The sequence below is a fragment of the Silurus aristotelis genome (assembly GCF_946808225.1).
Source record: "Silurus aristotelis genome assembly, chromosome: 14".
NCBI lineage: Eukaryota > Metazoa > Chordata > Actinopteri > Siluriformes > Siluridae > Silurus > Silurus aristotelis.
Window position 1 is genome coordinate 20,019,339 of NC_139587.1, and position 120,000 is coordinate 20,139,338.

The window sequence follows — 120,000 nt, forward strand, 5'->3', positions numbered from 1 at the left end:
AGTAAGTTACAAGTGCTGTGAAGCATGTTAAGTGGCGTCTAATTAGCCTGGAGTGGCTCGGAGAGCAGGGTTGCTGACAAAGGTGGAGCACCATCTACCTGAATCGCTACGCGCTGTCACCTCCGACCGATCTGTCCCCCCTCCAGCACTACCTTTCTCTGGGGCCAAAAGGAACAAGCAGATGCCCCAGCGCTCACCGTGGCAGGAAAGTGTCAATCAAAAGGGTAGCCATGCAGATGCCCAAATGCACACTATATGGACTTTGATGCCCCTGTAAATAGATGGCTTTTTTTTGCCCCACTCCCCACTTTGGGGAGGCAGTTCCTTAGAGACTGCTGATAAAAATCTTGGAAATTCAATCCAAGCTTGTGCTTTGGAGAAAACAGATGTGATTTTTCCCCCTTTTTCATCACCATCATCATCATCATCATTATCATCATCAACTCTCTCTCTCTCTCTCTCTCTCTCTCTCTCTCTCTCTCTCTCTCTTTGGAATACAAGATAACCTTTTCCCCTTCTTTCTCCATATCGCAGTGGCTCTGCACCTGTACCGACACTGTTAGAAACAAGACTGATGGCATGGTTTCCTTCTGCACTGGTCTCTGGTGACCTATAATTACAGACAGACAAAAATCCACTTGATTGATTGCATTGCAAAAGAAAATGCCATTTTGATAATATCACTTATCCACTCTAGCAAATGAGTTACCTTTGAGATCCAGAGAATTTCTACTGTGTTGTATAACAATTTGTAACAATTTTAACTAAATAAACTAAATTTTAAAGTAACTAAACCCATATGCAATGCATTTAAAGTGAATCATGTAAAAATCATGAGTAAAAATAAAAACACATGCAACACCTGAAAAATGTTCACACGTAAAAAAATGCTTTCATAACACAGAAGTAAATGTCATGTTAATTGTCATTTTTAATAGACAGCGTTTATGTGCAAATATATTTAAATCATTGTGTAAAATTGTTAAGTCCAGTTTATGTAGCAGTTTATGTAGCTTACAGTTTGAAGCAGGTTTTATAGATGTACTTTTGTAATTACATGTGGTTAAGTGTGTATTTTACATATTTTCTGTATAATTTGAATAGGTCTGCTCATTGTTTTTATTATACTGTATAAGTAATTTATCATCCAGTACAAACAGTAGTCTGAGTGCAGGAGGTCTGTTGCTACTAGTGCCTGCTGCCTCACCATCCTCAGAGGAGTCATTTCAGTTTTACTGTCTGGGTCATCACTGGGGCCAGGCCATGACTTTTTTCATGAGAACTTAATCAGGGCAAAGAAGGTCAAGCCCTCCTCCTTGTCTTCAACAATTACCATGAAATTCTTAGTGTCCACACTGCCGAGGGTTCCCCAAATTTCGGGGTGTCATCCAGAGGGCGCTGGCTCTGGCTGTGCGCCTCTCTCTCTCTCTCTCTCTCTCTCTCTCTCTCTCTCTCTCTCTCTCTCTCTCTCTCTCTCTCTCTCTCTCCACCAACCACACGCAGCCCCACTGTGGATGGTGCAGGCAGGCTCCTGATGAACTCATGACCTCTGCAGCCTGCGCATGGCAGCAATTTCCAGGGCAGTAAAAATAGCCATGGCAACCAAGATGCTGTTTGTAGCTCAGCCTGAGTCGGTCATGAAGTCGCCATAATCCTTAACTTCTTAAGCCATTAAACAAAAGTATAATTTCACAGTATTATGCATTGTTTCTTAAAAATAATACAATTACCTTCTTTTACAATTCATTATCACAACAATAAGGGCTAATGTGAACTCCAAAACTCATTAACTCATAAAAAATATGCAATAATTGGGATCAATCAAGCTGCTGTATTTATTTCTATTCTGGATATTAATATATATTTGGTCTGCACATTTTTTTTTCAACTCACACCCAATGAACAATAATGAGCACCATTTTCTACCTTGTGAACCAGTGAATGCCTCCCATTCATCTCTCTTTCAGTTTTTGAATGTTTTCGGTTTAAATTCACCATGAAGAAAAGTATAAATCAGACATTTAGACTGGCCTGCTGCATGGCCAAACAATGCCTAGTGGAGAGGAGAAGAAGAGGGTAACGCCATAATGTAAAATAGTTAAAAGCTTATTAGAACCATTGAAAGGCAGCGTGATTTCCACTTTGTTTCGGAACACCCTGAGCTCAGCCTTTCAAGTGATTGTGAAGGGGGCAATTCAAATCTCTTTGGGTCCATATGAATGAGGGCCTCTTAAAGCTCTTTTATAAGCCAGCAAATTCCCCACAGGCGTATGCCCTTTAGCTCCATTACTGATTTACCCAAAGCATTCATCTCTAGCCTTCTGCTTCTCCTCTCCCTATTGTTCTGTCTAGTTAGCCAAGCACCTGACAACTCTAGTACCAGGCTTCTGGAGCTGCTTAAAAAGTACAGGCCTGAAATGACTGTGAGTAGCCCTCTGTGACGCTCTGTGGAATTATTCCTTTACACAATCACACATTTTGAAAGAGCTGAAGAGGAGCGAGGGCTGAGGAAACATGATGGAGTCCCTTCACCAACAGCGTTTAAAAACGGAGCAATGTTAACATAAATAGTGGAATGAGGCGGCTCTTTCTCCGGACAAAAAGGGGGGCTTGATCCTTTTCTTTCCATTCGGGTGGAGAAAGAAGTGAAAAAATTCCAAGTGGGCCCATTGCCTCTATACTTAGATTAATTAGACCCCCCTAAAAAGCCATTCAGCTGCAGTTCTAAAATGGGTCCAAGTTACATTTTCAGTGTGATTTGCATTTGTTTGTGTGTATCAGGGCGGTGTTGAGGAACACTCAGACATAGAGAAATAAAAACAAAGACAGGGTAAAATATTCTTTTAATGGGTTTTACAACTCCTCTGTTTTTTTCCTACTTGTTGACAACTAGTTAACAACTCTCTAAAAATGTTCATAAATAAAAATACATGAATAGCATTGTAATGTACTGCACTGCACACTATGCAGTATCATGGTCTTATTAACAGATTTATTATTATTATTTTTTTTTTATGTATAATTTTTTACAATATTATGGGTATTCAACAATGACAATTCACACATCACAGAAATGATTATTAAACAGCAAAACCATTTAAAATGCGTTAGTAAAAAACAAACTACTATAATAAACTGCATGCCTCAACAATGATGGAACTGTAATAAATGATGCCACGCAGTCAGTGGCATGCTGATGAGGATGGGTTCCCTTTTTGAATCTGGTACCTCTCAAGATTTCTTCTTTATGCCGTCTCAGGGAGTTTTTTTTACTTTTCACAGTCACCACTGGCTTGCAAATTAAGGATAAACCTACAGTTATAGGGAACAAACCTATATGAACTAAACATATATATTCGTTTATACAACTGTATAACCACTGTATATCCGTAAATCTGCTTTAAAACAATGTCTATTGTTAAAAGCGCTATACAAATTGAATTTAAATTAATTACATTTGATTAAATTAACTTTAGTGTTATTGCAAAGTACTGATCTCAGATAACAGACAAATGTAAAAACATTTTCTTATTTTAATGCGTTAAACTTTGGTTTTATAAAAAAAGTATTTAAAAAATGTGTGCGAATAACATCAGTGCATATACAAACTGTTGATGTCTGCAGGATACAAGCTTTACTATTCAAGTTTAATATTCAACCTGAGAGTAACAATACTTTCTAAACTGTACATATTCAAATAAAAATCACTTAATCAAAGTTAATATAACTTCCACTCCCAACGGATGCATGTCATTAGGGGTTTGGTGTATTTATATCTCTAAATATTTTTTATTGTTATTAAGTGCAATGCAGATGCCTCTATGTGTAAATAACTGTAAACATACGTGTGGTTAGTGCTCTGTGGTGGACTGGTGTCCCATCCAGGGTGTGGGCTCCAGATTCATTTTGACCCTATGTATGTGTGTGTCTACAAACAAAGGACACAAAAACACACTGTCAGTGTATATTTGTTCATCATATGTTGTGTAAGCAGACAGGCATGTCCAAATGGTGACATCTGCACTACCATGACCTTGCTGTATAACCACCTCGTTTAGGCTCTGAATCAGCTGAAAAATACAAATTAATGCAGCAGGATTCTTCCCACTAGGCTGCTCAAATAGCATCAGCAAGAAAGAGCACATTTTCTGTTTACTTTTTGCAAAAAAGTAATTTCCTCACTGGTAGCTGCAGCCAATTTATTTTACAAATCAATGATTGAGGGCCTTGCTCAAGGGCCCAACCCTTGATGATGATGATGGAATTTGAATTCACAACCTTCTGATCAGAAGTCTAACATCTCAACCCAGCATTTTCACATTTTCACAGCAAGCTGCTTTCAGTCTGCTTTTGTTTGGTTGCTATCATTAACCTTGGAATACATCCAGATCACTTTCATTTCCTGTTTTATGCATGACATCATACACTAGCTTTACTGTATCGCCCAGGATCAGTTGCTGATATTGCAGCGTGATTTATGAGTATGAATACTACATTAGTATTGATGTAACCATAGTTATAAAAGCATTGTTACTGAATCAAAATTTGACAGTAGCAATTCAATGCCTAATAAAAATTCACCCACTGAATATCAGTTGCTGCTGTTCGCGTCAAATATATCAAGACTTTGTCATCTAAAATATCCAAAAGCTGCATTATATCAGTAATAATTTCTCAACGATCCAGAATTAGCAATAACAACATATCAACTTGTGATGACTACTCCATAAGAGAAGGACACTTGCGGGAGATTTTGTTCTGTATCAGGTATTCTTCTCAGTCTGCTACACAACTGGCACGTGAAGGAACATGGGTTGAGCTGCAAAAGAAATCCTCATAGGCAGAAGAAAGACAACAGAGGAATAGTGTGCGGCTTCAGTGCTGGAGGCGACAGAGAGGATGAGGCCTACCAGTAACAAAGCACCATGGCTGAGCGTTAGTAAGGGGATTGGGCTGCCAACACAGCTTAATACCTAGGAACGATTAAGAACACAAAGAAGCGGGATGAAGCGGTGTGAATGAGAGCCGTGTGTCCTAGATCACATAAAGGTCTTAGAGCTGGGGGTTTGGATTAAGCCTCAAGTGAAAGTGTCTGGGACAGCGGAGAAGCCAGTGTCCTTTAATTGCATTTTGTATTCAGTCACAGAACAGAGATGAGCCGGACACCTTCTGAAAGCAAAGGTTAAGTCAAAGATAAGAGGAGATAGATCACAAGGGGTTTTTTTTATTTAGTTTTTTTTTCTCATCACTAAGCTAAGAAGTCACATCTATCAAAATTGGATTTGTAACTTTCTTCTGTAGCACACTTGCCGCTTTGCATCTTGCTGGTATCTTGCATTTGCTAGGCACAGTATAAAATGAAAATTGTGAGACACCTGTTTCTCTCCAAACTGTGAGTTTACACAGGCAAGCTCTATGTTCTAAACTTCATATCAGAAAATCAAAGCTACCTTGCTAGTTTATGACACTGGAATTATTTACTCATGTCTTTTTTATTTATTTTTTTTTACCTATAAAACAAATTTTTAGCTTTGAAGTCCTGAAACAGAAATAGTGAATCTTGTTTTAGAGCACTTAATTTGAATAACCAATAGAATTCATATGGCCGAAAACAAAATCCAGCCATTTACCCCAAAAAACATGTTATTAATAATTATGATAAATAATTATAATATAAAAAATCTTTATAAATAATTATGATTTTTTAATTTTGACTGTTAAAATGACTGTTTAATTTTATTTTCAGATACAAACTGTTCCTTTCAGTTGATGGGCTAAAAAAAACAGCTTAGTATATTAGTTTGACATGCTTTAAAACATGGATCAGAAAACACGTAAATTGATGAATTTACATGTCATGACATCTTTTTATCCTGAAATCAAAAAGTAAACAAAATTAAATGGAAAAAAAACCTATCAAGGCAAGCTTTGTTGCTGGAGTATCTGTTTAGCTTAGCAATAAGACTATACCTTAAGGCAACTAAAAGCTAAACTAATCAAATTAGACCAAATTTGGTGGATTAAAAAGATCCCATTGTTCAAGAATGACATACAAGTAAAAACACTACTTATCGACACAGAGGTCAGGGTTCTGCTGGAAATTAGAGTTATACATCAGTCATCCCATTGCCAGAACCTCCTTGCTCTATGATGAATCATGGGCAGATTTTGTAGTCTTATTTTTGAGCAGCATTAAAGGAGAAATGCACAATTGTGAAATAAAATGGGCATTTTTTTATTTGGAAATTGACAATTAGTAGTGAGCATGATTAACATTAAGATCCTTTGGCTATAATACATTACTTAATGTTTTATATTTTATTTGTATTTATTTTTTACTTTCCTACTCTAACTCCAAAAAGCTACACATTTACTTCATTTATTTCAGAGTTCATTCCTTATTTGCCCTGAAACATTTGGGCTATCTGGACTTTAAACCTTTTTTTTTTTTTTTTTAAACACAACACTAAAATGTACAAAATATAAAACGGTTGATAAGCAGTCCATATTCCTGCAAATATGTACAGAGCCAAAAAAATGCAGGTGCAATTCACCAAAGCTTTGTCGTTGTTTGGACAGAATACGATGGAAGGCAAGTTTTGGCCCTAGAGGGAAAGTAAGACAAAGACAAAGAGAGAATAGGCACTGTGTATTACAGCCTTGCAAAACAAGGAGGTCGTCTGTGGACATTAAATCTCTCCACATCTTTGCTTCTCTCGTGTGTCCGATGACGAATCTCCTGGTTCACCTTTGTGCTGGGTCTTCACCCTTACCGTTCCTTGGGGAATGCTGGTCATGTGCGTTTGAACCCTGCTTCCCCTGCACTACAATACAGCATGCCCAAGACCCCTCTCCATTTCCTTGAAGGGCTAAGCGCGTCCATTCTAAGGTCAGAAGGGGCAACCCAAAGTGGATAACAAAGCTTTGAAAAGCTTTGCCACTTGAAGATTGCCTGACAGAGCGCTGGCCCCCTTTCCCCTCCTCTCTCCTCATCCCAAAGACTCATAGCTTGCTGTCAGATTTGCCCACCCTCAAATCAAGCCCTGGAGCGCTCACTCTCATTCTCTCTGTCTCTGTGTGTTCTAGCTGTTCGGAACACAAAGGAGCCCCTCACTGAAGAGTAAGCACTCATTTGTCAGTATACAGTACGTATTGTAACAGAGATGCCAGCAGAGATGACTGAACAAGTGTGCACTTCTGATACAGTCATAGAGAACAACAAACAAAGCTGAACCAAATGACCATAGATTTAATCCCAAATCTTGTGAGCTCATGCCTATAGCTAAGAAACGGGGGGAAAAATATATTGAAATATTGAAATATGCAATATAAAAAATAAAACATAACTTTGTACCTTGACTCTATTTACACATTCTGAGTGATAAAATAATAAAATATAAAATCAGAAATATTATTAAAACTAAAGCTGTAAAAATTTATATGGTAATAAATCGTTATCACAAATTCATTTTAACGGCACAAATTTTAATAACACGCGATGAAGCTTGCATTTTGACGTCCTTTCTTTACTCAGATAAAAATAATACAAATAATTTCCACCGGAAAATGTATTTTTATCACTAAACATTTGTTTTACTGACGTGTCAAGTCTCCAATCAAACACCAAAACAATGGCATGATGCACACAATTAAAACCATCCGTGTGGAAACATAGCAAAAGTTCAGGTGTACTGATGATTTACGTAATTTAAAACACCATAATTACATTTACAAGAATATTTTGTGTTTATGCTCTATGTTGTGTATCGTTTCACTATTAATAAGCATAAATTAGCATAAAGCATCCATATTTGTCCATTCCCATATCAATTAGAGTATTAAAAACTCAAAAAGTATTAATTTAATGTAAAAATTTAAATTTACTATTTAGTTGCTATTGATCTTGAGTTAACTTGTGACAATCATGCCTTTAATTGCGATTCAATATTTTAAAATTGAAATTATTCAAACAGTAGAATTATTGATTTTCTTTTCCCCTTAAAATATTAAATGCTATTTCCTGTGAAACATCTTTATGACAGTACTAAGAAGTAAGAGCTTCTGTTAACAGAATTTGGATGCAATTAGTTAAATCACAAAATGTCAAGCTTAGCTCTTAATGTGATAATAGATTGTCCTAGTGAGAATGTTTTTAATTTTTGTCTTGGTCACTAGGTTAACATTATTTATGCGATATAAAGCAATTAGAAGATATTTCAGTCAAATTTTCCACCTTGTGAGAAGAGATGCAGCAGTTTTATCGACATTTCCCATTACTAAATATTACATGAAAAAACATCTTTAGAAGTTGCTGCTGTGTGTGTGGAATGTTCTCTGCGGGTATCCAGGAAATCTAGGGGGCTGAAGTGTGCCACTTGGCTGCAAAAGGACTGCCTGAATGAGCATGCAAGAGATCAGTGCAAGCCCCTGAAAATCTCATTAGCTCCAGAAGAAACTTTTTGCCTTGGCTTAGACCTTTGTTGGCCATCCTGCCCTGGGCGACATCTCTCTCTATTTTCCACCTTGTACATTTCTTTAATTTTTTCAACATTGGTTTCAGGTGAAGTTAGAAGAATTGCAATAATTGCAAGTGCCAGTGATGCCAGCATTATAGCAAGAGAGGAAGCTGACTTGTGAAACAAGGCCATTAATAAAAAGGTGCAAATGTGTTTATTCAAATTGAAAAAATGGATCAAAATTTATCAACAGTTCAGTGAAATGTGTACTTTTTCATATGCAGTACACTTTGAGTTAATGTTGTGTCGCTATTAAAGTAAGAGTTCAGTAGAGTTCAGTTTTCTAGTTGTAATGAAATGTAAATAATATTAGTGTCTTGTAGCAGAATACATTGTGATTAATTCATCACACCAGACTATTTATAGGCATCTGATTAACATTTAAGCAGGGCGGTTTCTACCTGTGTATGACGTGTGTGAAGTGTCTCAGCTGTCTCTCTGACACCTCCTATCTGGAGAAGCAGTGGGAGCGAAGATCAATAAAGCTGCTGATCAATCCTACCCTCACTCTTTCTTATTCATGGTTGAGGAGCTCACTTCGCTCTCAATGTAACACTTCTCTTGCAGATTTGGCTTCCTGTGCTCATTATTGTAGGACCAGGGGAGATCGTTGATCACTCTCCTGCAGGCCTGGAGTGGGCCAAGCATTCATCATTAGTCCTAAAGAGCTGTCAATAGGTGATTTTCTATTGGTCCTTACCAGGGCTCTGGCAAGAGAATAATTAACACACTTTGCTACCCCCCCCCCCGATTTAAGTAGCACTGTCAGTTCTCTTTTACATGAGAAGGAGAATTCAGGTAATTATTATTCCATTACTCAGTTGAGACATGCATTAATATATTAATACATTTAATCATAAATGTATTAAAAATATATACAGTGAGGAAAATAAGTATTTGAACACCCTGCTATTTTGCAAGTTCTCCCACTTAGAAATTATGGAGGGGTCTGAAATTGTCATCGTAGGTGCATGTCCACTGTGAGAGACATAATCTAAAAAAATAATCCAGAAATCACAATGTATGATTTTTTTAACTATTTATTTGTATGATACAGCTGCAAATAAGTATTTGAACACCGGAGAAAGTTAATGTTAATATTTGGTACAGTAGCCTTTGTTTGCAATTACAGAGGTCAAACGTTTCCTGCAGTTTTTCACCAGGTTTGCACACACTGCAGGAGGGATTTTGGCCCACTCCTCCACACAGATCTTCTCTAGATCAGTCAGGTTTCTGGCCTGTCGCTGAGAAACACGGAGTTTGAGCTCCCTCCAAAGATTCTCTATTGGGTTTAGGTCTGGAGACTGGCTAGGCCATGCCAGAACCTTGATATGCTTCTTACAGAGCCACTCCTTGCTTATCCTGGCTGTGTGTTTCGGGTCATTGTCATGTTGGAAGTCCCAGCCTCGACCCATCTTCAATGCTCTAACTGAGGGAAGGAGGTTGTTCCCCAAAATGGCACCGGTCATCCTCTCCTTAATACAGTGCAGTCACCCTGTCCCATGTGCAGAAATACACCCCCAAAAAATGATGCTACCACCCCATGCTTCACAGTAGGGATGGTGTTCTTGGGATGGTACTCATCATTCTTCCTCCTCCAAACACGTTTAGTGGAATTATGACCCAAAACTTCTATTTTGGTCTCATCTGACCACATGACTTTCTCCAATGACTCCTCTGGATCATCCAAATGGTCATTGGCAAACTTAAGACGTGCCTGGACATGTGCTGGTTTAAGCAGGGGAACCTTCCGTGCCATGCATGATTTCAAACCATGACGTCTTAGTGTATTACCAACAGTAACCTTGGAAACGGTGGTCCCAGCTCTTTTCAGGTCATTGACCAGCTCCTCCCGTGTAGTTCTGGGCTGATTTCTCACCTCCCATAGAATCATTGAGACCCCACGAGGTGAGATCTTGCTTGGAGCCCCAGTCCGAGGGAGACTGACAGTCATGTTTAGCTTCTTCCAATTTCTAATGATTGCTCCAACAGTGTATCTTTTTTCACCACGCTGCTTGGCAATTTCCCCGTAGCCCTTTCCAGCCTTGTGGAGGTGTACAATTTTGTCTCTAGTGTCTTTGGACAGCTCTTTGGTCTTGGCCATGTTAGTAGTTGGATTCTTACTGATTGTATGGGGTGGACAGGTGTCTTTATGCAGCTAACGACCTCAAACAGGTGCATCTAATTTAGGATAATAAATGTAGTGAAGGTGGACATTTTAAAGGCAGACTAACAGGTCTTTGAGGGTCAGAATTCTAGCTGATAGACAGGTGTTCAAATACTTATTTGCAGCTGTATCATACAAATAAATAGTTTAAAAATCATATATTGTGATTTCTGGATTTTTTTTGTTTAGATTATGTCTCTCACAGTGGACATGCTCCTACGATGACAATTTCAGACCCCTCCATGATTTCTAAGTGGGAGAACTTGCAAAATAGCAGGGTGTTCAAATACTTATTTTCCTCATTGTAGATAGATATAATTGCCATATTTATGAATACAACACAGAAACACTTGAAATAAAAACAAGGAACCTGCTCATAGAGTACACAACAACAGGTGACCACTAACAAAATAAGTATTGGAAACCAAGAATTTGTTGGTCATCCCAGAGTGATGAATGGCTTGCAATTTCTTCAGAAAGCTGCTGTAACTGGCTTAGCATACCCAGTAGCAGAGAGTAGCATAAATCGTGGTCTGGCTGAATCTGAATATGCAGATTAAGAGATGTAATATATGCCAGGAAAGTGGACATGCTCCATATGATCTCCTTCTAATGGACAAACTGGATGAGAATTGTACATGTCCACAAACATGAACTAGTCCTATAGGTGCACAAATCAATCTACATCCAACAACTTTAGAAACAGACCCATTATTTGGGTAGGTTGCTGAAGTTTTCTTGGACGAGACATTAACAAGGGAAATGCTGACCAACAGGGAGTACAATAGGTAGTCAGTGCAGTAAATACAGTGCCTAATAGGGCTAACAGACTCCACAATGTGTTCTGTAGCAATTAATTTCTATAGGTACTATAATGTACAAATAAGCTCTCACTATGCTCAAAGAGGGCAGATTATAGATCGGTTCCCGAGGAGAAGAAAACACTGAGGCTTTGGAGACATTCAGAAACACAATGGATTATACTTCTGGGTGGCCGTAAAGATGGGTGTCAAACTGTTGTCACCTCAGAATGGGGAGATGAGATGATACACAAGCTCTTTTGAGCATGTATAGGGGGAGAACAGTGATTTTGTTTGCAGATGGAAGGAGCATTCTTAGGAACTCTTTAACCCAGTCATTAACAACCTTAACATACCATTAATTCAAGAATGCAGCTCATCCCTGTGGATGAAATTACTAGAAGCCACCATAGCAGAAAGACTATACAGCGGTGGATCTGGGTGTAGAACTCACTAAACCAGGTTGTGGTTAGGTGTATCATAATATAAAGTAACTCCCTTCAGAAACTGGGAAGTATATTTATACTTAGGGATGGGCAGTATTTATAATGCATGTATTTCAAATTAAAAATAGGTAGATAGATAGATTTTGTCATTTCAATTTTATAGGGTTGATTAAATTGGCTTCATGTTTTGTATTAAAATACAAGTGTTTTTTATTTTTGTAGGTTTAACACACTTTGTAAGAAGTCTACATGATGACATCATAAAAATGTTGCCTCTGATGGGTGTCTACTCAGTAGTGTCCCCAGACTTGTTGAGATCAGAACAGAAAATTGATCGATATGGAAGAAGGTGGTCAAGGTAAGAAACCTGTAGACTGCCAGCTTTCAAATAGGTGTCCAGTGATTGTTAAATAAATATTTGAAGTAAAATGTCTATAGTATTGTCCCTATGAGAAGATAACAAAATGGTTGCTGAAATTAGAGGGGCATACTCACTTTTTTGAGATACTGTACAAGCTGATGTTGGACAACTGGTTATTAATTGGGGTTTTCTTCTGAATGTACTAGATGATGAAATTTTTTCTCCCCTGATGGCATAGGTATAATCCAACATGGCAGTGCCAGGATTCATCATAGTCATATTGTGTGTTTTAGGGAGCATGACACATCGATTGGCCACCACAAAGTCCAGATCATAACCCCTCTGAGAATATTTGTTATGTGCTAGAGAAGACTACTCATTTTTAATCCTATCCATCCTTGTTACTCCAAATAAAAATCTCAGCATCTTCAACTCTGCTACCTCCAACTCCACGTCCTTTCTTTTACTCAATGCCACTGTCTCTAAACCATACAACATAGCAGATCTCACTACAGTCCTATACAATTTTCCATTCAGTCTTACAGATACCTTTCTAACACAAATGACTCCTTCTGCTTTTCTCTACTCCACCCTGCTTGCACTCTTTTCTTCACTTTTCTAACAGACTCTCCATTATTTTCCACTGTTGATCCCAGGTAGTTAAACTTATCCACCTTCACCACCTATTCTCCCTGCACCCGCACCACTCCACTGCCTTCCCTCTTATTTACACACATGTACTCTGTTTTACACAATCCCCAAATATTAAATTGACTCCAGTCTGGCCTCGTCCGTCAACCTGTCCATCACCACCGCAAACAGGAAAGGGCTCAGAGCCGATTCTTGTGATGCAGCTCCACCTCCACCTTAAACCAGTCTGTCATTTCACTGCTGTCACACTGTCCTCATACATGTCCTGCACCACCCTCACATAATGCTGTGCCCCACCAGACTTCCTCATACAACACCACTACTGCTATCTTGGCACCCTGTCGTACGCTTTCTATAAATCCACACACTGTAACTCTTTCTGACCTTCTCTAAACTTCTCCATCAATATCCTCAAAGCAAATATTGCATCTGTAGTGCTCTTCCTCAGCACGAAAGAGCACGGTCACATCTTCTCTCAGCCTAGCTTCCACCACTCTTTTCGATAGCTTCATGGTGTGACTGATCAACTTTAAACCCCTTTAGTTAATGCAGGTCTGCACATCTCCCTTATTCATAAAAATTGGTACCAGCACAATCCTTCTCCATTCCTCAAGCATCCTCTCACCGTCTAAAATTTTGTTGAACAATCTTGTTAAAAACTCCAATGCCATTTCTCCTTAACGTCTCCATGCATCTACAGGTATGTAATCTGAGCCAACTGACTTGCCACTCTTCATCCTCTTAATTGCTGCTCTCACATCCTCCTTACTAATCCTATCCACTTCCTGCTTCACAATCTCCACATCATCCAACCTTCTCCCCCTCTAATTTTCCTCATTCATCACTAGCCAACACATTTCCATCTACATCCTTTATTGCTCTAACTTGCAGCACATCCTTCCCAGCTCGGTCCCTCTTCCTGGCAAATTAGTATAAATCCTTTTCTACTTCCTTGTCCAACTTCTCAGTCAGCTCCTCATATGCCTTTTCCTTTGCTTTTGCATCTCATTAAACTCCTGTCTACTTGTCTCATCTCTCTGCAAACACAATTCTGTTTCACCAACCTCTTTTTCTATATGGATTTTTTACTCATTCCACCACCACATCTCTTTGTCTTCCTTTCTCTTTCCAGATGTCACACCAAGTATCTTTCCAGCTGTCTCCCTTATCACTTCTGCAGTAGTTGCCCAATCATACAGCACCTCTTTACCACCACCTACAGTAGCTTCTGTCTGACCTCCATCTGCCTTTCCACATTCCTCTCCTTAAGGCCATACCTAACCATCACCTCCTTATCACCTTCACATGCCCATTAAAATCTGCCCCAATCACCAATCTTTCTTTCATAGGTACACCTTCTACCACTTCATCGAACTCACTCCAGAATTTTTTCTTCTGCTCCATCTCACAACCCACTTGTGAAGCATAGGCACTGATGACATTTATCATCACCCCTACAACATCCAGCTTCATGTTCATCACTCTATCAGAAACTTTATTCACCTCCACTACACTCTTAATTTATTCTTCCTTCAGGATCACCCCTACGCTATTTCTCTTTCCATTCACATAATGATAGAATGGTTTAAACCCACCTCCAATATTCCTTGCTTTACTCCATTTCCACTTGTTCTCCTGAACACACAACATGTCTACCTTTTTACAATTCCCTTTACAAGTCATAGTACCAACATTTAAAGTACCAACCCCACCCTCCACTCTTCTACACTTCTCCTTTTCACGCTGTCTCTGTAGATCTCTTCCTCCTCTCCTTTTCCTCCTTTGGCCAACAGTAGCCCAATTTCCACCAGTACCCTGTTGGCTAACAATACCTGTGGCAGTCGTTGGTAACCCGGGCCTCGACCGATTCTGTATGAAATTCTGGTTCGTGATCTGCCTATTTGATTTGGCACGTTTTTCAGCTAGATGCCCTTCCTAAAGCAACCCTTCCCATTTATCCAGGCTTGGGACCGAAGTGTAGTGGCATAAATAGTAAAAATGTTTGCAAAGCTAGGATGTAAGAAATGTTGTGGGACATTTGAAGTCAAGAAAATGATCAAAATGGCTCCCTATTGCATTTTCCTGCATAAAAATATATTTATTATTTTAAGCATTTTAAAACACTGTGTGTCTTATAACAGTAAATGGAATGCTGTTCTATGATATCTTAACAGTTTGTTGATTTGTGTCTCTTCTCCCAAATACAGAATGAAAAGACAAAATGTCAGACAGGTCAGCCACAACAAATCTGATTTCTCCAGTGAAACTTAATCTGTGTGCATTGGTCCAGAATACTTTGCCTTGTTAGGATAAGGGTGCAGAGGTGCCAACTTAAAACCACCCCTTTGTGTGTTTGGCAAAGGAAAGGATTAAGTGCTGGTGTGTAAAGAGGCTGGAGATCCAACCCCCTTTTTTAGAATACATCAATGGCTGCCATACAACTCGATCTTGCTTTTTTCCTGCTTTAGGAATCCCTGGGCTTCACCCTTCAGGTTGCTCTAGTCACCTGGAGTCTATGCCACCCAGCAGGATATGCTTTCATCTTTTGTCGTGAGGCAGGGAAGGGGCGGCGTTTTTTTTTCTTTTGCCATGCAGCTGGTTTTGGTATCTCGCGCCCAAACCTCTTCCAAACCACATGCAGCCATACCAACCCCCAAATTCAAGCAGAACACAGCTTACATAACCAGAATTTGAAAAAGTGATGAAATTTCTTGACATGCAAGTTATCTTTTAAATGCATTTTCCATCCATTTTCAGTAATCTTCATATCTGTTCCCATGAAACAGGTATGTTCGTGCTCGCCAAAGCAAAGTTAGTGAAATCCAAAACCACACTCTGTTGAACAGTAGTCTCACGCTGCTCTTTCTGAGGGCATACAGCATCAGGGTGCAGAGTGCTGGACTCTTTTTATTGGATAAGTGGAGTGCCTTTGTGCTTTTGAACTGGCGATAGCCCGTCGGGCTCTTAATCACTGCCTCTCCGAGGTAACCAGTGCTCTGAGAGCAGGGATAAAAAAGCTGCTGCCTATTCAAGAAGCTGTTGATCTAGACCTCATTGTGCTCACCACTATGGCTTGGGCAAGCAAGGTAAACAAATGGCAAACAAAAGGCGGTGCTTCACAGTAAAACGGGCTCTGTGGGGGGTTTACATCCTGAGAGCAGGCCAGGCGCCCGGAAACCCCATGACAATTGTGCTGGTGTCTCACCTATGTGGAGTGTGCAGTCACCTGCCAGACTGCCTCTAACTCAGAGGGAATCCAGCAGCTTTGGCACAATTATCACCTTGATCATATAATAATGACTCCCAGTAGAACACAGCTGAGAAACAAATCCTTGGATTTTGATTCCTTAGATCATGATATTAATATTTGTTAAATTTTCTTTGTATCTGTGATGTTTTATGTTTTATGTCTAATAGACATCTATCCAGTCTATGCGAGAAAATAAAATTTAAGACTTTAAGTCTAAAAAAATAACAGGAAAACAGAACATGAAGAAGATGCCTAAAGCTTTTGAGGAACACAGGCAGCACTATTTCCTTTCTCTCTTTTCAGATGCACTGTTTTATGAATTAAAAAATAATTAAGAGCATTAATGAGAATGAAATGAGAATGATGACAGCACTGATACAGTAGGAGTTTAATTAGAGACATATTTAGCAACGTAATTGACGTAATTGCAGAAGTATGACATTTCAACAGTGCCATCTGGTGTGCCAGACCAAGTTTGGTGAATGCCAATGTGGGCATCAAAATAACACATCAGAACCTGTATTTCAATACTACACCCCAGTCTAGAGATTTAGCCCTCCAAAACATAACAAAAAAGCTTGAACATTCTATGCTCGTTCCCGTAGGAAATGTATTTTTATCACAAATTTAGTCAAAAGAACTGGCGTTTTAGAGACAAAACATTAGTATTATGCTGCAAATGCCATCTTTTATACCCATGAAAGCCCTCCCCAGATGGCAGCAAGGAATTTTGAAAAAAAGGCATTCACCTTTTTACAAAGCAATGTAATTGAGAACAAACTGTCATTGAATTGGCGAGGAGCATGACGGCGGTCCATAGCAGGCTGTACTCCAGTTCCTGTGGGTGCTGCATTGAGAGATGGGTAACTAGGCGTGCTCCGGGCCCCTGACGCTGAGACTCTCTGTGCTGCTCAGGGCAGCTGACTGACATGAGAGGCTGCCACAGATAACATGCGAAACAGACATCCACAATGGCCTTTTACTGCCTTCAGCACACACAGTTCACAGTCAATGGACTGTTACGATTGACACAGACAGGCAGCAATTGTCATTATCTTTTTTCACATCAAATTTTTTTTGTTTTTGTTTTTTTACAATGTGACTAAAAAAGTCAAACTAGACTTGACATTTAGCTTAAGAGTTTGCACAAGAGTTTATTTTCCAACCTTCTCCTCTACGTACACCAAACTTTTCTTTAAGTTTCTTCTATCAACAGAGTGCATAAGCTATAGTATTAAAAGCATTACAAAAAGAGTCCTTTTATAAAACCTTAATCACATATACAAGATAACATTTTGCAATTGTTAGCAATCACAAAATAACATTTAGTACATCAGCAGTTCCACAAGGGAGTCTGAAAATGGATTAAGACAAAAAAAGAATGGGAAAAAAACTTGTGGATAAGTACACACATGAATTAACTTGAATGCTCATTGAGTCTTCCACAACGTAGGCCGGAGCGGGTGTCAGTGGCCTTAGTTGTCTCTCTGCCTTATTTTGGCCTCAGAGACAAAGGCTAAAAGACAGAAAGAACTGGGTTTGAGGGAACAAAAGTAACCCCTCCAAATTATGAAAATGAGCCAAAAAGAAGTTCTATTGCCTTCCAATGCACCATTAATCATCTGCCAGGCCTCTCTCCAGCCAAAAGCAATCTAAAGGTATTTAAAACCTTGAGACATGAATCCAAATGCCCATTCTGTTTATGTGTCACTTTAAGAATAATTGCTGTATTCATCATTTGGAATTGTGTGGGTCTAGTAAAATTTATATATAAATATAAAGATATATCAGTGATTCAATTCTTGCTTTTTCAAAGTTTGATCAAAAGTAAAAATATGATTAAATTATATATACTAGATGTTGGTAGTTTATAACGGCAGCCCAGAAGGAGTTCACACAGCCGTCGGTGATTCAAGAGTTTCATGCTTGTGTATTTTATTTTGTTTTGTATAAACAGCGACGAAACACTTTACCTTTATCGGCTGTGCTGTGGCCTGATTATTCCTCCCTAAAGTCCTCCCATCTGTCCTCTGATTCTGCAGCCTGAGCCTCCTTTCAGAGTCCTGACAGGGAGCACTGCTGCAAACAGTAAAGTGGTAGGGAGCCTTCGTTTCGGACCAATCCTCGATTGTGCCCTTCCAAACCAAAGCACTCTTCTATAGCTTTTTGATAGGCTTTCAATCCCAGCCCCACTGACAAGGTTTTCTTTGGGAGGAGTAGGAGTTGTGTTTTTTTTTTCCGGCAATCGGACAGGGGGGCATGGGGGCAGGGAGGGGGGTCTTACTGCAGAGATTTAAGGGAGTGCCGAGGTGATTTTTTTTTTTTGGTGATGGTGGAGGGGGGAGTTGGTGGTGGAAAGTAAAAACTGCAGCAGATGGGGCTGATTGTGCTCTCTACGCAAATTAAGGAGCGAGACATCTGCAGCCGCTACATACTGGTGGTCTGAGGCAATTAAGGCAGGGTAATGGTGAAGGAGGGGGAGGAGAGGACTGCAGGACAGAGGAAAAGACAGTCCTGCCTGCCGGTGCATAGAGATGGAGTCAGGCTCACGTTACAATGAGGCTGGCTACAATAGAGCGAGCCAGCCAAGAAGAGATGGGGCACACTGGGTGTGTGTAGGGAGGGAGGAGGGAAACTTGAAGATTAATGTACGAAGAAGAAGCCACCAACAACACTCCGAATAGCCAAAATACAAGTAGGGGGCCTTCTGAGCTCAAGTCTATCCTGAAATCTGAGTTATAAAGTGTATCCTTCTCTAGCATATTCCCCCATTTGAACCCTGAGGTCATTTACGGAGCTTGGATGTTCACTGTTGTGGATTTAATGTGGAGTGTTTCTCTCCATTTTTTTTGACGGTTTTGTCCTCTGTCCAAAGCGGCCCCCCCCACCAAACCCTCCACCCTCCCAGCTCCGTAGAGGTGACGTGACAAAGCGAGGTCATCCCTGGGATTAGACCCCTTTAACGTAGCCTTTATTTATGGACTGGGTGCTGGGGGGACATTTGGGACAGGAGAAGAATGCCTCCATGGTGTTTACAGGGGCACCTCTCCTGGGATATGTGTGCAACAATGCCAGTCCACAGCAGATTTGCATAACCCAATCTCATCTAATCAGACCCAAGTTGTTTTAAATAATTGGGGCAACCAACAGGATGCAATTGTTGTCTAAGTGGGTAACTATTTGGGCAACTAACTAGGAACAAATCATACACTCATTAACACTTGCAAAGAACAGACTTGGGCCCAGGGCCTGTGGATTTAGCTAAAACCTATCTAGACCTATGCAGTGAAAGCTTATTTTCTTGGTTGTAAGAGAACATCAGTATGATTATATAAAAGAACAAATAAAACGTACATTATTCAAATATTATATACAAGCTCATTTGAGTTCTCAAGGATATCCTAGATGCTACAACAGATGTTATTTGAGACAATGCATATGTATTCCTGCTGTGTCTAAATGAGATTATGATAAGATTTGAGTCCATTTGAGAAGTGTACATATTATTAATATTTCAGTCAATGTGCACTTGTGTTACCGTAGTGACATTTGTCCTAAAGCCAAGCAACCGTACAGTATTGCATCAGTTTGAGAGATTAGGAATTGATCAATCCAGTGTGACTGTCAACATGGCCTAGCCAAAGCACAGTAATAATGGAGGTTATCTGAGAGGATATCTTGTCTTTAAAGAAATGCTACTCAGACAGAGTCCCAATTACTCCCGAATGGTCTCATCAAGACTGAAACAAGATCCTGTTTGGTGTTAATCCTGTGGTTTCTTCACCTCGAGTGTGAGGCTCCTGACATACAGTCAGATGGGTGTGTAGTGCTGCCGCCGAGGGAGTCCGCTTTCAAAGAGACACCGGCGACTCCTTTTGAAGAGTGCACAGGCAGTTCACAAAGTGTGTGAGGTTACTCATCCATGGGCTCAATGAAGCTTTTCAGAGCTGGGGTACTCATACACAGGCAGACTTAACAAGTGTTTGCTCACAAGAGGTTGCCTAGTATGAGAAGGTCCAGCTTTGTGTCATCACTTGACAACTGTCCATCATCTCACCATGTGCCTTTGTAAAGTAATTCTGAAAGAAATCAGAGACGAGACAGGACAAGTACCACTTGTGTCCAAATACAATCGCTTTTATGTTTTCTCTATCTTCTCTGAATAATCATTCACCCTCTTCTGGCACATCAAGAGACATCATTGGTCTTATGTATTCGAATCTCTGTAATATAAAATACACCAAAATAATACAAAAAGCCTTTAAAATAGTTATGAATGTAAAAGTTCAGAATGTTCAGTCTGCAAGGGCAACTGTACACTGTAGTGGTTTTATGCTCAGTGTTCATCGGCCAAGCAACTCACACACCAGCTCATGATTTAGAGCTTTTTTGCTCTTGTTCTCCGTGAGCGAGTACAACCCTGAGGATATTTTTCCTGCTGCCTTCGCAGGAGTCGATGGTTCTTATAATTGTTCAGTGGCGTGAATCAGCCATCACAAAACACTGGAGCACATTGAGAGCCCTGGCAGAGGGCAGCAAGGAGGTGATGAAGTGGCAGTGAGAATGAACTTAATCCCCTAAGCTCTTGTTGGGGCTTGTCTGTGCTCTCCCTCCTTTCCTAGGACCACAAAATCACAAAGAAACTCAAAGAGCACCCCCAGTCTGTTTTTTAAAAGAAATGAAAAACAAAAAGGAAAAAAAAGCAGTCCACGTACAGCGTTTGAGGCAAATTTATTGTAGGTTTGGACAGATGGAATTAGGACACTGAAAGTTTGGAAAAACTGACACGATTGGTAAAGAATTCATTTAGGTTGAAGCTCTCAAATCCTCTACCAAAAACTGCCTCTGTTCTATGCTGTAATAATGTATTAGTAAGACTAAATTAAAAATGCAAGAATGCATTATTTAAAACAGACACACTGTGGATTTTCTATGTAGAAATATTTATATCTGTATTTCCTATTTGCAGAGCAATTGCTTAAATTTTTTTTACTGAAATCATACTAATGCTCGTTTGACAAATATGAATGGTCATAATGTTAAAACCAGTTATGCATGTAGATTTCAAGACCCGCTTGAATGTTTCAAGAAACTTATTATACCATAGTTTTCCACTACTACAATCTGTTTTCATAAATGTAGAGAGGAAAAAAGTTACTAAATTGTTTATCAACAACAACAAAAGTGTAAAACGTGTCACCATTTCAACAACTTTTTCTTTTTACAATTCTGATATAATTTTGCAAAAATAGTTATATTTGATTTTTTTTCTTCATTTTATCATGGCAGAGCATCTCATCGAAATGATAAAACATGATTCATGGCATAAATGGCCATGAATGGCATATCTCACACAGAATCGAAAATGCCTGACTATTCTCATCTTTTGGTAAAAAAAAAAAAATTCCAGTTTCCATGTAAAAGTCAGTTTTTGAGATTAAAGAGTTAAATCTCCCCCAAAAGACTTCATTGATCAATTAGTCCTTCAAACCTCTTTCATAAAGCTCTGATAAAATACAGAAACTTCATACTTTATATATAATGTATTTGTATATGGAAATTCATTTTTGACTGCATTCGAATATAGCACATGAACAAAAGATGTTCAGATGTAAATCTTCTTAAGAATTTGTTTCTTTACTATAATAATCTTAAAAAGTCTGTCATTATCTGAGCCTTACACACAAAATTAAATCAAGTTAATGCTAGCATAATTAGATCAGTCCACAAGTGGCATTTTTATCAATTACACAAAAACATAAGCAAAAATGTTTTCCCCTGGTGCATGATGAGTGTTGAGGTGTGTATGTGTCTTTGACAGACTTTTTCTGTAGATCACTCTGTATAAGGGCACCTAGCAAAATACAATTCCTTGTCACTCAGATGGTACCATTTACATATTTATTACTTGTGATGTTTGTACGTGTTTGTTGCTTGGGAAAATCTATATGGAAAACTGGTTAGACAAAAGCACAACATTAGTTCTTAAAGTTCCAATATGTATAATTGGTGGTAACAATTGAGCATTAAGTAAGAGTGTGTGTGTGTGTGTGTGTGTGTGTGTGTGTGTGTGTGTGTGTGTGTGTGTAAAAAGTAAGGTATATTTCACAGAGATTCAAGCTAGGTATAACACCTACCAGATGTTGAATATTTCATTTGGCACCAATGTATTGAAGAAAACTTGCATTATATTTCATAATATATTACATTATAAGGACCTATCTCTCATAATTTTTTTTTAAACCACACATAACCTTATAATATTCTGGTCAAGGTTTGGTGCAACTACATTTGAAGTGCCATCTGCAGAGAAAAAGTAAATCTTACTTAAGTTTTTGAGTAAGCATATTTTTTATAGACTGTAATTATCTTGCTGGTTTGCTTTTCTGAGTTTGTAACAAATCATATAACTGTTACAGTTATTGCTTGAAATGTACCCCATTCACATGCTTCAAGGTATCCAGTGTAAATCAAATATTTCCTCAATTTATCTATTGGGAATGCCAATCTTTGTTTTATGGAATATTGAGTCCATTTTTTAAAAAGCGTTTGAATATTTTAACATCCTCATTAGTGTCAGTAAAAGTTGCAGCGAAGTTAAAACATTTTGCAGTTAGTACTGAACCTTTACAGTGGTTGCTTGTAATGTGCACATTGTTCTGTTCCATAGTAAAGAATGGCAGTCCAAAAAAAGAGCTTGCATACAGGCATACAGACTGCTTTGAGAGCGTTCATTGTTAAAAGCGCTATACAAATAATAAAAAAGGTAATATTCCAATTATACAGTAGCATAAACAAATTTAATTAGGAGTCTACAGGTTACTGAGCAACATCGCTAAATCTGTAGAAAATACCTTTAACATTTCCTGATTGTCAAGTTGTTCTAGGCTTAGCCTACACTGCCCTCTATTGTCTCAGAGTAGAGTTGGACAGAATTCCTTCATTAGCTCTTCAAATAGTACTTATATCTTCAGTTAAGCTGAGAAATGCAGAAAGATGCATTAATAAATTAATAAATACAAACTTCTAAAAGAAAAGAGCTTGTACACATGAATTAATTTGCAATTTAAAAGAAAGCGACTGTAAGAAAACATTTAAAACAGTTTTTGCAATAAGATTCGGATCAACTGGAATTTATATATCCGAAGTCAGCTATATAAAAGCATTTTATGTACATCATGACTAAATATGGCAGTTTAATTATTAAAAAACAACACAGAAAGCGTGAAACTTCATAGCGTGATTATGAACAACTAAACTGAGATGTTCTATTTGGTCTTTAAAGATTGCTTAAAACAAGTCAAGTTTGTTAACACAAGCAGGTCATATACCAGCTGATATTCCATACCAGTTATATACAAAGCACTTGAAAGAATTACAGATATTAGAAGTCAATTGTCCAATATAATACCAGAATATTGAATGAATGTGAAATAATACAAGCATGTGACTAACAGCCATGCTCAAAATCCTTGTGAGAAAAAAACTTTAAAGACTTTAAAGTAGAACTGCACATCCAGACTACAGGATATAATACCGGTTTCTGGGCTTGGATGTGTAAGAAAGGTGCAGCTGGTCATCTTAAGTCAGGCTTTTAGAAAATCACTGTTCATCATCTTCTGGTTTCCTAAAAATTGTTGAGAGTTCATTTAACAGCAGCTCTTCTGAAGGACTACAGGATTTGCGCTCTAAAGAGACACGTGGTTCCTCGTGCCTCAGCGTGTCCAAAGATCCGTCTCCACCGCTAGAACGGGTTAGATTTGGGACAACTGTGCGATCCAGAGACCTGCTCTTCCCCTGGATAAGACTCTCGGCGCGCGGAGGCACCTCCAAACTCCTGGAATGGCCAGTGGATAGAAAGCTGTTCTCCAGGGACTTCAGCACCTGCAGGCCAAAGTCACCAACCTCCTCATAGAGTGGCTCTGGGCTTTCATCCTGTTCCTCCAATGAGTCATGTTGTACCTTCATTGGCTGAATAAAGAGGTGTTACAATTATAGTCAATTTTGGCTTGTATTTCCATAATAAATAAGTGATGACATAAAATGCAATAATTCCATGTTTTTTTTTAAATATATATAATTTTTTTTTTTTTTAAATGTGTGGGTTTAATATATAAAAAAAAAAAATTGACAGAGCTCAGGTGTTGAATTTATACCTATTTTAGTTTACACATTTTTCCATAACACATTATCCAAAACCTTACAAAAAAAGACATCAATATAGATAGCGTTTCTCAGTGTTTCAATGCCAGGAGCATCTTTTACAGCACTATATTTTATATTCTATATAGTCTATATTTAGCGTATGTATTAAAATAATTTCTGTAATATTTAGAGATTGATCATCATATACAGATTTAGGCTCAAAACCAATTTTTCAGTGACTTCAGTGATATTCATACAGAATATAGAAATCATCATCCAAATATGTCTGTTCTAAATAATGTAACAAAATCATGAACGGTCATCACCATAGGTCACATTATTTTTTACATATTATTCCAAAAGTAGTAGGTGGATTCAGACGTGCTCAACACCTAACACAGTATAATTTTAACAGGAAAGGTACCCGAGACTACACCCTAGATTAACAACAAGCCTAGGTATGTTCTTAAAAGGGAATGGCTATCTAAAAGATTATCTTCAATTATCAGATGCTATTTGTGCTTTGTGGTTATTGGTACATTCACTGGCATTCAAAGTGATTTCATAAGACTTCCTTCACTGATTTTAACCATTGTTTTAGTATCACAGTGACAACCTCAAGATAATTGCTGAACACACTGAGGACAAAAGAGAAAACCCAGCAAACAATTTGCTTGCAAATGCTTTAGGCTCAGGAATCAACAGGAGCTACCAAAGGCTTCACATTTCCCTGCCACCCATCCACCCCATTTCCAAAACACAAGAGTTTTGGACAGAGGCCCCAGCCTGCCCTCAAGGCTACGGTCACATAACAATGCATTGAAACTATTATTCCACCCTGCACATCCTGTTATCTTCACCGAGTCAGCTCGACATCCTGATCGTGTTGAATCAGGAAACCTCAGGTCCCAACAGGAATGGGAGGGTTGAGGAAATCTGAGAAAACTCCTCAATTAGGGAAACACTGTTTTGCAAACGCAAAAAAAAAAGCCCTTCTGTACCACAAGAATAGCATTTGATAGGGGCCACTTATGCTATAACAATTAGGTTTAAGAACACAATAAAGGCTAAGCCTTACAAAATTGTCAAACTGAGAAACTGCATGTGTGCCATAACTGAAGAAATGGTCAAATGAATTGCAAGAATGCAAAATAATTACAAATCAAAGGCATACTCACAAAATACATTGATAGTGTCCTCCTATCATGTAGCTTCCTCTGCAGACACATAACAAAACTACCGGTGAGCATTAAATCTTATAGACAAACCAAGGGCGGGTAAAAGCAGAAAGACTGCAATGCTAAGTAAATTTGCGTTACCAGGGTCTGATTGGCAGAAAGCATGGTGGAGTTGGTGTTGGTGTTGCTCTCTTCTCCACGGATTGGAACTAAGGGCATGGTGCCAAACTTTTGCTTGCAGATGTCAGAAGAGGAGTGGCGTCTCATCACCGGAGGCCGCAGGTCATCGTTCTGGAAACAGATCAAACTCTATGATTCAAGTGCTGATAGTTTTGAATGACAAATGAACAATTATAAAATGATATCCAGTGAACTCTATCTAGCAACTGATAACCATATACCTAAGAAACAATACCAATGTAAAGTGTGATACCTGTGCTTTCAGGAGACTGGTCATCCAGTCCCAAAGCTCTGTTTCACTGGAACAACAGAGATACCTGTCCACGTAAGGAAATGGACTACTATTAATACAAGCATAACCACATGACCCGTAATTTGTGCTGATGCAATTAAGTAAAAAATTCATTGGACCGATTCCATCTAAAGAAACTACTTACATCTGATGTTTGTCTATTATCACAGTGAAACCCCATCTGCAATTTAAGACAAGTCATATTTGTAAACAACAACATCACAAAACATTTGAAAGATGTAACAAGAAAAGATCATCTTACTTTGTTGGTGGTTTCAACTTCTTTTTTATTCCAATGTAAATCTTCATAGTTTTTAGTGGCCACTCCTTTTCAGGTTTGTTGGTCTAGAATTGTTAGAAAAAAATCAGGAAACATTTTTGATTCACTATTTCTCCATTAATTTTTTTAATCTATTCAATAGAATAAGAAAAAGCGGCAGATGACAAACAGGCATACTTTCTTATCCTTCATTAAGAGTAATTTGTGATCCTGGATTTGGAACAGATGCTCCTGGAACTTGGTCCCTTGCAGAAGTTTGGGTGGCTCCTCTCGGCACTTCAGGACTCCAAACTTTATAATTTCACTTTTGTACGCTTTGAACCAAACAGGCGGGGAAAAAAAAGAGAATTATGCACAGAATACAATTACTTACAGTAGATTTTAAATCTCTGTGCATTACTGTGGTTTATCCTGTTTAGGGATTCGTAATTTTCTTTTGAAAATATTTATTAAATGTTCTACAACTGCGTTATTGCAAGCAAGTTGCAAATAATTTGATCGTAAAGAACTATATGAACTCACCTGTAAAGATGTCAATCACCTCTCCTCTGGGCACCTTCTTTACCAACAAATATGCAGAGCTAGGATCAGCCATGGTACACCACTGAAGTGCTTGTTCCAGAACCTTTTCTTTTGGGTGTAGAGGCCGTTCTATAAAAATTAAATAAATAAATAAAAACACAAAAAAAAAACCCAACAAATTTCCCAAAAACAATTATTACAATGACTTAGAATAATAAGGATTGTCCCAAAACACTACACAATTTTGTGATAATCTATCATAATACATCATAACATCAATTAACAACTCAAATGATTCATTCGGTTTGGTTTAAGTTGAAAGTGCCCATTACATGAGCAGACAGGTATTATCCATATAATATTTACCAAGCTCCCCATCCTCAATGGTTTCAAAGGTCATCCACACATCCTTTTCACTTGCAGGGACATTCCTCATATACAGCACCTGGTTAGTCAGTTCTTCAGCACACATAGTGGGGGAAACCTATAGAGAAGCCAGATGAAAGAACAAACACACAGACTGAAGAAGTTGAAGAAGTTGTTTGGTGTGTACAGTGATCTTGTGCCGCCATGTGGTCATAGTTTGAAACTGCATCTTTTGCCTAAAAAACAACATTCAACAGGAAAACAATTCACTCTATTTTGTAGATTAGGCTATACCTACTTTTAGAGTGATGCAGCAGTCTGGTGTTTTTTCCTCCAGATAAACCTCAATAATCAAGTCTCCTGCTTGAGAGAGCTGGATGCAAATAAGACATGGCATATTAAGGCCAAGGATACTACTTTTTTTATGTTTATTTCTGGTGTTTAGTGATCAAAATATTATCAAACCTGTGTGTCCTTCCAGGTTGTGATGAGACTAATTTCCAGTTCAATCTGTGTTTTGTGTTCTTCATCAATCTTTAAAAAAAATGAAAATGTACATAAATAATCTTAAATTGCACAGCAAAGACATCACATGACTGTCATGCTAATACCAGGGGCAGTACAAAAAAAAGAAAATATCAAAGAACATGACAGGACACTTTAGGGCTGCTCATGTGCTTTCTAGTAAAAGGCACATTTGAGGCTAATCATTCAAATAAACAACATTAAAGAGAAACACTCTAGACGAGTTATATCCTGTGACATTTTTGTTGGTAGACAATTTTGTAAGATTATTCCAGTCTCCACTGCTTCCAGTACCAGCTACTTCAACAAGATGTAAACTGTTACATCAGGTCCTTCAGTGCTGCAAACTACTGGATCAAAGTTTTTCTACTTACATCAAAGACATAGAGATAGTTGTCAATGAGGTCCTCTACAATCTTTACTTCATGCTCTCCTTTACCATCTGTCTGAAAGAGGCTTGGGGCAAACAGCAAAGACAGGTTCTTTGTGCACATCTGGTTCAGGTTGGCACATTTCTGTACCCTGAATGAAGGGAACATAAAAAGAACAATGTATTTTATTAAGGGAATGAAATAGAGACATTCACAAACCATCAATACCATTAATGATATACTGAAACAGTGTAGTTTGATAGCCAACCTGTAGAGGTGACTGATGAGAGCAGCCAAAGTGGTGCGGTTGACTCGTGGCAAACCACGAATGAGCTCTTTATATCTATCCAATCTCTGCGTCTTATTAGATATTTCTGGAAATTAAGAGAAACCAGTAAGAAACTTGACATGCAGAGAAATATTATATCCCTAATAGTCAGATGTGTGCAGAGCCTGTAAGCATAATCGACAAAAAAACCCCATAACCATGATAAAGTACTGACTGGCAGCCTCCTTCCAGTACTGGTGCAGATCAGCCATGAATATGGGGTCATCGATCTCACGGAAAAACCTCTTCAGGACATCTGTGACATCCTCAATAAAATTATCTCCGATGCGGAGTTTCACATTGCGAGCATCCTTCCGGAACTCTTCCATCAGAAGCTTGATCCTGGACTTGGCACCATTTTTCCTGTATATCCCTTCATGGCCCAGACCTAGAAATATGAGTCAATTATCAGGGAGTCTTCAAATGCACACTGAGTTAGCTTGAAAGATATTAAAGTCAGTTAATTCCAAAAGCTTTCTAAGGAAAATCACAAGTAGTACATTCTTTCTACATGAAGTCTTAAAAGTCGGAACTTAAAAAGTATGCATTTTTCTTACAAACAAAGGGTTACAGCTACACCAGTAAAATATATTTCTGTTTAGTGTGTTGTTTTTCATATTCAAATATAAGTGTGTCGGTTCAGTAATTATGAAAACTTGATAACACGTTCAGTGTAAACAGATCAATAAGCTATAATTAAGCTTTGACATGTACCTTTAAGTATTTGCATTCAAAGAAAGAACAAATTAATATCTACAAGTGTCCTTACCATACTGTGTAATAAAAGCAATGCAGCTGTCCACAATAATGGGGATGTCATTCCTACTCAGCTGTTGGTCCTTCAGCGTGTTGGCTTTGCCTCCTGCTGCCTTCTGGATGTCGGTGTACCACAGAGAAAAGTCTGTACGCCCCATGCCCTTTAGGTGTAGGGTCCTGAATACACAAACACACCATTTCGATCAAGATGTTTTTACTTTGATCGTTTGCTTGTCTGGATTCGTCATAAATAACCAAAGTTAAAACTCACCTTCCTTTTTCCACTAAAACCAAAATGTCTTTCTTTTCATGGTTGTCAGTCTCTGATGCAATACCTGTAATATTTAAAACAACTACAAATTAGCCCCTTGTAGCTGCATAATACAAAGAACAGAACCAGCTAAAACAGAGTTGGCTTGAGAGACTCACTGAGCTCCTGCAGGCGTTTCAGGTTAATAATGTCCTCGGCAGCACCATCATTTCCAGGGCAAATGAAGAGGTTAGACTTTTGCAGAACAAAGAAGCCCTCTTTCCACTGTCGCGGGTCCAGCATGGCTTTATAGCGCAACATGCCTACACGCTGAAACTCCCTTGTCAGTAAACAGTGGCAGCTCAGAGGCGTGGTGGCCTGAATAGACAAGACCCCTTCAGAACCCCTCAGCTGACATGCTTAAGGTCATATGCAGTATGTACACATTTATTTTATTTCATGTTTACCTTTCCTATAGCTTTTGCCCAACTGTGTAGCGCTTCTGGAGTTTCTAAGCCAAACTGGACAAGCTTTTCAGATGTCAGGTAGAGTTCGAAAGTGTATCGAAACCTAAAACAAAGAGAGCTCCAGAAATGTTCATTGCGACAACTTACAACAGCAAACTAAAAAGTTACCTTTAATGCACTGTCAGGAAAAATGGCATACCTGCCAATGAATGAAAAGGAAGTGTACACACTGGTTAGTTCCCTTTAATATGTGTGTTTATTCCCCATTTATATAGTTTTGGCCTGAACCCTGCTGCTCCATGTGCAATTTTATATGAAAAAGGCCCATCCATTTATATACACATATGAACAAAATGTGTATATAATTAAACCTCTTGCATTAAACATTAAACATACATACATTGTCTGTGAATAGACTATCAGGGTTCAATTCAAAACCATATAAAAGCATATTTTAATGGGAACTGTGTGTAGACTTTTCTTATTCACTGGCAGGTATGTAAGCATTCCACTGTACAACTGTCACATATTGTGAACATGACAAATAAACTTAAAACTATTGAAACTATTTATTTATGGATTAAATGCTGTTTTGCGAATAAATACCTGTCAATGAAACCATTGTTGTTGGTGCATGAGTCAGGCCTGCTAACTCCTAAACAGATGATGTCTTTGATCTCTATCTTCATGCTGGGCTCATGGCACCTATCAGACTCATAAAATAGAAGAGACTTCTCCACCGAGCACCAATACTTTTGGAAATCTAAATGCAAACAAAAGAGAGGATAATTATAAGAATAACAACATTAAAATGGTTATGTTATCTGCATAGACAAATACATATAGGATAGCTCATTTCTTTGCATCAATGCATTAAAATCATATGCCTATCAGTGAAGTAAGCCCTGAAAAGCCCTTTTTTTCAGTCATGTTCTGAAAAAGCACATTCTGCTCCTCAGCTTCTGCCAGCTGCTTCGTTTTCGACATTGTCGCCTACCTTCCCTGGTTCTGCGGGATAAAGTGCCTTTGTTCATGGAGCCTGACTTGTAGAGGTAGCCAGAATACAAGACTGGCTGCATGATCTCATCATACACACTGGAATCTGCAATTAAAAAAATAAAGAATTAACTAAATGTAGTACAGATTATACCATTGAGGAATGTGTGTGCTGAAAAATTACATGCTGAGAATGATTAGTGAAATATAAAAAGTTACAGTGGTGGTGATATGCATAACATTTGCAGAGTTTGTGGTTAAGGGGGAGTAGAAGTAGATATGTGTCTGCTGCAGTGTGTGTTTCTGTGTAAGTAAATCCTGAGAACCTGAGGCCTGCGTGTAAGGGTAATGCAGAGACAGGTGCTTCTCGTGTCCATTCGAGTCGGAGAGTCGGGCCGCTTCTGCCTCTGCAAATAACTGAGTGACTGTCTTCAAGAGGTTCTGTTCAGTCACAGCTGTGCACAGTGCCTGCATGACCAAACACCAAAATGTATCAATAAAACACTTGTTCGCTCACAGGATATTCTAGTTCAGTGTCCAAATACTAGTTCCATTTATTAGTCAAATCATTTTCTAATTCTAGGCAAATCCTACTTCTTTTTTTTTTTTTTTCTTTTTCTATAGACAGCAATGTAATATTTCAAGTGGACATGTGAGTAATAGCTTAGCATAGTTAAAGTCAAAATATGACCACTGACATTATACTAGGAATGGTCAGGCTATTTTAAGCAAAACATCCTCATTGCTCCATTGTGAAATGAGGAAGAATACTAACAGGGTCAACACAATAGCTCAAAGCAGAAACAATATATTTACATTTTTAGCCTAATCAACCAAAATCTTTAACCTGTACAGCTGGCATGGCAGTAAATAAATATAAGAAATGAACAGTGTTATAGAGTGTAACTTTGTACCGTTACTTTCATTCACTGAAATATAATTGTAAGCTCTAAAGCTTTATAATTTATTCTTTCAGAAAATGTGAAAAATTATACTGTGGTTCAAAGAAAACAGTTAAATTTAAAAAGCGAGTTCACACTGAATCAGTAGCTTAAAGTGAAAGTAAACTACATTATTTGTTTAACCATATTTGTATTGCATTGGATGACTTGACTAAGTTGCAGGTAACTAGATTAGGTAATACCTTTTCTCTTCCATTGTTAAGGTTTAATGCATGTAAAAATGTGTTATGAAGTAGCATATTGCACATTATATTATAATATTGAGGGAGGGAATGCAAAATTGTTTGTGCTCTTGTGGTGAATTGTGAACCATACACATACATATATATATATATATATATATATATATATATATATATATATATATATATATATATATATATATGTATGTATGTGTGTATGTGTGTGTGTGTGTGTATCTATATATATATCTATATATATCTATATATATATATATCTATATATATCTATATATATATATATATATATATATATATATATATATATAGATATAGATATAGATATATAGACACACACACACACACACACACACACACACACACACATACATACATACATATATATACACACACATACATATATATATATATATATATATATATATATATATATATATATATATATATATATATATATATGTATATATATGTATGTGTGTGTATATATATGTATGTATGTATGTATGTGTGTGTGTGTGTGTGTGTGTGTGTGTGTGTGTGTGTGTGTGTGTGTGTGTGTCTATATATCTATATATATATATATATATATATATATATATATATATATATATATATATATATATATATATATATATATATATATATATACAGTGAGGAAAATAAGTATTTGAACACCCTGCTATTTTGCAAGTTCTCCCACTTAGAAATCATGGAGGGGTCTGAAATTGTCATCGTAGGTGCATGTCCACTGTGAAAGACATAATCTAAAAAAAAAAATCCAGAAATCAAAATGTATGATTTTTTAACTATTTATTTGTATGATACAGCTGCAAATAAGTATTTGAACACCTGAGAAAGTCAATGTTAATATTTGGTACAGCAGCCATTGTTTGCAATTACAGAGGTCAAACGTTTCCTGTAGTTTTTTACCAGGTTTGCACACACTGCAGGAGGGATTTTGGCCCACTCCTCCACACAGATCTTCTCTAGATCAGTCAGGTTTCTGGCCTGTCGCTAAGAAACAAGGAGTTTGAGCTCCCTCCAAAGATTCTCTATTTGGTTTAGGTCTGGAGACTGGGTAGGCCACGCCAGAACCTTGAGATGCTTCTTACAGAGCCACTCCTTGGTTATCCTGGCTGTGTGCTTCGGGTCATTGTCATGTTGGAAGACCCAGCCTCGACCCATCTTCAATGCTCTAACTGAGGGAAGGAGGTTGTTCCTCAAAATCTCGCAATACATGGCCCCGGTCATCCTCTCCTTAATACAGTGCAGTCGCCCTGTCCCATGTGCAGAAAAACACCCCCAAAGCATGATGCTACCACCCCCATGCTTCACAGTAGGGATGGTGTTCTTGGGATGGTACTCATCATTCTTCTTCCTCCAAACACGTTTAGTGAAATTATGACCCAAAAGTTATATTTTGGTCTTATTTGACCACATGACTTTCTCTCATGACTCCTCTGGATCATCCAAATGGTCATTGGCAAACTTAAGACGTGCCTGGACATGTGCTGGTTTAAGCAGGGGAACCTTCCGTGCCATGCATGATTTCAAACCATGACGTCTTAGTGTATTACCAACAGTAACCTTGGAAACGGTGGTCCCAGCTCTTTTTAGGTCATCGACCAGCTCCTCCCGTTTAGTTCTGGGCTGATTTCTCACCTTCCTTAGGATCATTGAGACCCCACGAGGTGAGATCTTGCATGGAGCCCCAGTCCGAGGGAGATTGACAGTCATGTTTAGCTTCTTCCATTTTCGAATGATTGCTCCAACAGTGGACCTTTTTTCACCAAGCTGCTTGGCAATTTCCCCGTAGCCCTTTCCAGCCTTGTGGAGGTGTACAATTCTGTCTTTAGTGTCTTTGGACAGCTCTTTGGTCTTGGCCATGTTAGTAGTTGGATTCTTACTGATTGTATGGGGTGGACAGGTGTCTTTATGCAGCTAACGACCTCAAACAGGTGCATCTAATTTAGGATAATAAATGTAGTGGAGGTGGACATTTTAAAGGCAGACTAACAGGTCTTTGAGGGTCAGAATTCTAGCTGATAGACAGGTGTTCAAATACTTTTTTGCAGCTGTATCATACAAATAAATAGTTTAAAAATCATATTTTGTGATTTCTGGTTTTTTTTTTTTAGATTATGTCTCTCACAGTGGACATGCACCTACGATGACAATTTCAGACCCCTCCATGATTTCTAAGTGGGAGAACTTGCAAAATAGCAGGGTGTTCAAATACTTATTTTCCTCACTGTATATATATATATATATATATAAAAATATACACACACACACACACACACACACACACACACACACACACACACACACACACACACACACACACACACACTTTTACTACTTGGTTAAAACAGACCTACTACTAAAAGACATTTAACCTGACCGTCATCTCAATTTTTTCTTTCATTTTTACTCATTGTCGTTGCTCACCTTAAGTAATTCTTCCTGCGTGCTAAAGCTGGGGTGAGGGTGGCGGAACCGCCCTTCTTTGTATTTCTGGGTTATGAACTCCCTCCGCTGTTCTGGAGAAGCATCACAGTCCATTTCATCAGCTGCTGGCAACCTGGCAGCCCAGAACTCATTGGCTCGGTCATTACCCAGCATTATGAAGAGCTAAAACATGCATTTGTGCAAACACAGATTCTCAAGTTTATATGTTAAGAATATATACTGCATGTGCCATAATCAATAACCTAATATAATCTCTAGTGGGATTACTCTTAAAGTGAGAAAAAAGCATAAATGTTTGTTGGTGTCATTTAGTAACAAATTTCACAAACATTTCAAAAATCTTTCTACAGAGGAATCATGTGAAGAACTTTAAAGGCAAAGGCCAGTGTCATGACCCGTGTCCTCTGCCTGCAACCCCCACCTGAACGATCTCATTGCTCCAAACACTGGTGTCCAGTTTCAGACTCTGCACTTTGGACACCATTGTGCCCAGTCCTCTGTGCTGGCCTGCAGGCAGACACAACAAAAGAGTCAATACACCACTCGCCACGCTCCATTCACTCTGTTTGCCTGCAGTGACTTCCCAATATGCTTCCTCCAAGCCAACGCTTATCTTTAGTGTTTGACACAAAGACACCCACTGGGATAAACAATCCAGAGCTCTCAAAATCGATGTCAATTTTCCAAGCCACTACACTGGCTAACCACTGTGTTACATGATGCTACATCATTAAGCCAAATATGAAAAATTATTTCACATTTGCACACCACTAACTGCATAGATAAAACAAAGATATATTTAGTAATTACTAAAACAATAAGGCACACTAAGTCAATCCATTAAGTTGACAAGACACCTGGAATTTGGAGGCATGCCGTCAGCTTCACATACCTGCGCAGTTCTTGCAAATGACCACACAGAGATTGATGGATGCCCAGTCAGGATTGATGGCTTTGCAGTCCGCACATACCCTGTTGGAGCGGTTAGACCAGATTTTCTCAGCAACCTCATAATCAGACAGTGTCTCTGCGATAGACTCCTGCAGAGTTTCCATCCACTCCCGTTTCTCCCGCTCCGACTCGGCCGTGAAGCTGCAGGGACAAGGAGGTCGACTACCATTATATATCCAGTTCAGTTTGATGTATTTATTGGATAAATGCTTCAGGGTAAAATACGCTTTATCTATAATTCCAGGATTGTCCTAGTTGTGGCGCAATAATCCACTATTAGATCAAAAGGAACAGCCCCCAAAATTTACTACTGAAAAGTGTTATGGTTAGCAGTTACCTGAAGACCTTGTAAGGAGTTATGAGGTCAAAGCTTTTGTTCTTTCCATCTCGGATTGTAGCGCCTCTGGCCTCAATTACAGTAATTCCAATGCCATTCTTAAAACACTGAAAAGGGTCAATCACAAAAAAAGGCTACTGAAGATTACATAAACCTTGGCAAAGAAAGCCTCTTTCAACAGCTTTCGAGCAACTGTTACAGGAAGGAAACAGAGTAGAACAAAATGTGCCTTGATTGGGCTCAGTGTTGTACTGAAATATGTGATGAACTGTAAATCACCTGCTCATTCTTATACAGCCAAATCTGCTCAGTTATAATTGCAGCATAGATCTTTGACTTTATCCCTTTAAGCTCTAACAGACCATTCTTCTGGCAGTGGCTCCCTGGGCCAAAACGTGGCCGACCAAACACCATCTGCTCCTTCACCCACTCCTGCAGCACACTGCACCACTTACTTCTCTGCACTGTGGAACGTACACAGACAGAGCTCAATCAAATGATTTTGTAAACACAGTAGAAAAAAAATGTTTTTTTATCAACAAGTGTGTTTGTGGGTCTTGCTTCACATAGGATTGCTGTGGTTGTTACAAAGATGTCCCAAACAGTGTGAGGGAGGGGCTTCTGCATTGTGTACACTGTGTATTAAAGGAAATGGATGATGTCCTGGAGGATGATGTGTTTACCTTCATTGTCTGCACGGAAAACAAATGTCCTGTGATTCGTCACAACTTCAAATTTGTTGTCTTTGGCTGCTCTGGCCATTTGTATAGCGCCAAGAGGAATCACACCTTTTGGGTATGTGTCCTGGGAAAGACATAAAGGAAAACCTTTTGTGCAAGGAATAACACGTCAAACAAAAAAGTTTTTCCACTGAATGATGAAATATTAGTACTTTATCATTTAGGAACACAGTCCAAACAGAAATGAAGCCTAATCTGTGAACAGATTTCCAAGAAATTTAACTCACCTCATTGCTGCACAACACTATCATTCCTCAATAAAAATATTCAGTTATATAAAACATTGTTCTTTGTGACAAAACTATGACTTTGGTATATAGCATACCTTTTCACTGCCATAATACATCAGATTCTTTCCATCAAACTTTACATAGCGCTTCTGGAACACGTAATTCCTAAAAACAAATTGACAAAGATATCATCTGCGTCCAGGCAAAAAAATACAAACATTAAGACCACAGAGTACATGCAAGTAGTTTGACAAATTCTCTAATAAGACATGCAAAGGAAAAGGAGGAAATAAAGGAATCTAGAAAGGTTAATAAGTTCTAGACAAACCGGCAGGAAAGGATGGACAGGAGACAAAGACAGCCCTCAAGAAGGGAGGAAATGCAGAAACAGGAGGAGAGCAGGAACCCAGACAGGGCATACCCTTGGGGGGAAAGTTTGTCCAACCAGCCATTGAGGATGGGTGCAGGCCTCTCAGATAGTGAGGTGAAACTAGCATATGGGGAGATAAATTGGTCCTCATCAAGTTCACTGGGGTAAAGGCTATATGGAGGCAAAGAAAAGGAGTGTGAGGCTGAAGATGACTCGCCAACTGTGCTATAGCCTGGGGAGTTACCAGGACTGCCACGAGACTGCTGTTTGAGACTGAACTGGTTCTGATTCCTGGGGAAGCAGCAACAATATGTGGTTATGTGCAAATAATCTTATTGTAATTACTTATTTTGCAGAATATAAAACAGTCTGGTACACAAATGCATATGTACATCATTTTAGAACTTTCCTATACTGATGCAGAGATGGAGAATCTACTTAGTATAAATCACTGAACAGTAAACACTAAACCTATAATTTATGCACTGTTTGTAGTTTGATTGGCTTCGATTGTCCTCTTCAATAACAAAATATGTCCAGATCCCTGAAATTTCATGTGACCTGTTCATACAATAATGTACTCTAACCTCATGAAACATGGTTTCATGATGTTGGATGTTGGTATTGGAGCATCTTTAATGAAGACAAGTAAAATAAGCATGGATTCAGACCAATAACAGTATCCCTACAAATAAATCATTATTCACATCAAGGATTATCTGTGAAGGTTTTAACATTCAATTGATGATTTTGTTATTCTGGCAGAATAAATAAAAGCATATAAACTGTCAGTCTTATCTGATATATACTTTCTTGCTCTGTCATGAAGCGTAAAATAAACTTATTTACCTGTGATCATCTTCTGGTTTATTATCTTTGATTCCAGTCTTATCACCACTTTTGGGAGGCCTTTCATCCTGATTAATTAGATCAATTGAGAAACAGTGAAATAAATAAATGCACAATTTTATTTCCTTTATAATCTACTTGTTCTCTAAACTCACCTCAGGATGCTGATTTTGCCACTTGCCATGGAAAACCGTTTCACAGTATGGACTGATCATTTCCTCCTGGTTCTCAGCAGAAGCTGTGTTAAACAAAACTGCTAGTTAATAAACAATATTCTACATGGGCCACGAGAGAACAATGCATTTATGATATTTAACTAGAGCAGGAAATGCAATGAACCTACCCAATGTACGTTTAGACAGTTCTGATGAGGTGTTATTTAAAGTGCTGTAGAAATACAAATATATGGGTTAACTCTTAAAACCTGTATCGGTTTGACTAAGAATACTGAAATAATGATCGTAGCAGTGATACTGATTAGCCTACCTATTACTGGCAGCAGATGTGTTTGGCTCTTGGCGTGGTGGTGGGATTGGAATAGAGCGGCTCCAGATTGTAGGTGAAATAGCAGGTAAAGTGCCACTGTATATTTCATTGGAGACCATCTCTAGGCTAGAGCATGGAGGGCTAGGAGGTGAACCAGGTACACTGGTGAAAGGAGAACACTGATAACTGGAAGGGGAGTCAGGAAAAGGGGGCAGTGGAGGAGTGCTCTGCTGGGCCTGGCTTGACATGCCCCTGACAATGGATGGGGGAGCCCCACGTTTGACCCTTGGGGGTACTGGAGGTAGTGGTCCACTAATGTCTGGGGATGAAATACTTTTTTCTAAGATCTCTTCACTTAAGCTTTGTTTCAGGCCTATTGAGGTTAAGCTAGGTACTTCTGCAGAAGAACCTTCCAGAATAGCAAAACAAGCAGAATCCTGGGAAGATCTTCCGTAGAGCTGCACTTCCTGATGCAAAGGTTTAGAAGACTGCTTCACCTTATTTTTGTTAAAAACAGTTCTAGGTTTCGGGACAGGCTTCACAACGGTAGCACTACACGCTGAGTGGGAACGTTTCACAAACGCAGATGAATTTGGTGCTGAATTGTTGCGCAGAGATTCAAAAGATGTGTCTGCTTTTCCTTGAGGTGAAAGATTTCCATCAGGAGTTACTTCATTGATGGCTGACTCCGAGTTACAGCGATCCAGCGCAGTGTCCGTCCTATGATACTTACAGATCAGCTGAATGTGCTCGACCAGTTTGAGAATCCGCTTCCTGTGGCCAGTGGCGATCACTCCAAGTCTGTTAAGAGCAGTATTGTCTACATGACAAAAGTCTCGGGCCAGAAGAAACCCTGCTTGTCTAAAGTGGTTCAGATATCTTTCAAGGTGAATGGAAGCCAACAGGTCTTGTGCATCTGAGGCTGAATCTATTGTTGCCATAGTGTACATGGGCTATGGGATTAGCCTGCATGCAATGCAGAAACACTGGCCAAGAGGAGATGAGGATGCCAGTTCCTCATCTAAGAATAAAAGCAAAAACAGTCCATTAGTGTTTGTGTGCATTTACTATTCACTAACATACTCAATTTGTAGTAATGTGAGAACTGATACACACGAAAGATTTTTTTGTGTGCAGCATATATTTTAAACTGGAGCTGCAGCTATCGATTATTTTAGTAATCGAGTATTCTACTGATTAATCCATCGGATAAGAAGTACTTTTTCTTTATTAAAGAGCACTACTGAATATACAAGCGGAAATAAGGGTCTCTTACAAGGTTATTTGTTTCCTTTTTAAATGCAAATACAAATGTAAAAAAAGAAAAATCTAATAAAAATATAAAAATCTATTTCAAACTACTTTAAAATAGGTAAACGCACTGTATGGTGATTTCTTGATGTTTTATTCAGAAAATATCCCAAACTTTGGAAACTTTCTGTCATTTTCTGTGCCCTGTATCTTCTCCTGGCCCCTCGCTGTTTTCTCCCTGTTCCTCAATTTTTTTCATTCTGCAGCGAGTTTGGCAGGTGGTGCATCAGTATTAATGGTCCATGGGAAAACACAACACTCCATGTGTAGTTAAATGGAATAAACGAAGCATCGTGGCAAATAATTTTGTATTCGAATTACTAAAGTTACTCGAACATTAATTAATGACCAGTGGTGCCCAATGATTCTACAGCAAAGAAATTGCAATATGGTTCACATGGCACTGAGACATTTCTTCATACTGACAGCATGCATCACTATGGCATTTATATGAGGTCCATCTTGAAGACCTCTTAAAACTGCGATAGAAGAATAAAGACTGATGTCATGCCTCAAACAAAGGAGCATCTTGTAAATGGCTAGTCTGAGCGGAGCATGTAAAAATAACTCGATAAATTACTGAATTACTGTTAAACCACAAATGGCATTTGCTGTTTTCTCCTGTTTTCAGGGAAGTTCTTTTGTGCTGTTAAGGCATTTAAAAAATAAATATATATTAATTAAAAATATTTTTGTAAACTGATTACTGATTGTGACAAAGCTCTTCAACCTTTTTTCTCTTTCTGACCATTTTCATTAAACTAGTTAACTTTGATAAATTTTACTTTACATTAATGAATTCTAAATTCCTCTACGTTCTTTGAAAAGCCCATCCCAAGAGTCGAAGTCAAGGGCATGTGAAAATAAGTGGAACAGGTGGGGTTTCCAAACAGTACCTGTTATGATCGGGGAGGTCTAAACACTCTCTAATATCATTCCAGATGAACATGTAAGTAAGTGAACCACCATTTTTAGTGCTGCTTTTTTGGCACATTTTGAGTGATTAGAGAGTAACTAGCACACTCATATAACTTGCATTAAGTTGCTTTTATGCTTAATCTTATCATCCCTACACTAGCTACCTGTTAAGTTTCGAATCGACTACAAACTACTGCTTCTTACTTACAAAACACTAAACGGTTTAGCTCCCAATTATCTTTCCAGCCTTCTAACATGCTACAATCCGTCACGCGCCCTGAGATCTCAAAACTCCGGACTTCTAGTAGTTCCTAGAATAGCAAAGTCCACTAAGGGTGGTAAAGCATTCTCACATTTAGCTCCTAAACTTTGGAATAGTCTTCCTGACAGTGTTCGGGGCTCAGACACACTCTCCCAGTTTGAGTGCAGATTAAAAATATATATTTTTAGCGAGTCCTACACGTAACACACATCACATCATAATCTTGTGCTCCAGTACATTTGATCAAATGCACATAATCAACTTGTGCTGTTAATATCATGAACAGCAGCTACGCTAATTTCTCTCCACTGCTTCTCTTTCTCTCCCCATCCCGAGGCATCCTGAGGTTGCTCCAGCCTCAGTCATGTCCCACCTTTGAAGATTGTGGACCTTTAAAGAAGTAGATGCCAAACCAGCAAACATCCCGAACCATCTAGAGATGTAACAGTGCCAATTGGATCCCACTTCATTTGGAGTTTGGACACTGGACCTCTTTGAGTGTTTAAAGGCTCTGGCATGGGGAAGCTGATGTTGAATCTGTGATGATCACAAATGTTGAGCTATTTAATGAGTTGCTCAGTAGCTCCTAGTTTTACAACCACAAATCACTGTAGAAGACTGTAGAAAGAAAAATACTCTTAATTACATTCCGGTGTTCATGTTAGTTCTCACTGTCCAGTGTTCTGTATTGTTAAAACATTTATAATCACACTCTTGATATTAACCAAATGAGGATGGGTTCCCCTTTTGAGTCTGGTTCCTCTCAAGGTTTCTTCCTCATAACATCTAAGGGAGATTCTTCTTGCCACAGTCGCCATGGCTGCTCATCAGGGATAAATGCACACATTCACCTTAACTGTTAAATTCTGTAAAGATGCTTTGAGACAATGTTTGTTGTGAAAACCGCTATAGAAATAAACTTAACTTGACTAGATGTGTAAAGCTTAAAAGGTCGTGGTAAAAAAAATATAATTCTGCTAAATTTGACTAGTTGGCTTTGCAGTGTAACAACCAGTATGGGTGACTACATTTTGATTTTGGCCAAGCCTAACCACCAAACACCGGGGCATTTCAGAAAACCATTATCTTTGCCAAGGCTATTCAGGAAGAGGGTTTGCAATAGGTGGGAAAAGGCTATGTGATGAAGAGGGCAGGACTCCAAAAGGCCCCTTTTGCAAACACTTCCTACAAACAATTTGAATGAGCTTGGTTATATGGAAACATACTATCCTAATTTTTCTATTCCAAAGGTTGTTGTTGCTTGAGAACACCACCCTAAGGAGAATCCCAAGGTTGGATAGGTGGCAAAATGCCAACAATGAGCAGGGAAAAAACAGCATGTGTAATCCATCTAAGCCTCGAGGGGGTGACTGCAACAGGGGTTGAGTTCTGACTAGAGCGAGGGGGGGAACCTTGACCCCCATCAGATGTGTCATACTACAAACAAAGGATGTGCATAACTCTTGAATGAATCTCAAATGAGAAGCCTACATAAAAGGAAAAAAAGAATAGTTTCCCCATTACACTTCTCTCAATACAAAAGGTAAGTTGCGAAAACACATTTTATTTGATAGATTTTTTTTCTACTGGACAACACTGGGTGAATGAGAAAGCAGACTGTAGGAGGTGGTTGAAAAGGACCATGAGTCATATCCTAGGTTTCCTTTGTCTGCACTCTGGATGCTAACCTTTGGCTCTAGAATACTGATACACCGGATCCTGTGCAGAGCAAGCAGGCCGGAAGCTCATGAAGCAGGCAGATAAAGCCTGACCTGGGAAAAGCCACTGGCAGGGAGTTGTCTAATTTCTGTCTTACTAGCAATGCACAAGTTTCCCTTCTGCAAGCCTGTCATCACAGGCACATATCAGTCATACATGTGGTGTCTATTGCATGTAAAGTGCACTATAAAGTGAAAATCAATAGCTCTCAGGCAACTACTACTGAAAGGAATTTATCAAGATCAAAAGTGGTTAGGTGCAAAGAGGCTTAGTTCCTGAGCAGAACTGATGACTTCCATCCACTAGAGCATGAACCAGTCATAGAGTTTACTGTTTTGTTTATTCACCAATCCTTTACCACATCAAACAGATCATCACTGCCTATTACTGTTCGTGCTAGGCCACATGTGTTTATTCAATAACAGAAATATCTTTTTCTAATATCAGTTTTACATGCTGGACGAGCACTTTGATCATACAAACTTCTTCCTCTTCTTCTTTGGCTTCTCACATTAGGGGTCGCCACAGCAGATCATCACATTAGAGAGTGTGTTTGAGATGCACACCACCAGTGTTTTTGTAATAAGGAAGTGCCTCACATTGCTAAAAAACCAAAAACCACAACTTCTGCATAGAGCACACGTTACTGTGCTCAGCCCTTGACACTTGTTATATGCTCAGCTGTTCCCGATTAACAGATATTCCACAAGTAATAAAAGGTTTAATATACTGCTGTAATATAATGATATAATATAATGATTGCTGTCAACAGTTGCCATATGCAGTCGATATATTTAGTTTATGCAAACAAACATCCTTGATGATACCATGAGGAAGTTTTGCATTTTAATAGCCATAAAAAAAGATTTCGATCTTATCTTAATAAAGGTTTGAAATAAATGCAACAGTCTTTTTTTTAGCTGGTGCACCAACCCAGTCTTAAGCAAAATCAACGAGAATCAATGAGCAAACAAGCATTTGACCTTATATGAGTCATAAATCCTTTCCTTATGTATATTATTTAATATCATTAACAGTACTATCTGAAAGACATACACAGCATTAATGCAGGGAATTTTTTAATTTACTCATCAAAGTAAAAATGGCTGTAGACATATAATTTATATGGACTCGGATTTAAAAACAAAACATCCAAACGGTATTTACCTTATTTCTGGCATCCTACCACACCATCTTCACAAAACCCACAAAGACCTTTCCGTGTAATGATTTCCGTAAACAACAACTACTATTTGATATTTTTATTTACTAGGGATAAACACTCAAATTGGATCCTGATGAAACACTCTCATCGTGGCCCACCCATATTTATCTTAATAGGCAATCTGGCTTTTCTCAGCATTGCGGAAAACACAGGATACAGCTGTCCCTCAAAGAGTTCAAGCCCGTCCTCTCCCGTTACAGGAAAAAAAAAAAAAGAAAAAAAAGAGATAACACCCTGATGGGCTGCTAGACTGGGAATCAACACAACCTAACATTAAAGAGAGGGCACGACACCTTAAAATGTGTTACTGCATACAAATAGGAGATCAGACCATTTTGAAAAACAAAAATAATGATAGCCTTAAAAAATAAATAAATAAATATTTGATTCATTGTTGCCAGGATATTAAAAGGTTTTTAAATAGGTGTTTGAATGTAATCAGGTCTAGTACAGAACTAGATCCTATATAAGCATGAACTAAACTAGTGAAAGAATCTATTGTAGGGAAGATTTTTTTTACCATGTTGTGCAATGTCAGAAAAATTCTTTGTGACAAAAGAAATGTTGAAAGGCCAACTTTTAAACCAACCAACTTTTTTTTTCCGTAATAAAGCCAATATATCAAACGTGATAAAAGCCACTTATTAAGACCGCACACTCTCGGTTTTGAGCAATAATGAAAGACCTGGAAATGTTTCCACGCAAAGATTATTTCCTTTTTCTTTGCCATTTTCACGTGTCTGGTTATAAATAGCATCTTATTATAGCATAGCACATTAACAGGAAAAACACTTGTGCATAAGTAATGACACTTTTCCTTAACTATTGTAAATGGAAAAATTACGAACTAATTTTTATTCTGAATTCTAAATCGGAAATCTTTCAAAACAGTTGACACACTGAAAGGAGCGCTGGTTTTAACCTGGTCTCTTACTTTCTCACCGACTATAAAAAAAGATACACATTGTGTGATGATTTGGCTTATCACAAAACTCCATAGAATTTACTCTACACCAAGGTGTATCGCCTACCACCTTAGACCTTGGCCTACACTTTGGGTTGTTTTTCTTTACTTTAATTATTAAATAATGAACAGATTACATGAACAAATTACAGCAAAGTAAAGGAAAACAACCCTAAGAGTCTTAGAAAGGTGTTGGGCCACTATGAGCCACTGGATTTCAAAGACTAATTATTAATTAATGAACAGATTACATTAACAAATTTCAGCGCTCTTTGAAATAATTAGTACTCCAATACTCAGTATTCCAGATCAGTATTTCTGTGTGATTTAAAAAGAGGATTCATTGGAGCAAACAAATGGACATTTTGTTTAAAATAAAGCAAGTCAATCTTTAACTATGGCACATCAAGGGATTACTAAGTGTTGTTAATATGTTACAGGGCATAACAGTGCAACACATGTCCTACAGAAACACTAATACATATACAGTATGAAATATTTATTCGTTCATTCAGTTTAGTTTCAGCTTCATCTTAGTTGGGACCTTGGTGGTACAGATTTGGTGGTACAGATTTAATCATTAATAACTAAGTAATGCTTAACATTACAACGTTGGCCTTAATAGATAACAGCATGTCTAAACAGTTTATTATGTATTTATAAATATTCATAAAATAATCAATGTTAACGATGTTATTTCCATAACTGCAGATATATTTATGTACCACAGCAGTATCGATAGACTTTAAGCATGTCATCTCCAAGTAACCAGATCATTTGGCTTTATCCACGTGTTGTACATGTCCTAAAGAAACACAGCATTGTAAAAATAATCTGAGTGATGCTAGTTGACTTCGCTGCACACTTGGTAAAGATTCTCTTTCTCCATATTAACAATGAGTCAAGCCCATGTGCATCACACAGCATTCCCTATATAACCTGAAGCTGCTGCCTTGTCAGTTCTAAAGCAACCAAAAGAAGAAAAACATCCATAAACATCTTCCTCTTGCACATCCTATTCAAACATCTCAGAGCTTCCAGTGGGAACAATTAGTGGAAGCTGTAGAGTCCAAAGCTGCCATATGAAACAGGGGACTGAAGGAGGCATTTGGGATGCTGGGGGTGTGTATAAATAACAGTGAAGCACTATTGTGTGACACAATATGTCATTGTTCGGATCCGGCCAAAACAGCGTTGCTGAGATGACAGAACACACTAGTGTGTGGTTATATGCTAGCCTGTTGCTCAGCCATGTCACTCTGAGCGTTACACTGTAATAAATAAACTCTGCTTTCAATCTTGGCTGTGAGCATTCAGCTAAATAGAGTTGTGTGTAAAAAGTTTCACAAAAACCCAATGTCTGATGTTCACACAAGGTCATACACCAAGATTTTCCATACAGACTCAAACTATCAAATACTTTTACTGTCGAAGGCTTACAGCGAGTGTGTCTTATATTTTTTACAAATTATAATAATAATAAACAAATATTATATATATCAATAATAAAAGGACAGTAATACAAATGCTTTTAGAATACCTCTATACCTCAGTATGTTTTTAAGAATCATGAAAGCTCACTACTTTTCAAAATCATGAACAAATTGTTGACACTTTAGATTGGAAAAAGTTGAATCAATTCCAAAGAAAGATACAGAATACATGAATCAGCCTGCTAACTGATATCAGATAACATGCTTGTATGCATTTGAAATGACAATAAAAGCTTCTTGATTTGGCTACTGAAAATAAGTGCAAGCTTTTTATATATTTATTCTATATTATAAAGATTTATAATGCATACTTTTTACTTCCCTGAAGGAATAAAGTGATTATCTATCTATCTATCTATCTATCTATCTATCTATCTATCTATCTATCTATCTATCTATCTATCTATCTATCTATCTATCCATCTATCCATCTATCCATCTATCTAATTATTAAGTTTAATTATTCCATCATCACACTCTGACAAAAGGATGTCACAATCAAAACATAATCGTAAGCCAACGGTTAAATCTCATATGGTTATGTAATGTTGTTTAAACAGTACAGTGTTGACAGGAAGTGAAAGAAAACAGATACTAAAAATAGTGGCTTGGGAAGATTTTCAGCACATTTTAAACCACGAGTGTCCCGCCACAAGGGTGTAATGGTTATTGTGGGTTAAAGATGTCATTAAATGTCTTCAACTAGAAAATCTTTTAAAATGCCCTTCTCTAATTTATCAGACCCAACACAGGTTTGACTACATAACTATTTAATTATCCAACAAACTGTCATTTGACTTTGGGACAACTAAATAGAAGTCTTCCTATTTATCAATTAACACAAAGCTAGCAGACACCTTTTACACAAATTGGATGCTAGCGTACTGACCACCATTTTATAGACTATGCAAGATTTCAGTAGATCACATTCCACTGACATTAAAGTTAAATGCGTTCAGGTGGTGGTTTCTTTCCCCAACTAGTCCCAGTCTCAAAACTTCTATCCTGTAGCTTAGAATACAGAAAAATGTCAAAAAGTACAGCATAATCAGCATATGGTTAATGTGTCGCATAGTATCGTGCAAGTCTGCATGTTAAACAACATGAAAATATTGTTTCGATTACAGTTGCCACTTTATCTTGTGTCTGAGGTCAGAATACACTCTGAAAGTCTAATGCAGTGCACCACAAATACACACTTTTACACATTCATTCATACCTAGGGACAATATAACTTAGACAATCCGCCTACTGGCATATTTTTGGAGGTGGGAGAAAACCTGGGGGAAATCAACATGAACACAAGGAAATAATGCAAAACTCCACACAACCAGAGCTTTAGGATTAAACAGGAATACTGTTGATGTAAGGTGACCATGCCATCAACAAACACTCGTATCATTTTATCACAATACAATTGTAAATATGTTGCAATGTAGGTGCTCTCTGGGGTGCATAGCCTGGAGCTACAGCCTTAATAGCTGGTGTTTTAATACGTCCCTGCTTATGTTTACCTGTAAAATATATGATTAACTTTAGCAGTTAAATTTGATTTACAAACATTAACACGCTCTTTATCGCGTTTGACATTTATTGGCATTTTGCATCCAATTTTATAAGGGTACGGGTTTACAGATGTTTTTAAACGTTTTTTTTATGCATTAAAAATACTAAACACTGCACTATTCTGCGAATTGATTTTGTAATGGGTTATAAGTACACATTTAGAAATTGACATCGAGTTGTTTGTTTAAATTGTCTATATTTGCATAATACAAAGAACCTCAGACTGCTTTATGTTCTCAGCTATTATTTCATCAGACCACTAACCAGTACAAATGACTTGCAACATAGTTCTAAAAAAAACAGGTTCTCAAACAGGAATTTATTGAAACCACTTGACACCCCAGATGAAGTCTTTGCACATAACTTGTAAAAGCACACAGTTTACGAGTGTAGCTACACATCATGACATTCTACCGAACCCTCCGCTGTAAAACCTCATGCATAAAATGTAAAAAAAAAAATGAAAATACAAAATTAAATGCATTCTTGACAGCATCCATTTAACTGCCCTGAAGTCCTATAGACTGACCAGTATTTCAAAGAATTATAAAACATAAGGAAATGCTTAGATTGTGTACATGTAATGGCAAACTGTCGTTGTTTCCAGGAACGCACCCAGACACACAAACACTTGTTGTGACATGTCGCAAACAAGGCATTCAGCAAAAGTCAAGATAAAACCAATGATTAGATTCTATGGACTACATTTTTTATTGTGTTTTTTTCTCCTTCCAATGAGATCAACAGGTCGTTCATTCCACGCAGACCCTTATCACGAGGAGAAACATTGCAGTGATCCATTGTGAGAGTCGTATCTCAGCATGATCTGAAAACATTCCTCAGCCCCTCAGTTCCCACTCAGCTCTGGGAGAATTACATGCCAAACTGTATACCAAGAGACAGCTCAATCAACAGTATTTACTCTGCATTTGTAATGAGCTCCATGCTTGGTTTTTCTATTTGTAGTGCAGCCAAACAGTAACATGCATCTCGAAATGCACTTGTTTACAAATCATAATCAACGAGATGATGTTTATCATGAACACTGGCATAAAAAACAATGCTCTTAAAAGTAAGGGTGCATTTGCAATACTTTTTTAAAAAAGGGAAGAAGACCAAAAGTTGATCTGTATGTTCTCTGTAAATAGATTTTGACCTGCTGTCCACGTGAAGTCCATTTGTGTGGCATTTTATTTCCTTTGTATTTCAGTGGATTTCACGCAGGAACTTAGAAACTCTGAACAGAAACCATTTCATCCATGTTAACAGGTGTCTAAAAGATTTTTAAACATTTATATAACTAGTATTCGAGAGGGGAAAACATAACAGATACACTCCAATATTGATGTTACTTACCGTGAAAAAAAATCTCAGATTCTCAGAATGAAGAAAGCAGGACAGAAACAGTCCTCCCCCCTGTTATGTCCTTTTCGACTGGTTGTCTTTTTAAATACGACTTTCATTTATTTTTCTTTCTTACCTTATTTTCTTTGGCCGGGTTACATTTTCCAAGCTTGGGCTTGTGTAGACCGTGTCGAAATCCAGCCAGCAAAGTCGCTTTGCAGAAAGAAATATCGCGTAAAGTCGCCTGCTGTTTTCTTAAACTCTGTCACTGAGTGCTGGGGACAAGCCGCTGAAAGCTCGCGCGCCCGAGTCAGAAGTGCGCATGCGCCACCTCGGAAATCGCTACAACTAGCACAATGAATGGGTCTGGGATTCAGCTGCCCTGAATGATCCCACATGTTCAATGCCTATTTTATTTTATTTTTTTTACGCTGATGTATCTGTTTTTAAAACAAGTGTTTCGGTTTGTCCAATATGCTGTCTACACCCTGAAACATTTTAATTATGCTTGTTTTAAAATATTTAGGATTCCTGGACCCACTGTCTTGGCAGTATGTTTGTTCTTCTAGTGGGGAGTCAGTGGTTAATTACTGGGCTGGTGTCACATTTGGCAGGGTTAGAATGATGAAACGAGAAAATATTTCATCTCAAACAAAAGATAATAGTCAGGACCTGGTGTTAGCTCCTGAAAACTAAAGAGCAAGAGCTACTCTTCTCACTCATCCTATTTCAGTGACAGTATAAATTTAATATGGATTAGTTGAGCCATAAACAAAGCTGTAGAGCTAGTTGGCAATCTACAAGATTTTCAATGAAATCTGATAGTTGGTAGTCTGTTGAACACAGAGTACAGGTGAGGAGGTAAACAAGCTGGCGAGACCAAAAGACTAAAGGACTAAGGAGTCTAAAGTTTCTTTGGTTTGAGATTAAGCAAGGGCTAAATCCCACTGGCTCCACAATCAGCATTGTAACAGAAAACCATCATGCCAAAGTGAAAATAGACCAAAGTCAACGAAGGGAGTTTAAGCTAATAACTCAATTTCATTATAAAATAAAGAATATAAACTTGAGTCCTTTGTGACAGTTTTGGTCTTAAATAAATATTGAAAGAAATATACTGTTCAGCTTAAAAATAGAAGATTTGAACAATCACATTTAGAATTAATATTATATTATTGCACTGTCATCATTATCCTTTGCTAGGATTTACATTTCCATCAAATTATGAATACTGGCAAACTTAGCCACCTGGAGCTTAAGTATACATATACTTAATTATTATTTTTTTTTTTTTAAACAAACAAAAAAAACTGTAAAGTATGCCTGTACTGGCCAGGCATCATATATTCTTAGCAATCAGTTTAATAGTATCGGACATATAGCCTCTTTTCTCTGAAAAAAATTAAGAGAAGACTGATAAAGTTGGAAAAAGACAGTCACAAAGAATTCAATCTTGTAATGTACTGTAATTCAAATAATTGCTATGAACAAATTTGTATGAATTTGTCTAAACATCACAAATTCAACTGGATGTCAACAATGAGAATCATTGCATTGCATCACAGTCATAGGAAATACACTTTATTTAAGAAAATAGATTACTTTAAAATAGGATATGAAGAAACTTATAAATGCTGTAAAAGTAACAGAAGTGTGTTGTGAGAAATCAGAGGCCTGACTTGTGCAGTTTCCTTCCCTGCAGAACAATCTGACTGATGCAGGCAGGAACTGCTCCAAATGGGAAGCAGGAAGTGTGGGAGACAATGGAGAGTTTGAGGAGTGGTGGCCAGCTGTAGACTTTTGGATGGAAGAGTGGAGGCAGGCACAGGCCTCCCTTTCTTGCCAAGTAGAGGAGAAAAAGAAAATCAAATTCTCTTTGGGTTAATGTTTCACACAAATTTCAAAAGTACTAGTCAGTCTCAACATTCTTTGTAAATCGCAATAAAATAATAAAAAATGAAGAGGCTAAAAGTCTGGATCAGACTGCAATATTACCTCAAAACAATACAACTTTTCAAAGGCTACCAAACCATATATGGTTTTTTAGATGTAAACAGTATATGCAAAAACATTTACAGTAAAAACTATATTTAAGCAGGCCTGGCTCGTGATGTGTGAGTCTTATAGAAAGCATGTACGCTCCAGTCTAATTTGAGACCATGGAACATTTACACAGATGCAGACAATCATTCCCAAAGTACAAGATAAAGATGTTTATTCATATATGAATAGGAAAAAGTGACCATGGAGATACAAACACACCTAATGTAAGTTTGAGAAAAGTAAACAGAACTTCTTATTAATTAATTAATTTATTTATTTTTTACAACTCCTGAGATCTTATTGATGCATAGGTAAAGATACTGAAGTGAAAATCCCTGCAGCCAGCCACAGAGTTCTGGAGAACTCTCACTTCCTGCAGGTTGAGTGTAAATGCCCAGATGAAACCAGTACTGGAAATGTGACATTTCACAGTCATTGAATTGAGAAAAAGACCGGACTGTTTATGGAGCCATAAAACACACGAGACTCACATAAGAAGCAACTGAAAAAGCATTGAAATTGTAGCCCAAACATTAAATTTTACCTGCAATAATGTGCCAATTTGTTTGTGTTCATGTATAAATATGTAAGGGAGCTCATTTTAATATGTGCAATTCTAATAAAAATCTGACTGGTAGTGCAAACAGTCACAATCATTATTATGTCAAAAACCTTGAAAGGAGCACCATTATGGTCATCGGAAATGCATAGCAAAGCATGCATAAGATGCAGCTGAAAACTAATAAGTCATACTCTGTAGAACAATTCCTCACACATACATGCACGCTCATGTAAGAGTCTGGGGGTTTAGGTCTCCTCATCTTCACTGTGCTGCTGGATCTTTTCCTCATTTAGACCACTCTCGTCGATGTTCTCCAGTGAATCTGCTCTCTGCACAGTGAGCTCAGAAGCACTCATGCATGGCAGCGTGTTTTGCTCTGGGTACATCCATGGCTTCAGGTTAGGGTCATGCTTCCTTTTCCACTCAGGGTACTTCAGGCATGCTTTGTAGATCTTCCTCATGGCCTATGGAGCAACAAAGATCTTTGTTACTCAAAGGAATTTCTGGCAAAATTTTATATTTCTTAGTCTCAAGGGTCATTAAAGGTCATCTGCTCTAGAAGACTAAAAACTAAAAGTAACTAATACTAAAATTGTGGGCAGTATTGACTATTTAAAGTGAGTGCAAAACAATTTTGTATGGATCACCCAAATTAAAAGACTAATTGTAGTGTCATGTGTGTGTGATTATATATATATATATATATATATATATATATATATATATATATATATATATATATATATATATACACACACACACACACACACACACACACACACACGTGACATAAATTATATAAGAATATTTTTAAAAATAGGCTAAAATCACTTAAAATCTCATACTAATTTTAATTAGTATAATATAACTTAGATAAGTCTATAAATGATAAATAGATAATTACTATTATACTTATATATTTTTTTTTCCTATGGGCAAAAGAACTGCAGAAGATGTATGTATGTGTATATGAGAGAGAGAGAGAGAGAGAGAGAGAGAGAGAGAGAGAGAGAGAGAGAGAGAGAGAGAGAGAGGCATACATATATATTTTATAGGTGAAAACATAAAAAAAAAGTTTAATGTGGTTGCGGTTTATGACCACTAGAGGACAGCAAAGGACCATAGCAACCCGTTCTTGAAAATATACTGCTTATTCGTTTCCATTTTAAAAGATCTTACATACTAAATAATTGCCTTTATAAGTATCAGTATGTTTAATACCTCAATGTTGCATTTCTTGTACTTTGTGCAAATGTAATTCTAGTTATTATAGTTCTCTTTAATAATCCTCTCTGAGTATACAGTCACAGAAGTGTGTTAAAATACTTTACCTTTGGTCCCACAAACTGAGACACTCTGTTTACTACCCATTTAGGTAAGGAACCTGTAATGGTAAAAAAAAAAAAAAATATTCCTCTGTTTAGATATATACTAAGACTTTTTAGGTAATACATTTCAACTTACCCTAACATATACTAGCATATACAGTCTCCTCAAATAGTATTGGACCACCTCTGAAGGCTGGATTTGTTGTTAAAAAGGGCCAACCCACGAAGAGTTGCCTATAGAAAAAGCAAGCCATTTTGAAGCTGAGAAAAGCGGGAAAGTGATCAAAGCCATTGCAAAAGCATTGGAAATAGCAAATACAACAAACCACTGGTGTATCAACTCCCACATATCAAAAAAGTCAGCCAAGGACAAAAGCAGCAGTTGATGATGAACACTGATAACTTGAAGAACAACCCTAAAACGTCACCAATAACAGAGCAGGGGTGAAGGTATCACAATTCACAATCAAAAAAAAGAAAAGTTTGAGAACAGAAATATAGAGGCCATATGACAAGAAGCAAACCTCTTATCAGTAGAAAATCAGAAGATTGGAATTCACAAAGAAATACAGATGAGCCCAAAGAATTCTGTGGAAATAAATTCCTCTACCAAGGAAAACTCATGACTGAATAAATTCAGTCATGAAATTACTGAAACATTCGGTCTGAGAATTAACAGAGAAATGAAGTCAGTATCATTTGGAAGAAAAGTATCATTTACCCACAACAAAGGACTTCATAAAGGGAAAAAAGGTTTAAGAGGCCAAGTCAATCACCAGGCCTTAACCATTTCACAACAGTCTGCCACAAAAAGTGCCATGTTTGAAGTTTTAAATATCAGAAAATGAAAGGTAATTATGCTCTATTCCTCTTTTGATCCCAAACCTAAATGTCTTCTCTATGACGCAAAAACAAAAAGAATGTCCTTGCCGTTCCAATACTACGGCACTCATAATACAGTGGGGACTGAATATGCTTTTGGGCCAAGAAACTCAACACTACTTATGCAATCTCTTCTTTGTGTATAATTCAAACTGTAAAAGTCTTAATGTGCAAGTGCAGCACAAGGCCATATCATGTAACACATTTGTAGTGTACACAATGTTTAAACCTTGATTAATAAAAAGGTTATGCGAACAACATGGAGCATTTCTAAACTTTACCCAGCTATGGTGTTTCATGTAAACATTTCATGCATGACAAAACTTCCCTGTACTGTTACAGGAAATGCAATGGTTCACATTTACAGTTTTTTTAAAGAACACAGTTTGAAGCACATGAAAAACACTAACCTCTTGGATCTACTTGTGTCAAGTAGTAAAGAGTACAACAGTTTGCGCCGTTGGACTGGATCAAGTATCCGGTGAGTAAAGACACGGCTCGGACATAGTCTTTCTTTGGTGGGTATTTCTGAAACGGGGAAACAGAATGGAAACTAAAGCCCCCCCTTTAGAAATGTCTGAAAGACTTCAAGATAACCTAATATCACTGGTCAGTATCAAAACAACAATTACACCAACAAAGATTAATTGACTACATGTTTAATTTAACCTGGCTGCATAATTCATTCGTGTGACAACAAAAAATAAGACAAAAAAAAAAAAAAAAAAAAAACATTTACAGGACACAGACGGGTTACTTATTAATTAAGATACAGGGATCGGATCACCCGACTATTTACTCAATAGCTCGGACTTTTCCCACTGGCCAGGGCGGGCTTCTTCTGTTTCAGTCTACTCTAGGCCTAGACAGCTGTACTACAGTACATGCCAGTTTGCACAATACACAACACTGTAACTCTGACTCTGCCAAACACATTTATAAAGAGAAAACATCTGTACTGCTTCCAGACTGGAGAACATGCTGACATACCGGGTGTTTGACCGAATAGTTGATTATCAAGTAGTCTTTGCCTAGAGGAAGCCATGAACGCATGGTGACAAAATCCCTGTTCTTCAGTGGACTCGGGCATTTCCCTTTAAACAGAAAAGACATGATTAAATATTTTAAAACTGATGTAAAATCAAGTGTGGCTCCAGAATTAGCCTTGAATATGAATTACTTTGAAATCTGCATTTTGAGACACTAAACCAACATATCTAGATTTGTCCAATCTATACAATAGTCTAAAAAATAAAACTGTCTACAGCTAAATTTGCCAGTTTATCTCACACTGTGTGGTACTTTAAAAATTATGTAGAGCTATTCATAATATTTATGTAGAGTAATTATAACTCTTACACAATTTATTATTCATCAGCCCTTTAAAGCTGTACAGTTTACTGAATGGAAGTCAGACAAAGCACAATTGAGTTATAGCAAGTTTCAGCCATTAAACTGTCCACTGCTACTACTAACGTGTTCCAAGTCCACGATTTGTATTCTTTCCTTTGCATCAAGGCCAGGATAATAGGTTAAACTAATTTATGAATGTTTTATTGAGCCACTGAGCAGGCAAGTGAGCCAATGAGTAGGCAAATATAGAACAGGAGTAAATAGAAGAGTAAAAAGGAAAGTAAATACTGTGATGACTCACATGAGTAATATCCTACATCTGCATTGACTGTCAGTCTTGCAATATCAAAGGTGTCGATCATGTTGGTGTCCCATTTCTTCCGGTAGCTTGTGTCATGCAAGACATCATACAATGTTTCGGCACAGACGTCTTTGCACACAATTCTCATCTAGAAAAAAAGAAAAGATTCACAGAGAAATCTCTATTTGTGTTTTTTTGGTTTTCACTCTTCCACTGGTTTTGTGCTAGTCTTGAATTTGGGCCATACATCTGTAATGGTTTAGCAAATCATTCCAATAAATGTCTAAAGACCTGAGTTACAGTATGAACTAATAACGCCAAGAGAAAAGACCTTGACTATGTTAAAGCATAGCTGGTTTGAGAGTATTCATTTCTATTTTGTGCTGAATGAAGCCTATCTATTCTAAACTCACCTCTATTATTCCTTACCCTGGTTTCTGAAGAGCTGTCAGTCATGTAAGACTTTGAGAGTGTTGAGTGCAATCTGATCAGATATTTTATGGGCCTGGAAGGCAAGTAACCATGTAACCTAATCGTCTCTACCCCTAACATCAGGTAAATAATTTATTTTACACCCCCTCTCGAACCCTAGTGTGAGCAGGCCATCCCCATTTCCACTGCCATCCACAACAAGCTCTATTTGCTCTCTATGAATTAAATGTCGTCAAAGCCTTCAGCACGTAAATTATTCACAGTGAGGAGCACTTCAGTGCTCCGGAAAGACAAATGAATTATTAATAAGGATCCATCATCTTTTAATTTTTTCCTTCTTTTTTTGGTTGTACTGTCACTTTTGTCAGTAGTTGCCACATTGCATGTGACTCGACTGCCATCATAAGGTCAGCAGGTCTGCAAGCCAAAAAAAAAAAAAAAAGTCTGAGACGTGTAAACCAACAGGAGGGAATCAGGTTTCCTCATTCGAGCCTGCCGTTACCACGGTTTTCCACTCTTAATTTTTCAACGCGTCTCACAGGTACAGATGAGCCTTTCTTCTGTGATAATGTGGCACGAGCTGAATCAGTCAAGCCCGACCTGTTTGCATATGTATGCACTGAACTTTGTTTTTCCCTTGTTAATGGACCATGAACATGAATGTTCGTTTGTCACATTTTCAGTAAGAAAACCATTTTGGATCACTGCTGAGGAAATATAAAGTCTTAAACCAGAACATGAGAACATACAAAAAAAAAGGCTAATTATAGTGTGTCTGACAATCCCATTATCTCACCTGACAATCTCATTAACTTTCCATCTCATCATTCTGACACAGGATACAGATCTTAACCTAGAGTCCCAAACACAGCCTTTTCACCTGCATCAGTTAGATTGGAAAGGCTTTACAGACGAAGGATCTTTTTTATAAATATGAATATTTTACACTGTATTCTAACACAAAATAATATCGTAGAGGAAACTAAGCATGCATTGCTGAACACAGATTTGAGTTCTTATCATTTACATTGTTGGTATCTCTTTGGATCTAAATGCAAAGCTCATTAAACAGTTCAATGCTTACTTATAAAGGTTTTCTTACTAAGTCAATGTCTTGCTGTTGTCTAATCATAGTGAACCAGAACGCGACCATGCTATTTTATGGTCTTTTATGGTCGTTTTATCCACGTTCTTAATCGTCTCTCCAGGAATCACCTTCTGCATGTCTGAATTCATCCAATTCAACAGCCACGTACTTATTTAAGTGTCAAACAAAATGGGGTCCAATTTAATTAGGAGGTGGTCTGAAAACAAGATGTTTATAGGTTCACTGTGGGCAGGGGAACTATAGTTGTTCCTTTTTCTCAGTACATGGCATGCTGCTTATTAAAAAGAATGGGGAACTTAACTGTAAATTGGCATTCGTGCACTGAAATCTGGTTAAGAGATGAGACACAGGGAATGATAAATGTTGTAAAAGGTACAACTGTTTCAGATCATGAAGTAGCTATTTTTGGGCATGCGTACAACGAACAAAGCAGTCCCATGGTTAAATCCACCTCCTGATTTGCTGAAAAGACACATCGGATAGATGTGTGTAGCCAAAAAAACACAACAAAAAACTGCTTATACCAAAGTATTGATTATTTATAAATCTTTCCTGGGCACTGATGAAAACATTAAGTCTAACCATTAATGAACATAAATTAAATATCTATTCGAAAGATCTTGATATACTGTAGCCTCGTACCATCTGGTGCACTTAAAATGTTTTGCATAATATCTAACAAAGATGTTCGATATTAACAAAATAACATCTATAAAACGTAAAACAGAAGACATGCGGTATTTGAGGCGCTGTTGTTTTACGCATTATGAAAAGGAAACGCTATGTACGCATCTGTACACGCTATGGACTCCGCAATGCAGGGTTACCCAGAAGCCCACGCGTTTTCAAGCACTTGCCTTAAGTTTTTGCACCGTCTTGGTCTCCTCGTCTCGGCACCACACCGTCACTCCGGCTTTGTTGTAGCGCTGGGTCCAGCTCTCGTCGCTTTCACACTGCTCCTTGAAAGACGCGAAATCTGCGTCGTCCGGAATTTGCACCGGCATCCTGCCGACCAGCACTACCGCGTCCCCAGCCGTGCGACGAAATCAACCGGAAACTGCACTTTTTCTCATAAAGCACCGTCTTCTAGCACTCCTGCGTCGGTTCAGGCCGATCAATGAGCCCTCTGGGTTAATTCCTTGCTGCTTCGGCACGAGTAGAAAACGAATGGCCGCTTTCAGGCTTCTTCATTTAAATGGAGAGGAAGTGCTGAGAAACGGCGTGCGGAAGCTCCGACAGGTGCGTTAACACGTAGCAGGTGCACTCCAGCATCCGCGCTCTTCCTAACGCGAGCGGGCGGGCGGTGTTTTAAAGGCGCGGCATCGCGTTACCCCGCATCCCCGCTCATTTTACGTGGGACAGACAGCCTTTATGGACTCGTTTATTCAGACCTGGTATCGGGTGTCACGATTGTCAATTCAAAGCCGTTTTTCTTCCGTGAATGTTTTTGTTACGCTTCAGCGCGGATCTGGCTGTTTAAAAGACCCTGTTCTTACTGTGTCAGATAGTTTTCTGGGTGTGATGGATTTCTTTCCCACTGTGCATATTAAAAACACTGGATTTGTGCCTTGTCCATATTCAAATGTGAACAAAACAAATCTTGATTCTACCAGGTGAAGCATGAAACCCTTTTGGTTTTGATTTTTGCATTACAATCTAAATGGAAAAGCATTTCTTTTTTCACAGGGTTTATTTCCCACCCAAGTTTCGGGGGCTTGAGTTCATATTTTACACAATAAATATGTTAATGAATAAAAGACAGTAGGTGACGATGCTGAGATTTTCATTGGGGTGGACAGGATTAGAAACGAGTTTATTAGAGGGACAGCGCATGTAGGACGTTGTGGAGACAAAGTGAGGGAGATGGTTTGGACATGTGCAGAGGAGGGATTGAGGTATATCGGTAGAAGTATGCTGAGGATGGAGACGCCAGGAAGGAGGAAAAGAGGAAGGTCAAGGAGGAGGTTTATGAATGTGGTGAAGGAAGACATGCGGGTAGTTGGTTTGAAAGAGGCAGATGTAGAGGACAGGGGGATATGGAGACGGATAATACGCTTTGGCGACCCCTAACGGTAGCAGCCGAAAGAGGAAACAGATGTGAACTCAAAAAAGTTCAAATGAATGAGAAAACGTGATCATTTTCACATCCCTATATATAAATAAAAACACGGACAGACATTTCTTTCTCTTTTGATGAGTATGTTTGACAGCTAATATGAGATCTAAATTTGCTATTTCAGAAAATTTGAATATTAAGACCAATAAAAGAACAGAAATGTTGAACTACTGAAAAGTAGAAACAATACACTCAACACTTGGTCTGGGCTCCCTTTGCATGAATTACTGCAAATGTGGTGTGGCATGGATTCAATCAGTCTGTGGCACTGCTAAGGTGTTATAGAAGCCTAGGTTGCTCTGATCACGGCCTTGGTCATTGGGTCTGGTGTCCCGCATCTTCCTCTTAACAATGGTATTAGTACTTTTGGTCGTGTGCGCAGGTGCTAAGTCCTGCTGGAAAATGAAATCAGCATCCCCATAAAGGTGGTCTGCAGAGGGAAGCATGAAGTGCTCTAAAACTTCCTGATAGACAGTTGTGCTGACTTTGGACCTGATAAAGCACAGTGGACCAACACCAGCAGATGACATGACTCTGCAAACCACCACTGACTGTGCAAACTTTATACTGTACCTCAAGCAACTTGGATTCTGTGCCTCTTCTCTCCTCTTTCAGAATCTAGGATATTGGTTTCCAAATTAAATGCAACATTTACTTTCATCTGAAAAGAGGGTTTTGGCCCACTGTGCAACAGTCCAGTCCTTTCTGTCCTTAGCGCAGGTAAGACACCTCTGACGTTGTCTGAGTGGTTCGACAAGGAATGCGACAGTTGTCTGTGCGTGGTGACTCTTGAAGCACTGACTCCAGCTGCACAGCTACCACATTTGTTTCCTTCCATTCCACTTTCCATTAATGCGCTTGGATACAGCACTCTGTAAATAGTCAGCTTCTTTAGCAATGACCTTTTGTGTATTACCCTCCCTGTGCAGGGTGTCAATGATCAGCTTATTGACAATTGTCATTTCTGCAGTCTTTCCCCATGATTGTGTAGCCTGAACCTGTCTGAGACACCATTTAAAGGCTCAGGAAACCTTTCCAGGTGTTTTAAGTTAATTAGCTGATTAGAGTGCGGCACCACGAGTCTCCAATATTGAACTTTTTCACAATATTCAAATTATCTGAGATACTAAATTTTGGATTTTTATTAGCTGTAAGCTATAATCATAAAAATTCAAAGAACTAATCACTCAAAATATATCAGTCTGTGTAATGAATCTATATAATAAGTTTAACTTTTTGAATTTATTTGCTGAAATTAATAAAAAAAAAATATATATATATATATATATATATATATATATATATATATATGATTTTGATCCTGAGCTTAGATTACTGTCTGGGTGGTATTTATCTTGTTCTTCTTTTGTCCATGTGTTCTCAGGTTTCTTTCCTCCTCTCAAAACCATGTTAGTAGACACAGTATTTTGCTAATATGGACACCTGACTATCTCAATCAGCTTGGAAGACATCCGGTTTCAAAACTATACACGTCAATATAAAGTTGCTTCAGCATCACTCCTTTTTGCAATTTAAAATTGCCATTCGAATTTATCTTAACAGTGTTTAATGTGGTTATGGTCAGAGCTCTGTGCAGGCCAGTGGAAGTTCTCCAAACCACATTTCAAATTCCATTTAAAATTTTATTTGTCATATACACATTCATACAGAGTACGACATGCAGTGAAATGCTTTTTTTGACTGTCCAACATTTAAACATGAAAAATAGAAATAGAATAGAAGGCTAAAAATAAAGTAAATAAATAAAAAAAAGTATAAGAAAAATATATCATTTATATATTTGTCAAACCATGTGTTTATGGAGCTTGATTTGTGTACAAGGGTACAGTCATACTAGAACAAGAAAGGGCTGCCACAGAGTTGGATACATGCAATTGTCTAAAATGCCTTTGGATGTTGATGCATTACAATTGGCACTGGAGCTAGGGGGCCCAACATCAAATAAAAAAAAAAGCCTCAGACTATTATCCTTTGTCCACCAAGCTATACGGTTGAAACTGTGCATTTCAACAGGTAGTGTTATGCCAAACTCAAATTTGTCCATCCAAATGCAAGGTATTGAAGTGTGATTCATCACTCCAGAGATCATATTTGGACTGCTCCAGAGTCCAGAGGCTTCAACCACAACATTTGGCATTGTGCATAGAGATCCTAGGTTTGTGTGCAGCTGCTCGGCCATGGAAAATTTATTTCATTATTCATAACGCACAGTTCTTGTGCTAATGTTGCTACCAGAGGCAGTTTGGAACTCTCTAGTGAGTGATGCAACAGAGGAAAAGCATTTTTTTTAACTATACCTGCTGCAGCACTCAATGGTCTCGCTCTTTGCAATTGCATTGTGTAGCACTTCATTATTCAGCTGTTATTCCTCATTGATGATTCCATTTCACAATAATAGCACTTACTTACTGGCAAGTTACAAATTTCAAAAACTGACATAGGTTTCAAACAGTGCTATTTGAAAAGTCACCAAGCTCTTCACTATGAGCCAGGCTATAGCAAATGTTTGTCCGAGGAGATTTTATAGTTATGTGCCGAATTTTCTGTATCTCTTAGCAATGGGTGTAGCTGAAACACTTTATAATCAGGAAGGATCTCAATGAGCTTTTTGCGAAAAACAAATAAGTGAATTGCCCAATGGTCTAAATAATGTCCAGCATATTTCTGGCCCAGATAGTGATTACTAAATATGCACTAATAATTTGAGAGGAATCCAGGAAGTAGCTGTGGGGTTTGTAAGTAAGAATAATGGATCTAAATAAATACTGAATTAGAAAGTTTATAGAAACAAGGCATTTTAGCTGTCCAAGTAGAGCACACAGATGGCATCTTTTACAGTTTTATTAATGAGGTAGTGGCCATACAGACAAAATATTCTATACTTGCGACATAGTTTTTTCACATAGATTCCTGTAAATGACAATTACATTTTAATGATAAGTGTCATATACTCTGACAGGGCATACTATAATTTGTGACGGGGTTGTCAGATGCTATTCTAAAAGTGTATTGTATTCTAATAGTAGCACACCTTGAACTGTTTTTCCTCTTATACCATTTTTACCATTTCAGGTTACTCTGTAAATAGTCAGGTTTAATGTTGTAGAAAGTCCATGGAACAAGTTAGTACCTGTTATTGTGTGTTATTGTGGAACAGATACAGATATAAAAGCTCTCCTCTCCAGGAACCAAAAAAGTATGTATTTATAAGCATAAACATTTCAACATTTCACTTTATTGTAGCCTTAAGACTTTAAGAATTAAATCACAAATATAAGAAATATTTGTATGTATGTACAAGATTTTTCAGAACAGGGCTTTCGGTTCAGTACACGTGTATCGAATGCAATCCTTTTCCCCATTTGGAACAAACGCAACTTTGTCTAAGTCTAATTTATTATTAAACTTGAAAGCTTACACAACAATGCTAGGGTATTAAGAAGAACCCAGAGTTAGCGCAGTGTCACTGTGGCTACTCACTCTGTACCGGAAACAAGATTTATTTTGCGCATGCATGAAAACCGCAAGAATCAATAGCACTAGCTTTAGCCACTAGCCACTTCCTGGTTTGCGGCTAATGTTAGCGCTTTGGATTATTTAGGATTTTATGTCTAGCTTCAAGGATTTCTCTTAAAAGGAGAAAATCCTGACAATTGTGCATATCGAGGTAGTGAATGAATGAGAGATAGAAGGATTGAAGACATCTGTTAAAGTATGCTAAAATAAGCTAAACAATTAAGTATATCATATCTTTAGAACATTAAATATTAAACACAAACACACACACACTTACATACACATCTGTATTACCCAAATGGGGTCAAATTACCCAAATGTATACTATTTGTTGAATATAATCTTTCCATTTATTAAATTTTATTTAATCAATTAAATTTGTGCCAATTTAATGTATTACTCAATTTAATAAATATAATTAAAAGTGTAGTGCATTAATTTTATTTTTTATTATAAAATATTATTTGATATATCATTTACCAAGCAATTTTATTTCATGTAAACCGTTCAAATGGTAATGATCCCAAATGTTAATAAACTACATTGATATAAAACTACAAGCAATTTTATGTTTAGCATTTCTTCCTCCTAACCATACCGAAATTTAACCGAATCGTGACTTTCTACTATCCTTATCAGAGAAATATTGTATAGCTCATCTGCCTGGGGCGAGTTAGTTGTGGATCTACAAACTCCACCTGCATAATGTCAAACAAGTTGTAGTGACAGGGATGTTTATGGGCTTTCCAATTTGCTATGACTCTGTAGATGTTTCCACTCAAGAGTTGTTTAACAATGTTAAGAGCTTGAGGAAGATCCTTTACATTACAGTGAATACAAATTCCTATGTGAACTCATTGTAAAAGCAACATTAGCATCATTTATGTTTTGAACTTGATTTATTTAACCTTTATATGTCCATGTATTGAATATAGTTTCTGCAAATTATTTTTTTCTCCCTGTGAAATAGAAACTTTTTTTTCTTCACCTATTTCTGTTGATGCTCACAACATTCCTTTTCTTTTTTTTTTTGCTTACTTTTGCAAGTAAAAGAGAAATCATGACTTGGATATATGTGCTTGAAGAATATTACTGTAACATATTAGAAGCTGGAACCACTGCAAGAGTCATGCTGTTATATACAATTAATCACGATTTAATCACGATATAATCACAGGAATTTAATAGTGTTGTGGCATAGGAATTGCTCACCAGCTTGGAAGACAGAAAGAGATTAAATTAACCAGAAATAAAGACTGGATTCTTCAAATATTTAAATTATAGTACATTACTAATAGACTGTTAAATCTATTTAACAGATACTAGATTAGATTACCTTTGCAGCTGTGATATTGGCAATGGCAACAGACAATCAACAAACAGTGAGAATTATGCAATGATAAAGCAAGGATCAAAAAGTTGAGGATATATTATACTGTACTCATAGACAACAATGTATATTTTTCACAGTTTTTGAAAAAAACTGCATGCTTTCTTTTTTGTATGAGTTATTGTGGTTGCATATTGCATACTTTTTGAAAGCAAACAAAAAAAGGACCAGAATAATGTGCACTCAATCATATCTTTACATTTACAGTAATCTCCCGCTTTACCGCGGTTCAAATCTCGCACCCCCGATTTATCGCAAAATTCTATTTGCCACATAACTAATTTGTTTTGCTGTTTTTCCCTGGTCTTTTGATAGCACAATAGACCAAAAAACTTGCTTTATTAATTTGCTTTACTATTTATTAAGAAATACAAATATATATATATATATATATATATATATATATATATATATATATATATATATATATATATATATAAAATTACTGTATTCTTGCAAATGTTTTCTGTGTGTGTTTAAAGTGTGTGGGATGATGATTTATGACTTAACAATAAATAAAAATGTTAAAAAAGCATTTTTGGTGTGCCGCCTGTTTATCGCGGTTTTTCGTTTATCGCGGGTGGTTTTGGAACGTTACCACTGCGATAAACAGGGGATTACTGTATACATTTGGCATAAAGTTTCATAGCAAACGGTCTTTGAATTTGATTCTGTGGAAAAATAATAATTAAAATGATAAAATCACAAAATAGGATAGTAATCATATATAATGTTTAAAGGCTGATATTACAATATTAATTCCCTAATTTTGTAGTCTAGCTAGTGAAAAAAGAAACTCCTTTATTAATTCTAGGTATATAAATCATTTCCATATCAATAATAATAGTGAAAAATTATGTTATTATTTTAAGACAATCTTTGACTTTATAAAAAAAACTAATTGTTAAAGATTTTTATAAAACATTCTAAATAAGCAATAATTTACAAGATAAAAGCATGCAATGAAGAAAATACTGTATTGACACATGGTTTAAACATTGAAGTGACTGACTTTTGGTATTTAAAATTAATTTTTTTGCTATATTTCATTTGTTGAATCTTGTAAATGAAACATGTGGTGAAACTAAAGCAACCCAAACAACCACTTTTTTACACTATTTATATGGTGGAAGTTAATGGCCTATTTGGATTGATTTATTTTCCTGATACAGCAATCCCTCGCCTATTGCCTGGGTTACGTTCGGTATCTTAGGCTTTATAAACCGTCCCGACACTCTTATAAACTTTACCTCTGCTCTTAAACATGTTTAATATGCTTAAACCTACGTAATTTTAACATAAAAATTCTATATGGGTACTCACCAGTGAAGTAACAACTTGAATGATGGAGATGATGATGGATTAAGTGTGCAGTAATAATGATGATGAAGGTGATGATGATGAAATGAATGTACTGCATACCCAAGAAGAGCATTACAGCTCTTCTGTAAGCTTAATTTTTTGGGCTAGAATATGCTTATTTTACAGCAAAAATTTTAATAACTCCACAATACTACCTACAGTAAATACAGTTCCATGTAAAAACCCTCAATACAGTGAGACCGTTAAAGCTGAACCGCGATGCGGTGACGGATTATTGTATTGGTATACCTTCCTAAAATCAGGCTTGTGTCTTCTTGTAATTAAATCTACTGCCACCTTCTGGTTTTGTGATTTTTGTTCCTTTCAAACTAGCATATATCCTACAGATGTGCTGGCCGTCACCTGTCAAAGAAAACGTTGAAGAAAACATGAAGCATCAGAAGGCAATCCTCAACATCTTTTCTTCATTGTTGAATTAGTATGTCAAGACCCAAGAAAATTGTTTTTATTTAATATCTGGAATACCAATTAACAATTCAATGGCTGCTTAGTTTAAAGTAACAGGCCTTTGCATTCATTTGTTTTGATGTTACCTCAAGTCATTTACACTAGTAACCTGATCTCATGTCAGCCACAAAGTCCACTATTTACACTTTTTTGTTTTTGTTTTTACGAAGCACTGTTTACGCTGCTTTGTACACCTGTTTAAAGAAGACATAACACAACCTATAGTCCCTTGGGATTCACACAGTCACATTTTGAAACTCACAACCAAGTAACACCTGCCTTCCACACTTTGCCATCTGCAGTCCAGAGCCATTGTTCCAAGTGATGAGCTCATGTTAACAAGAAAAAAAAAAAAACATTTGAGTGATCATTTGTTGTACCACTGTAAAACTGTATCTCATAACTCACCTAGAAAACTGTCTGTGTATGCATTACATCTGATAATGGATTGTATTAAAAGGTACTTCTTGACTGCCAGATGCAAGGGTTAGGATAAACACAGACGATAAATGGGATGACTGTGTTCATGAAAAATGCTTTAAAAAAAAAAGGGACATCTCATGATGTCTATTCAAAGAATTTATCTTATGTACAAATCCAACTGTTTTGGTTTTGCAGAATTTCCAGATATGGTTGCCTGATTTTTGATTATTCAACACACTGTACCCCTTAAGCACAAATGTTTTAAGTGCTGTAAAGGATCCACCATTATAATTTATTTAATATTGTCCTAATGCTGCATTTTGGTAATGTAAATCATTCTTTGGCTCAAATTTACATATAATTGGATGCAGGAAGTAATGATACATAGTTAAGGAGACCTCTATTACCTTTCAGGAGAGAGTAAAATCCTTAAATGTAACCAGTCTTCTAATCCATATGGCTGTGAGAAATAGAAAAGTCAGTATTCAGCACATATTTAAAGTGCCACTTATAGAAAATTCAATTATACTCATTTTAGTATAATTTCTGAGAATTGACAGGTGAGGTGGAGGAAATGGTCATAGCCTTCTTGTGCTTGAAACATTTAAAAAATACAAAATAAAAAAGGAATGTGGGCTTCCATGGCTGGAGCTGAGTTAAACATTAAACATAGGGCCCCATGGTAACGTCTGTTGGACATGGCTGTAAAAAACTAATAGGAGAACCAGACCTCAACAGGGTAACATCATATTTCATCTCTGACCTGGAAAAACAAATAAGAAATCTAAGAGACCAAGTAGACCAATTATCAGTTTACTATTACTTTGAGTCCCATTTACTAAAGACAAAAGGCTGATTCATGGGTTTTTAACTCTATGTAATAGAATAATATATTTGGGGTGTGGAAATAGGAAATTCTTTGGGTTCTTTCTTTGATTATTGGTTTTCCCTTTTAACTTTTAAAAGGGTAAATATAATAAGGGACACTAAAAGAGACAGTGCACACACGGAAAGCTTTTAAAGGCAGTTTTACAAGACATTCTTTGGCTGTATTAGGAGACATTGTGGCATCCCTATTGTCTGGAAGCACATGGACTGGCTGTAATTGGTGTAGATTGCACTTCTTTCTTCATATTGGGTGAAGAGGAAAGAGCCCTAATGCTGTTCGGTATGAACTTTAAATTGTCAACGTGGCACACATGTGCATCCCAGGAGTTTAGCACCATGCAGCATCCTGGGATCATGCCAGGTTTTTCTTCTTTCTGCACTCATTCAACAAGCGACTTAATAATCTTTGAATGAACTGGATAGAGGAATGGAAAGGCCCTTGATTTTAAGGGATATCTACTGGACCTCACATTTTTGGATATCTTTTGGACTTCACTTTTGAGGAAGGAGAACCCCAGAAGAAAATACTATACTACTAACAGACCATTATGAAGGTACAGAGGGACAAAAGGAAAGGCCTTGTGTCACTACTGTTTTAGATGTATATGTTAACCCTTGCATTTGTAGAAATTCATTGGAAAGAAACAAAAACAAATAATCCAGACCTGGCATGTGTATATGTCTAAAATTTCATGTTCAATTTAAACCCACCCCCTTTTTAAGGTATGTTTTAGTTTCTTTGGCAGTTTCTTCTCAACAGACAAATGCTTTGTGGTTGACTAAAGCAACATTCATTTAATTATAAGTTTCTAAGCGAGCCTCTTGAGTGAATGTATTGGGTTACAGCAGGGGATTTGTGGGCTGTTTTGGGGCATGCACAAGGTGAAGACTTTAATGTTATACCATGTGGTATTTAAAATTTTTGGCATGACTAAAAGAAAAATCAAGGGAAAAATGTAATTCAGTTTCTTTAATGTGATCCAACTGGGTATGAAGTCAATTATCTAAACAATAAATAATAGACTTTTTTTCTGAATGAGGTAACCTAAGAAATAGGAGTAAAAGGTTAATGTATCGTATATAAAATACTAATTATCTGTGAGCTAATTGTATTGATTGAATATATAGGACATAAATAGGCCTTTATATAACCTCTATGAAGTAAAAGATTGATGAATTCTACAATAAATGAAAACTGGCTTCGTTTATTTAAGCAAATTCACATTCAAGCCACTACCCCTAACTCGAATATCTCCTCAAAAATATACAAAATTGTATACATTCATTGTAATGTAACGTGATATGGAGAAATCCTTTTTATATGCTTTTGTTTTATATTCATACTGTAAGCCATTACATTGGAATTCAAAAATGTGCTTTTTATTTTAACACAGCTCTTTACAAGAGCTCTTTATATTGCCTCTGTGAACGATGGAGGAGGAGAGATTACAGAGATTATAAATCTTCTTAAATAATCTAACATCCCGGCTAGTGACATAAAAAAGACAATATGTGCTTTGCAAGTGGGAGTAAACATTTTTCAAAGAGCCATGGCTAACAGAGCACATATTAGACAACTATTTTATCACAGAAAACTAAGGGTGTGGGTGTCTAAGATGTGTTTTTTTAACATTATGCAGCATGATGGGATTTTTGTGATCTAATAAAAGAGATTTTTTTTCCCTGAGGTTAATTATGGAATATCAGCATTTTAGAAGGATGAGTGGATCATGGCCAAGTCTGTGTACTGAAATGAACTGGTAAGATTAATTTGCTGAAGCCATCATCATGTCAATGTAGAAACCCACATCTGTTTCGAGTTGTCCTATGTTTACATTCAAGGGGAGGTGGTAAAATAAAATATGGCATTTTATTTAGCATGTGATTTATTTTAACTATACAATATACAAATAAAGCAGATTACTGCACTGTAGTGTAATATATATGTGCCATAAAGAGGCTTATTTATATTATTGATATTGTTTTACTTATATTATTTATATATTATTATTAATTCTATGTTTAATGTCCTAGTAGCACATCAGACACCCTTATCCAGAGAGATCACATCAATATGCCTTATGGAACAACTTGCCATTGCTGTTAGGCTCCGCCTACAATCCGAGAGCTGGGGTCGGTATTTAGGCGCGCGCGTGCGCTCGGCCGCAGTGTGGCGGAGATCGCGGCATCATGAAGCGGTTGACTCTGTGCGCGCTGGCTGTCGCTCTACTCGCCGCGGTACTCGGCGCTAAATCACCCTATCAGTCTGTTCTTCAGCACAGCCGGATCAGAGGAAGGCAGCATGGGTAAGAGTTTTAAAAATAAATACGTTTTGCCTTTTAGACTACTCTGGTGCAATCCTGTGCGTCATTGCTACAGTTATTAGTTTCATTCTTACTATTGCTGAATCAGTTTTACACAAAGAAGATTTTCTACAGAAGTTTGTATTGCCAGGATATGATTGTTGGACATCACTAAGAGTTATGGAAAATCGTTTTGTTGAAGTATTTATTAATGCAACTTTGATTATTATTGCAGCCCCAACGTTTGCGCTATGCAGAAGGTCCAAGGAACCGATAAGAAATACTTCACCAACTGCAAGCAGTGGTATCGCCGCAAAGTATGCGGCAAACCAACGTGAGTCCACTCTGATGCTACTTTGTGCAAATCATTTGTATTTGTTGGGTATTACTTTAGGTATTTTAGGATTTTACACATAAGGAAGATGTAATGTAATACATAGTGTATTATGCCCAGTCTGTTTGCAAAGTGATTATGATTACTGAGCATTGCATTGCATTGCATATCTATATATGCCAATAGAATATATTTTTACACATTTTTCACAAGTTACATTTATTTACATTAAGCAATTCCTAATAAGTGTTGTATCCAGGTCAGGGTTGAGGAATTTATCTCTGCAAATTGTAGTTTGTGTTGTATAGAAAGACTTTTCTATGTTCCTGGAAAAAATCAACCCCTTGCTTACGGTGCTGAAAGATGCATTTCTGATTAACTGTTTCCAAACAGTGATGAAGGAAGTTCAGGAATGGCATTAGTAATTTTTTCCAGAATCTGGCTGAATTCCTATGTCGAATTCAGCCTTTAGATTAATTTTTCTGATATTAAGTCTGGTTTCAGTTAAGAGAACCCATTATGGTTGTATCAACATGCCCAACAGTTTAGTCACCTACAAAGGATTTAAGGGCATGAAATGAGTATTCAATACTCCATGGAATCACTCAGGGACAACTCTCTATGGGGTAGATATTTTTTTTAGGCAATGGATGAGATTGCATTAATCCAGTTTGGTTGCAATAGTTTGCAAAACCATAATAAATAGAAAGAAACAGTGTTTTGTTTAAAAAATTACAAAAAGTTTACATTTTACCTTTTATGATGCTGTGCTAAAGATTTGTGCATTGCTTTTGCACTAGAAAAGCAGTTGCATTTTATTTCAATTTAAATCTCCCTTATTTTGAACTATAGCACATTTGAAAAAACTACAATTTGAAGCAGGTTAGAACCGTGTGGGGGTTCAGTAAATTTTTCCCCATCGTTGTTGAAAGAACGTTTGCAGACACCATAGCCTCAAGAAAATTAACCTCTTGTCTCTGCTTAAGTCTGTGGCTTTTGTGTTTCTAGAGGACTAATCATTTTCAAGTAATTCAAAAGCCTTTGCTCTATACAGTCTGCACGCCCTCTTCATTATCCACTATAGCATATTGTTTTCCACATGTTACAGCTTGTTGAGAACTTAGGGTCAGAGCACAGGGTCAATCATGATACATCACTTCTTAAAGGTCATGCTCATAGGCCCAACAGTGGCACCCTGGCTTTGATGCAGTTTGAACTCTCAACCTTCAGATCAGTACATCTTCAATTGTGGAGGCATCACTGCCTTGGGACAAGGTCTTATACTATAGGACATCTCAAAAGTCTTCATACATAGGGGAAATAAACACTTGCCCAAATGCCAAATTGTGTCTTTATTTACAAAAAAATCCTCTTTTTAAACACAATCGTGTTAACTCGTGTTAACAGATCTAGTATTGTGTATATAATTGCGCTTCGAAAGCACTTTTTTAATTGAGCTCTCTGCTGTATCATTTTCTGGAATGCTAATACATTTTTCTTTTGTCACTGGCTGTCTTAAAGGCTATCTGGGAGAAAAAGTTATATTAACTATGAACTGAATAGTTCTTAAGACATTGTGGACACCCTGTTTTGTTATGGCATACTGGTGGTGTATTACAAATCTGAAAGTTTTAGAGTATGATTGAATTTGAGTACATGGTAGTGTCAACTGTCCTCCTTTTTTAAATGGAAACTCTTAATAATCTAATTGCTGGAACATTCATAACATTTCAGGGTATTAATCATAAGTATTTCAAAATAAAAAGTTAATAAATTTATGATCAGTTATGTTTGTAATATTCAAGCAAGCTGACTCATATATATAAATGGCTTTAAGGGTTAGGAGGCTGGCAGAACTTTTCTATTCTAACGCAACTCCAACTCTATTGTTCAGGCCAAACATCACAGTGAAGGGTGTACACAAGTACATATAAGAATCCAAAGTAAACATTTAGCAGTGGCCACACACATTGTTATTATGTCCTTAACTAATAATAATGAAAATTGCTTTTGGAAAAATCATGCCGCCACCAGTCTTCCCACCAAAAAGCACCATTGCTGTGTTGGGGATTATGTTACAAGGAACTATGCACAGAATCTGTACATATCTGCCACGAATTTCTGTCAGATTAGGCTCTCAGGTGGAGCCCCCAAAAAAACACTTGTGGACTGCAGAGGTGTCACATACAGCACTATAAGAAAAGTAGAGGCAACCTTTTACCTCAGGCAACAGTGCCACTACTACCAGGAATAGTGTTAATTGATACTGATTAACTTCAGCAACAACAAAATAACAACCATGATTAAGTGGTGTTGGAATAAATACAATGTAATTTATAAGATTATATCCATAGTGAAAAGAATTAAAATTTTACAATACACCTACATATTGAATATTTTTTCATCTTGTATTTCATTGCAGTAACAAAGTGTATTATCTGTACTTATATCATATTATTAGGATATATGGTTATTGTTATTGGATTAGTATCCCTGGAGATTTAATTCTAGGAAATTTGTGAAATTAGTGTTTACACAGCATAAAGGGGAATTGTGTACAAAAAAAAAAAAAAATAGTGTATTTACTTATGACACCAAAGACAAATCATTTGTGTGTGAGTCGTAGATTCTTTCTTTATGCAGTAAATATGTCTTTACTAATGTTTGCTATGTGAACTTCTGATGGAGATTTCAGCTTGGGGGACTGATGCTAATAATGGCTTCCATGTGTCCCATATTCCATGCACTTTGGGTCTTTGTGAGGCTGAATTGTTCACAGTTTTGATTGCTATTCTGTGGTCTCCAATATGCCATGGGGATTGAGTCAGGCTCCGAACTCCACAGAAGCTCTCTTTGATTGACGTCCAGTTTAATGTTCCCACAGGGGGGAAAAGGTGTTATTGGTTACTGGCCTGAACATTCCACAGACTTGTATTTGAGGGTCAAAGAGAAACCACATGTGCACTATATATATATATATATATATATATATATATATATATATATATATATATATATATATATATATATATATATATGCCCACTTTTATCACAGCAATGTATCATTCTTGAAGCCTAACCTAGGGTTTGTAAACTAAGAGTAAAATGATTCAGAGACAGAAGAAGACTTGTTTTTTTCATCTTCTACTTTCTAAACAGTGTCTCTTTCATTGCACGTTCTCATGAACGCCAGAGAGGAAGTGAGAGTTGCTGTTGGTGCTCAGATGTCTTTAGGAAATGACTGCTTGCACTGAGTACAGTCAAGGACTCTAATATACCCCAAGCACACACAAATCATTCACAACTAACCATGAAGTCGAGTCAAGCTGTGAAAGGACATAAACTGACTTGTGAAATTAAGGCTATCAGTTTGAACCCGATTCAACTCTTTGGGGGTGTGGAAGCCTATGGTTGCTTGCATTGCAAAGAAACAGTCTGTTTCTTTGTGTGTCTTGTGTGTCTGGATACTAGGTCAGCTAAGGAGAGAGTAGAAGGTTTCTAAGAAACATAAGCAAGCCATTACAGTTATTTTATATAGTATTACTAGTGGCTTAAGATGCAAAACTTGCATTGACTTCAAACAATCAAAAAAACTTTTCAATGTTACATATAACATTTAGCAAATTCAATAGCTACTTGAACTTTTTTATTACACATCTGTTTCACGTTCTTGAGATTTGCTGGTAAAATACTCGTAAATGATCCTTGCAGTGCCAATCTTAATGATAACTTTCTTTTGAAGTGTTGGCACAAGTATCTGACATTTACATTTACAGCATTTAGCAGACACCCTTATCCAAAGTAACTTATTTATCCAATCCAAACTCACCAGCTACGGGGTTAGGAGCCTTGGTCAGGGGGACAGAAGTGACAGCTTTGTGTGGCTGAGATTTGAGCTCATGACTTTCAGATACAAAATCACTCCAATTTGACTAAATCAAATACTTCAAAAGGACCCAGACCAAAATAAGTAGCCACATGACTGTCTGTGTTAAGTTTTTATACCTGTTTACCTTGTGTTCGTGTGGGTTTCCTTTGAGATCTTTAGTTTCCTCTGACTAGAAGGACCTTCTATGCTAAAAAAAAATGCCCATGTGTGTGAATAAGTGTGTGACAGTGTGTGCGAATGGTTTCTCATTTGATAGTATATGCTCCAGCACTACTGCCACCCTTACAAGGATAAAGTGGTTACTGAAAGTGAGCATATTTACTCAATTTGTGAGTCAGTTGTTTCTGGATTTTGACCTAGCACAGGTAAACAAATTCTGGGCTCCTTTACCAGAATCTCAGCACCTTGCTATGCATGAATCCTTGACCACCCTGACTGCCCTGCCCTGTAATCCATGCCCAAAACGTCGATCTACCGGTTGATTGCAAAGGTAGTGTGAGTAGATCGCATGACATGGAAAAAAAAGATACTTATGTATGCATTTTTATAGTAGGTAGATCATTTTGGCTTGGTCATTTTCATATAGCTCTCATGCTAAAAAATGTTTGCCCCTGCTCTACAGTGTCACATTGAGAATTTACACTCTGTATTTTCTTCGCTGTTGTTATCAACATTGCTCAAATGACTTTGAGAGAGAACGTTGACAGATTTATTTTAAACGGGTGGTAAATAATTATAGAATGTTGCTAAGGGAATTGCGCTTTTTTTTATTTTTTTTTATTTTTTTACATCCATGCAATTGTAGGAACTGACATTTTTAGGAAGAACAAGACAAAGTACAGACTCAGCAGGCTGTATATGTGATGGTGAGGCAAATATTAAATATAGCAAATATTTCCTTTGTAGTGTTACCACATTTCAATTTTCACAACTCTTCTGGTAAAAAAAACAAAAAAAAAAACCCTTACCGTATTATTTAGAAATTTGCAATGTGCTTGAATTACCCACCCATGCTGTTTATTTGTCTGAAGTCCATGACTACCACTGTTGTTTTGCTGGCAGAGAACAAATAAGAGTTGAGTTACCATCTGTTATAATAATCAGTTCAGTCTGCTTTCACCTTTTACAAGTGTACTCCATTCCTTAATCTCAAGAGTTTCCTCTTTATCTGACTGACACATACTAAAGATTACTCAACAAAGAACTAATGTTAAATTAGTACACCATTTAAGAGAATAAAATAACAATTCAATATACCACCACTATTTATTGTAGAAACAGCTTGACATGGATGTGACATGTCTCTGGAACTGAATGCCAGTGATGAACATTATTCTTAAGTGATATTCTGCCACTTAACATGTCAATCCAAAATCTCCCATAGGTCTTAATTTAGGCTAAATTCTGGTGAAATTTAAGGCAGCAAAATATTATTTACATACTTTTGATTATTTTCATTGACATATCTAGTGATCCCTCTCACTGCACTGCGCATGGGTATATTCATCTTTTTAGGATAGAAATATCCTTAATAGGATTGTTACCTAGAAATTCATCATAGTATAAAGGTGGTCAGTCAAAATAAGTTTTGAAACTCTTTACTCAAAGTAAGCCCAAACCCTACCAGTGAAATGCCTTCACAGTGTAAAAGATAAAAAAAAAAAAATCACTAGTTTGACCTTTCATTTGTGGTTCGTTTGTTTATGATGTGTATAATGAAATCAGTATTGGTTATCTACACAAATAGCTTCTGTGAAGATAATTCAAATATAGCACTGCTACTGGACCAACAAAGATAAATGATTCCTGAAAATATATTAAATGTGCATGCTATTTAATAAAAATATATTTTTTGCCTACATTTTTAAATAATCTATATTTTATTCAAGTTTTACATCCAGTGGAATTGAAAACAGGTGATATTTATAGGTTGATAATTATATTACTTTATTTTATTTTTTTTACTAGAACAACCAAATGTTTCTCACTAACCAGTAGCTTTGTATTTGCACCCTAGCTTAACAGATCTTAACAATATCTCTTTTGTCTGAACTGGCAAGGGTTATTACTTCAATATGTGTCTCTACACTCCAGCTCTGGAGGTTCCTCTGCCTGCTGATGTGTCACTGGATTTTCCCTAAAACATATTGCATTTGATAGCCTTCCAGGTCTAACTGATGCCTTAGAGGGCATCTATTGGAAATAAACCTAATTGGAAACAGTAGAATAATCAAATCTGTCTAGTCTTTTTATACACTGAAGTCTGATTAACTAAAGATGATATGGCTCAAGAATTTATTTAAATAATATACAAGGATACAGAAATAGCTTTAGTTATATGAATAGAAAGCTTTTCAGATATTATAATGCATTGTCTGATGCTACTGTATATCCTAACAGATACCTTTGTTTGGCTGGATTTGCCAAAAAAAATAAAAATAATAAATCATATGTACTAGAAATGCAAAGATTGCATACAACCAGGAAGGATTTATATTTTAGACCGTGTGAAATAAATAAATAAATATTGATATATTATAATATATTTTTACTATTAGCATTACTAATATTGTAACCAATAGTATTATTGTAAGTGTTGCCTTGCTATGATAATTTTATTGTAAATTATTGCAAATATCTAATCTAAGTGAAATACACAATTTTTCTATGAATCTATGAATGAAATCTATGAATCAAAGTGAAATTTCCTAATTGAGTTCAACTTTTTGATTGTTTCTGTAGTGTAAAACCATGATTACTACATTTATCTTTGTCTTACAGTGTGGTTACCTATGAATGCTGCCCTGGTTATGAAAAGCTGCTCGGAGAGAAGGGTTGTCCTGCAGGTTTGAATTTTTACTGTTATCATGTCAACCAATGATTTTTTTCCAGTAATACTTACATGGTCTGCGATTATTTACATCCATATGATGAATGCTCTTCCTGACTTCCACCAGCAATTCCTTTGGTGAATATTTATGGTACCCTGGGGGTCGTTGGAGCTACTACTACTAAGATGTACTCTGACAGAGCAAAATTGAGAGAGGAAATTGAGGGACCTGGCAGTTTTACATTCTTTGCCCCAAGTAACGAAGCCTGGGCTGCTCTTCCTATAGTAAGTGCACTATAGTACACATGGTAGTGTTTTTAAATGACTTTGTAACCAATGCCAAGTTTACTCTTTCCAGATATTGCACTTTGCATTGTTCAGTAATTGTATTTGATGTCTATTGGAACAACCGAAAATAATATACCACTATTAATTTAGGAAATTCTGGATGCCTTAGTGAGCAATGTTAACATTGAACTCCTCAATGCATTGCACTACCACATGATTAACAAACGCTTGACTTCAGATGACCTCAAGCATGGCTCTTCCTTTGCGTCAATGTACCAGGATTTTGATGTTCATATCCAGCATTATTCAAATGGAGTAAGTGATTTTTATCTTGACAGCTATGATTAAACCGAAGAGAATACCAGAATTTATGTTTACAGTAGTGCCTAAAGTGCTATGCTGTTTACTTTATCTCTCCCTTCTCAAGCTACTTAACATTGCTCTGTGGAGTCAGTCTGTGCCAAGCTGTTTAGTTTTACACTATTTTTTCCACTGGTGTCTGAGCGAGAACATTTAGCATGCACTGTATACATATGAGTATATGGTACAAATTACATAAAATCACTGTTTTTAATGTATTGGTTAGTACTAAATTTAGACTAAATGAGCAAATATACTGTTTTAACACTATTACTATGTAAATGCTTTTTTTTAGATTGTGACTGTAAACTGTGCAAGGCTGGTGAAGACAGACCAGCATGCTACTAATGGAATAGTGCATGTCGTCGACAGAGTTATCACAGCTGTCACCAACAATGTCCAGTCTTTTCTTGACACTGATGATGATCTGTCAACACTGCAAGTATGATGTCATGTTTCTTTCACTTTATTGTCTACCTATGGTTGTCTCAAATTTTTGATGACAATCCAATAAAAAGTCAACAATTGTGTATTTTTATTCTGTATATGTCTGTATTTTGATGTTCTAATTTTGGCTGAAAAAAAAGTAAGATATCATTATTTTTGCACAGAATTCACATTTCATTCTTTATTTTAGCAAGCTGTCAGTGATGCTGGACTTACCACAATGTTGGAGAATCAGGGTTCTTATACACTATTTGCTCCAACCAATGAAGCATTTGAGAAGATTCCTAAAGATATGCTGAGACGAATCTTCAACGATCCAGTTGCTCTTAAAGGTAAGTTTAAATATCAATATGAACTTCATATATGATTCTATATAAACAATTATTTTAAACATGCTAATGAACACTGGTTAGATGCACAATGGTATAATAACTAAAGCTGTTTTACCATATACATGATGTACAATATGTAATTGTCTGCCTGTTGTACATTAGTTAATTTTTCCAAAAGAAAGGTTTAAATACGCAAAAGCAAATCTACTGTTCAGGACCAATATTTTTTTTGTCCATTTCAAAAACACCCAAAAGGACACCAGGTGTAAACATTATGTAGACCTTCCACATCAGACACTCTAATAGACACTGTATGTTCAAAACTATAAACTCCTGCCAATTATATTCACATGTTTTTATTTAATGCATCCCATTCCAGGGATATACACCCCTATTTTTTATTACAATAAATTCTATGTTTCTGGAATGAGCTTTCATTATATTTTCTATCTATCTATCTATCTATCTATCTATCTATCTATCTATCTATCTATCTATCTATCTATCTATCTGTCTGTCTGTCTGTCTGTCTGTCTGTCTGTCTGTCTGTCTGTCTGTCTGTCTGTCTGTCTGTTTATGAAAGAATTTCAATGTGCATTAACAGAATGTGCATTAGCAGAACATATAATGATATGACTGTATTACTTAAATTAATTATCTTTTCACATTCAAGCCTAACATTTTTTATTTAGTTCAGTATTGTGTCTATATTTTTTATTTTTTTGCCAGATTTGTTGAATTACCACATTCTGAAGACCATGCACTGTGCCGAGTCCATTGTGGCTGGGACTCCAATGGAAACACTTCAGGGTACAGTGCTTGAGGTGGGCTGTGACGGAGATGAGATGACCCTTAATGGCAGAGCCATTGTTACAGACAAAGACAAGCTGGGCATCAATGGAGTTGTCCACTACATTAATGATCTTCTCCTCCCTGACTCAGGTACCTCCACAAATGCTCATAATCATTCTCATCTTTTCAGCCTTGTGTTATATTAACAGAAGCACTTTTTTTCTTTTCATTATAGTTAAGACTCTAAAGGAACTTGCTGAAGGTCTTCCACAAGTCTCCACGGCTACTAAGCTTTTCACAGATGCTGGTCTAAATAATCAGCTTTCGGGCTCAGAACCATTAACTGTGATCGTACCTCAAAATGATGCTTTTAAAGGTTGGGTTGCAGGCATCTGCTTGTTTATTACCTACATTAATAAGTGTTCTGAGCCTAATTAAATTTGCACTTCTTATAATTGTGAACAGGGAGTTTTTCAATGACACCTGAGATGAGAAAACTGATGAGGAACCATGTTCTGAAGGGTAAACTCGCCTCCAAGGGTCTGTACCATGGACAGGAGCTGGAAACCATTGACGGAACTAAACTTAGAGTGTTTGTGTATAGAAATGTAAGTTATACTTCAAGTTATATGTCGTACCGCAGTTCTAACAAAGCAGAGATTATATCATGCTAGCTACTATGCTGTGGTTTAAATAGTGATTGATTATTTTTTATATTTTATAAACCGTTGGGGAAATTACATTTGTTTTCGTTCTTTTCCCCCTACATTCGAAATCAGCCTTGTCATTCCTCTTTCAATATGACACATTACGTAAGCATTACATAATATGGAATTCATAATACATTGTTTTGTCTCTATGGTTTTTCGTGGATCATTAAATTATTTGATCATTTATTATGATTATGACTGGCCTCCAGTATTTCCTTTACGTCTGAGGATAAGATGAAACTCCAGACAAACTCAATAATTATCACATTGGTTTCAAAGCATTTATTTCCATTCATGTTCTTTGTACTGGTGATGTATCTTAAGCTTTTTAAGTCTTCCATTACTTCTGCGTAATGGACTTTGCAGAGCACTGGAAACTTCTCCTCTGGCTCATTCTAACGTTTTCCACCGCTGACTTGCACACCATCGGTCATCCAAGAAACACAAAATCAGCATCCCTCATGGGTAAAGCAAACCACCATGAACTTACGGCTGCTCTGTCCTTTTGCAGAACCTCTGCATCGAGAGAGCCTGTATTGCTGCCCATGACAAGAATGGCCGCCATGGCAATATGTTCATCGTGGATAAGCTTCTGGCTCCCCCCATGGGCACTGTTATGGATGTTCTAAAAGCAGACAATCGTTTCAGGTGAGCAGCAAAAATCACAGCAAATATCCAACCCACACCTGATTTTGATGAAGAAAAGTCAAGAAAAAAAATCACAGACACAAAGCCTATTATGTCACAGGTGCTGCCTGGATATGTGAGGCTAGTTTGTGTTTTTAGTAGTCCTCTTTGAAGTTATAAACCTCCATAAATTCTCAGGCAGGAGAAGATCCGCTGGAAAGGGGTGTAATGGTTTTAACAGAGTCGTAGGATTGAAAGAGTACATACAGCTGCTTCCTGTTTTCTATATAGTACATCTGAAGATTCACTGTCCACTCAACAAGTTCTAACCTTAGTATTATAAAGAATTTATTCATTTTTTGGCATTCAAATTTTGTCAGTCTAGACATTTTTTACATTTTTGGAATCTGCATTTACAGATCAACAACATCTGCTTTTTTAAGGTTATTTCAAATGTACATAAATACTTAGACAATTAAAACGTATATATGAACAGTAGTTTAAAACAGATGAACCTGTCTGTTTCTTATCAAGTAGTCTCTCATTAAATAATTAATAAAAGGGTAATAAACCCAGCAAGGGAAGATATTTCAAACTTAATAATCATAAGTTTATAATCATAATGCCTTCTAATAAGTTTTATTTTTCTGCATGTATGTTCTCATTTAACTTTTCAAAATACTAGAGGTTGTTTTTAACTATTTTAAATGTCTTAAAAGTCTGAAAACTGACCTTCAGTCACATCTCAACCACCACAGAACACCAGTAAACCATCTACAGTTAAAAAGTTACTCTTCTAACTTGCCATATAGAGGCTTCAAGGTTGTTTTGTCAGTTCTGTTTATTGTGCCTTTGTCCCGGTTGATCCTGGGCACACCTCTCAATTATATACATATGTAATAAATCAGGTCATCCCATTCCTGATTTAGATCTATTTTATAATGATTTCCACTATTTTGGAACATGGCTGTACAGATTTGCCCACTCATCCACAAGAGTTGAGTGAGTTCTTCCACTCCTCCCTTGGTAAATCAGGTCTTCATGGACCTTGCTTTTCACATTCGTGTTGTCATTATGGTCTAAGCTCAATGAAAGGAAAATGTATTTGTTTAATCATACAAAGACATCCTATACAGTTGTTTGCTTCCTACTTTGTGGCAACAGTTCGGGGGAGAAGCAATAAATATATTAATAATTTGTCACTTAATATAGTGAAGCTGCTTAGGAAATAATTTTCTGCTAGAACATTTGTATTACTATGATTACTAACCACAAATGTGCCAAATTTGCTGGATTCTTAATGATTATAATCCAATTTACCACCGCACAGCACCCTGGTTGGCAATATTCAGAGAGCAGGCATGACTGAGCTGCTGAACAAGAAAGGGACCTACACCATCTTTGCCCCCACCAGCGAGGCTTTCCGTGCCATGCCCCCAGCTGATCTCAACAAAATTCAAAGTACCGTGCTTGCCTTTGTTCTGTGGCTTTTTTTAATTTAAAACACAAAATAGGTGCTGTTCATCTTCTTGAAAGTACTTCCACATGCCTGTTTTTTCTCAGATTACTCATAGCTGTGTGTAATGGTCTATGCAGGGGATCCCAGAGAGCTTGCCAACCTTCTGAAGTACCACATAGGTGATGAGTTTCTAATTAGTGGTGGCGTGACCTCTCATACCAGAATGAAGCCAATGTCAGGAGAGATGCTTGAGCTAGGCATGGTGAGAACACAGCAACTCTATGTAAAACTGTAGCCTTTTTTCTCCCAAGTTTCTATGTATCTTGGTGGAACTGTGCTTGTTTTGGCAATAGCCAACTCATTCATAATATAGGCCAAATCATTTTCTAAGCAATTTTTTTTCCCCCAGAGGAACTCCACTTTGTACGTCAACAGGGTGCAGGTTGTTGATGCTGACATTATGGCAACTAATGGAGTCGTCCATGCCGTTAATTCAATCATAAAACCACTGCGTAAGCTCTTGCTCTTCTAAGTGTCACTCTTAATTAAAGCTCATGCACAGTTCAGTCATTTGATACAATTTCTGGGATTTTATTTGTTTAGCTCCTAAAGCTGTGAGTGACCAGGCTGTGGACTCTTCAGGAAAGCGTACTGCTGCAGCAAGGGTGAGATAAAAAAAAAAAAAAAAAAAGATTTTGTAGTTTAAATAAAAAAATTTTTGTTAGCAAACTGTAACTGGTGTTTTTTTCCCTCTTACAGGTTGGCACACAAGTTCTAAAAAATGGTAAATATTATTTAACGACTCATTTTGAAATAAAATAAATTGTATTTGATTCCGTTGGTTTCATTTCTAATGATGAAAGTAAAAGCGATTTGTAAATGACTGCTCACATTATTTTATTTCAGATGATCTTTTCCAGAAAGTTTTGAACAGTCGCTCCAGCAGAACAATGACCCGAGTCCAGTAAACTCTGCGATTTTGTGAAAAACCGAAGTTAACCCCACCTCCATTGCTCTAAGAAGACATGCACAACCAATAATCTTTCTGTGAGCAGGGAACAGGTATTTAACTGATTTACAGCAAAACAAAATTCAACAAACCAGGGAAAATGGATAGGTTAAAATGTTCAGTATTGTGTGTGAATGCCAAAGACCGCATTGATGGTAATTAGGTATATATTTGTTTAATTGACTGTTATCTCAATTTAAGCCAAATTTAGTGTCGTCAATCTGATTTTGAGAAAAACTAATTGTTTTGTTTGTTTTAAACTGTTGTTTTTTTATTGTTTTTTTTATTTTATTTTTATATACATGTAGCATGTTTGCATGGTTTAAGTTGAAACAAAAAAATTATTCATGCACAAGCAGTGCAGGTCAGGTTTACTTTACGTTATTGTGCAAAAACTGTTTCTATGAAAAACAGACACAGAATGAACTATACACTTGTTCGGCAAAAGTGTGTCATTTATGTACACCCACTCAATAGACTCCTTAGCCAAGATCTGACAGACAAAACGCTTCCATAAAGCCTCAATGGGAAAAAAATACTAAACATATAAGTATATTTTTACCCTCTTTAAAATCTTTATAATCTGACATATTTTTGCACATATTGACAAATTCAGATGTTTCCAAGAGGCTGGAAAAGCAATCCTATAGCTCAGTGAGACCACTGTAGTGTGTGTTTTGTCTGATTAACCTTGGTAGAGCTGTTTAATGTGTGGATGAACAAACATCGGCCAAAATTCATAGGAATAGACACTGCACGCTGTACTGTAAAACATTTTGTGTGGAACCAAAGAACAATATTTACACATTTCACAATAAAAATGACCATTTTTAACCAGAGTGGTGCCTTAAATGACTGTTTACTAATTACAGGACTTGCAATATCTTCCCAGTGTACTAAAATGTTGTATGAAAACAATCCTCCTTATTCCAAAATGCAGATGGATTGAGCAGAATTGCTCGAATATCAGACATCCATGGAAAGCATTGTTCATAACAGACACTCTGTAATGGAAAAATGGTGGGTCCAAAATCTGCTTACAAGTGAACAAAGGGTAATTAAAGTAGGTTAACAGGATGCAGACACCCAGCCTTCAAAGTAACATGAAGGAACATTCATGGCATTTTGAACTAGTTTTATATCTTTTATCTCCATCATTTTGGAATTTAGTGTCCCACAGTAGCCCAAGGGATGGCATACCTAATGGAATCAGGAGGAAAACGTGTGCACAGTAGCTCTCTCTCAGCTGGCAGTCTTTCTATGGCTCTGAATGAAGCATTTCAGCAGGCTTTTAGTCTCAGAGCCAGACAACGGTCAGCTGTTTTGAGATGGAAGAGAGCAGTGGGTTAGCAGAAGGTTGCCAGACACACTTACTGAAAGGTCACTGTTAAGAGAGGAGCATGAGGATAGACCATCTCATGTTGTCTGCATGCTTTTATCTGAAGAAGTGCTCTTAAAAAGTGCCAGAGTGCTATTAAAATCCATCAAACTCCATTTAAAGGCATTTAAAGGAATTTGTTTTTGTCCATATTTCTGGGCCTTTTAGGATTTTTTTTTATTTGCTGAAATAAAAATTAGTTTTTTTTAAGTTATAAATATGCATTAAACATTAAACATTCAACTAAAATCTTTGTAATCGTAACTATCAAGGGTAGGACCCTCGTTAAAATATGGAGAATTGTGGACTTATTATGAAGGTTACTTATCTGTAATATAAAACATATGTAGTTGTTTAACACTGACTGTATGGATCAGTGTGGATTTGCCACATGTCAAACCCCACACTGCTATTGCAGGATAATTACAGGAACAAAAGGCAACAGGAAGCATTTGTTACGCAGTGAGTTGACAGCAGTAATCGCAGAAATCTAGCCTTAATAAAACAACATAAAGGCACAGCTCAGAATTGCTTAAAACAATCTCATGCAAGATATACATTTCCTCTGAAATTTTTTGTTTTCAAGTATTGCTGAGCCATTATTCTTAGCCAGACTGTCTGGAGAATAAAACAGTTTACACTAAGTGTGACTGGGCTGTGTTTAGCTTTCCTTTAAATAAACTGTGACATAAATGATGGTGTTAAGCAAGACGAATACTGTTGAGCATCAAAGAGCCCAAGCCTGTCCTCAGTGCAGCCTTGTTACGGACAGAGACAGATGTTTTGGTTCAGGGCCCAAGAACTTTTCTAGAATGCATGACTTATGCTACAGCTGTTGCCCTCTCCCCCAAACTTTTACTGCGTGGGCTTCATCCACAATAGCTCCCTTATTTTACACAAAGGACACCCAGAATATACCATTGAACCACATCACCCATGTTTCCAATCCTGACACTTGTTGACTACCAACACATTCTGATCGAGTGAAAAAAAGAAACATGTTGTTAGAATGGTGGGTCTTGAAATGAATGTGGTTTGATTGTGTGTACTCAGGTCATTTAAGGTTCAGTCTTAACTGACATGTTTGGGAAGAAATTATAAATGTACATATATTTATTATCCTAAAAAACACGCAATGTTGTGAACAAAACGTGCACAAACTGATAAAGTTCTGAGTACTGAGGCAGTGTTTGGATTAAGCATAGTCTCTGGTCAATATTGTTTTTTTTAATAGACAAACATCGCCCCCTGTTGGCAAGATTTGGGTATCACAACATAACCAATTCGCCTCTACCCATCTTATTTATGGAGCTGTAACTGTACACTCTGTGGGAAACATTTTTGGAAGACATAAAAAAAAATTAAGTATAAAAATGTTTAGAAAGCTTTGAGCTATTCATCATTTAGAACACCTTTGATGGAAGTATCCTAATGTCACAAATCCAAAAGGGAACTTATAGTGTTACTGCAGCCAGTTCACAGATATACAACAAAGCACAAGCTACAAGATGTCAACGATTATTAAATCTAGAAAAAGTATAATATTGCACAATTCATATTAAAAGATCACAATGACCCTACGATACACTGTTTACAATATTACAGTCAGGTGGGAATCTGAGAGCTACACATTAAGGTTTATTAACAAGGTAAAAAAAAAAACACATAGCAAAATAATATACTGTTTCTATATACATGATAATTGTACAAACAGATGGTAACTTATGTAACCATACATAAAATACACCAACAAATTGTGATTTTACTAAAAAGTGAGAATAAAAATACAAAGTTTGACTTATAAACTGGTTTCTTGAAAAAGCTTGAAACACATGTAATACTGTGGATTTTAAAGCACTCATTTCCAGATCTAAACAGGAATATCTATCTATCTATCTATCTATCTATCTATCTATCTATCTATCTATCTATCTATCTATCTATCTATCTATCTATCTATCTATCTATCTATCTATCAATTTTAATCTGGGTTGGGAGGGAAATCTGGATTTTCCTTATGATATTTTTCTGCATAAAGCCTCACAACATGGCTGTGTATTCATTTTTATTTTATTTTTTGTTTAGGATAAAGTTAATAAGCATTAAAATATTTAACAGAAAGACTCGTGGAATGTCTGTGGCTGTTGAAAAGCAATATATAATAAAGTTTTTATAATTGAAAGGAGAAATGTGTTTATTGATTCTTGAAAATGTACTGAAATGCTATAAATGTTTTTAAAAAGTTGCTTGTGTTTTAGTTGCAAATGAGGCTAGCTGTTGTGTGAGAGTTTGTGTGAGTGTGTGTGTGTGTGTGTGTGTGTGTGTGTGTGTGTGTGTGTGAGAGAGCTCACAGATTAATAGGTTTGAAAACTGAATTTAATTTTGACCCAAGCAGCCAGATCACACACACAGATATCACTACTCGGTACTTATCACTGCCTTCAAAATCTGGATAAATAAAAATCAATCAATGAAAATGAATAGTGTGTGTGTGTGTGTGTGTGTGTGTGTGTGTGTGTGTGTGTGTGTGTGTGTGTGTGTGTGTGTGTGTGTGTGTGTGTGTGTGTGTGTGTGTGTGTGTGTGTAGTCCGGAACTCCTCGCCATTGGTCGCCTGCTTGTTGAGTTTTCAAAGCCAGACAGAGTGGAGCCAAAGCTCGTGACGTCACACACTGCAGAACACCTCACACAGTCTATTGGAAAGAGTGGAGCAGAAAAACGTGTCCTTCCGCCAAAGTGCCTCTCGACTGTGCTATTGTACCGACCTGCAGCGTGGAACATGAGCCATCAATTTACAACACAATTATTATAATATATCTAAATTACTACAAATTATCTAAATAAATATCTAATACAACGATGTTATTATGGTGATTAAGCACAGCAAGCAATGTCAAAAAAACAATAATAATAATTATTATTATTATAATAAATGGAAAGGATTTGTAAATATTAAAGTAACCTCTGTAGTTTTCCCGCAATTTGTTTTATTGAAATTGTGTAGTTTATTGCAACTAGATCACCTCACACACACACACACACAGCTGATCCCTGAGATTGCAGAAACAGTTCAGTCCCAATCAGAGCTCACAATTACAGTTCGGAAAGACTTATTTCCAGGCAGAAACGTAAAAAAACAACTTCCAAAATTTCCGCTTTAAAGGTATTTAATTTTTCTCACACGATAGTCATTAGTGATTCATTTATTTGTTTCACCCTGGAGTTGTGAAACTTTCCTCTTTCCCCGGAACTCACACCAAATAAAAATGATGAGTAGCAGAGGTTGACTGTCATATAGGCGGAGGGATACGGCCTGGAGTTGTTTGGCTCCAGCCTCTTTGACGCCAGGAGAGGAGCGAAAAAAAAGGGCAAAAATCCTGCTTCATGTCGGTGCGTGAAAACAGAGGAAAGCTTGAGAGACTCTGTGATCTTACCGAAAGGTATGCGTTTGACCATAATTCAACAAAAAAATCGGTGTATTCGGGCATTTTTATTTGAATCTAGTTGGATTATTCTGGTGTTTTCCACAGGGGGTGGGGTGAAATGAGAAAAGTTTTCCCTGGATGGTTTTTTGCTAATTTTTCTTGCTAGCTATTCTATTCTATCCCGTCCTGTAGTTGAGAGACTGTGGTAAAGTTATATAAAATATATATATATATTTTTTCTTTTACATCATGTGCGTTTTGGCACTTTCGTAACTTTCCGAAATACTTGGTAATTGTTCAGCGCGTTTACCGGGTTTGTTAGCTAACTAACTTTTTTTTTTTGGACAACGAACTTAGCCTGGTAACGGCTAGTTAGCTTGGAGACCTAGCATTACTGGGACTGGTCGGACAGCGCGAGTTGGTTAACAGACAGACTTCTTTTCAGGGTGTGAGGGACGGATGTAAAGAGTTTGGGGTTTATTTGAATGGTTTACATGGCGTGTGCTGAACGGCGTGGTGTAGGGAAATGCAGCGGCTTTGCTGGTAAGCGGCAGCTAACAGTTAAAGACAGTTTGCTCCACTGCGTGTCGTGGCGCGTCGCGTCCAGTATCGTGCTCGTGCTGCGGTTTTGATGCACAGCTTCAGTTTATTTCAGAAAGTGTTGCTTATTTACTTATTGGTTTGCTTTGTAAATGCTTTAGTTTAAAATGTCTCTTTTTGGGTTTTTTTTTTTTTTTTGTTGAGCAGTTGCTGAATCTCAGCAGTACAGGTTTGTTCTTCGTACCTCCAGCTATTTCTTATCCAGACAAAATGTATAGGTGTATTTATTAGCTCTTCTTATGACTTGGGTGTTTTCGTTTCAGAAAGTATTCTGCTGTTCGTGTTAGTGATGTCAAACACTTATTTAGGTTTCTTTATTATTTATTTATTTGCTGGGGGGAAAATGTTGTAAATGGTGTCTTCATTTCTTTGGTTCGAAAATCTCATCGAATCATCGAAATCCCAGGAATACAGTATTGTTTTTGGTACAATCTTTGTCCAGAAAAACAAAATCTGAGTGCATTTTCAACCATATATATGCGTGTATGTATGTATGTATATAGATTGATAGATTAAGCCTTAACAGATCTCTCTTTGGGTTTAGTTTAATTTGCTGTCATTGAAAAGATTTGTGCTATTTAGTTTTCACTCATAAATATGAATAGACACGTGAGATAATAAAATAATCTGTCACCCAGTCCTGAACATGAACAGTATCAGTGCTCTGTTGAACACCTTTGTGTGAAGTGATTCATGCATAGTAGGTCTTGATGGTGCAAGATAGTGAACAAGGGCTCCCAGGTGTGACATTGCAGATGAGGTTGTACAGTGGGTGGTGGAAAGGTTTCTCTTGATCAGATATTCAGGTTTGACACAACGTATACGTTCATGTTTAGTGCAAACTGGTGGTTAAAATCCCATAAAGTCACCTTTATTTTATTAAGAATTTGCTGTTGTGCACAATCTTGACCCTCTTAGATCATCATTGTTAGCTTGGACTGCTTTGGATCCTCTGTGTATGTATGCGTTTTGTTTGCACAGTTAGTTTAATTGTAAAATCGGTCGATTGCTCTCCTCGACATATGGCATGCCATCTGTTTTTTGCAATGACAGGGAGCTGAACTATAGAAGGTAATGTGCAGTCAATGAAAGACAGTCACTGAATTGAACTCTACCCAAACAGTGATGTACAGGTTCACATTGATCAAATTTGTGCTTTTTCAGACACATATTAATGTTCTCAAAGTTATTTTCAGCAAACCTTATCGGTGCGCTGTTGAAACCCTTTGTGAGAAATGGCTTGTGGTATTTCATGATGATGCACGATTGTTAAATCCTGACTCTCACTTGCCGCAACAGAAGTGTGAACCCTATTGATTGGAGGTCGCACGTTTTAATCCCTACAATGCCACAGCTGTTCTCAGCTGGGTGTCTAAAGAACAAAACTGGCACTGCTGTCTGTGTGGGAGGGATGGCAGACACTCTCCTGTCAGTCATAGCCATATAAATTCATTTTATTTTCAGATACATGTGTAAGATACGTGTATGCGGATAGAATAGGATTTTCTCTGAATCTGTTATACTGATTGAAGTAATGATGCTTATTTCGAGACATGAAAACCAATGAGTTCCTTTTCCCCATCACATGTTGGCAGCTGCGCTGTAAGGGGGTGAAGGGGTAGAAAGGTTTTAGGTTATGTTCTGGTAGGACATTGTGCAGATGTGCCTGGCACAGTTTTTTAATCTCTTTCCTTGAAATTTGCATTGGTTATTTGCATCCCGATAACACAACAGCCTGTCTCTGTCCTGTACTGTTACAAAAAATTGTAGACAGTTAGTTTGGTTTGATTTAATATGCATAATTGCAGTTATTCAATTCACTTCACTTAATCAAGCTTATCTTGTACCGTCAAAGCTGCGGAAATATTACGTTTTGTGCTACTTTATGGTGAGCGTCTGCAGTCGAGTGCTTGGTATTAGTGTTTTTGTTAGACTCGCAATTTAAATTGTTCTATTTATTTGTTTTTTTTTTTTTATTTATGAATGTTTCACTGATAGACTGACTACCCATTAAGTTGATATTTAGAGGCTATTTGAGTTATTGAGGTTTGAATCAAAAAGTCAGTGATAAACATATAAATCAATAATAACTTTTTTTTTTGTTTGTTTACAATTTAGCTTTTCTTTTCTTTTCTTTTTCTTTTATTATGCAGATATTAAAATACAGATTGCCTTTAGACATTACACAGTAGTAATAAGGTACTAAAAAAACACATGCTTTTTTGAAATGCTGTTTCTCCTTCAGTCAAAACAGTAGTAGGGCTGTAATAATTGTGTTGTGAGAGGGGGAAAAGGGCACAGCCCCCCACTTGTGTGGATGATGCAAATCTCCAAAGACAAAGGTGTTGTATCAAGAGCAATAAAACAAAGCCTATTTAAATCAACTACATTTTAGTCTTCACTAGTTATGATCTCTCCTCAAAAAATATATTTATATATTTTATTATTTACCCATTCATTATGATGTAAAGACTTGCAAGTGCACGTCGCACAGCTTATGCGATTAGAGCAGGGCTAGATATTTGTTTTGGAAATGCATAGCCTATATAAGTCAGTTCTCTGCATTTGTAGATAATGGTGGTGTTTCAGAGTGTTCAGCTGCAAGCGTTATTTTTCCTACCTCATTAAGGTTTCATTAAGGCCTACACAAGCGGATGAGGTTTAGCAGGATGGGGGATCTTCCATGAAGAGTGGGAAAATCAATAGAGGTAAATGCCTTCGATTAGTGTGCATTAAGCAGCTGCAACAACAAAAGTTTCGTGGCTCTTGTAGCCTCAAACAAGGATTTCTCAAATATAACAGTTGGCTGTACCTTGCTAGATAATTTAAAGCAAATGTCAAACGTTTTATGTAAATGGAAAGCTGGGAATATGAAGTAAGGAAACAACTAAAATGTTATTTTCAAATGTTCAATATACTTTTAATGTGATTTGGAAAGCATTTGGCAGTTTAGAGAGTAGATCGATCAGTGTGTACTATCAATCAAGCATGGCATTCGACACACTAAAGAAGTTTGACTGTAGGTCTAAGAACATTTACAAGATGCTTTAGCAAACTGCCTATACAGTTATGATTTATTCCAAATGCTGATTTAAATACATTTATTTTAGGTTGGTTTGTATTGTGGCAGCACATATAACTTGTATAAAGATCTCTTTTATATTATTTTGTTTCAATTCCCACATTTCCCTAATTAGATCACATGCCAGTTCCCAGAAAAAAAAAAAATCCCCCAAACTAAATATTGGGCTGTTCTCTTAGGTACTTCAGGCATCATCAAATCAACATGGGTGTAAACAGAAGTAGCCGTTAACAAAATGGTACTTAATAAGCATTTGCTTTAGAAATACTGCTTATGCCTCATCACAGAAATTCTCTTGGAGGAAAATATTATTTAACTGCTTTTGCATCCTTGCAGACTCTTACCATTCAGTAGTGTTGTATTAATTGACAGGGGGAGTAGAGAATGACATACCACCCAACCCAGTCCCCTGGCCAAGACTTTTTTTTCTTCTGATGATAAGACGAATTTTTTTTAAATACCTCCCCAGTGGTGCATATGGACAGCATGGGGAGCAATGAAGGGAAATAAACCTTTTGCAATGAAAGAAGCTATTCCTTGCATAATGTTTATATTCTTATTACTGTTCTAGTATTCTCACAGATTCTCAGAATAGTAACAGCTTGTTCTGATGGGTTGGGGCTGATGTTTGGCAGCATAAGAGGGCAGGTCAAGGGGAAGGGATGTGGCTATAGGAAGTGGCTCACAGTGGCCTGGTATCCTTTTTGTCCTGACTCTGCTTTTGACTTTTCCAGCAGCTGTGTTCTGTCTGTCCTGCTGACTCGCTTGGAGAGCTCCCTGGGTGGGGCACGGGCAGCCTGTTGCTTACAAGTGCAACACAATGGTGCTCTGTTACACTGCACCCCAGTACATGGCCAATGGGTACATCCCATGCAACACTTTTAAATGGGACTGGATTTGGTGATGCTTTTTAGTGTGTTTTATAACAGCAGTTGAAATACCACAGTGTAAATGCCAAGCTGTAGGTTTCTTGCAAACATTGTTGGTGATATGTTCTATTTTACCCCTGTTTTTCTTTTCAGACAAACAGAAGTCTGACTGAAATAGTTTTGCAAAGTGGCTTGTCTATAACAAAAATCTCTTGCCTTCTTGGTAGTTGTAGCATGAATTTTTCAAAAGAAAAAAAACTGAAAATGCTTAATATCAATCAAATAGGGGATTCTTTGTGGGTGCTTTGTAGTGCACAATCAATGGTTTGTGATGTTTTTCCCTCCTCTTTAAAACTGATTGAGACTGGGATTAGAAAGGGGTAGAATATATGCTGTGGAAGTACAATGATAAACTTGATAATGATAAGCATTTTTATCCCAATTGAGCAGTGTTTTGCATAGGTGTTTCAAAAGCTGGTGTACTATTTGGATTTGTAGTAAAATGTAATCATTGTCTTTTCATTGTCTTTCAGGTGCTGAACTGATAATTTGCAATTTTCTTGGATCTGTCTTGTCTCTAGCATGGATTAGACCATTCTACTTGACTAACAGTTCACCACTGGTTTAGGAGCAGTTTAAATTATTGGTAATTTCCCCACTTGCATTTGCCCATAGCAATATTTCCCAAGTGGTTGTGACCTCCTTACACCCCTTAACCCCCCCACCCCCACCCCACCCCCTCTAGTGCAGGCCTTCCTGATCATCAGCAGCTGCGTCCTGCCTCCGTTTCCTGTCCTTGGCTGTGAAGGCTAAAGTCTTCCACTCTCTAAATACCTCTCTACTGTATACACGCAAACGAAAACAGGCATTCTCCTGGCCCGGTCCAACCCGACTAGCAGTCCATCTCCCTCTTCCTGGTGCAGCGTGGCACGATGACCTCCATGTCCAGCCTGTTTTCATTCACCAGCCCAGCAGTGAAGCGACTGCTTGGTTGGAAACAGGGAGATGAAGAGGAGAAATGGGCTGAAAAGGCTGTGGATGCGCTGGTGAAGAAGCTGAAGAAAAAGAAGGGTGCTATGGAGGACCTAGAGAAGGCCTTAAGCAGCCCTGGGCAGCCCAGCAAGTGTGTGACCATCCCTCGTTCACTTGATGGTCGTCTGCAGGTGTCCCACAGGAAGGGCCTTCCACACGTTATCTATTGTCGTGTTTGGCGTTGGCCTGACCTGCAGTCACACCATGAGCTCAAGCCTCTGGAGGTGTGTGAATACCCATTTGGCTCAAAACAGAAGGAGGTTTGCATCAACCCTTACCACTACAAAAGGGTTGAAAGTCCTGGTAAGCATGTCACTCTACATGATTTATCTTAACAGTCAGAAACAGATTGCTATAAAGCAGTGTTCCAGAGCTGTGCTTCTTGTTACTGAATTAGCATTGATGTAGACTGTTGGAAATTGCTAATTCCTTTAGGCTTTTCAAGGCCTCTTGATCCATAAAACACCTGTTTTGCACTGCTCTGAAAAAGCAGTGTTCAGGGAGTATTGTTTTAAACTTTTCAAGGAAAAATATTACATGTCATGCAGGACAAAAAAAATAGTTTTCAGTGAAGCTGAATTTTTGTTTACATGTATAGTGAGAAGAAATATTACCTTTTTTAATCAATGAGTTCTTGGTTGATTTTATTTTTTATTTTTTACTTAAAATGGTCAATCTATTCTTTTCAGTGCTTCCACCTGTGTTGGTGCCAAGACACAGTGAGTTTAACCCCCAGCACAGCCTTTTGGTGCAATTCCGCAACCTGAGCCACAATGAGCCACACATGCCTGTGAACGCCACCTATCCCGAGTCTTTCCAGCAGCACAGCGGTGGAAGCTCCTTCCCCATATCTCCAAATTCACCATATCCACCTTCTCCTGCAAGCAGTGGCACGTACCCTAACTCTCCAGCCAGCTCGGGTCCATCCAGCCCTTTTCAGCTCCCAGGTATGTCAAAAGCCCTTATTTCCTTCCTTAGGCTGCCACACATAGATCTTGATATCTCCCAAATGAGGATGGGTTCCCCTTTTGAGTCTGGTTCCTCTCAAGGTTTCTTCCTCATAACATCAAAGGGAGTTTTTCCTTGCCACAGTCACCATGGCTGTTCATCAGGGATAAATACACATCGTTTACCTTAACTGTTAAATTCTGTAAAGCTGCTTTGAGACGATGTCTGTTGTGAAAAGCGCTATAGAAATGGTACAAAAAAAAAAGAAAAAATTCGTGGACATCGTGGAAGACTTTCTAATATATATATATATATATATATATATATATATATATATATATATATATATATATATATATATATATATATATATATATATATATATATATATTATATTTTATTTTTTTTGCTAGCTTTTTTTTTGCTAGCTTTGAATTGCTTTTTATATATATATATATATATATATATATATATATATATATAAGCTGTTGTAGCTGAATGCCTTTTCCTGTATTTGTCAATTTATGTTGAGGCCAGGGTGTGAAGAAAAATTATACAGACCTAGTGGCCAAAAACTAATGTTAATTACTCTACTTAATAAATGGAGCTCTGTCTTTTTTTTCTTTCTTTTTTTTATGGACACTTAAATGACTTTTTATTTAAAATGAGACACTTGTATGTATGTAGTATTGTGTAATTGCCATAGATTTTCACAGGGCAACAACTAAAAAGTTAAGAATTTTTTCTGTCTGTGGTGTTAATGCAGATTTATTTGCGGATTTATCTGCCCCTGTAGTCGAAGCTGTAGTAGAGCTGAAGCTGCAACATGTGATTCCCTATTTACGGCCAGTAAAATCCTCCAAAATTTGCCTTCCAGCTTGAAATGTCAATGCTTACAGTAGTCTTTTCAACTACTAGTTCTTTGTTTGTTTATGGACTGTCATCAATACATCATGGCAACTTCCACTGTAAACAGTGTAGTTTATAGCCACATTGGCTTTAGGTCAATTAATATTTAGATATAGGTGTGAATTAGATACAGTTAATATTAATTAATCAAATATTACAACACTGACAAACACTTCACATGTATGTACATGTAGCTGTTTCCTTTGTATTGGTTATTCATTTTACCTAACTCTTTTATAGGTGTTGTGGGCACACTATAATGTGGTAATTCATAATTCACTTTTTTTAATGGTGTTTTGTCCTTGTAAGATTTTGTTTTGCAGCATCTTTGTAATATGATGCATCATCATTGCTGCTGTAACAAAATTTCTTTAAAGAATCGATAGGCTACTCTTTCTCTCTATTATTAATCTAACAAAAAAAAAAAAAAAAGTCTTACTGTTTGGTGTGTATATATAAGTTGTGACTGATGATTAATTGACCAAGCATTGGATATCAGTAACATTTTAATTCTCATTTTCTTAGTAAAATATTATTTTGGGACAGCCCCAAACACAGCTGTGCTAATAGAAGAGCGGTTTGCTGAAATTCAGCAAAAGAAAATGTATCTATAATGGCTTATCACACTTATAAGGTTAAGACAAAAAAAAATTAAACAGCTTTTTGTTTGTAAAGTTCTCCTTTACTTGAGCACTACGGAACCAGATATGCTTGTGGGAAGTGTGCTGTTTGATGGGTTGGTTTTTAAATGGGCATTTCATGTTAGGGACTTGTGAAATCAGACACTAAAAGCTGTCCATAAGATGTAGAAGGAAGGGGGCTTTCAGTGCAGATCCATTGAAACATTGACTCAGGGGTATTGGCTCTCCACTTCTAATAGCTCTCTTTGCGGTGTCTTATTTTATCCAGCCGACACCCCTCCCCCTGCCTACATGCCTCCAGAGGAGTCGATGGGACAGGATGGCTCTAATCCCATGGACACTGGCAACAGCATAGTGCCAAGAGGAGGTAAGAATGGCATCGTAAATAAGATAAAACAAGGCCCATGTTCCCAAAATCAATACAGTTATTGTACTCCAATGGTTTTATGTGATGAATTGATTTAGTGTGTATGGCTTTTCTTGATACGGAGCACTCGCTTTTTTTCTAACAGATGTGCAGCCTGTAGAGTATGAAGAGCCAAGTCACTGGTGCTCTATTGTGTACTATGAACTGAACAATCGTGTCGGTGAGGCTTACCATGCCTCCTCTACTAGCGTGCTGGTAGACGGTTTCACTGATCCATCCAACAACAAAAATCGCTTTTGCCTGGGTCTCCTGTCCAACGTTAACCGTAACTCCACGATTGAGAACACTCGGCGTCATATTGGCAAAGGTATGCACAAAGTAATGGTACCCTGTAACAGGAGCTCTTATTTTTATGTTTTACTCCAAGGGATAAAATTGCTTCTAGTTGTATTCACGTTTGTACTTGGATACAAAAAGTTACATTTATTTAATGCTAGGTTTCTGAATTTATTCAGCATGTTTTTTCCTTCCTGTCAAATTTTAGGTGTTCACTTGTATTATGTTGGAGGAGAGGTGTACGCCGAGTGTTTGAGTGACACCAGCATTTTCGTGCAGAGCAGGAACTGCAACTTCCACCACGGTTTCCACCCCACTACCGTCTGCAAGATCCCCAGCGGCTGCAGCCTCAAGATCTTCAACAATCAAGAGTTTGCTCAGCTGCTGGCCCAGTCTGTCAATCATGGATTTGAGGCTGTCTATGAGCTCACAAAGATGTGCACTATTCGCATGAGTTTTGTAAAGGTATTACTTTAGCTTAGTAATACACACTGACATGCTTAAATCTCTGTTTATGTTTTGAACAATTATTTAATATTGTTACGCTACTCCTTAGGGTTGGGGAGCGGAATATCATCGACAGGACGTGACCAGCACCCCCTGCTGGATAGAAGTGCATCTGCATGGTCCTCTTCAGTGGCTGGACAAAGTACTAACTCAAATGGGTTCGCCTGTGAACCCCATTTCTTCAGTTTCCTAATGATGGGCTGTCCTTTGGCAGGGAGGATCTTTTTATCTGGATAATTTTTTTTTTATTAATTTTTTTCTCCGGTTTTGAACAAAAAGGAGTTTTAAAGGGCTGAACTGTTTACACTATCTGCAAAAGGGTCATGAAACTCTGAAGCAGTCAGAACGATGAGGAAAAGACTGAGGCACATCTAGCAAAGGAAAATTCTAGGCGGTGGCATACAATGGACTAACTACTGCTTTAGCATTTGCCTTTTATGCCTGTTTTAAAAATGCTTGTATGTGTGATTTTTCTCTACCTGTAGGTAACCTTGTAGTTGAATTAAACTTAAATCAATTTTACATACCTTTACTTCATCTTACACCAGTCCAAATGGCAATCTTTTGATTCTCTAAGAATCTTTGTACTTTTTGTGTTGTCTAATTTCAGTTACTCCCAAGTAAGACAGTCTATCATGTTTACTATTAGACTCTGCTCACCTTTTTTTTTTTTTTTTTTTTTTTTTTTTTTATAGCTTTCATTGCCTTAAGGCAAATCAAAAAGTTACTGCTTTTAAATAAAGTCTATTTGATGAAATTCAGGTGTAGTGTTTTAGCTGATACATTGCTGGAAAGGTGTTTAACGTAAGCATTTTCAGTTTTTACTGTAGGATACATGGGTAATTAGAGGTTAAGTAGCACTATTATTTAACCTACTATTGTATTCTTGAAATTTAACATGGGTTCCGATTAAAGCAGCCCTGAAATAAAATCATGATGTATTGTGTGTTTATTGAATGAATAGAAGCCTGGAGATTCTGGTTTAATCTGTCATTTGGTGCCCTCCACTGGTAATCATTGCACGGTTCCAATAAAAGGAACAAAGCTTTTGGTTCCCTGCTCAGCATTAGACAGCCAGCAAATAAAACCCTAATCTTTTATCTTGACAATGTTACTGGGATTGTGTATGGAGTGTTAGTTTCCAAAAATATAAATATTTCCAATGCTTCTGTTTTTTGTTCATCACAACATTTCCTAATTCAATGAACTGAAACTTGATTACTCATAATGTTAAATATGTACATATGTAAATCTTGAAAGCTTGGTTATCTGTTTATTTAATACAGGAGGATTTTATGGCAAACGTTTACATTAAGTATACTTGTCCCTGAATACCAAGCTAACCTGTGGTGTGTGAAGTTAAATAAACGTGCAAAGTGGGAAGGCAAAACTAATTTCTTACATTTTTTAATGAATTGGTTCCTCTTAGTGAAATAAGAGCACTGAAAACAAACGCATTTCCACCTCACACTTGCGTTTGGATTAAATGTTTTCACTTTTTCAAATATATTTTTACTTAATGTAATAGGTCATCAGAGGGATATTTGGAAGCATCACGACAGAACATCAGTGTAAAGTATGAACCTATGTGAACCGAAACCTATTTTTTCTTCTCCACCTGATTGCACTGATATGATCATATACTACATTCTTTCTTTTTATTAATTTAACTATTTGCTGGTGCATTTTTTTCTTCTTCTTCTTTCGGCTTTTCCCATTAGGGGTCACCACAGCGGATCATCCGTCTCCATACCACCCTGTCCTCTACATCTGCCTCTTTCACACCAATTACCTGCATGTCTTCCCTCACCACATCCATAAACCTCCTCCTTGGCCTTCCTCTTTTCCCCCTTCCTGGTGGCTCCATTCTCAGCATACTTCTACCAATATAACTCATGTCCCTCCTCTGCACATGTCCAAACCATCTCAATCTCGCCTCCCTCACCTTGTCACCAAAACGTCCTACATGCGCTGTCCCTCTAATAAACTCATTTCTAATCCTGTCCATCCTCATCACTCCTAATAAAAACCTCAGCATCTTCAGCTCTGCCACCTCCGGCTCCACCTCCTGTCTTTTACTCAATGCCACTGTCTCTAATCCATACATCATCACAGGTCACACCACAGTCCTATAAACACTTGCTGGTGCATTTTATTTACAGTTAATTAAGTTTCAACCTTGTACACAATCATGTACATAGAAACAGTATCTTGTTACCTAGTTAATGCACCTTAATGTACAGTTTTTAGATTCTCATCTGACTGCATTTTTGTAAACAGTGAATCATATGGGGTTTTTAAATTACCTTTATCCCCCCTTTCTCACTGTGATCTATGTTTTTAAATTAGCCTTAATATTCTACATCTTGTAGCTTGTACTTTGTTGCATGTCTGTGAACTGGCTGCTGTAACATTACAATTTCCCTTTGGGATTAATAAAGCTGTCTGTAATAGTATTGAGAACAGTAGTGGACTGTACTAAGGAATGATTTTCAAGTATCTGTACTTTTATCAGAGTACTTACACATTTGAAAACTTTAACTTAAATTACTATTGCGTAATATGTTTTACTTTTTTACTCCACTATATTTTATAAAAAAATCTGAAATTCAATAATACTGCAGCGAGATCACAACCATAACCATATTATATTCTTTTATTTTATTTATTTATTTTATTATATTTTATTATATTTTATTTTAATAGCCTTTCTTATACCTTATAGTTATTTATCTGCCTCCTTTTCTTCCCCCATCCTATTCCCTCAAGCCGGACCATCGTACAAAACATTTCACTACATGTCGTACCCTGTATGTATGTGTATGTGATGAATAAAATTTGATTTGATTTGATTTGATAACTACTCAGTTCTCGCGAGAGTTGGCGTTCAAACTCCAACGACCGAAAACTCTTCTTTAAAACAGCATGACAAATAGATACTTTAGTACCTTTGTACCCAAGTACTTTTACTGAAATACAAACGGGCAAAAAAAAATGAAATATTTGAAGAGCATATTTGTTTGTACAAATACAAAGTACAGAAATGATGTCCAGCACAAATGCTGACAGCACAAAAGTCAATAATACATGCTCCCTCTTACAACTACAAATATACATGCACGTTTCCTAATTCATGTTCTGTTTTTCTGAGGCGTATTTAATAAATCGTAACGACGTTATGACCTGGTTATTGCTGTTATCGTGTAATACATTTATAGGGTTTATATCGGCAGTGTAAGAACATGAAAAATCAAGTAGAACGCAGAGTAGAAAGAAAACAAATGCAACGCTTTTCTAGTACTTACGGTACCGTGGGGCAGCTCGGTGACGTCACACAGAAGCGGCGGAAGTGAGGTGGCCTTTTGTAAGAGCAAGCGAAAAATAAACACGTAATCGTCCGTCTGCTAGCGAGAGCTTTATATGTGTTGGATGGGGAAACCGAGCCGGTTGTAGTTGATGTGGCGGCTCTGGGCCTGAGCTCTTCACGGCGGTTCCTGCAGGACTGTGTGTGTGTGCGCGCGCGCGCTTGTGCGGGTGTGAAGCGGTAAGAAGCGTTTTAGACAGTCCGCGGTGCTCGCGAGCTGCGCGCCGATTAGCTTTCGGTTAGCTGCGTGGCTAAGTCCTGCTGAGGTAGAAATAAATCAGGTTCGCGGTGATTAGGAGACGTTTTTTTATTACTTTCCCTTCACGGCTTATGGTTACATTTAATTTATTTAAATACGTGAATCAATTCTGTCGTTTTACAGAAAAATATATTTTGCACTAGACGAGCTTCCTACTCTCCAGCTGCTAGCTAGCACAGTTAAGGTGAAAGCAGCTGGAGCGCACGACCTGTCTACAGTAAACTGGAGCTCACGGATACACCTATAAAACCTTGATTTATACTTTATCTAAAATGTAAAAGTCCGGTTTAGATATTTACAATCAATTCTGACTAAAATATTGATTCATAGAACAGCAAGAAGCATTTCTTCCTGTCGAGCTGCACAGTGGGTGTGGATTTACTCAAGGAGAGACACTGAATATTTACACATCATGCAGATAGCACTGTTAATCTTTATTTAAATTCTTATCAAATATATGATTTATATGTGCCAGTACGAATAAAATGTGTACAATGGCATACTATTTTTTTATTAGTATTTTATGTAATGGTTTCACTGTGAAGCTGCTCATAGGAGAGTTTTATTTTTCTAAATAATTGTTTCGATTGCTCAGAAATATTTCAATACTCATGTATTAAAAGCTTTGTCGGTATTAAATCCAAAATTGCTCCTGTAATACTCAACATTATGAGAAACTTTTTTGTGATAAGCTTTCTTCAATATGTATAATAATGATGTAGGATACCATGAATGTGGGTCATCCTAAACCTGCTTCTGATTATAAAAATGAATTATTTTAAACAATATATATATATATATATATATATATATATATATATATATATATATATATATATATATGTGTATATGTATGTATGTATGTGTGTATATATATATATATATATATATATATATATATATATATATATATATATATAAACAATAATAACATTGGGGTTTAATGTGACACAACTCCAGTATAGGGGTTTATAAATATTTTATCATAATTTTGTGCATCGTATATAGAAATATTATTTGAGAATATAAGGCAAGTGTCTGTTGACTTGATTAAGCCGTATATGCGATTTAGCTTCGAACCAGATATTTGGATCGCATGCGTCTGGTTTACATGATTTTTACTTTCACTTGTGATTTTAAACAAACAAACAGACAAATGGTTACTGTGGTCTGTATTTTATTTGTTTCATTTTCCAGTATTTACAGTGCAAACATGGTGCGAGCAGCTTTGGTAACAGTGACTAGTCTGGCCTTGACTGGAGCTGTGGTGGCTCATGCCTATTTCCTCAAACACCAGTTCTATCCGACAGTGGTATACCTCACCAAAAGCAGTCCGAGCATGGCAGTAAGTACATCCAAATCATTCGCTTATCTTTGTTTTATTACAAAATTTCATTAGAGTGCGAGTCAGGCTATTATACTTACATACTTGCCTCTTTTTTTTTTTTTTTTTTACACACTCTTTGTAATAAGGCCTATTAATTCTCACAAGCAGGGCAGATACAGCATGAGCACATAAAGAACAGACTTGTTATTTATTGACTTAGTTAAGCTTAAGCTGCATTCTGTTTGCTGTTGCAGACAAACATTATGTAAAATTGGAAGAAAAAAAAAGTTGAGATCGAGGTTTTATTGCGCATAATGTGTCACGCTCACTGACGTCACAAAAGCAAAAGAGTACGACCTCTGTTCTTCTAATAATCTTAAATGCCACAGGAGTTTTTCAGTAACAACACAGTAGTAGCAGTGAAAAAACAAAGCTGAAACATGCTCAAAGACAGAAATTATTCTTTTAGTTACCCCCTTTTCTATGCAAGCCCCGATCATGCTGATTGCTGCTATAAGCGCAATAAATGTATTTATTTATTTATTTATTTTGAATTATTAATAGCAGGTCTAAGCCTCAAGGATCTGCATTGTAAAATCTCACAGGGAGAGCATATTTTAGCACGCACATGTTCTGGAATTAAGGCAAGAGTTTAATGGGATCTTGTACGATGTGGCAAGTAATAATTATAAAAGACTGGCTATGAACATGCAGTTTAAAACCAGCTTTTGGGATTAACGAGCTACAGCCATGGTTATGCAGAAGAATGATACTGTTTGTGTCTGCTTCAAAATGTGAGTGGTAATTCGACTTGGAGCAATTCACAAGTCAAAGGTTTGATTTAGCAAAGGCAATTTTGTACACTTGGACTGATTAAAAAGGAAAGTGCTTTTGCTGGAATTCTAGCTTAATGTGAGTGTCTGTGGACTCTAAATTCTTGCAGAGTGCGTCCTGTTTCCTGTGCATGCACCGATATTAAAATAGCGTGGTCTCTTTGGTAGGTTTTATACATCCAGGCTTTCGTGTTGGTTTTTCTGCTGGGAAAGTTCATGCGGAAGGTCTTCTTTGGCCAGCTGAGAGCTGCAGAGATGGAGGTATGCATGTGCGCATATTTGTAACGTTAGTTCTGATTTAGCCTGAGGTTTTTCTGCACAGACGTGCCACAATCTATGCGTTTTCTCATTGCGTCACTCCGTCCACCAGCACCTGATCGAGCGTTCCTGGTATGCAGTGACAGAGACCTGCTTAGCCTTCACAGTCTTCAGGGATGACTTTTCCCCCCGCTTCGTGGCCCTTTTCACTTTGCTGCTCTTCCTCAAGTGCTTCCATTGGCTGGCTGAAGACAGAGTGGACTTTGTACGTAGTGATTTGTCAGACCTTCTGTTAATCCTGACTCTTTATTTGTGGATGGTACTTTTGCTATATCAATAACAACATATAAAACTCTGAAGTAGTGTGTAAGAGATTTTTTTTTTTGTACATTGTTTTTATGATATGGATAATTATTAATGCTTGGACTTTTAGCTGAGAAAATCATTATTAGAAATACAATTGCTTGAGTTTCTTTTATCTGTCTTTTATTATTATTATTTTTAATTTTTTGTAGATGGAAAGAAGTCCGAACATTTCATGGGTCTTCCATTTCAGAGTGCTCTGTGAGTATAAATTGTATTAAAAGCAAATGTTGTGATTAGTGTAGCTGGACTGGTGCTCGTTCTTATAACCAAGGTCATACTGCATGCTGTTGATGCTTTACCGTCAAATCCAGTTTTACATTTAAAGTTTCAGTAGTCAAGCAACAACTTTAACCAGTTAAACCAGCACCAGTCCTGCAAAACCTAGTTAGGTGTTTTTCTTTTTTCTTTTTCTTCTCTCTCCCCCTTAACACACTGGTTAAGTACTGTCACTTGCATCAGTTCACTCAAATTCAAATTGTTTAGGAAAAGTAGAATTCTGCATTTCACATGTCTATTTTCAGCATTATGCAAAATTTGAGGACGCACCTGCTAGGCAATGCTTTTTGACCTTATTTGGAAATTGTTTCTTAATATTGCATCATGTTTCCTCGGCTGTTGACACGTTTGTTTATCCTCCCGCTTAGCTCTAATGGTGTTGCTGGCAGTACTGGACTTCTTATTTGTCAATCATGCTTGCCACAGCATCATCACCAGAGGAGCCTCAGTACAGCTGGTCTTCGGATTTGAGGTGATTTACTGTTTGCAACTTGAGGTTCCTATAAGCTCGTACATTTTTATCTGAAATAACTATCATTTTTATTTTTATTTTTTTACATTAGTTGAAATTCTGGGTATGTGTTTTCAATACTGTTTTAATCTTACCGTCATGTCTGACAGGAACAGGGGTTCAGAGGTGCAGTAACAAAGTAAATGTACCGTATTGTTCGGACTATAAGCCGCTACTTTTTTCCCCACGTTTTGAACCTCGCAGCTTATTTATGAATTTTCCTGGGTTTTTTCCGGTTTCACAAACTTCAAGCCAAAAAACTGAGCCCCATAACATTAGACCAATGAAATTTCAGAACGGAAACGAAAAAACGCACCTCACCTGTGTTCTGAGCTGCACGGCATCGGGAGAAAAACTTTTCTTTTTTACGCACGACGATGCCAAAAGAAAAACTCCTGAGAGAAATAGTTGTGAAAGGAAGGAGGAAGACAATGAACAATGACTTTTTTGGTTGGCTACTGTTTAGATACAAGCGTTGTAACGCTTTGAGTCTGGGTCATGGGAGAGCTCACTAACTCCAGCAACAGAAATCATATAACCAGGTTTCCAAAATTCTTGCTTTTTTATTTTTCTTGGCAACAGAGATACGGGTTAGTCAGTGGCTAGTCAAAGAAACTTAGAAATGAGCATCAGATAATAATAATAACATAATCCTCGGTCTTGCACACACGCAGTAATACCGGAAAAATGTGGCGGCAGGCTGTTCCCAAAATACCGCTCTGCTCTTAAAGGAGCTACAACATATTTCACCCGTTACACCGTGTAACAGACAATGTCTTTCGTTAAAGCCTGTGTAAAGTTCATTAGTTTCAATGTAGGCTTATAGACAGGTGTGGCTTATTTATGTTTAAAATAAAAATCTTTGTCAATTTCAGTGGGTGCGGCCTATATATGGGTGCACATTATAGTTACGGTAATGTAAAAAGTATTTCTATTTGGAGAGACTTTCTTTAACTGCACTACACTGCAAAGTCAAATATCGTATTATTTCGAAATCAGTCGTTCCTTTTTATTCATGAGTGGATTAAACTGGTCAAGCACTCAGCAAGCCACCAATCAGGGTAGAGCTCTCTGTTTTGAACTTGTTTTTACAGTTCAGCAGCAAGCAGAACATTTTTAAAAGGGATAAATGATGGAAGAAACTCTTGGCTAGACCTTGCCACAACTACTGTGGTCTTATTTGCACGATTCTTTTGAAGTAGTTGAAAAGGGTTTGGGTTCGTGATCATTTTAATAGATATGTTGTTTGACTCATTAATATCATACAATTAATAATACAAATGTTAAGTGAAAGTTTAAGGGGAGCGCTTTTAATGGAGCAACATTTTACCAAGTGTATCTCTACTTTAACTGGTTTGTGTACTTTGCCCACCACTAGTTCAGGGGTTCCTGAACTTTTTGTCCAAACAATCCAAAAAGAACATATAAATTCTCTGCAATCCGGATTTGGACGAGCTTTACTACATTTTCCCAATTTCAGAGTTATTCATTTAACGTTTAATAATTTTGGTATGTTTGTGTATTATAACTTACTCAAGAATGAGGAATAGGGAATGTTACCGGTCACACGAGCAGTGCTGTGCTGTTATAGGAAAAGCCACACCAGGGTGCTATGACACAGTGCAGCGCCAAGCTGCCTTGTTTACATGTGACAAAAGTCTTTGTGTGTGCGTGCGTGCGCGCAAGAGCAGGGCTCATGTGAGTGACTTTATTAGTCATGTACTTTGTGCATATCTTAGTCACATCTGCTAGATTTAAAAGTGAAATTTACTAGATGGCATAAATCCAAAGTGTTCCAGTCTGACAGGTTTTCATACCTGGCTGTAAAATATTTAGAGATTTCAAACGCAACGAGCTCTGTCTCTGTTACAATTCTTTGCTATTGTAATAATAGTGTTCTAGATCTAGAAAACATTACTATAATATGGTAAGTGTTCTTACTGGGCATGGTTTAGAATAATACATTAATGTACAATCTGAGACATGGTGGTAGTGTGTATACTGGAGGTAGACTGTTAGGGGGATTCCTGCACTAGTACAGTATAGTGAAAAAGGCTATTATATTCATTTGGAAATAACTGTGAAATAAATTAATTAAACACAAGATTTCCTTTATGTACCCAATTGTAACTCAAGTGACCCCATTAGGAATTACAACTTCTAGTAAGGGGAAGTCCAGTCCAAGTCAATGCACAAGTCATGCCAGAAAAAAATAACTCCTTCTCTGTGCCTTGTTTTCTTTATTTCACTTTCTTTTTCTTCATCACTCTGATGCATTTCAGTACGCAATTCTGATGACCATGGTTCTCACCACCTTCATTAAATATACCCTGCACACCATTGACCTCCAGAGTGAGAACCCATGGGAAAATAAAGCTGTCTACATGCTTTACACGGAGCTCTTTACAGGTGAGATGGTTGTCTTTATATTAATTATACAGTGAGGCACATTGAAATGTAGCAGTAGATGTCTGTGTTTCACGCATGATCTTATTTTCTTAGGCTTTATTAAGGTGCTGCTCTACATGGCCTTCATGACCATAATGATCAAAGTGCACACCTTCCCCCTGTTTGCTATTCGACCCATGTATCTTGCAATGAGGTGAGGCAATATAAAAGCTCATTCTGAATTTGCATTTATTTGGATGGGAATTTTTCTTTATAAAGATGGTATTACACTGAAAATGTCATTTCACACAACCTAGACTGTTTCCTTTATTTTCTTTTTTTTTTTTTCTTTTTTTTTTCGTTAATATCTCTTCCAAACATCTCTGCTATTTTCTTGGCACACGTTGACCACTGTTATGGTTTCAAAACACAATTCAGAGCAACACAATGTTTGAGAGACTCTCGATAACTCAATTATTAAACGATGAGTAAATAAATTTGACATTTTAAATTTGGTAAACATTTCCCAGTGCAAAAAGCAAATTGCAAAGTAGGAACTGCAGGATTTTAGTTCCATTTAAATAGGGAATTTAATGAGTATGGTTTAAATCCTTTTATTTGTGTAATCATATTATCCTTTTCCATTTTAGGCAATTTAAGAAGGCTGTAACCGATGCCATAATGTCTCGCCGAGCCATTCGCAACATGAACACACTGTAAGCGATTTTCCAAAATATTCTAAACACATGCAAGAATTTGAGCATTGTGTATTGGTATTAAGTGTATTTAACACTCCTTTGACTTTTGCAGCTACCCAGATGCAACTCCCGAGGACTTGCAAGCCTCTGACAATGTATGTATCATCTGTCGGGAGGAGATGATAACTGGAGCTAAGAAACTGCCCTGCAACCACATCTTTCATTCAAGGTTGCTGTTTTTTTTTAAATAGCATTTTGTTGTTTGCTGTTTATTAAATATTCACTATATTGCCAAAAGTTTGCGGACACCTTGTGTATGGTATGTGCTTTTTAAATATCACATGTCACAACTCTTCTGGGAAGATGTTAAAACTAGATTTTGGAGTGTGCTTGTGGACATTTGTGTTCATCAACTGTAGGGTAAAGTCAGTGCAGTGCAGTGTTTGAATTCATCTCAAAGGTGTTCAGTAGGGTTGAGGACAGAGCTCTATAGCAGGCCACCCAATATCCTCCTCTCCAAACCATGTAAAGCATCTTCATGGTGCTCGCATTGTGCACAGGGACATTACCATCATGGAACAGGTTTGGTAATAAATTTCAAGTGACCGCAAATGTTATTATACCGCATCCAAAGACTTCCTATACAATTGTGTTCCTCCAGTTTTCTGCTAACAGTTTAGAGAAGAACCACATATGGCAGGAAAGGTCAGGTGTCCCAACACTTTTGTCCATACAGTGTATATGGCAGCAGGTTCTATCCATGAAGCATGTGGTTATAAAACTTGATTAATCTTTACATATTTTTGTCACAGTTGCCTGCGCTCATGGTTCCAGAGGCAGCAGACGTGTCCAACATGCCGTATGGATGTTCTGCGAGCGTCGCAGCCTAACGCCACTCCTGCTCCTGCTGCCGCAGCACCCCCGGCAGCTCCAGCTAATGCTCCAGCCAATGCGCCTGCTGCTCCTGCTCCTCCAGCTGCTAATGGTAAACACTATTTCAATTATTATTTATTATTATTTAGTTATCATTCAAACCACAGCCTCTTTTATGTATTGTGGGTACTCTCTTTAGTTGCTCCAGGTGTGATGCCCCAATTCCCTCCAGGACTTTTTCCTTTCTGGGCTCCCTTCCCTGGTGCAGTGCCACCTGCTGCTGCTCCGGCCGCTCAAGCCGCCCCTAGCATGCCACAGACCAGTGCAGATGCGACCCAAACTTCAGGAGCAGGTGAAAGCATCTTTATATTTTATTTTATTGCACTTAAAAAGAGGAACTAAACAACTTCCTATGAGAACTACATAAAAGTGACTGAAATATCTTCAAACAGGTTTAATTTAATTAATCAATTCAGTCCAAAATGTGCACAACCCATTTCGATAAGTTCCTTATTAGCTCTTCCTTTCCAGGATATTACTCTGATGGTGCACAGTTAGTAAAAAAGACACTAGAATTATGAGTACAACTGCAAATTAACAGGACATGGCTTATTTTAATGCACCTATGTTTGCTAATAAATCATACATCTTGGTGCATTTGATAAACCAATCAGAAGGCTGTTTTTAATCTTGTTACTGTAAACGTAAATTATTATTTTTTTTTTATATTCATGCATTGATTATACAGACTCGGGGGCCAGTATCTCAAACCAGACTGGTACAGATGGTGCTGCTGCAGCAGCTCCTGTTGCTGGATTCCCCTTCTCCATTCCCCCTCCATTCCCATCAGCACCATGGCTGCCCATGCCTCCTCCTCCACCCTTCAGTGAGTATGAATCAGATCTCCAGATCCACAGCAACCCTGACAGTGATTGCTAAAGATTAAAATAATAATAATGTCAGCTGGTAATAAGTATCTAGTGCTTGCTCTAAGCTTAGTTGTCCTTTTGTTTGTCTGTTAGTGTCATCCATGCCTCCTCCTCCACCGTCTCTATCCACAATGTCAGAGGAGGAGCTGAGGGAGTTGGAGCAGGAAGGCCGCCGTGGTCTTGAGGCTCGACTGCAGTGTCTTCAGAACATCCACACCCTGCTGGATGCTGCAATGCTGAACATCCACCACTACCTCACCACTGTCGCAACACTCAGGTACACCATAACCTTTTGCTGGAATTGAAAAAAAAATGCTGCACAGCTTCAACAAAAAAAACCCCTCTTTACATGGATTCTATAAACCTTTTTTTTTTTTCCTTCTTCTTCACCAGTCCTCCTCGACCAGAGAGCAGCACCCGTGAAGCGAGTGGGTCAGGCAAGACTGAAGCCTCCAGTCAGGAAAATGGAACACCAATCAGTGAGAGAAAATTATTAAACAATTGTGATTATTTATAGATAGACAGATGGATAGATGTGTGTGTGTGTGTGTGTGTGTGTGTGTGTGTGTGTATATGCGCTCGTGTGAGAGAGAGAGAGAGAGAGACGAAATCCTTTATGTATGTTTCATTAATTCTGCGTTTATGCCCTCATTAGCTGATCCTGTCAGTGGAGCGACAGGTTTTTCCCAACCCGATTCAACCACAGGAGTTGAGAAGGAGGAGAAGAAGGAGGAAGAGGAGGCAGAGGTGGACGGGGAGCCGAGCGCTGCTGAATTGAGACGTCGCCGCCTACGCAAGCTGGACACCACACCGCCCCTGGACCACTGATCGTTTATCTAGTCCAGACATTGCATTTGAAAAAAGGACTTTATACAGTAGAAATTCACCTGATGTACCCCACTCTGGCACTTTGGGTGCTTGAGATATCAAGTTATCTCCTCGTGGGCTCTTATGTTGCTCTTCAGCGCAGCATGTAGACACTTCCAAAGGATGACTTTGTTCAAGTTATAAAGGAGATTTACAAATAGAAGACTGGATACTATGTTAAAACGTGCACAATTAAAAATAATAATACATCCAAGGCAAAGGTTTTGAACATGCACACACTGTTTTTTTAGTTTTTTTTATGTAGTCTGTTTTTTTTTTTAGCCCACTGAGCATCGCAATAGTAATATCTTGTAAAAGATTATTTTTTTTGTATTGTATTGTTTGGCTTTGATTATTTCTAGCTCTTTTGACTTTTCTTCAGATCTGATATTTGCTTTGATGAGGGAGAATATGCCATTTGCCAGCATAAATTAACAAACTGTACATACTGTAAAGTATTTTAATAGCAAGATCTGTAAATATTGCAGAATAAATCGTTCAACTCATTTTTTATATTCCTTAATATAAAAATACTTAGCAACAATTAGTCTTCATTGTTGAGAATTCTTAAGTTACAGTGCAATTAAATTAGGAAAGTGTCCGAATACAGCGCAAAAAAAAACAAAACAAAAAGTAAATTATTCATATTAAAAACATTTAAAATGTACATTTCTCAGTCTCAAAAACAACCTGTACATCAAACATTGTACTTAACATTGCCATTATAGTTTCTCTAAATTTTTATAAAAACACATACAAAAATGTTACAAGTTTAGTTAAGGAGAAAGTTCTTCAGTGGTCCTTATTTACATAAACAGGATAAAGCTGGTCACTTTACATGCTACTATAATTAATTCATTTGAAGCATAAACATAGAATGTGCAAGCATGTGCACCAGGTTTCAGTGCAAATATCACCTACTGGGCTCCATAGGCTGAGGTACTAATGCATTATTGCCTGAGAAGAGTCCATGTTAATTCCCTCACTCACTGCTGCTGTTGTTGTGGAGTGCTCAGGTCTGCGGAGTGGAGTACAGGGTGTGATGCTGGTTTGTTGAATCTGTCCTGTTGAACAGCAGTGGAGCCGTCTCACTGGAGCCGAACCAGCTGTTAGAAACACAATGGGGTTTTTTTTCTTTATTTAACCTCTTGTTCATGTAGCTACCTTAAAAGTATCCTGGTAAAATAGAATTTGTATCCTCTCAAACATTACTGGTAAAGGCAGGAACATAAGAGACCTGTTTAATCACCAGTGGTGCTATACCTGCTATTAGGGCGTATGCTGTGTGACCAAGTGGCACTTGTGTCACCGTCCATCAATCGTGGGTCATCAAAGAAATATGCGCGTGAGGCCCTTGTGTTGATGACGGGACTACAGTTCTAAGAAAACAGTAAAACAAGCAGAAAAAGGATTAGTCAATGTAGCAAATAATTACCAGAAAGAAAAAAAAGAACTGAGAAATAAAATTGACATGAAGAGGGAATGGGGGCGGTGCTTGCGGGAAGTACCGAAAACCATCCACAAATTCTAACTAATCCTGATTCAAATGTCAACTGGCTCGTCTGCTGTTTTGGAGAAAAAGGAGATGCTTTTGCTGCTGAGTTCTGAGAACACAGGGTTCTTCAAATTTAAAATGTTAAGCTCCTATGCAAAAATAGCAGATGGTCTGTCATTACAGATACCAGAAGAGCTAACCATTTCTGTCTGAGGACGTGGAACTCGGAAGATGAGAATGAGCAGGCTTGTGGGGAGTAGCTCCCATATGAAAAGTATAGCGCCGAAAATAATGTAGCCCATGTCTCCAAGATCGTTCTGAAGATCAGCCTTGGGAGAAACAGAAGTGAACGTTAATCTCCAAAGTTTTCAAGGACATTTTCATCATGACTGAGCATCATAAAAAAGAAATAAATAAACTGAGCTTCGGTACCTGATCCGAGATGTTGTACCAGTCAAAGCCGAAGGATTCCACCTTGTAATTTTGGGACAGGATAAGTACGGTAAGGTTATAGCACGCTCTGCTAAAGAAGACCAGGATCACTCCTACTCCCAACACAGCCGTCCTGCAAAGACTGGTCCCCTACAATACAAGAAGACAACGAACTGTTAGTGGACACAAATTCCAGACACTTGCCTTGTACCGTCAAGAGATTCAAGATGTCCAGGTCACCCCTGTTAGTGATCATTTAAAGTAGATTATGTACCTTGCTGTGTAAATAAGGGCTGGTGGTGGGAGAGAATCGGGTCAGGAGCAGCAGCGAAGTGGCCAGGCACACAGCCTCGATGATAAAAAGAAGATCATTTACCAAGACACGGACTAGAACCAGGGTCCATGTTTTGTTCCTGGCCCCGCCTGTGTTTCCTCGCTCACCGAGGGTGGCGCAAAACACGTTGATGCATAAAAAAACCACACTCATGGATGCATACACACAGCGGGCCAAGCACCTGAGAATAAAAATGAATTCATCTCATTAAAAAAATCTATCGGATCATTTATTTAATAATCCAGTCTTTAAAATAATGATACTCACAATCCTTTCCTTGGCTCGATAGAAAACAAGTCTCTAACTTTGAGCAGGACCTGATAACATACAACACCACAAACAAACGTGAAACTGGATTTCAAAACAGGAACGAAGGATAGTTTTGACGGTCTGCATGCGCCTTACCTGGGTAAAATAGAGATTGATGAGGCTCAGTGTAAAGAACTGGAGGCACACTGGGCAACAGTAGAGAAGCCAGTAGATCAGAGTGGGTAAGTGGTTGGCGGCAACAGCATCGCCGAAGTAAAAGGAAAACAGGGTGGTCCGGAGGGCTGCCCAAAACAGGCAAAGGAACAGAAAAACGCTCTGGTAGCTCCATCTTTTATGGCGATAGAACAACAACAACCAGAGCTGGAAGTAAACGATACAGAACAGAGCTCCATACAGGCAAGTGTAAAGTATGGTGACTCCAAGCTGTACAGATGGAGCCATAGCCGGCCGTATTGGGAATGGGGGAGGAAGGGTGGAGTTGGGATTAAACAGTGTGACCTCCATAACATAAAGAGAAGTAAACCAAGACTAATGGGAATGATGTATAAACCAAACAAATAAGAGAAATCTGATTTCAAACTCCAAACAAGAGAAGTTTACATGAGCAGAAAGCCAGAAATATTTGACTGCTCTAAACTTAAATATCTAAACTTTGCTTTTGCTTTCTAACTCAAGAGAGATTAGATTTATATAGATATCTAAGGAATTCTGAGAATAGGGATCTAATCCCTAAAAGAATTACATTGTCATTACATTGCTGGCTTTAGTACAAACCAGCTCCAAAAAAGTATTATGCGTGTATATGAAACTTTTAGGACACGGGCAGTGGGTCAGATCGAAGCCAGGTTGTTGTTTAAACCTGTAAAAGAAAGAAAGTGCGCACTCATGACTTCACATAGTACTGAACAACACTTCCATCTTTTTGTTTACATTCAGCGCGCAAAATCGGAAGCGCATTACTGAAAAATAAAAACACAAGACCACACGCTGTACACTGCGATTACCTCAAATATGAGTAAAATATCTATGATGTCTGTGTGATCTGACTTTTTTAAAGATTTTTTTTATCGATCTCTAGAACAACTTTCAGATGTCATACTACAGTAAACACGGCTAGCTAGCTGGCTAAAACTTGTAAGCTAACTTTGCTACAAATAAGCTTAAACTGCACGTTAACCGATGTAGATAAAGATACTTTGGTAAAAATTACTTATAAACTAAAAAGTTTGATATAAAACAAGCTCACCGTGCCTTCGCTACAGGTTTGGGAAACTCAGCTGTCACACTGAAGTCCGGTTACTTCCTGTGTGTTTTCACTTCTCTGCTTCAACTTCAAACCAACAGCACAGATTTCTTCGAGCTGCACTTCCGCCATCTAGCGGTGGGTGCAGAATTGGCACGAGTTACAATTACAACTGTATGTACAGTACTTTACGGCCAAAAGATTTCCCTGACCATGTCACCATGTGGGTGAATTGTGGGTCTCAAACTTCCTCAAACTCTTACCACACAAAAGTGAAGCACGCCCATACAGGATGGCTTTGTCTAGTGTGGCTTTATAATTTACATTGACATTTATATAATTTTGGCAGACATCCTTATCCAGAGCGACTTACTACTGTGCAGTTAAGAGTTAAGGGACTTGCTCAAGACCCCAGCAGTGGTAGCTTGGTGGTTCTAGGATTTGAGCTCATGACCTTCCAATCCAAGTTCTAATGACTTAAACATAGAGCTACCACCTCAATGATACTAATTTCACTGCAAAGGAACTAAAAGAACCAAACATGTTTTAGCATGTTCCAGAATCATGTTCCCTATCTCCTGTCCACTATTGACTATTGACTATCTATGCTCTCTCTCTCTCTCTCTCTCTCTCTCTCTCTCTCTCTCTCACTCTCTCTCTCTGTTCATTTGTGTCCGCTCTTGCGTTAATTTAGTTTTTGCATCTTACTTTCACTCACGTGAGGTCCCTTGTGACTTCCTGTTTAATGCTAAAGGGGAAATCATGGTCTTTCCAATGCTACCTAATTTGTGAACTTGCTGATTTCCTGTCTTCAGAATACATATAACGTTATGGTTTATAAATGTAATCTTTAATAAACATGTATGCTTTACCAATTATTTTATGGTATTATAGTGTATTTACATTGTATGTTTAACTTAGATTCAGACTGATTACAGGGTCATTTGGTTTAGTTAAAATTTGATATCAACCCTAATAAGAGAAATTGCTTGGAAGATGCTTGTTATCTAACATGTTGTTATCTTATCAGTGCAGAATTTGTAATAAAATGCTTGGGAAAAACTTCATCGAGAACCACATATCAGGAGTTTATTAAGATATTTTGTTTATTAAGCTCAAACTATACAGTAATAAAAGGTTTATTTACTATTTATTACCCTCATAAATATCATATTCATAAATATCTTCATTATTAAAGATGATCTAAATGATGATTAAAGACATGAGGATAAAAGTGAAAATGACTGATAAATAAACAGATATAAAAAAAATTCTAAATACAAAAATAAAAATAATGAAAACACATACTTTACAGTGTCATAGAGAAAAACATCAAGAAGTCCTCCCATGATTCTGGGAAAACCAGCAAGGCGTGAGAAATGCTGTTTTGCCGCAGACAGTGTGGAACATTGCTCTTCCATGCAAAGTTGATAAGAGAAATGTAGGTTAGTGTTGTCATGTAGAAGAGGAAGTGTGTCTTGCTTCTACACAGAACACGTAGCGAATCTAGCATTTGATATTCATTTCTCGTGATAAACTGAACGATTTCTTAGATTCATCGTGTTTCCTGCACAGATGACTTTGTAAGAACTAATTTAGCTATTTATATAATCTAATATTCAGCTGTCACTATTAATCAAGTGGGTTAAGTGTCAAACTAGTGTAAAGAAAAGCCTTCTACAAGTCTGCATGGCTAAAATCTTATACAGTAATGTATTCTAGCACAATAATATGTCATGTTTTGGAATTCATCTATCGTAAAGCACATCTGCAATTCTTTACCACAAGCCCAGATTTGGCACTGGGTGTGCGGACTTAAGTATTGAGGCATAGTGTTAAAAAACACATAGAAATGAATTCATTCTCAGTTGTTGATTTTTTTTTTTTCATTACATTCTCACCCTTCTGAGGACTTGAATGAATTTTTAACAGAAATGCAGCAAACTGATTATGTGAAAGTTGGCAGGAAAAGAAAAGTGCAAAGTGTCTGCTCAGCTGGTGCTGATAACCCATGCTGCAAGCTTATTATGGTAAAACGTTGGGCTCTAAAAGACATGCATCACCATTAGTTAATGAAATTCACTGCCAACAATGGATCCAGTTAACTGTTTCCTCCCTGTTCTAATGTAATCAGAGGTCATGTGTCATATTTATGAATTTGCATAATGACTAAAACTGTTTCCCAAATTTGTTCACCTCTCCCTCCATCTTTAGAGATAATGCCAACATTCTCCTGACTCCTGTAACACCAACCTCAAAAAAACCTACAGACAAATACAAATTCCCATACTGCAAGGTTAAAATCATGATTTGTTTCTATAGATAAATGCCATGTCACCTTGGGAGGAGACATATTTTGATATTGCAGGCAGTTTACACAAAGAGACACAAAGGGTTTATTGTGTGAGGTTGATTTATTTCTAAATATTGTATTATTTGACATTATAGGAAAGGTCAGCCAGAACCATTCAAAACAGTTGTTAAGCTTTTGCATTAACCATTTATATTTTGTAAAAGTCTCAATTGGCCTTTTTTCAAATCCCCAGGAAAACCATAAAGCTCAGAAAAAAATCCACAGAAAACCTGGGGTGATTTTATGAGATTAACTTTGCATGCAGGGGGCACAGCTGTGGCTACAGTGAAAGGAAACTTGTGAATTGTGTTAATTGTGGTTCTTGCTTTAGTGGCATCATAATGATGATATTAAGAGGTAAAGGATTTCAGGCAGGAAACCACTGAGGGCCTATGTGTGAAATGCATGGCCCTCCACTACCAAACATGTTTCAGCCTGCATTTAGACGGTTGTTCTGTAACTACTAGTTCAACGGTAAAAGACCTGGGAGTTATTTTAGACAGCAACTTATCTTTTAAAAATCACATCAATCAAGTTACAAAAACAGCCTTCTTTCACCTTAGAAATATTTCTAAGCTAAGAAATATGTTATCTATATCTGATGCAGAGAAGCTCGTCCATGCGTTTATGACCTCTAGAATAGACTACTGTAATGCATTACTAGGTGGATGTCCTGCATCATTAATAAACAAGCTTCAGTTAGTTCAGAATGCCGCAGCAAGAGTTCTTACTAGGTCAAGAAAATACGATCATATAACCCCAATCTTATCGTCCCTACATTGGCTTCCTATTAAGTTTCGAATAGACTACAAACTACTGCTACTCACTTATAAAGCACTAAATGGTTTGGCTCCCATGTATCTATCCAGTCTCTTAACACGCTACAATCCGTCACGCTCCCTGAGATCTCAAAACTCTGGGCTTCTAGTAGTTCCTAGAATAGCAAAGTCCACTAAAGGCGGTAGAGCATTTTCACATTTAGCTCCTAAACTCTGGAATAGTCTTCCTGACAGTGTTCGGGGTTCAGATACACTCTCCCAGTTTAAGTGTAGATTAAAAACATATCTTTTTAGCAAAGCCTACACATAACACACATCACGCACATCACATCACAACCTTGATGCTCCAGAACATCTGATCACATGCACATTATCAACTTGTGCTGTTAATATCATGAACAGCAGCTACGCTAATTCCTCTCCACTGCTTCTCTTTCTCTCCCCATCCCGAGGCTTCCTGAGGTTTGGCCAGCTCCAGTCACGTCCCACCTCGTGAAGATTATGGACCTATGGATGATCATGGAGAAGTAGATGCCGAGTGTTTAAAGGCCCTGGCATGGAGAAGCTGATGCTGGATCTATGATGATCACAAATTGTTCTGTATTGTTGAAAGATTTATGACCAAACTTTTGATGTCACCCATATGAGGATGGGTTCCCCTTTGAGTCTGGTTCCTCTCAAGGTTTCTTCCTCATATCATCTAAGGGAGTTTTTCCTTGCCACTGTCGCCACGGCTGCTCATCAGGGACAAACGCACACCATTCACCTTCACTGTTGTTTTCTGTAAAGCTGCTTTGAGACAATGTCTGTTGTGAAAAGCGCTATACAAATAAACTTGACTTGAAACTTGACATGATTGTATCCGTAGAACAACTAAGCATCACACCATTTAAGAGATATTTATTAAGGCAGAAAAATCATGCAATGCAAAGAAAAAAATGTATGTATTCCTTGGCAAGTTAAACCAAACATGTAATTGTGTAGCAATTATTAGTAATTTATAAAATAATCAAACATACAATCAAACAATACTTTATTGTCTCAATTTATTTTGACCTCGAACTTTTGTGCACAAAAAACTCAAGTGGTTTTGGGATTTGTCAGAGAGACTTTTTTGACCTGGAGGAGGTCCAAGTTCTACAAGTCCTCCTGTCAGCAATGGAACCACAATCAAGATCTTTTTCACACCCGTTGTTCATGTTGTGTCTCCAGCTTCTCATTTCCTTTCTTACTGATGCTGCCACTAGGGACCACTACATCTATTACCAATGCTGCTTTCCTGTCTTTGTCTTTTGCCACAATGTCGTGTGTGTGTGTGTGTGTGTGTGTGTGTGTGTGTGTGTGTGTGTGTGTGTGTGTGTGTGTCCATACTTATATAAAAATCATACTTATATAAAAACCACATTATATATACCCTTATTTAGTTATATGTACATATTACTACACCTCTGTATAACCTCATACCTTATTTATTACACTGCCACTTGTAAATAAGCTATCTATGCACTTCTGGTTAGATGCTAACTGCATTTCATTGGCTCTGTACATGTACCCTGCACAATGACAATAAAGTTAAATCTAATCTAATCTAATCTAATCTAATTTGTTTGTGAGTCTCAGTGTGTGTGTCGCAGTATGTGTCCCCGTGTGTGTGTGTCCATGTGTTTGTGAGTCTTAGTTTGTGTCGCAGTTTGTGTCGCAGTGTGTGTGCGTGTTTGTGTGTGTGTCTCCCCCTAGAGGACAGCAAGTCTCCTGTCCCTCACTCACAGCACCAATAGAGAGTGAGAACCGGAAACCGCGGTTGCTTCAATTTTGCTCATCAACTGCAAATCTTCGGTTTGTGTCCAGTTTTCATCAAACGGTTAAAAAACGAACATCTCATTGGTTGTTAGTGTTTCAACTCCAATGTTTTCAGTGTGTTTGTTAGTTATTAATAGCGTGCGCGGTTGTTTATTTGAGTGACGCAGGCGGCTTACACTTATAGAGCTTTTACACTGCGGTGCTCTGGAAAGATTTAGACATATTCAGTGGGTGTTGGAGTGAGCTAGGGGAAAGTAGGCGAGGTTTTCTCTCTCTTCTCTCCTCTCTCTCTCTCTCTCTCTCTCTCTCTTCTCTCTCTCTCTCGCTCGCTCTCTCTCTCTCTCTCTCTCCTTCGCCGTACTGACCCGCAGCCACGTAGCAGAAAGGAAGAAAGAAAGAATAGAGAGAACGGAGTTTCCTATTATAGCTTTCTTGCTAGCTGCGTTAGCTGTCGGTACCATAATTATTCTACAGGCTCTTCACTCACAACCCGGAACTTTTAATAAACAAGCTAGCGTACACAACGTTGTCATTACTGCCTCAAATAATGGTAAGTTAGCATGAATTTTTCCAAAGCCATCTGCATATGCAGCTCTTATGAATATTCAAGTCTTAGTTATGTAACTCATTCGGTTTCAAACCTATAAGTTACCTGGCTAGTCATCCTGACCACATCATAGGAGAGCACTGTTTTGTCTCCTTTCACCCTTTTTTTTTTTTTTTTTTTAAATCCTTATTGCTTATTTAGCCTTAATGCCTTAAAGCCTTTGTCAGTCTTGAGATTTTTAGTAATTCGTTTGACATACTACCAAATAAACTGGACCAGACCTATAAACAGAATGTGTGAATTATCATTACAGGACCCTGAAGATATGGATGTCGGAGCATATGAACATCAGATTATGAAGGAGGAGGATGATAAGAGCACAGCTGAAAAGAAGACAGATGGGGAGGAATTCAGAAAAGCTGGAAAGCCCTCTTCTCGTATCCCCACTTTTCAAAGCTCGCTGGCACGCAAGCGAACCACCACCCAAACTGCAGAGTCACAGCTGGCATCGAAGCCAGAAGGATCCACTCGAGAAAGCCAAATGAAAGAGAGAGGGATATGCTCCGGCGAGACGCTGCGGACAAAATTGCCGGTGTTTGGTGACCGAGAAACAGCCTTGCCTATTCCATCAACCCGCATACACTCACACAGCACTGATGATCTCTCTGCTGCCTGTATGACAGACCCTGTCTTATCAGAAACTCCAGAGACTGCATCAGTTCCATTTCATGCAGACCCTTCTCCTGAAACAAGTGATTCTGAGAGTCTCATAGAACCACTTCACCAACCAAGTCTTAGAGTAGAGTCTTGTGACACTAATTCAGTCACAGAACTATCTGCAGAGCCTCAGGATATAATTAAAGAGATTCAGTCGAATGACAAGCAAG

General features: G+C 37.5%; 7 protein-coding genes and 1 long non-coding RNA gene across 13 annotated transcripts in view; 5 read left to right on the plus strand and 3 right to left on the minus strand.

The window, feature by feature from the left end:
* Positions 1-22,908: 22,908 nt before the first annotated feature.
* arap3 (ArfGAP with RhoGAP domain, ankyrin repeat and PH domain 3) lies at positions 22,909-49,564 on the minus strand. 2 transcript variants are annotated; one of them, XM_083561541.1, is made up of 34 exons: positions 49,383-49,564; positions 38,445-39,465; positions 38,302-38,345; positions 38,114-38,196; positions 37,959-38,026; positions 37,161-37,400; positions 36,835-36,904; positions 36,453-36,573; positions 36,049-36,233; positions 35,770-35,876; positions 35,374-35,573; positions 34,903-34,988; positions 34,461-34,643; positions 31,174-31,315; positions 30,849-30,953; positions 30,458-30,614; positions 29,852-29,954; positions 29,564-29,762; positions 29,406-29,469; positions 29,148-29,311; positions 28,554-28,766; positions 28,319-28,424; positions 28,054-28,201; positions 27,620-27,688; positions 27,453-27,527; positions 27,155-27,272; positions 26,789-26,917; positions 26,444-26,580; positions 26,249-26,331; positions 26,132-26,167; positions 25,948-26,011; positions 25,656-25,805; positions 25,515-25,553; positions 22,909-24,162 (listed from the first exon to the last, which is right to left on the minus strand). In XM_083561541.1, exons 2-34 carry the CDS (start codon positions 39,392-39,394, stop codon positions 23,794-23,796), a joined length of 5,007 nt encoding a protein of 1,668 aa, XP_083417667.1. In that variant the 5' UTR covers positions 39,395-39,465; positions 49,383-49,564; the 3' UTR covers positions 22,909-23,793. The 2 variants fall into 2 exon arrangements, with proteins under 2 accessions (XP_083417667.1, XP_083417668.1); XM_083561542.1 differs by having other exon boundaries at positions 49,259-49,564.
* Positions 49,565-50,692: 1,128 nt separating this feature from the next.
* Positions 50,693-58,670, minus strand: stard15 (StAR-related lipid transfer (START) domain containing 15). Of its 2 annotated transcripts, none has more exons than XM_083561738.1 (6): positions 58,113-58,670; positions 55,716-55,863; positions 55,052-55,155; positions 54,472-54,589; positions 53,183-53,235; positions 50,693-52,315 (listed from the first exon to the last, which is right to left on the minus strand). In XM_083561738.1, exons 1-6 carry the CDS (start codon positions 58,257-58,259, stop codon positions 52,097-52,099), a joined length of 789 nt encoding a protein of 262 aa, XP_083417864.1. In that variant the 5' UTR covers positions 58,260-58,670; the 3' UTR covers positions 50,693-52,096. The 2 variants fall into 2 exon arrangements, with proteins under 2 accessions (XP_083417864.1, XP_083417865.1); XM_083561739.1 differs by lacking the exon at positions 58,113-58,670 and adding an exon at positions 56,145-56,271.
* Positions 58,671-69,584: 10,914 nt separating this feature from the next.
* Positions 69,585-83,658, plus strand: tgfbi (transforming growth factor, beta-induced). The gene is made up of 17 exons (XM_083561597.1): positions 69,585-69,745; positions 69,978-70,076; positions 76,747-76,811; positions 76,923-77,080; positions 77,234-77,398; positions 77,739-77,885; positions 78,081-78,222; positions 78,952-79,164; positions 79,250-79,390; positions 79,480-79,622; positions 80,236-80,372; positions 81,682-81,812; positions 81,948-82,072; positions 82,220-82,322; positions 82,414-82,475; positions 82,570-82,594; positions 82,717-83,658. The coding sequence occupies exons 1-17, from the start codon at positions 69,630-69,632 to the stop codon at positions 82,776-82,778; spliced, it is 2,034 nt and encodes a 677-aa protein (XP_083417723.1). The 5' UTR covers positions 69,585-69,629; the 3' UTR covers positions 82,779-83,658.
* Positions 83,659-87,465: 3,807 nt separating this feature from the next.
* smad5 (SMAD family member 5) lies at positions 87,466-97,842 on the plus strand. Of its 2 annotated transcripts, XM_083560119.1 has the most exons (8): positions 87,477-87,635; positions 92,705-92,817; positions 92,917-93,506; positions 93,893-94,150; positions 95,970-96,068; positions 96,214-96,435; positions 96,613-96,869; positions 96,961-97,842. In XM_083560119.1, the coding sequence occupies exons 3-8, from the start codon at positions 93,104-93,106 to the stop codon at positions 97,102-97,104; spliced, it is 1,383 nt and encodes a 460-aa protein (XP_083416245.1). In that variant the 5' UTR covers positions 87,477-87,635; positions 92,705-92,817; positions 92,917-93,103; the 3' UTR covers positions 97,105-97,842. The 2 variants fall into 2 exon arrangements, with proteins under 2 accessions (XP_083416244.1, XP_083416245.1); XM_083560118.1 differs by having other exon boundaries at positions 87,466-87,635; positions 92,705-93,506.
* Positions 94,840-95,716, plus strand: LOC310736556. Its single transcript, XR_014536575.1, has 2 exons — positions 94,840-95,154; positions 95,188-95,716. It is a non-coding gene; the product is annotated as an uncharacterized lncRNA (long non-coding RNA).
* Positions 97,843-100,210: 2,368 nt separating the features above from the next.
* On the plus strand, positions 100,211-110,366 carry syvn1 (synovial apoptosis inhibitor 1, synoviolin). Of its 3 annotated transcripts, none has more exons than XM_083560115.1 (16): positions 100,211-100,455; positions 101,732-101,879; positions 102,863-102,955; positions 103,065-103,217; positions 103,468-103,516; positions 103,963-104,066; positions 106,388-106,514; positions 106,608-106,707; positions 107,144-107,209; positions 107,304-107,420; positions 108,004-108,176; positions 108,264-108,416; positions 108,813-108,950; positions 109,087-109,270; positions 109,387-109,472; positions 109,649-110,366. In XM_083560115.1, the coding sequence occupies exons 2-16, from the start codon at positions 101,748-101,750 to the stop codon at positions 109,819-109,821; spliced, it is 1,848 nt and encodes a 615-aa protein (XP_083416241.1). In that variant the 5' UTR covers positions 100,211-100,455; positions 101,732-101,747; the 3' UTR covers positions 109,822-110,366. The 3 variants fall into 3 exon arrangements, with proteins under 3 accessions (XP_083416241.1, XP_083416242.1, XP_083416243.1); XM_083560116.1 differs by having other exon boundaries at positions 100,247-100,447; XM_083560117.1 differs by lacking the exons at positions 100,211-100,455; positions 101,732-101,879 and adding an exon at positions 101,976-102,428 and having other exon boundaries at positions 102,473-102,955.
* Positions 110,307-115,107, minus strand: gpr137 (G protein-coupled receptor 137). The gene is made up of 9 exons (XM_083560120.1): positions 114,943-115,107; positions 113,638-113,766; positions 112,527-113,250; positions 112,389-112,438; positions 112,062-112,302; positions 111,788-111,937; positions 111,556-111,684; positions 111,124-111,239; positions 110,307-110,966 (listed from the first exon to the last, which is right to left on the minus strand). Exons 3-9 carry the CDS (start codon positions 112,893-112,895, stop codon positions 110,873-110,875), a joined length of 1,149 nt encoding a protein of 382 aa, XP_083416246.1. The 5' UTR covers positions 112,896-113,250; positions 113,638-113,766; positions 114,943-115,107; the 3' UTR covers positions 110,307-110,872.
* A 3,283-nt stretch (positions 115,108-118,390) lies between these two features.
* Positions 118,391-120,000, plus strand: part of pld7 (phospholipase D family, member 7) — a 7,808-nt gene continuing 6,198 nt past the window's right edge. Inside the window, exons 1-2 of the mRNA XM_083561678.1 lie at positions 118,391-119,116; positions 119,427-120,000. The exon at positions 119,427-120,000 is cut by the window's right edge and continues 278 nt beyond it. Coding sequence (XP_083417804.1) covers positions 119,114-119,116; positions 119,427-120,000 — 577 coding nt within the window. The 5' untranslated portion in view covers positions 118,391-119,113. The remainder of the gene's footprint in view (positions 119,117-119,426) is intronic.

Excerpts from the sequence above, each read along its gene's own strand:
- arap3 (XM_083561541.1), bottom strand. The coding sequence starts at position 39,394 with ATGTACACTATGGCAACAATAGATTCAGCCTCAGATGCACAAGACCTG. Across the intron at positions 27,528-27,619 it reads CAACCTGGAAGGACACACAG|CTCTCTCAAGCAGGAGACTT; the intron begins GTTTGATAATAT and ends ATTTGCATCCAG. Across the intron at positions 26,012-26,131 it reads ATAATAGACAAACATCAGAT|GTATCTCTGTTGTTCCAGTG; the intron begins GTAAGTAGTTTC and ends TTACGTGGACAG.
- stard15 (XM_083561738.1), bottom strand. The coding sequence starts at position 58,259 with ATGCCGGTGCAAATTCCGGACGACGCAGATTTCGCGTCTTTCAAGGAG. Across the intron at positions 55,156-55,715 it reads AGATGTAGGATATTACTCAT|GGAAATGCCCGAGTCCACTG; the intron begins GTGAGTCATCAC and ends TTCTGTTTAAAG. Across the intron at positions 52,316-53,182 it reads CTCAGTTTGTGGGACCAAAG|GCCATGAGGAAGATCTACAA; the intron begins GTAAAGTATTTT and ends GTTGCTCCATAG.
- tgfbi (XM_083561597.1), top strand. The coding sequence starts at position 69,630 with ATGAAGCGGTTGACTCTGTGCGCGCTGGCTGTCGCTCTACTCGCCGCG. Across the intron at positions 79,165-79,249 it reads TCTTCTCCTCCCTGACTCAG|TTAAGACTCTAAAGGAACTT; the intron begins GTACCTCCACAA and ends TTTTCATTATAG. Across the intron at positions 82,323-82,413 it reads TTCAATCATAAAACCACTGC|CTCCTAAAGCTGTGAGTGAC; the intron begins GTAAGCTCTTGC and ends TTATTTGTTTAG.
- smad5 (XM_083560118.1), top strand. The coding sequence starts at position 93,104 with ATGACCTCCATGTCCAGCCTGTTTTCATTCACCAGCCCAGCAGTGAAG. Across the intron at positions 93,507-93,892 it reads CAAAAGGGTTGAAAGTCCTG|TGCTTCCACCTGTGTTGGTG; the intron begins GTAAGCATGTCA and ends TATTCTTTTCAG. Across the intron at positions 96,069-96,213 it reads CAGCATAGTGCCAAGAGGAG|ATGTGCAGCCTGTAGAGTAT; the intron begins GTAAGAATGGCA and ends TTTTTCTAACAG.
- syvn1 (XM_083560115.1), top strand. The coding sequence starts at position 101,748 with ATGGTGCGAGCAGCTTTGGTAACAGTGACTAGTCTGGCCTTGACTGGA. Across the intron at positions 101,880-102,862 it reads AAAGCAGTCCGAGCATGGCA|GTTTTATACATCCAGGCTTT; the intron begins GTAAGTACATCC and ends TCTCTTTGGTAG. Across the intron at positions 108,951-109,086 it reads GCCTCCTCCTCCACCCTTCA|TGTCATCCATGCCTCCTCCT; the intron begins GTGAGTATGAAT and ends TTTGTCTGTTAG.
- gpr137 (XM_083560120.1), bottom strand. The coding sequence starts at position 112,895 with ATGGAGGTCACACTGTTTAATCCCAACTCCACCCTTCCTCCCCCATTC. Across the intron at positions 111,685-111,787 it reads GGTACAACATCTCGGATCAG|GCTGATCTTCAGAACGATCT; the intron begins GTACCGAAGCTC and ends GTTTCTCCCAAG. Across the intron at positions 110,967-111,123 it reads AGCATACGCCCTAATAGCAG|CTGGTTCGGCTCCAGTGAGA; the intron begins GTATAGCACCAC and ends TGTTTCTAACAG.